Source organism: Haliotis asinina, chromosome 2 (assembly GCF_037392515.1).
Source record: "Haliotis asinina isolate JCU_RB_2024 chromosome 2, JCU_Hal_asi_v2, whole genome shotgun sequence".
In the NCBI taxonomy this organism is placed as follows: domain Eukaryota; kingdom Metazoa; phylum Mollusca; class Gastropoda; order Lepetellida; family Haliotidae; genus Haliotis; species Haliotis asinina.
The window spans coordinates 5,326,229-5,456,240 of NC_090281.1; the positions used below are offsets into that span (position 1 = coordinate 5,326,229).

Below are 130,012 nucleotides of genomic sequence, written 5' to 3' on the forward strand. Positions count from 1 at the left end.
TGTGTTCTAAAGAGAAACAAATCCAATTTCCTCATTTAGTCCTTTTTATGATAAGTAGCCATTCTTCCACATCCGAAACCCAAGTTTACCATTCTTTTTGAGTTACGTATGCATTACCATCACAAACAATCTATTTGGACTCATTTAAAATTTTTTTTACTCCTTCAATGTGGATTTTTACTTGATTGAAAATAGGACAATGGACCCATCTGAAAACAGATCACCAGGTCATATCCAAATTATCATTGACTACCTTGGTCTGATGTTTTCACTCAAACGAGTTACATAACTGATTGTCAGAACAAGCAACATCAAAATCTTCTCTCATATTGTTTTTTGTAATATATTTATGATAAGAGGTGTAACATTTCTTTTGGCTTTCAGTTCATAATAGCATGTGACATTGATATCATATGAAAAGTTGTGTGTTTTCAATACTACTACCAGTTAACCTCACTGGAAGGTAGAGATAGCATTTACAGAATAGAAACTAGGATTTGCCGGAGTCTCTATAGCATGGTCAGCCATTCTATCATGGTTTTGAATTGTCAAGCTTTTGGCAAAACCTTTCTTTTCTGGTATCATGTACATGCATCATGTTTTATGGAACATCTCTGGCTTGTCGCCTCTCTAGACTTCATTCTTACACTGTACATGGTGGAATGTTGCTGTGTGTGGAGGTAAATAACAAACATGTGATAATACAACATTACACTGCCATAATTGCTGTGACTAAGATCATTGAAAACAATGACATTTTCTACTACTTCTACTACTACTACACTACTACTACAGTGTTCTTTTAGCACTGACATATTTTAGTTTCTGTGATCAAAGTTATTTTTCTACTTCTCCGAGAGATACCATCTTCCCCAGCTGTGGCACACATAAACTTCCCACCCTTAGTCATTTCATTGATTCCCTATTAAACATGGTTTGGCGGTGAACTGAATCCATTAAATCACATCTTTTGCTTCCATATGATATCTGTTGGAGTGAAATCTGACAGTCTGAGCACATGTCACTTGAACTACCATTGTCAAGGCTTCTACATTTGTTTATGAGCAGGAAAAGCACTGAGACTACCATATATGATTTGGGTACCTTGAAAGTATTTTTGATTGGGCAGTCCCTATTGTAAATAATAAGAATATGTTATTTTGAATCCATATATTAATTTTGTTCTATATATCATATATCATGCCTTCAAGTTTAGAAATCTGTACCTACTTTGAAACTGATTTCATGTACAAGAAGCTTATTTATGTATATTTTTGTGATTTCTTAAAATGCTTACAGCAAGGAGACTCAACTTTCATCCCAATGGGATATAGCAGGAAATGATATTCTCTTTGTCATATATCACAAGTGATATTAAACATGAGGGATGTTTCGAAAGTTGTTTGGAATTAGGCCTTTTTGTATTAGCATACTTGTTTTATATATTGGTTTATAAAAACAGAACCTTAGGCAGGTATAGAAATACTTATGAAAGGAATTTTAAATTGTTTTGCTCTTGAAAAAGGGACTGCACATTTGCCAGCAGTATGCTTGAGTTTCATCTGGCAGTTGTACCATGTTTGCACACCAGTTTATTCAAGATGATACTTTGCATTGAACTGACCAGATTTAGAGAAAGTGCTTTTTCTGATTTTTATTCATTTTATACTCTGGACTCAAGTTATAACCTGCATCCTCTACAGCTGTCCGATGGCAAGACTTGATATCACTGAAATACTGCTTCCATCCACACACTTTCACATATGGGAATAGTTTCTATCAATCTGTGCCACAAAACCTATCTTTTAGATAACAAGGGGAGACAATTCAGCAACCAGACCCATCACCAACCTGAAATGGGACACATTACTCAGAAATCATGGTCTAAATGTATGAGTCAGGTCGTGTATTGATTTGTTATAACTTGTCTGTGCTTATAGCAGTCGTGCCTCACTATCTTTCGCGTGAAAACATTAATGTAAATATTTTTAATTAATCCTGCTACACTTATCATCTCATAAAATAACAGTGTTTAACAATTTCACTGATTATTATTCCTGACTTGTTTTTCATGTGTTGTCTCTTTGAACATTTTAACCTGAGTCAGGTGGGATAATGAATCGCAGGCTCAAGTATGAATACTTTCCCAGCACTTGATGGTCAACGAGGAGGCCGAGTGCATCACCTGGTCTATTTGGTGACTTCTTTCACTGGGTGTCTTTCCAGGCAGTGTCACCACAGCATCCAATTTAAGTTTCTTCAGGCTTTTGTGTGATACCTTTGGAATATTACTAATTTCAGGATATTTGTGGAAAAGAATGTAAAAGTAGCAACTATTTTGCTCTTTTATCTATGGAATTTTTACTTTCAGACACGCCATCACTGAAGATGTAGATATTACTCATGGGGAGTCTAAAGATGACAACAACTCAGCGGCGTAAAGTCGAGTCAATCCCACGACACAAAACGATGTCTGTAAACGTGCGTCGGCTCCACGAGGCCCTGACTGTGCATCTGGATCAACAGGAAGTCAGCACCTTCATCGATGCCCTAAATCTGTACAACAACCAACGAGATGTTTTTGAATTTGTGAATACATTACGAAAAATACTTAACTCACCCCAGAAACGACAGCTATTCCCACTTGTTAAACGTGTCATTCCACGGTCTGATATCCAGGCGTTTGAGTTACTAACAAAGGGAGGTAAACGCTACAGTACTCTCCCTCGTCCTGTTCTCTATCGGCCCCATGCAGCGGACATTGCTGTGTATAAGAAACAACACAGCAGAACTCCAAGTCTTCATGGGAGTCTCCGAGAGCGACCTCGACATGCAATATCCAAGGTCAATGGCCTTGGACCACTCTCCAAATCTGAAGTTAAGGGTGAAGCATTACAGATTAACATTGGTCCACCAGCTGACGAGGAAGATGGTTTTGGGTTCACAATACGAGGTGGTGTGGAATACGGCCTTGGAATCTACGTGTCAGCGGTAGATGAGGATGGGCCTGCAGACAGTGAGGGTCTCAAGGCAGGGGACCTCATTACAGAAGCCAATGACATTTCATTTGAGAAGATCTCACATGAGGAGGCTGCTAGGGTAGGTCATGCTTTTGATTTTCTTAATCTGGTTGTCATGGGTGATTTTTTTGGGGTGAGATCAAACAGTATCACCTAGGAGATATCCTTACAATGAAGTTACATCTTTGCTGACCAGGACATCACTAATCTGGTTGCATGTGGCCCAGTGCATAGAGCTCAAGTCACAATCAGGTGAAATAAAGCAACTGTTGGGCGTGGACAGTGCTTGGATGGGTGACCATGTTTGGCAGCTTGACTCCTGACCCCAACAGGGAAGCCCATGATACATGTGGTCAGGCAAGTGAGTTTGTTCAAAATTGCCTCTGTTCACCCACCAGAAAATGGGTACCCGGGAGGATAAAGTCATGTTGCTATTAACCTTCTATTGCTTCTCAACTTAAGTTATGCAGGATAATAATAATCAGATTGTAGTGCTTTGAGCATGCCCATCTGGTGTTGCATTCAGCACGTTACAAATGCCCTTATTACTATTCTATTCTTCAGCCATGTGACCTTGTTAGCTTGAGTGTACTGACTCATGATACTGTTTATCACTGATTGAACACTTACTGAAATACTTGAGAGCCTAATTGTACATGATAAACAGACTCACACAAGTGCCTTTTGTTGTCAAATGTATCAGCTCTCAGGCTTGAGACACTTGGGTTTGGTTTTAATATTTGTTTTTTTCACATCACAAACTACAAATGGGCAGTATATAGTTGCGATTTCATAAAATGATAAGTTACATCACCATTGTATAATGATATAATCCTTCGACCAATTCACTTTGAGTCAAATGATAGGACAAAAATGTGTTAAGATTTCAAAGACTGACTATTAGGGCTGTGTATTGGCAAATAAATTGTATTGGAATATATTGCAATTCAGGTATATTGGATATACTGGAGGCTAAAGTGTTTGACAGTAGGCCACACTAATTGTGCATGTCAATCCTATTCTTTATGTAATGGCTCTGATAACAGCATTCTCAACTTTCGGTTGCTAAGTCAGGGTTTCTTTTTTCTTTGTTATACAATTAGTAATATGAATGAAGATATAAATATCCTAGTGTTCTCTGAGAAACGTATTCCAATATGTATTTTTTTAAAGGCATATTTCTTTAAGCTGGTATACTGGTAATACCGCGCAGTCCTATTGACTATTTAATACCCTGTTAGATGGCGGATCTGTAATGTGCTAGTAGCGATAAAATATTTGTAAGCTTGTAATGGCACAAACACTTTTCTGGATTAGGCCCCCATTTCTGTAAAATGATCATAGTAAACCTTACGATAGATTAATGACTTTTGTTTTGAGGAACGCGGCCATGTAGGCCCCTGGAATTTTAGTTGTAAGTCAGAAAATGTGTGGATTCAATGCTTCAGAACAGAGGCATCTTCTAACACATATTTTTTTGTCTCAAACCATATACTTCAAGACATTAGTTATGTTCATCAATCTATGTTCTTCTCTTTTAAAGCTCAGAATAAAATTAAGTTTCTCATTACGTTAGAATGAATTGAAATTATTTCAAAAAGAGTTGAGCCCCACCCCCAAATATCCAGTGTGTGCATGGTATGGGTTGCATGATGCAGTGAGCTGCTGTCAGCTATATTAAAACAAGCCAAAGAGTACGCTCATCCGGGACAGCTGTGCCATGTTATACACATCTGTACCTGCTGCCCTCACAGACATTCTGTCAAACTTTTTTCTAATGTCACAATACATCATTACATTTTCATCCAGATCTTTCCTTATCGATATCTTCCCAAAGATGATTATAATTCTTTTTGAAATCTTATTTTATACAAGGATCTTTGGGTTAGTCTAGTGGTTATGGTGGCACTCACTCACTCTCACTCACTCACTCACTCACTCACTCACTCACTCACTCACTCACTCACTCACTCACTCACTCACTCACTCACTCACTCACTCACTCACTCACTCACTCACTCACTCACTCACTCACTCCCAGCAATATGGGTGGGATTATGCAGATTCAGATACATGTTCATCTGTATGCACTGGGAGACTAGGAGACAACACCATGATGTGCGTTAAGTGAATTTGAGTGTAAGTTTGCTGGTACACCTCTTTTAGTAATATTCCAGCAATATTGCAGGAAATGGACTTTACACATTGTCCGTATATGAGGAATCAAACCTGGGTCTTTGGCAAGATGACTGAACACTTTAACCACTAGGCTACCCCACCGCCCCAGTGATGAAGGAGGGAAGTGTAATAATATATTGTGTTATGAATTTGAAACTTGCTCATGATTCCTTATCTTCCTAATTTGCATGAACAGTAAAATACGAAAAAATCATTTGTTAATTAGTTAAACTGTACATTATTCATGATAAATATTTGTTCACAGAAAAACACAAACCCTGATTGTGCAAGACTCAATTTAGTGGATACAAACTGTTGTCTTTATGACACAGAATGTGGAAAATTTCTTGCCAAGTTCATTACCAATTACACTTACTGCACTCTTTATTGATCTATTTACCAGTTGGTAAAAATATCTAAAAATTAAGAATGAATTTAAATATCATACATTTTTTGAAAACAAGTCATGCTATAAAATATGAAACTGTTAGTATACCCCCCACATCAACCTTCTGAGATTGCAATAATCTTGTGTTTTTGTCTCATAAGAAACAGAGTTAACAATCAGCTACCTGTAATTCAACAGTGATTCAGATAATACAACTGTTAGTAAAAAATAGGTCCAGTGCACACTATGCTGGTAAGGTGGAATTAAAGTTGATTATAGGTGGTCAGCCTAAGTACCTGGTTGTGTAATGTTATTAGGAATGTAAAGCATGCTCATTACATCAACCACTGATTTACCTGCTTCAGACAGCAAGACTGACAAATCCATGGGTGCAATATCCACTCTCTAGGCCACCTCAGAAACATCAACTATTTTTATTGAGTACAAACATCTTGGGGTTCATGAATGAATGTTTAGTACCAAAAAAAGTAGTGACCATGATTAAGTATAGTCATGTACAGATTACAAAATACATCCAGACTTAGAGTAGAACCATTCTTATATTCAGGCTTGGCAATTCAGATGTTTCAAATCATTTTAGACTTGTGTTGGATTTGTTTTTTAATTTATTTTCCATATTCTTGCTAGACAGATATTGCTAGGTTTAGTTAAGTGAGCTCAGGACCCATGAAAATCGTAGTTAGGATTGGTCTTCAGCAACCCATGCTTCTGGTACGAAGGGGCTAGCAGGATTGGGTCATCAGCCTTACTGACTTGATGACGTGTGACATTGTATTTCAACTGCATAGATGCTGTTGATCAATGGACTGGTTGCTTTATTATCAGACTGCCATCATATAGCTGGAATATTGCTGAATCCAGCATTAAATAAGTACCAAATAATGCATTGTGCTCAATGTAGGCCATTTAAAGATGAAAACTTGTGATTATCTTCCCTAGATTATCCGTGCAGCGAAGCGTCTGGAGCTGTGTATCTGCCGTGTGGGCAGGATCCCAGGTACCCATGTGGTACACCAGGCCTATAGCTGGGTGGATCCCCGGGGTAGGGCAGTGTCCCCGCCCCCAGAACTGGAGCACATGGGTCCCCATCAGGAGGTGGGCAGTCTGCGGAGTAGAAGTGGGCTGATGCTTCTGAAAGGGAGTGATGAACGGAAGGTAGTGGTTCTCTCAACTACTCCAAGCTCTGCACAATCAGTTTGGATTCTTTTTCATGTCACAGTGTACACATTTTATCATGTGCATTAAACACTATGAACAGCACGAGTCATCCTATTGTTACACAATGACATTGTATGTTCTATCATTTTTTTTTAATTTGAGTAAGTGGCCAAAACTGTGTTCTCACTCTCATAATGTCACAACAGCTAAGTCAGTACCAAAGCACAAATAAGAGCTGATACCGTTCTTAAATTAAAAAGTACTACATGAAACTTTTAGTACTTACTGGAGACCTCTTACTCTCAAAACCTGCAAAAAGCCATACATAATTGTCAGAGTTTGTAATCGCACTGCACTACTATTTTTGCGAACTCACTATTTTATGCTGAGTTTAGTTTCAAAATGACCATTGTTTCCCTCAGCTCAGCATTTGTAAAAAAATGGTACCTTCATTAAGAGATTGTGTAATTATTTTAGGAACACTACTGTGTAAGCGCAAATTGTCTGAATTATCACCTGATTCTCAGACCTGGCATTGTGTAGTTGCGTAATTGTCAGAATAGGCAACGTGTAATCAGCTGATAGTGAGAGTAGGCATTGTGCAATCACTTGATTGTGAGAGTAGGTATTGTGTAATCACCTGATAGTTGGAACAGGAATCGTCTAATGACCTATTTGTCGGAATAGGCATTGTGTCATCACCTTGACAGAATTGGCATTGTGTAATGACCTGATTGTCAGAATGTTTATTGTGTTATCACAAAGTGTCACAATTATCATTTCATAATCACCCGATTGTCAGAACATTGTGTAATGACCTAATTGTTGGAATAGGCATTGTGGAATCTCCTGATTGTCAAAATTATCATTGTGTAACCATCTGATAGTCACATTATGATATATGTACATACAGGAGGAATTATCTGTAAGTGAATGAATAGTCAATGGCGTCTCTGCTTCAGAGTACACCCAAGAGTTATTCCCCTTTATGAGATCAACGACCTAATGACTCCCTTCATGAAGAAACATTAATATTAGAAGCTGATATTCTTGTTGTTATGATTTATTTGTGCAGATTGAGCATTACAAGATATTTCCTTATTTTGTAATGCATGGCATGGTTCCAGAAACAAGGTCACATGCCCCTCATACATTGGGGTGAGATTTGTTAATATATTTGGATCCAGTATAGTTGAGCACAGGATTTATTTGGTATTATGGTTAAGATTTTAGAAGGAATATGTAGAATTCGGAGAGTGATCTCTACACATGTAATGATTCCAAGTCACACAAATGGGTCAAGCTGCTGATTCCCCTATAGCAGAGATCAACACACTGTGCAGCCTGTGGGTAATTAAAATTTAATAATTAATTCTCTTCAGCCCAGAAATGTTAAATAATTGAGCCCCTAGCAACCATCACACATCTCTACACTGGGGAGAGAGTGCTAAAAAGACATGTAGGGGGTCAGGCATATTGTCCCTCACATTTAATCTATTTGCAGGTCTGAATAGGGATTGTAAGAGGGGGTGGATAGTGGTCGAGAGTTTGGCCATATTAACACACAAGATGATCACTGCTGTGGCTAGGGATTTGGGAGGGGGTGGGATGGTGGTAGAGTGTTCAGACAATTTATAGAGTTTAGACTCTAGATTTAACATGTGGAAGCATGTGCTGCAAGTTTAAATTCAATTTAGCAAGGTTGAATCAACAGGTAATGTTGCTCTACAATGAAAATACATTTTGCTTATTTGACAAGAAATTATGTGTTTCTTTTTTTTTCCTTAACACCAGCCTATACATTGATCTGTCAAATTAAGAGTTTTCTCACCAAAACATGTTTTTCTAGCATCCATTGAAACAAAGTTTTACAAACAGAGGCATTCACAAGAGCAATACGTTAAAGATGTGTGTTTTCTGTGTTTCTAAGGCAACATATTGTCTGAACTTGTGTAATTGGTATTATGTTTTGTTCCGGAGTGGTGAGGTAGCCTAGTGGTTAAAGTGTTCACTCGTCACACTGAAGACCCAGGTTTGATTCCCCACATGGGTACAATGTGTGAAGCCCATTTCAGGTGTCTCCCTGACATGATATTGCTGGAATATTGCTAAAAGCGGCAAAAAACCATGCTCACGCACAAAGATTGCATATGCATAACTCAAAAACTTTGCTTATGATATTACTGACCTTAAATAAATTGCTATATCTTTGTAAATAGTTTGTATTTCCAAGGCAAAATGCTGGATTTTGTTTAAATGAAGGTAAGTTTATTTTTTAGAAGATAGTACATGAAATGTTCAATTTAGTTTGCAATATTTATTAACACAGCTGGTAAGTGACGTAAGTGTTGTATTTTGACATTCAGGTGTTTGCCGATTTTAATAAGTGGTTAGGAAGGTAGTTTTCTATTCCGGAGTGTGACATGTGCCACTATATTTCAGACTTCTGAAGTGCTAGATGTTTGATGGCATTTAGAAGATGCTGTTTTTCTGTGTTACATTTTCACTTTATTCTTGAGCACAACTTTTCAGTGCTTGTTCTGGCCCCATCATCAGGTAAAATTTGAGTTACTGCTCAGTTGTACCTGACGATATGGCAGAACAAGCCTGGAAACGTACTCAAGAATAAAAAGAAGATGTAGCCCAGAAAATTTCTATGTTTGTGCTAAAGTGCTGTATCTAAACTTTTCATCTATAGTCCATGTTAGCTACAGGACCTAGTGGTATGTTTTAGTTGACAGACTGTTTTGTGTGAGGATACAAGCATTCACTGATCAATGTAAATTGAAACAGCTGGTTGTCACTGATAGTTGTACATTGCCTCGTCAGTAGCAGCACGAACCCCTACTGCATGTGTTGCCTGCCTATACAATGTTCCACTCTACAGATCGTCAAATCGAATCTGAACTTTGGGAGAATTGATTAATGTGGAAAATAACTGTTACTGTCCCTGCCACAAAGAGGCAGGCGGATATAGGTGTGAGCTCAATATCCTTCCATATGAGATGATGGGGACAGAGTTTCTCAAAACCATTATAGATAGGGGAACCAAATTTATGTTTTCAGGACATAAATTTGGACAGGACAGAGTTTGAAAACAGAAACAGTTGGTGACAGTTGAGTTATGGCCCTTGTCATGCATTTATTGACTTACGGCACATTTACCTCAATGGGAACACTGATTTTCTTATTTAAGAACTTATATATCACTATTTCTAGGAAGAATGAATATTGTCATCGATATTTGGTATCTTGATTATGTTGCGAACAGTTTTGTCCCTGAAATCTACTGTAAGACATCGTATAAACAGATCAACCAATAGTGGAAAATGTAGAATCTATTTCTTGTATTTATTGAGAGTTGGTGGATTGTTCAATTACTTTTGGTTCATGATTTTGAATATTTGCATGAAGAAATTTCATTGTCAGCCAACCAAACTGGTTATTACTACGTTTGAAGGCTGTAAGTTAAGGGTGAAGAAATGCCAAATAACTTGAGTAGCTGTTTGAGGTAGCTTTTGATAGCACACTGACTCTACTTAAAGGTCACATGCAACCAAAAAATCAAACATAATTAAAACACATTTATCACTTATTCATGACATATAATATACATTGCTGTTTTAAAAAAACAAATAAACACAATTATAAGCGTGTAATCGCGATTCAAAAGTGCAATATTTTGTACTTGGGCTTACTTCCCCCGAAACGAAACCCTCGGGAGACCGAACCCAGTCATAGCACTCAAGTGTAACGACGGCTTCCGATTGGCTGTTTCATTTGCTGATATGCTGAGGGTTCATTGTGTGTACAGAAAGATGATCTGTTTGATGGGCATTTTAGAAGTATAGCCAGTCACAAGAAAGTAAGATTCTTTATGGATAACAACTTCTTTTTGTGTACTTGATGCGTCGTTTCAGTATGGATTCATATACTGTTGTCAAACAAAATCATATACACGAAAAGAAGTCGTTATCCATGAAGAATGTATATAGAGATATTGGGTTTGGAAAATAGATGTTCTGTGAATTTGCGCTCGATCCAATACAAAATCATGTCAGTAGAGATGGTAAACTACTTCGAGGCTGGAATCTGTCATTCGTCCAAGTACAAAGCAGGACTTGAAACTGACGAGAGTTTGCACCAGTTTCCGTCAGATCCAGTCATCCGAAAAAAATGAATGTAGTTTGTTTGCAACCCACAGACATAAAAACATGTCACGTGTATCACACGTGCCTAATAACATAATGTGGCAGACACAGGACTCGGGTGCACGAGTCATAAATCAACTTATTTTCTTTATGTCGTATAGTCTGATAGGTGTTAAGTTCAAATTGCACGTGGTCAATGATTGAAGCTGTGTATTGCATGTTGTCTTTTACAGGCAGACAGACATATAGGTGTGAATAAGCCAGACACTGAGCTTTTTCTGTGACATAGACTGCTTACCACAATCAACAAGTTGTTTTATGTAACGAGTAGATTATTTACTTGTTTGTGTACACAACCAAGATTAGACTACTGCTCACGACCTCAGACGCTGGGCATACAAACTGTTTCAAGCTCCGCGAACCTATTCACTGTGCATGCGTTATGGACGCAGCGCAGCACAGCTGTTGAAACCAGTTTTCCTCCCAGCGCTAGGGGGAATTTAGTGAAACATTTGAACTCCGATTTCGCGGGCTTTTTTTTCATCGCGTTTTTTTCAACTTTATACGTTGAATTGGCATTTTTTATGATTTGTTTCGGTAAGTGCATACCGAAAGGTACCAGAATCTGCAAAGTTGTGTTTTACGTTGCATGTGACCTTTAAAGAGCCAGGATACTTTGAGGAGGAGGCAAACTGACTCTGGCATCAGGTGTTTATCAAACACCGCCAAGAGTCTGATATTCAACCCTAGTTACATGACAAGCAACAGGTAATATTCCAATATAGGTATAAACACCTTCCAGTTCTTGTCAGTCCATATACAACTACTGTATATTACTGAATTTTGAAGGAAAAAACCCCAGTAGCGTGTACAAAGTGTTGGACATGATTTTGATCCCATTGGGGTGACAGGCTTATTTACAGAGCATACCATTTTGATATTGATTTTAGGGATCAAGTTAGGGGTTGGTTTATCTAGGAGATAGGCTTATCGATGGTAATATATGGTAATCAGAAATCCTTGTAGAGACATGTATGTATCATTGATGTCATGTCCCCTCTTATACTTAGTTTTAGATACAAATCAGTGGTAAAAATACAATGTGGAATTACTTTTTAATTTAGGTATCATGGAAAAATTAAATGTTTCTCGGACACATTTTTTTAAAAGTGACGAGGGTGGTAGGACCGTTTTTTCAATTTTTGATCGAAAACAAAAGTGGTGAGGGACAAATACATTTTTATTTTTGTAGATTCAGTCACACTACTTCTTACACAGTCATTCTTATGGTGGATAAATGGATGATCCAGACACAACAAAATTATTGTTAAAAGTGATGCTTAGCCTTAATTATTTTAAAAAAAAACCCTGTTTGGGTGCCTATGGTACTCTTTTGGAATCCTAAATAAATCCCTCTGATGTTTCTCTTACTGTTCTTAGTTGCAGAAAAAATTATCAATATCATCTTGTTTCATAATACTTTTAAAACTATCACTATCACCACACCCACCACCACACCCACCACCACCCCCACCCCCACCACCACCCCACCCCACCCCCAAACTTTAGTAACAGTGTTACATGCTGCTTTAATGTTTTGTGAGATTTTCTATATATCCACAGAAATGGTTTGTGAAGTGCCTGTGATGTATTTACAGGTGAACGTAGTTGTTGACAAGGGTGAATGTCTGGGACTAATGATCCGTGGAGGTCGTGAGTTTGGCCTTGGTGTCTATGTGTCTGGCATCGACCCTTTCTCTGTGGCAGAGAATGCAGGCATTAAGGTAATGTTTTCTTATCTTCTTATTTTGTATTTTGTGAACACTGACTCTGGTTGTTTCAGTTTTCTTGACTAATTGTCTAGTAAGGTTGTATTGATCAGAGTTTGCCTATCTGTCGTTAACTTTTGCATTTTCTACATCTGAATCTCAAAACTTTAAACCTTAAACTTTCGTGTTTACAAATGATTTTCACTGTGATGTCTCTTACAGTAGCAAACAGAACAGCTAATCAGTTTGAGTACTGACAAGTCTGCCATAGCTTTTTGTGTCCTGTAATTTATATAAATGCAAGTGACTTGATGGAATTATACATACAAGAAGTCCAAGCAGGGGCGTGCAGAAATGAAGTGTAGGCACAACAGGACATGGTAGCAGATTTAAGCAATGACAAAGTAGCTTTCAGCAAAAGTCTATTCTATTTGGTCATGAAATGTTATGTACCAGCTGGTTTACTTTTTATCGAAATATATATAAACAAACTTTCTATGCATTTTCTTATTTAAACTGTCAGTATACAGTTACTTATATAGAAAAATCTAAAGACTAGTGCTAATTATATCATTTAAGGCCAATAATACTTGTTAAATATAGTGTTGAATGTAGTGTTAAATATAGTGTTGAATGTAGTGTTAAATATAGTGTTGAATGTAGTGTTAAATATAGTGTTAAATATAGTGTTGAATGTAGTGTTAAATATAGTGTTGAATGTAGTGTTAAATATAGTGTTAAATATAGTGTTGAATGTAGTGTTAAATATAGTGTTGAATGTAGTGTTAAATATAGTGTTAAATATAGTGTTGAATGTAGTGTTGAATGTAGTGTTAAATATAGTGTTAAATATAGTGTTAAATATAGTGTTGAATGTAGTGTTAAATATAGTGTTAAATATAGTGTTGAATGTAGTGTTGAATGTAGTGTTGTATGTTGTGTTAAATATAGTTTTGAATGTAGTGAATAAATATTAAATGTTAGAATGCTTGCTTCTGATTACTTTATATGTAAACATAATTTGAACCAATGGGAATTATGAAGACCAATACGAAGAGAAATCAGTTATGTTATGTACAGTCTTATATGAAATCCATGCGTCTTGTCTTCCGAGCAACAAACTGCTCAGTGACACAGTGTGTGTGTTTACTGACATTCATGATATACTGATCACCCATAGTGGACTGAAGGTACGTCTTGATCTTTCTCTTATTGCACTGAAGGATCTCTCGCTTGATGTTCATGTCATGGGCAAAGTGGTGAATTGCCAGGTATGCTGCTGACAAATATTAAAACACAAGAGGTGTTCCTTGCAATTTGGTGAAATTCTAAACTTTGTGAAAGTAGTGGAATAGCAGAAAGACGTGTATCTGGTGTTTGAGAATGGAGGAAAATCTCGACTTCCATGATTATTGATGACGGAGCATCAAATATGCTGATGACAATACCATCAAATATACTGATGACAATACCATCAAATATACTGATGACAATACCATCAAACATGCTGATGACAATACCATCAAATATGCTGATGACATAACCATCAAACATACTGATGACAATACCATCAAACATACTGATGACAATACCATCAAATATACTGATGACAATACCATCAAACATACTGATGACAATACCATCAAATATACTGATGACAATACCATCAAATATACTGATGACAATACCATCAAACATACTGATGACAATACCATCAAATATGCTGATGACAATACCATCAAATGCTCGGTTGAAGGTGGGAGATCAGGTGCTGGATGTCAATGGCCGCAGCTTTCTGGACATCAGTCACTCGGAGGCTGTGAGCATCTTGAAGACCAGACGGCACATGATGATTACGGTGAAGGATGTTGGGAAGCTGCCATTTGCTAAAACAACCATAGACAAGACTCAGTGGTTACCACGTGACAGACTCCCCAATCAGACGGGATCAATAAATGCAAGGTATTATCTTTTTCAGGTTGGCACAATTACACTCCAATGGACAGGTATCAAGCATGATATTTAGCCTCTCGTGTTTACTGTGTTGAGTGAATAGTTCTTACTCTAACTAGGATTGCATTGAAGAAGTTGTCTGTGTTTTCATTGACAGAGAATACCTTGTCACTAAATTGACACTTGCAAATATAAGATCTTGATTATGTATTTTTTTTTTGAATGTATTTGTAATCATGAAATGATTTTGTGCTCTACATATGCAAACTATTACAAACTGTTATGGATGTATTATCCATCCTTCAAAGCTGCGGACGGTGGAGTTGCCTAGTGGTTAAAGCATTTGCTCATTACGCCAAAGATCTGGGTTTGATTCCCCACATGGGTACTTGTGAAGGCCACATGTGACTGCCGAGATATTACTGGAATATTTCTAAAAGCAGACTAAACTGAACTCCCTCCCTCACTCAGCTCAATGAGTTGGGTTCAGAACATTTCAGCGCCTCTTGGTATTAGTGGTCTGTAACAGAGTGTCATATTGTTCCAGCCCTGGTTGTATACCGGTGTTGTTGTGCTTCCAGGTTGTCATCCAGCATGGGCAGTTTGGACAAGGCCGGCCTGCAGAACCACCAGGATGGACACTCACGGGTGAGATGACATGATACTTCAGGAACATCCTGTGTCAGCTGACCTCATCCTGAACTCCTAGCATATCCACTAGCCCAGGTTAGGTAGTCTGGTGGTTAAGGTGTTCACTCATCACACCGATGACCCAGGCTGGAGTCCCCAAATGGGCAAAATGTATGAAGCCCATTTCTGGTGTCCCCTGTCCTGATATTTCTGGAGTATTGCTAAAAGTGGCATAAAACCAAACTCACTCATACTCACAAGCTCATGCCAAATGCTTCACCATTACTATTTCAAGCCTTCTGTATATGAGACACCTTCTCACATATTGAATGTTCAGTCAGAGAACTTTTTTCAAAATGGACATTTGTATTCCTGTGCTTGCCTCAATAGCTTAAGTCAGTGCCTTCAACTTTGCAACGACTGAAAGGAAGCTTGAAATGGTAAGGGTTGAAACCAGCCCTCCATTTTGGCACCACCATATTGGCTAGTGTACACTCATCAAGTAGATTGTCACCACCATGAGGCTGTGTGGACCTCCTGTTATCCATGTACAAATATTACTAGGTAGGTTAGCCAAAAGCTGTTTTGCAACTTCTATGACAAACAATTTTCACTTTTTCCTAACCAAACCTCATGAAAGTGGATGATATTTTCTCACCTTAATGGGTAGATCTGAGTGCTCTCAAGGTGATGCAACTGTGTTACTGCTAAGCTTAGTGTAAATGACATTCACATACATGTGCATTCTTCCTTCAGCTTGGTTTCAGCAAGGGAGCAGGGTCGCAACTGATGCGGAATACGACAACATCCTGGCCTCAGAAAGATGTCATTGAACAACATGCAAGGATCCTGCTCAATAGCAAAGAGCAGACAACTCTGCGGTACTATCTAAGTGAACATCAGAAGGGCACAATTGGGACAGATGGTCTGGTGTTTGCTTTGTTTGAACTCCTGAACACTCAGGCCAAGGTAGGACATTGTTAACGCACCAGTCTAAGTAAACTTAGTCTGTGTATTTTGTTACACTCTACCACTGAGTCTAACAAAACCTAGTAGACGGTTGCGTCAGGTAACCTTTGAGCAACCAATGAACGTCCAATCAATCGCGAGACGGTTAAATAGATTTAACCAATCAGGCAACAGCTACTATTTAGTGATTGGAGGGACTTTCAAAATATTCAGGTCACTGACACAGATCTCTTCACAAACAAAATTCTGCATGTAACACAATTATTTCACCTGCAGTACATACGCATTGGGGTTTCAGTTGACATGGTTACCATTACCTAATATTTCCGCAAGATAACATCCTTGAATATTGCCCAAAACACCATTTTCAGCGACTGTTTACTCACCATTGTCATGGTTGTACGTATGCCATGTGCATCAACCCAGAAGCGAGTGTACGCTAAATAGCAATTGGAATTGTTCGGGTATGAACCTTTTTGAGATAAAAAGTTCAAAAGGTATGTTCGAATGCGCACTTTCGTGATGTGTGTTCTGATTGGTCATTCTCAAAGGTAACACCTGATGCGACCTCCCATGAGGTTTTGTGAGACTCGGTAGTGGAGTGTAACGAAAAGTACTGAGGATAAGTTTACTTAGACTGTTAACGTGCAGATATTTTGCTTGTACTACTTTACACATAGATATCATACTTGTGTTACTTTATGTAAGGGCAGTTCCAGGTTTTGTGGACTCAAAAACATTGACCACAAGAAAAACATAAACGTCCGTAAATTATTAAGAAAAACAGATTTTATGTATCATCTGTGTTGGCTACTATAAAGTTAGGCAATTTCAAGAAATAGTAACATCTGATTGGCCTAATGGTTGATACTGTCTCAAGGTATTTTTAGTATCTTGAGTCAATACTGTAAATTATCTGACATGATTTGGCATCCATACATGATTTGACATCACCACATATTGGAAATACGTATAGAGAAAGTCTTTGTATTGCATACAAATCTTCTTTATTAAAAATAATGGATAAGTTGCCGACAGGACGAAGCCAAAGTATAAGGCCCATGATTTATACAACATGACTCCGCATTTGTCTTCTTCATAAACTGTAAAAACAATGAAACACTTTACCTGAATCAGCAAATTTAATCAGCAGAGCAAAAACGTTTTGTGAGGATATTTTCCTTTTCTCAACAGTTTACTCTACTGACTGAAATTCGTCCCTTGATCAACCTCCGAGACTTGTCAAGATTTGACAGACTGGTCCGCAAGAAAGAAGCTCAGATGATCAGGGTACATGCTCAACTGACACTGAGTGAGACTGGTTGCAGAAAGACTATGAACAGACAGAGGCTGCTTTTATTAAGTGCTACATTTCACAATTTTTTAATTTTTGTTTAGAAACTTCTGCAAACTTCTGCATAGGTATATAGGCAATTGCAAGTGCAAGCTTTCAGTTTGTCACCATGTACCATTCTGAGAGCGCAATAATCTAGATGTGATATGAAATATTTCCACTATGAAAAAGAACTTTGTCTCAACGTCTACAAGCCTTGTCATCCCCAAATCCAATACTAACTCCATTGACAGATCAGTGGGGTATCCAGGAAGAGTGAGTGAGTGAGGTAAGATTTATGGTCACATGAGCAATATGTCAGTCATGATTGTGACTGATTTTGGACGAGAATTGATCCCAGGACTAAATGGATGAGAGGTTCCGGGTCCTGATCCTCAAGGAGTTTGTAATGTTACCATCTGTCATAATTCAATACTTTACCATAAGTTTACAAATGGGTTAGTACTGCAAACACTTTGTGGATCAGGACCCAGGCTTGTAAACCTGGCAGATTGACTCATCAGATCAGTGTTAGACTGAATGTGATGATATCATTCACTGGATTGTCTGGTCCAGATTCAGTTATTTACTGACAGCCATCGTCCAGCTGGGATATTACTGTTCCATTCAGCAGTGAACAATTATTAAAAACATACTAATGATACATGTCACTCAAAGTATATAAATGTTTTGAATGATTGTTGTATGTTGCCAGGACAACGATGACTGTGCTCTGATCCCCGATACCTTCTCCATGTTGTCCTTTGAGAGCACGGAGGCCTACCTAGAGGACCGTTACAGGAGGACGCTCTTCTCATCAGAGGTAACACAGTCAGCCTTGTCCTCAACCTGTCCTTATATATCCGCCCACTATGAGGGCTGGTAAAAAATCAGAACTCCAACCCTCAACATCTCTCAAGTTGTACTCGTATGTATACCCAAGTATGCTTCAAGGACCTTTTGCTTTCGAACTAGTTGATCTGTTTGAGTAAAATAGCTGGAAATGCTGATGAGGAACACTGTTCAACAACGCTCCTAAGATTAGTTGGTGTCACCAGTCTAGAAGTTATCTAGGCCTAGAACTTTTTGTCAAGCCCTCATATCCTACCTTACTCACATCCAGGGAGCCAAGAATAAGAACTGATTATACACTGATCCGTAATAATGTACAGATTTGAAACTTGAGGTGATGCATTTTATGCAATAAAAATAGGAATCACTGACAAATTTATTATTGACAACATCTTTTATTTTCTGAGTGTGACACATTGGTACAGAATCTTGTGTGGTAAAATCTTTGAGGGACCATTCATGAAAGTCTGTTGTGACAATGTATATGAAATGAAGCTGTTTCATTGTAATAGATGAACCCAAAATTATTATTTTATTGATGAACATCTTAAATTGATCATCTGAATACTGACTAAAATGCTACAATGAAGGCAGTATAAATAACTCTGACAAACCAGAAATGGAAAGTCAGTGCTTCGTGTTTGCTAGATTCTCAGTAATGATGAGTATTGGGGCTAGTACTCAGTGTCTGGCTAAACCCAAAGTCCACAAACACGTAATGACCTTTTACTTGTATACATTCTGTAAATATTTCACATTTCACCTTTGTTCATTGTTGATGAGATGAAAACTGGAAAAGTATCAGTAGAATTATCTTTATCATAAAGTCTTAAAATATGGCACTGTTTTCCCCACATTAATAATGTCTGGAAAACTGCCAAGAGGGTACAGATACATGTTATATTTCCTTATTTGTTGTCACAGGTCAAAAGGTGTAGACAAAAATACTTTGATATTTGAAGTTGGAGCAGGGAATTTAGGACACAGAATACAGTAGATTTCTTTCACCAGACAGAAAGTGAAACAGAGTGTAGAGTTTTCAATTTTGTTCACGTCATTTTAAAATTAAAAAATTAGAATGTTTGTCATAAGGAAATTCAAAGTGAAATCAAGATAAAATTTAAATTCTTTATAAAAAGCATTAGTCCTAACCAAGTGATGTTTTCTGCATTTATAAAGTTGCGTTGCTTATCCAGTAATCTGCATGGTCTTGTCTATATTACAGAAATCCGAACGGCGGCAGTCAGTGACGACGATGGAACCCATGATGCTACATTCTCCCCTGGATCACTTCGACAGAGATGTGGTAGGTAACACTGGCACAGGGGTCGTGATGTAGGTCAGTGTAAATATGTACCCAGGGTGAAATCAAAATATGTTCCGGGACTCGTTTCAAAGCGCTATTATAGCGGTACATGTATCCTAAGTCTATGTTTCAGTGTAGGAGGTAAGACAGTTGTAGCGCTATCATAGCTTTGTCAAATGGAGCTCATCTATAGGTTGGAAGAGATCCTGAGAGAGTTTGAGGTTGATAATGGATGACTAAATGGTACAGGTGGTCTGTCTCTGTGACATAGTTCACTGCATGTCATTGTGACCTGGTGACATGGAGGGTTGCTTACTGTATCAACCACTGGATCAAATAGTTTAGGCTTTCTTGTGTAAGCTGTAGTTCTATGGCTGTATTGTTGCTGATATGTATGTTAACATCAAGCAAACAAAGAATCCATTTCAATTCATTCAGTCGTGCACAAATTTTGTTATTTTGTAACAAGTCTGTGCTATTAATTAATGCTGAAATGACCTCACTTTGTCACATTACTGCTGGTAAGCTATGATGTCACGAAAATGTGGAATATGCTGAATGGGTAAAATCCTGAAGAATGTTTTAGCAGTCAGAACAAAAGATGTCTCTGCCTCTGTGTGGACCTATAATAAATTACTGCCATCTAAGATATTAAATACTATTGCCCAAATCTTCTCAAGCCAAATGATGTTTGTACATTTTATGAATGGTAGAAGTTATAAAGTGCTGTGTATGTGCCAGTCCCCACAGAGACAGGAGGAATCGCTGCGAGATGCTCTGGAACAGCTGCATGGAGAGAACGGACATCCCGACGTGAGTGTCGCTGAGTGAAGGTCAGGGGCATCTTGACTGACATGATGATATTAAATACTATTCACAGATGATTGATTACTTTACCTTGTACTTATGTGAACAACAGGCAAAACAGAGGTAATATTGATGTCCTCGATCTGTGATCTGTTTGACTGGTATTTTAGATTTAGAAGCTGATGAATAAATAGAACAGTATGATACTTCATAATATAATAGGGGCTGTGTGGCAGCCTAATGGTTAAAGTGTTTGCTCAAGATGCCGAGGGCATGGGTGCAATTCCCCACATGGTTGCAGTGTGTGAAGCCCATTTCTGGTGTCCCCTCTGTGATACGGCTGAATATTACTAAACTTGGCTCACAATGTAACTTAGAAGCTGTTATCCTTACATTATAATACCTTCCTTTTCCTCTGTCTGTCTCAGGACTGAGTTATATGTAACACATGGTACACACCATCCTAGTTTTCTCCAGGGTCTACATTGTATTCCTTCGCTTTGGTTTGGAAAATATTCTTCATGTCAAAATAAAACATTGCCAGCATCAAAAGTATATACCCATTTCTTCACTGGGTTGTGCTCTCACATTTCCGACCCGATGTTTAACAATTACCCACGTGAAATACTTTTTATTCAACGATTTAAGTGCATCTATATGCACGGTATATCAGACCATTCTTCGCCTCCATTCCCCCTTCCAGCTTCCGGCAGGGGTAATGGAGGTGAAGAATGATCTGAATACCAAGCATGGCACTTAAATTGTTGAATAAAACATATGTCAAATGAGTTAATATAGCACAACCAAGTGAATAAATGGGAGTGTACTTTTGATGGTGGCGTCATATTTTATTTTCACATGAAAAATATTTGGCGATCCGAAGCGATGGAAGTACATTGCCAACCTTTGCTCACTTCGCTTGCATACAAGAACACTTGTCATATTCTCAATGCTGCGGAGCCCAATTTGCCTGTGCATGAATACATCTCTGACTCTGTCTGGTAAATTTGTTACCTCCCTTTGCATGCTCTGCATTCTCACAGTAGCCAATCAGCTAAGCTGCCACAACAACCGAGCTTGCCAGTGTCAACAAAGATGGTGGTAATAGCTATGAAGGTTTCGGCAGTGTGACTCATGATTAGATTTTGGGAAAATCATAAAGACGCAGGTATCAAGGATGGGTACACACATGTGCAAAGTGAACCTTGCCCACAAACTGCTGATCTATCTCCAGGAAGTGGTGGAGGTGCATCAATGTCAGTCATTTCTGTATGAAGTTTATTAGATGTTATAAATTATTGAGTTGTAACAAATTAGGTGATAAGAACCCTAAAAATCTGCAAATGAGGTTGCCAGGCAGGATGTAATGAGTGAGTTAGTGAGAGAGGGAGATTTTACGCTGCTTCTAGCAATAGTCAAGGAATATCACGGTGAGAATGATGAACACCACTGGACCTGGGGATATTGTCTATGTTCTTAGCTGATGTGTAGGTTGATTAAAAACCCCTGTTGAATTAGACATTGATACACGCTGCCAATACAATCATCCCTTGTTTTGGAAAGTTTTAGACAGGAAGATCAGTTATCTGCTCTGTGGTGTGATAATCCATATGTATTCAGCATTTGTCTGTATGACATATTTCAGGAAGATAACCTCAGCTTTCAAAGTCATTCAGAGTCTCATGGCCCCTACCTACACATGCCAACGTCAACCATCCACAGGTCAAGGTCAAGGTCAAAATCTCCAAGGCCTTCTGTGAGGTCACTGAACACTGAACCAGTTCCTTCGACATCAAAAGCATCACAGCAAGAGCACATCGTCACAGCACAAGTTCATCACCCAATAAGACATGCATCTCAGATGTATCTTCCTCCAGTTAAACATAAGGTGAAGGTCATTGTTTTATTGCCTAATAATTCCTACTTTCAGTGTGTGCTGAAACTACTTTCTCAGGGGACTGGCCATTTTGTTTTCTGGGTAGAGATGCAGAGGTGTTTTTGCTATTCCATACTATTCCATTTGATTCCACCAAAACAACAACAATAATAATGTTTGTTTGACATGTTTGACATGACCCGAGAAATACATGGCATGGTCTTGACAGACAAAATCATACATATGTCTTAAAGCAGTGTTTCTCACAAAGCACTGATTGAAATGTTAAATACTTATTGGCTAATCTATTCTTTCTCTCGCCCTGTTTCAGGGAGAGGAGAATCCAAGTGATGACAGCGGAGTTGAGATTCATACACATTTAAACAGTCTTCCAGTAAACAGTACCGACAGGTATGTCACATAATATGCAATAAAGAAATCACTAAGCATTTGGAGTGGTGATATGTGAGCAAATGAGTTGGATTTTATGCCACTTTAAGCAATAGTCCAGCAATATCACAGTGATACATATTATACCTGTGTGAGGATTTGAACCTAGGCCCCCAGCATGATGAGTGAACACTTTTACCACTAGGCTACCCAACCGCACTGATGTGAGTGAGTGAGTGAGTTTAGTTTTACGCCATGCTCAGCAATATTCCAGCTATATGGCGGTGGTCTGTAAATAATTGAGTCTGGACCAGACAATCCAGTGACCAACAACATGAACATTGATCTGCGCAATTGGGAACCGATGACGTGTCAACCAAGTCAGCGAGTCTGACCACCCGATCCCATTAGTCACCTCTTATGACAAGCATAATCGCGTTTTATGGCAAACATTGGTTGCTGAAGGCCTATTCTACCCCGGGACCTTCACGGGTGACCGCACTGAAGTGGTGTTGAGAAGTTACTCATAAGTTAAATGTTTCAAATAAAAAAATCATTAGATTCATTATATTTTTAAGAAACTGTCAACATAGAATTATGTGTTTTGTTCAATGTTCAAGTGCTGTACCTCCTAGTGGAAGCTTCAAGAGAACTCTTTTACTGTAGTGATTCAATAGAGTATTTCAGTCTGTTTTCTTGTAAGTGAGTAATATGTCTTTAAATGTTAAAGGCATCTTGGAATGGAAATCAGAAAAAGGTTTGATATGGTTTTTTTTTTACCTTTTTTGTGATTTCTTAGTAAGCAGACTAGTTGTGTTTACTTGTGTCTTAAAAAATGGAACCTGTCTGAGCTAGACACAAATACAGAATTTGTCACATTTCTGTTCGTGCAGGTTGTTCAGTCATGTTTTTTCTCTCATAAACACCCCCACCCTAAAAAAAACAAAACAAAATTATCTAAAAGAATTCATCTCTGTTGTTTCTGTTGAAAAACAACCTAACAAAAGCTAGTCTCAAGGTACATTTGTTTGGGAGACTAAATCATAGTCCCCAATCATCATTACATCAAGTTCATTACATACTTTACATAGCTTTTAGTTTATTTGAGATCCACTGAAAATGTGATTCACAAGGAACATATTTTTTCCAGTTGTTACCTCCCCTGAATGAGCCATTTATCTGGGTTATTGATATATTGAGTTCAAAACATTTCATCAGTAATAAGCATATGGTGCAAACCACCTATAATTGAAAAAAACACAAAAGACTTAAAGTAAACACAACTGATGTAATGATCTTGTTTTGTAATTTGATAGTTTATGACTTTATTCTTTACACAAACCCTTATAAGTCATGTTTACATGATTTCAACAATCTGTGCATACCTGAAGTACTGGATGTCCTGTTGCTTTTCTGTGGGGTTGACTCTCAAAAAAGAAAGACCCATTAAAACATGTTGAAATCCTCAACTTTGACAACTTTGAAGTCTTTGAAATTTCACAGAAATTCTGTATGTACATTCAAGATGGCTGCTTTTAATAGTGATGTTTAGGTCTGATCGTCAGCTGTAGTTAAAAAATCATCAACAACAAAACAGATCATGGTCACAATTTCAGCTCAGAAACAATCATTCAGAATGAACATCTGAGATAAAATGTCATGATTTAATGACAAAACTGATGACGTTTTTTCAGTTGGTAGCTGATATTCATTTCTGAGACAAGTTGACCATTTAGGGAGATAACTGTAACCTTTAACATAATTGCAAGTTGTAGTTTGGTATTAACGTTCTTGATATAGACTGTTATAAACACATACCACATTAGCAGAAAGTTGTCCTGCTCAGACAGATTCCACAGTATTTATTTCATATTAAGTGTTCCACATATTGTGTTTTATTTTGTTTGGTATATTTGTGACGCAATTCAAACTGTCAAGCCGACGTTACGGCAGTATCACCCCAATATGATCCACAAGCTTCAAGTAAATGTCATCTCTTTTGTTGCACAAGTTTGTCAGATTTGTTTTCTTATTTCTTGTACATGTGTAATGAAAAACTTTAATCTGGAGCCAGAAGTGTCACCCACCCTACCCTAACTCTCCTTTCAAGGACATGGTTGTCTGCTAATCGCTGTTGTTGTCTTTGTACATTAAGCCCACTATGTGTAGACATAGCAGCATGTAAGTCTATTCTAATAATGTTCGTACTCATTATTCAATTATGAAGGAGAAAGAAGAAGCTCTGAAATATTGATACCATCAAAGAAGTTATCACAAGTTAAATCTTAAATTGCAACTGATTGTTAACCAGGAATCATTCCGTAAAAAAACCGCATGTGAAATCAGTAAATACTTTCTAATGTTAAGTAAATGTACACATTTTTACCAAGGTATTGTAGCAGCTGTACTAAACAAAGACAGGAATGATACAAAAGTAGTGATTAGAGTGAGTGAATGAGTGACTTCAGTTTTAGGTCACTTTTAGCAATATTCCAGCACTATCACAGCAAGGGACACCAGAAATGGGCTTCACACATTGTACCCATGTGGGGAACTGAACCCGGGTCTTGTGCATGCTGAGCTAATGCTGTAACGCCTAGGCTACCCCACCACCCGTAGTGATTAGACAAGAGTAATACAGACCGAGTATGATAATGAGTAGCCAGGCAATGAATAATCTCCACACAGTTGTTCCCATCTTGAAACTGGAGATGGAAGGCAAGAGTTGACTCCCCTGGTATACCAAAGCCAAACACTCCTTGGGTTAGAGTATAGTAGAAAGGCCCATTGTGTTGTAGTACCTTGTAGTACCTTCTAGAACTTCTAAACATAGCACAACATAGCATAAACATAGCATAGCATACTGCAACTCTACTGTTGATCAACAGGTACAATATATTACACTTTGAACATTGTTGCATGGATGTTTTATAACACTACTGGAAAATGTTATTATCAAATTATCAACACTTAAATCTCCGTATTTCCCCATTCAGTGACTGGTCTTTCCTGAATAATGTATACTCCTGTATATTGCTAGAGTACTGATCAGTCTGTGCTGCTATGAATAGTAATAGATATCAAAGGCACTTTGGTTTGCCATGCCCATGGGGAGTCGCTTACCATTTTTGTTTCAATGTACTTTAGTTTTATTTTTAGATCCAATGCTAACTTTACTCAAGGTTTTCCAACTGATGTCTTTGTTTATAGTATATCTTTCACATTATACAGTGTAGACAATCTTTAAAGTTTTCTTGAACTTGTTTTGAATTTTATGGATTGTTCTGAATGACTTACAATAAAAACATTTAAACAATCTGCATAGAAGTTTCAATGTAAACAAAAATAGTGTACACAAGAACATGACAGAGAGATGATTCTTTGATTTGAATGTGATAAAACTAGCAACAGTTAAATTCCAAGGAAATCTTGAAAACTATCTGTTGTCTGTCAATATAGCACAGATATCTCTCAATATACAATAAATGGGAGACAACTCTGTCTGCACTACTTCACATGCAGTCTGTGACATGACTCTTGAGATGATTTCTATGGCAGGGTGACTATTTCATCAGCTGCACCTGTTGACATCAACACAACATTACCACCTAGCAACGGTCACCTTGGCGATGGATATGTTGACACAAAGATGTCACCAAAACCAGCTCCTAGAAAGTCAAAAGTGAGTATTTTTAATTTTACAAGTAATGAGTGTGTAATGCAGCATTAAAGTGTGACAATTTATAATCCTATTTTTGGATTGGTCAACCAGTGGTATCAAAACCTGTGTTCAGCTTGTGACGTCATGACACTATGTAGTTGCAACCATGTTGAGGTCTGTGACATCATGTTAGACATGACACTTGGTTCCACCCTATTGAGGTCTGTGACATCACGTATGACATGACAATACGTCCGCCCCCATTGAGGTCTGTAATGTCATGTTAGACGTGACATTTGGTGCAGCCCTATTGAGGTCTGTGACATCATGTTAGATGTGACACTTGGTGCAGCCCTCTGTGACATCATGTTAGACATGACACTTGGTTCCACCCTGTTGAGATCTGTGACATCATGTTAGACATGACACTTGGTTCCACCCTACTGAGATCTGTGACATCATGTTAGACATGACACTTGGTTCCACCCTATTGAGATCTGTGACATCATGTTAGATGTGACACATGGTTCCACCCTATTGAGATCTGTGACATCATGTTAGACATGACACTAATGGTTCCACCCTGTTGAGGTCTGTTACATCATGTTAGATGTGACACTAGGTGCAGCCCTCTGTGACATCATGTTAGACATGACACTTGGTGCAGCCCTATTGATGTCTGACTGACATCATGTTAGATGTGACACTAGGTGCAGCCCTCTGTGACATCATGTTAGACATGACACTAGGTGCAGCCCTATTGAAATCTGTAACATCATGTTAGACGTGACACATGGTTCCACCCTATTGAAATCTGTGACATCATGTTAGACATGACACTTGGTTCCACCCTATTGAGGTCTGTTACATCATGTTAGATGTGACACTAGGTGCAGCCCTCTGTGACATCATGTTAGACATGACACTTGGTGCAGCCCTATTGATGTCTGACTGACATCATGTTAGATGTGACACTAGGTGCAGCCCTCTGTGACATCATGTTAGACATGACACTAGGTGCAGCCCTATTGGAATCTGTAACATCATGTTAGACGTGGCACTTGGTTCCACCATATTGAGGTCTGTGACATCATGTTAGATGTGGCACTTGGTGCAGCCGTCTGTGACATCATGTTAGACGTGACACTTGGTGCAGCCCTATTGAGGTCTGTGACATCATGTTAGATGTGACACTTGGTGTAGCCCTCTGTGACATCATGTTAGACATGACACTTGGTGCAGCCCTATTGAGGTCTGTGACATCATGTTAGATGTGACACTAGGTGCAGCCCTCTGTGACATCATGTTAGACATGACACTTGGTGCAGCCCTATTGAGGTCTGTGACATCATGTTAGACATGACACTTGGTTCCACCCTACTGAGGTCTGTGACATCATGTTAGATGTGACACTTGGTGCAGCCCTCTGTGACATCATGTTAGACATGACACTAGGTGCAGCCCTATTGAGATCTGTGACATCATGTTAGATGTGACACTAGGTGCAGCCCTCTGTGACATCATGTTAGACATGACACTTGGTGCAGCCCTATTGAGGTCTGTAACATCATGTTAGATGTGACACTAGGTGCAGCCTTCTGTGACATCATGTTAGACGTGACACCTGGTGCAGCACTATTGAGGTTTGTGACATCATGTTAAATGTGACACTTGGTGCAGCCTTATTGAGGTCTGTGACATCATGTTAGATGTGACACTAGGTGCAGCCCCTGTGAGGTCAGTGACATCATGTCAGATGTGACACTAGGTGCAGCCCTATTGAGATCTGTGACGTCATGTTAGACGTGAGCCCTAGGTGCAGCCCCACTGAGGTCTGTAAAAACAATTTGAACAGTCTTTTAATGATGTGGACGGACTTCCTGAATGAGATGTGAAAGGGTTGTTCTGTTGGATGAGGGGAGGAAGAGTTGTCTCTCCCTGGGATAGGATAAGACACAGCTGTCTTCCTTATAATGAGGTGAGAGCGAGTTGACACTCTCCCTGTGGGGTGATGAGACAGTCAGATTGATTGATATGTTCATGACAGTATATCTGATAGGGATGTCTTTGATTGGCTGATCTTTCCTGGAATACATCAGCCTTGCCACCAGCATCTTGTGTTTGTGTTGGTCTCAGCGTGTCACTGATAGCCTCTTCTGACACAATATTTAAACCAAAATCTAAAAATATGTTGAGACATTAGGAAAAGTGGTAATTTTGGCATGCTTGATGGTTGAAATACACATAGGTGACAGTCAGGATGCAGTAATATCAGTAAAGATTTTGCTGTTAAAATGTGAATACTTGAAAACTCTTAAGTTTGCAATATTTGTACAAAGTAACTGTATACTTTGCAATTTTTGATAAGGATGATCATTGGATTTTTTAAACGCTTTTTCTTACATTTGAAGAAATAAGAAACTGTACATTTAAATAGGAATAAGTACTGTCTTGGGGTTAATCCATTTTGCCATTGGTTCTCAGTATAAAACCACAGGCAAATTCTTCTTATCTCAAACAAATTCATGAATATGGAAATAATTCTTGACACAGAAAATTACTGAAAACAATTGTTCATGATTATATACTGATATGTTGTTACCATGGAAACATGACAACAAAATGTCTTTTCTCTCATAACACTTTCCATTAATGTTAATAAACTGTGTCAACATAGAATATTTGTTTCATGCTGAAATCAATAAATTGCTCAAAATATGATCATGATCACTTTGGCAACCATAGAAACCTGGATAAATACTGATATTGTTTGAAGTCTTTGCTAGAAAAGGATATGATAATACTCTCTTTGTGACTATCTAAATTATGAAGTTCATATCGTCACTCTATACAAGATGGTAATTAGACTTATTATTGGAAAACCGTATGAGTAAGTACAACGCCTCTCAGCAACGCTCTTCATCAGGGCAACAGGAGAACTTGTTATTGTGCGGATGTTATTGTGTTGAAATATTAGGAGATGGGTTTTTTCCATGTCATGGACATTGTCTCGAAAGGGATCAGGTTGTCAGATGCACTGACTCTGCAGATGACTGATAATATGAATCAGTGTGTTGTATTGACAAGAGTATACATGGTGTATTGTTGATTGCATGCTGTATTTATAACAAAGAAATATTGTTTTTTTCTTCATACAACGGAAATGTTTTCACATAACTGAAATAGAGTGGGTGCAGTGAGGTAGGGTAGTGGTTAAAGTGTTCACTTGTCATGCCCAAGACCCAGGTTTGATTCTCCTCATTGGTATAATGTGTGAAGCCCATTTCTGGTGTTCCTTGTCGTGATGTTGCTGGAATACTGATAAGAACAGCGTACAATGAAACTCACCCACTCACTTTATACTGAAATAGTGTGTATGATCACTAAGTCAGTCATCTGATACTGTAAATCCTCAATATAGGAGGAGGACCTTGAGTCTCATAACAGAGTATGAATCTGGAACAGAGTATCACCAAATATTTTGCAATGTGATTCATATCATGATACAAACAGACAATACCGCTGGTATCATGATACATCCACACAAATAGTAGGAAATGGTAAAATCATACTAATTGTCACACTCTGCATGCAATCTTTTGTTTGTCCAAACAGTTTACTAATATAAACTAAATGGAAACGGAACAGGTGGATTACAGTCCCACCATGTTCTTCTGTGGAGGTGGCTATATGTTAAGTTCTGCTGGTGTGGAACTTCCTGTACATCCTGGTCGTGTTCTCTTATAGTGTGTCAGGTTTCTTGAAACCAATCATTGTGTGTTCCTTCACGAGAGACACACATTTGTTATTATACAGTTATTACCCTGAGGACTCACAAACAGACATCGGATCCAATTAAGAATGAAAGTCTACCAGATACATTCCAAATCAAATATACTGCATCAGCATTTTTAATTGTTTATTTGGCTAATGTTCGGTTATGTTGAGCATCAGAAGAACCTTAACCAGTCAAGGTTTAGTTCATGTAATCAGTGAGGGTTGTAACATCAGTACAATAATGGCAGTATGTATGTGATAAATGTCTTCTTGTACATGTCAGCTGGTATTGATTTGTACAAAGATAGTAATAACCCGCCTTAATGGTCTGACCTGTTAATTGAAGAGTATATGTTGAACAACAAGACTATATTTTCTTTGGAACGAAGCTATGTGTCTTCATACTTGATGAGATGTTACAAAATGTTTCCACTCAGTGTGCATAGACCACATACTGGTATATATATGTATGTGTGATGCTGATAAGGACATTTCAGGCTGACAGAATGTTTGATTGTTTCACTAGCTGGCAGCCATTTTGTTTTTTTTAATCAATGTCTGATGCTTTTAAGAGCAGGTTAATAATGGCATGTTGTGTGACCAGGCACTTTTAAGGACATGTTACATATGAATATGTAAAATGTGCCTTCACTTAGGTTAATGAGTTTCCCAGTTTCCAGAGAGTGGGAAGATGCTTGTGTCATCTGATGTGTGTGAAACAACCATATATTGATCAGTTCATAACACAAGGTGTATACATTCTCATATCGTACAGGTCAATAGAGGGTCTTCATGGGTGACACTAGTCCATAGTCTCTCAAATGTTGGCCCTTTAGCTACAATTTATGTATTTGTCTTAGTTAAATAGCACACAAAATGCAGATATATTTTCAAGCTGAAACTTCAATGTGATATCATTAGTAACAAAATATGGAATGTTAGTATGTCTGCAGGCAGACAAAACTAATGGAACCATCTCAGATTAACTATAATAACAGGAAAGAGCTGATAGTCTTTCTTTTCAGAAATAAGGCATAGTTGGAAAATTTCAAAATACTTTAAACAGTTTTGTGTGGCCATTTATGTTAATCTTTTACAATGAATTATATGTCATGCTACATTCACCATAGCTGATAAGCAGTACACAGATCCTCCTGTGTGTATGAAGGAAAGAGTTACTGGGTTTATGAGACAGTATGAGAATTGAGGAGAGCTGTGACATATTCAAATATTCATAGGGATTAAATACAAGTCCTGTGGGATACAAAAATAACATGGATAGAAAACTAGTTTGTATCAGTAAAACCTTCATCTTTAGCAAGTGTCACTTATCTGACCATATGCACCAATAAACATGACTTTGAAAGCGCCACATGGTGACATCTGGAGGCTTTCATGTTTATGCCTTTGTTGCCCCATGTGTATCACTTGTGTTTTACTTAGAATCCTGATGTGTATTACTGAGAATCCCCAACAATTACTACTGAGAGTCCTTTTGATTCCCAATATGTGTTACTGAGAACCCCACTGTATATTACTGAGAATCAGTTTGATTCCCATTGTGTAATTACTAAAAATTGCCAACATTGAGAATCCACAATGTGTACTACTTGAAATCTCCAACATGTGTTGCTATGAGTCCTTTTGACCTCCAATGTGTAATTACTGAGAATTCAAGTGTGTATTACTATGTTACTGAGAGCTGCCTTGCTAAATGATATAGCCATGTAAGGAGTGTATTTAGATAGTATTTTGTTAAAATATATTTATGTTTCTTAAGTTGTATATTGATATTATAATTACATATATAGTCTTTTTATATAAACTTGAAGTGTGCTTCTCACTATATATTAGGTCATCTCTTGTTTTCCCAGAAAAAGCGCACTTGAGGTTTTTATTTTGGAGGGACATGTTTTACTTTTCGTTAGTAAGACCTCTTCCCAGGTTTTACTTTTCCTAACTTTATATGAACATCAACATTCAAATTATACATGAGTGTTCGAAGTCAATTAAAAAATATCGTTCAAGTTTATACTCATAGTACAATGGTTTTCCAAAGTATGATTGGAACTGCAATTCTCTCATCCGTAGACAGATGCTCTACTGTACAGCCACCGAGCCAGTGAAGGTGGTGGGGTTAAATTATCTACTTATAGTTACTGTCGTTAAATTGAGTTTGCTGGTGCTTCAGTTATTGTTATGTAGCTTCATTAAATGATCATCTGCATTGTAATTATCCATCATTGACGGTATATATGTTAGAAAAAACACTTCTCCTTGGTTTTGGTAGAGAATGTAAAACCATCGGGGTCGGGAAATCCCTCAGGGCTCCACCTCTCACGATTTTCCTCCCCCTCCGGTTTTACATTGTCTACCGAAACCTCGGAGGCGTGTTTTCTCCTGTACATAACAATTGAATATATGTGTTAATCAGCTTCAGATTATGTATAGGTTAGTCTATGAGGACCCCATGTTTTAAAAAAATTGATATGCTGAGTTAAACCCTGAGGTGGTAAAACAACCAAAACAGTGAAAATCTAACTTATCCTGAATGAAACTGTACAACAAAATACTTGTTAGTTGTTTGGAAAGTAGTTTAACTGGTTTAACTGGTTTGGCGGTAAGTTAAACCCCAGTCTGAAACAAATGAGTCATGGTTTAACTGATGTTAACTTGGTCCTCATTTAGTCCTATTTCAGCAACAAGTTTTGGTGTATAGTTTCATAAAGTTTGCATTTAGATGGATTGTGTCTTTATAACTTAATGTATATTTTTGAGAGATGAATTCATGACAGTTTGTTTTGAAAGATTATTGTCCTATATTTTCATTGTATACAATAAATAGAGTACAACTTGATGTTCCTTTTCATGAGATCAAGTAATTTTTCATCTTTGTGACAGTTTGAGTCCATGGTATCAATGGTTCTCTGATGGATTTTTCGTGACAGAGTGAAGATTGTGTAATACCCAGGCAGCTGAAGTCATCAGATGAACACATTATCCGTTTCCGATGCAAACTTGCCCAAGCTGCTAATGATGATGAGCTATCAGATATCATATTGATCTAGAGTGTTATTCTGGAGGATTAGCTTCCACTCCTGTCAGCATCTGATACAATACATCCTTACTGGTCACCTGGACACGTGGGGCACCTGCTGCTATAATGGTCAGTACGGAACAATAGCCAGAATCAGCCAGTGGCCAGCTGGTGTTAGTATGGTAATGACTTCGTGAGTGCAGATGTGATTGGAATATGGATGTATGTGTTTTGTTTCTGTGGATTTTTAATAGTGTTTCACTCTTCATATATAGCCGGGAAAATGATTAAGTGATTGGTTGATGGTTCTTTCAAACAGTTGTTAGTTCTACTTCATTGGTCAAGCTGGACATTAAAGGATGTTCAGAACAGTGACTTCATGGTCATTTGTGACCGACAATATACCCCATACAGATATGTGGACATTCGTCAATGACCCAGTATGCTGCAAATGGACATATGTCGAACTTCTGGATTGACACTGTTCTGAAAATGGACATGTGGTACTATGTTGTACATTTACTCGTAAGGAATTGATGGATGACTGGTCACTAAAACTGCTCAGGAATCCTGTTATGGAAAGGATTTTGGAGGCACTGAAGCATTAGATGTAAAAATGTATTGGGAGATGCTTGATACAAGGGAATACATCATGTTATTCAAACAGAAATGATTTCTGGAGTCCAGTGGAGTAGCCACCTGATCCAGTACACACCGGGGGCCATTACCGCCGCTACTCATCTAATTGTTCCCGCTGAATCAATCACAGTTACTGGATTCAGTGATCCGACTGACAGTGATGCTGTTTGTTATGTGACATAGCTATCACCATACTGATGTACACACAGGTCCGGAAGAGATTAGAGTGGCTTGGCACAGACTGCCATCATGTTATTCAATCCAAATAATGGATCCAGCGACTATATCATGGTCAGTAGTCATGAACCCAATGGACATGCCAATCAGTATTCTATAAGTGTTCTTATTGTTGACAATAACTTCATGAACTACAGGCGTGGCAGATGTTGTTGGATAGCTGTGTTGCTGTGAATTGTGTGTAGATTTGTACAGTTCACTTTCTTGACCGTTTCAGTGGGTATGGTCTAGTGTTATGATCAGTTCTGCTGATGCTGCACAAAACAATATTCACTCACTCATGGATGAGACAATGAAGAATATGTGTTAAACAGGAATTGACTGTTGATTCAGAATGTGATTGAGGTGGAATAATTTCACTTTTATTAAGTGTTACTACAGACAACAGTTTCAGTGTGTGTTAAAATTGTAGCATAAAGCAATCTTCATTCATTGATTCTGAAACAATATAGTGTGGAGTTCAGTAGATAAAGCAAACATTGGAACTGGTTTTATCCAGAACAAAAATATGTGTTAAAAGAGGAACCATGTCATCTATTTCCAAGTTGCTTATGGCATAGAAAAAAGATTTCATTAACATACAAACTGTGAAGAGGACTGTACTAAAAGTAGTTATTCTTATTCAGTTTGTTTTGGCACAGTTTCTTAGAACTTTGAAGATTGGGAGAAGAAATTATCGGTCATTGAAAATTGTGCTCAATGTGAAATCGTTATCTTTATCAAATTACATCTTAGCAGAGAAGATGTTTTCATGATTTCTAAAGCACATCTTGAGATATATTAAGAAAGAAATCAACAGATGAAAATATGTGAAAATGAAAGAAATGTTCCCTGTATTCAATGTGAGTTTGCCATAGCAACGATTAATGTAGTTTCTGAAACATATCAATCATCCAGAAATATTCTTCCACTAATGAGATTCTTCAGTTCAGGATTGTGTGTATGCTTAAGCTACAGACTGGGATATTACAGAAACCTGCCCCATCTACGCTCAGTAATCTGGATGAAGTTAACCCAGAATAATCTCAGTCAATGCCATGCTGCGTGTGGATATTCTTAATGACTTCGCATCAGAAAATAATATACTGTGCATGTGTGGAAGGATATTCCTGGTTGCCCTTCACATCTGCTGAAACACATGGATAGATCAACCGCCATTGGAAAACTGAAACATGAACATCGTTATTTTTGTTGTGACAAATTCCTTTGTGCGGTTGATGTATGAAGGAAACAGGCAGATACATGTGACCAAGTACCTCGATGTCTACTAATGTTTGATGGATTCAATGAAAGTACATGTAGCATGTGTTGCTATTGACAGTTGTGTCTCAATATGATAATGTTTCATACTGATATCACTAACTGAAATGATACCAAGAGAAGAATAGATCTCATTAACGTATACACCATTATGTTTAGATCGTGATCTACTGTTGATGGATGTGTGTTTGAAAGTAAATGTCATCCTCTTGAATGATGTTAATGAGAAAGTAGCTGGTGCAAGGTTCTGCGCAAGTTCAGGTGATGAAGAATGTATCCTTCCTGTATGTGTGTGATGCAGCAATGCATGGAACATTGGCTGAACACACTGATGAAATGCGTAATGTGTTCTGACCGAGGGACATGACAGCTGGGAACTCAGCTGCTTGTAGTCATACAGAATGATGATTGATGATTAGGTCATACCTGATGATTTTAACTGATGGTGACTGTTGATTATGATAGTAGCTTATGAATAATATGTGAACCTTGACCAATGCAAACTAATGAGGACTGACAATAGCTGCTGCTGATATGTTTTGTTATGGATGATTCAAGCACTTCAACACTGAGAATCTGCCCACTTATCCATGTTCTGCTTGAAGAATCCTTTCATTGTTGGACGAAGCACTAAGGTCCTGTGTTGATCTGCCCACTTATCCTTGTGCCTGAAGAACACTGGTGTTGTTGGAAGAAGGGCTGAGATGCAGTGTTGATCTGCCCAGTTATCTTAGTGCTTGAAGAACCCTGGCATTGTTGGTCGAAAGGCTGAGATCTGGTGCTGATCTGCCCACTTACCCTTTTTGTGCTTGATGAAGACTGGCATTGTTGGACGAAGTACTAAGGTCCTGTGTTGATCTGCCCACTTATCTTTGTTGTGCCTGAAGAAGCCTGGCATTGTTGGACGAAAGGCTGAGATCTGGTGTTGATTTGCAAACCTATCCTTGTTGTGCTTGAAGAACACTGACATTGTTGGATGAAAGGTCAAGATTCACTTGTGAATCTGAACAAATATCCTTGTTGCGGTGACAGAGTGGACATCTTGATGGTGTGGGTTTTGATGGAGGGATGTCTGTCAGTTGAGCCATTCCGTATCCCCAGGCCTTTGGTGTACTCCACAGCTGATGTTGCTAATATTGAGCTGCACGAGAAGGTGTTTTGTTATTACTAGTATTTAAATAACATGTTATTAAGGGGTTTTTTTTGTAATCATTCATATAGTTACAAAATGCCATGTAATTCAAAATAATGTTTCTTTTATCATTACAATTAAATATATTTAGTATCATAATGTTCAGAAGATATTCAGATTGTTTTTGTCATATCATTACTTTTCTGAATGGCATTTTAGAAGTCTGACATTTGATACAGATTCTTATACCATTGTCATTCCTGCTTGGTAATGGTGCAAGAAACTGTTACAAAATGTCACGCTCATGATAAAGAAGTTGTTATCCATAAAATTTATCAAGTTAGAAGTATCATTACTTTGAATATATTATTGTTGTTGGTATCATATTCTGTCAGAATCATGTTTCTAGAACTGTGATATATTGTATCATGAAACTTGGACATGGCCAGAAGCTGAAATGGTGCTTTTTGCTATTTTGACGAGACCAATTTTATTTCTTGTTTTATGGATTTTTGTCCAAAGGAAACCTAAAGGCAGGAGGGGAACACAAAAAATAGAAATACAGTCACCTTTCAAAGCTAATATTCCTTCTAAATGCTTAAAGTATTTCACTGTTGGCAGTTTGTGAAGTGGAGCATGTGGAGCAAAATACAACCTACAACATTTTCTTGTAAGTTTACATTTTGGACCAATAAAAACATAAGGGTTTTATTTTTCGAGTGGGGAAAAATAATTTTTATTTTTTTTCTTATTTTTAAAAAAATACAACGGGCGGATCTGCAAAACAAGAAATAAAATTGGTCTGGCCTTAGGTAGTTTAAGAAGTTTATTTAATATTACTATTTTTTCACATGATATTGAACCATGTTAACCATTTTCATTCTCAGGAGGAATCAATGAAGGCCAAGTACAGGGAGGTGTATGGAGACATACCACTCCACCTGGTGAACCTGTACAGAACTAAACCCACCCTGGGGCTTGCCATAGAGGGTGGGGCCAACACCAGACAGCCCCTTCCAAGGGTTATCAATGTACAGGTACATTACTACACCTGCTACTCATAACAAATATGCATGCACAGGTCCCCAATATACACTGCTAGTTCTGTGGGTTGCAAGAGTGTAAATAGGTAGGTGTGATCTGTAACAGTGACTAAGAGCAAAATATTGTTAAAATAATGAACACTGTATAGTTTAAAATGTATTTTATTGATCAATCGTAACAAAGTGGCTGTAATCATTGTTAACTTCAAGTCAGGCAGGTGTACCGCTAATCTGTCCGGTCGTCCTGACAGGGACATGACGACCTGAAAAATACTTTCGTAAAATTATATCTCGTTGATAAGCCGAACCCCTTCTACAGACTGCTTTTTCTTGTCCTCAAAATTTGGCTTATACGCGGTAATATACGGTACTAATGGCTGATTGTAGAAATTTGTCCCAACCCTACACCCACACTGTTTATAAATGGCTTCTCCCTTATATTGCACTGAACACAATCAAACAGTATGAATATGAATTCAAGGTCAGGTCACTACTTTCTTTTATTTATCTTAGTTGATATGCTACTGAATTTGTGTCTTCAACAACATTACATATCTTATATTTCAGCCAGGGGGGTCAGCGTTTGAGTCCGGTGGTTTGAAGGTCGGTCATGTGATTCTTGAGGTCAATGGTCAGACGATGGTGGGCCTGGGACACACAGATGTAGCCAGGGCCATTGCTGAGGCTTTCAAGAACAAGCAGGCCAACAAGATGGAGTTACTGGTCACGGAGACGGGTGTGGAGGTGAAAGGTGTAGATGCAGCAAGTGGGACAGAAGAAAAGGACTCTGGAAAATTGTAGCCAGGGAGATGTGCCGAGGTTGACAGAGAGAGAAACATGTGGCTTTGTATAACTCTTGTGGGATTAGTACAGGCAGCTGCATTTGTGACACCAAGATTCTGGCTTACGGGTTCTGCTTCATGCATCCAGTTCATGATCTACTCATAGTTTCAGATCGAGAAGTCCAAAAAATGAAAGTACATCAGCTACACCTACCTAGATTCCATTTGGACCTTGTGTTGAGCAGGGATATACCCAGAATGATGGCTTCTGGAGACATGTTTGAGATTCAAATGGTTTGTGATGGATGGACAAAATGTAGCCACCACCTTCTTGATTCTATCTGCTTGATTAGTGATGGGATTTACAGACACAAGTAGCAGCCAGAGCTGAAGTAGTTTTACAAGTCATTTATTTAGGATGTCTTGTGAGGTTATGGCAAAAGAGGGAGGAACAGTCTAAACAACACAGGAACTGTCAAACACAGGAACCTTTCTGGAAGCTTATGTCAGCAGCATCCTGGAGATAAGATGTGTAGTGCCTATCCAGTGGGGATTCCAGATGGTAACTGGTTCCTAGCTGTCAGTGCTGGTAGCAAGGGGTGACTGAATCTGGATTGGGTGACCACTTCATGTGACTTGATTGCTCATTATGAATCATTCATCACAATAACCCTCAGTGGATTGTGTGATCCACAGATTGCCATCAAATAGTGGGAACATTTTCAAGCGCACTGTTCTGTTAACGACAAACATGCACCTACTTGTACAGTGTTCATGGTGATGCATACATCAGCCATGATGTTCCAGATTAGGTGAAGGATCCATGTTGTGTTCAGGACTTTATCTCATGCTAGGGTAATGTCTTGTGTTAATCTTGTTTGTCTTGATTCTCCAGTCAAGATGACCATGTTTTTGCATTGGTTTGAAGGTTCAGTAGAGCTACTTAAACGTGACATTTGTCTATGTCCAGACCAGTTGTATAATACTTCCTTAGAAAATCAAGTTTCCATGCTTCTGGATGGCTACTTAGTACTAGAAGTGTGGGAATTGTATTTTAAATATATTTTAAGAAGTCAGGTCCCCCCACTGCCTAGCTGGTGAAGAAGTGGGTGAATAACTTTGGTGGGAAGGTTGGCCGACTCGGTAGGTTGTATGTTCTTGAATGTTAGTCACTGGATAGTCCAATGGACAGATCAGTCTCGTAGCTGTAATATTGCTGAATGTGACATGACACAAAAACCTGAGCAAATTAAGATTAAACAATAGTGCTTCTTTAGTTGAGCTTGTGTATCATCATGCTGTACAAAGTGTTGACTCCTTCATCTGGGTTCTTCTAATATACATTTCACAATTTTTCTTTCGTTTTGCACAGTGAACCATGTTGATATCTGTGACGTCAATTCCACACATCTTCACCAGTCACTACACCACAGCCTATCAGTAACACTGGCAACCATGTCAAGTCCTTCAAGATTATTTTGTGCAAGATATAGTGACACCTGGTCACTGTAAATCACAAGATGTTACACAAGATGACATACTCAAAGAGTGTACATGATCAATGGGTCGGTGTGCATTCAAATTATATTCTCAGCACCATGGGGAACATACAACCCATGATGTCTGTACATGCAAAGTTTTTCATACACAAGAAGTTTCCATATCACCAGATGAAGCTAGTGAACAGAGGCATGATATGGATGAGTACATGTGAACTGGTCTGTTTTTTCATTTGGTTGAGTAAAACCTACGACTCAGGCGGGGCATTTTCCACGTGGTTACAATATAGACATCTTTTATCAGCAAGATCTTTCACTAACAAGTATTGGCAGTACTGGAAACTTCACTCTTCACAATAGTTAGTTCATTTTGGTTATGTTAAAGGTCACATGCAACCAAAAAATGAAACATAATTAAAACACAATTCATGACATTAATAATATACATTGCTGCTTGTAAAAAAATAAATAAACTAATTATAAGCGTACAATTGGGATTCCAAAGCGCAATATTTTGTACTTGGGCTTACTTCCCTTGAAACGAAGCCCCCGGGAGACTGAACCCATTCATAGTGGGTGTGTGTGCTCTCAAGTGTAACGACAGCTTCCGTTTCGCTGGTTCATTAGCTAATACGCTGAGGGCTCATCGTGTGTACAGAAAGATGATCTGTTTGATGGCATTTTAGAAGTATGGTGAGTGACAAGAAAGTAAGATTCTTTGTTGATAACAACTTCTTTCATTGTACTTGATGCTTCGTTACAGTATGGATTCATATACCATTGTCAAACAAAGTCATATACACTAGAAGTTGTTATCCATAGATAATGTACATTGACATGTTGGGGTTTGTAAATACATGTTCTCTGAATTTGCGTTCGATCCAATCAAAAATAATCTCAGTAGAGATGGTGAACTACTGTGTGGCTGGAAACTGTCATTTGTCCGAGAACAAAGCAGGACTTGAAACTGACAAGAGTTTGCACCAGTTTCCGTCAGATCCAGTCATCCGAGAAAAATGGGTGTAGTTTGTTTGCAACTCAAAGACATAAAAACATGTCATGTGTACAAGTATCACACCTGTCTAATTACATAATGATGCAGAGACAGGACTCAGGTGCACAAGTCATAAATCAATTTATTTTGTTTATGGCATGTACCTGATAGATGTTCAAATTGCATGTGGTCAATGAGTGAGTGAGTTTAGTTTTATGCTGCACTCAGTGATATTGCAGCTATATGGAGGCAGTCTGTAGATAATCGAATCTGGACCAGACAATCCAGTGATCAACAGCATGAGCATCGATTTGCACAATTGGGAACCAATGATGTGTTAACCAAGTCAGCGAGCCTGACCACCCGATCCCGTTAGTCGCCTTTTACAACAAGCAAAGTCGCCTTTTATGGCAAGCATGGGTTGCTGAAGGCCTATTCTATCCAGGGACCTTCAGGGGTCATGTGGTCAATGATTGAAGCTAAGTATTGCATACTGTCTTTAGCAGACAGGCAGGGAGACATATAGGTGTCAGTAAACCAGACATTGAGCTTTCTGCGACCGGCTGCTTACCAGAACAAGTTTTTTTATGTAACGATTAGATTAGTTACTTGTGTACACAACCAAGATTAGACTACTGCTCATGACCTCATACTCTGGGAATGCATAATGTTTCAAGCTCAGCGAGCCTGTTTACTGCGTATGCAGTATGGGTGCAGTGCATCACAGCTGTTGAAACCACTTTTCCCCCCAGCACTGGGGGAAATTAAGTGAATCGTTTGAACTCTGATTACGCAGGCTTTTTTTTCATCATTTTTTTTTTTCAACTTTATAGGTTGAATAGGCATTTTTGATGATTTTTTTTGGTAAGCGCATACCAAAAGGTATCAGAATCTGCAAAGTTGTGTTTTACGTTGTATGTGACCTTTAATGTAGAAGCTTTGACACATATTGAGAAAAAAATGTCAATGGCATCACTTGCAAGTTGGATGAAAAATAATGAACTATAAAGTTTATACATGTAATAATTTTGGCAACTATTCAACATAGTGATGTATATCTACCTGTATGTCTGCATGTGCAATAAGAATGATAAACATCAGTATTACGTCTGTGTTTTAAATGGTGTTACTGCAGATCTGTACGTTGTATAAGAATCCTGCAGATCTGTGACATTCGCTCATCTTTGTCATACTTGATACTGGTCATACTGTATTGTACACTGTCATCTGTCGCCATGGTGATCAACTCATATGTTTGATACTACCTGGTACTGTTGTCATATATTACCATAGCGACCATAGATCATGCTGGTAATACTCTTCTGAACTGTTCTCAAATGTTACCATAGTAACCACTGATCATTTTGTCACATCATCACCCAGGATATAAATCACATATTGTATATAACAAAGACTTACGTTTTCATTTCACATTTAATCTTCCATTAGCAGGAAATTTATATTGAATTATCTATACACCAAGAATATACAGATTAATAAATACAATGACAACATGATCAGAATGCAACTGCCAGGACGAGAGACATAACATGGCAACAACAAAGATGAGAAGTTTAATGTTATAAGATTGTTCTATAGATCTGTAGAACAATTTATATCATAACCGCCTCTAAGCAGTTCAGATGTATTGATCCCAGTTTGTCTCTTATATGTATAAACATGATGTGCACAGACACATTTATGCACTCGCTCACTCACTTGTATGGCAGTCTGGAAAGCCTCAGTTTAGACTTTTGACCAGTCTTTAATATTGCTAATTTTATGCCAGATGGTAAACTGTACTAATTCAAAAAGATTTTCCCTTTTCTTTCTTCAACTGAGACTAGAAACTGTAACTGGTTTCAGAAGTCCTCGGACTGAAGAGTGAATCAAATTGTAAAGGTACACTTACTGAAAACTGTGCTGTGTGGCACTGGGATGATATTTCAATCAGACAAATATAATTTTAATATCCCCCTGGCACTACAATACAAATAATCTGGAACAATGCAACAGGTAGCTTTAAGGTTAAAAAAAAAAAAATGACAAAAAAAATTCTCTGTATAACCCGAAATTCCTGCTAAGGAAATGAGCAGGTGGCTCTATGATCAAAGTAACAATAAGTCTCTGATTAATCCTGACTAATCCACAAACAAATTGTCCATTTTGTGCACATGTGGACACTGGTACTGGTTGAAACAATTCACATTCTTCCATGATTCATTGCAACAAATATGCTGGTCCAATAACTGCTTCAAGTAATAATTGATCAGGACCTGGGCTCTGTTCCACAAACTGATCGTATGGCTAAGACTGTTGTAATCAATGTTAAATTATTGGAGTCACTCAGACTTTCATGACAGATGTATCCATGAGCTTGTCTGACATCTGTACAGCACAGGTCTGTACACCCTGCGTTCCTCCATGACAAGTCAGTGTATACAGCTAGTGTAGTGTGTAGTAGTGACACATCCATCCTAAGTCAGCCAATAAAACATTGACATTGAAAACTGACAAATTACATATGTGGGCAATACACAACTGCCACAGTCTAATTTACATATCATGTGGTGACCTGTCACAATTACTTATTTAACACAAATTGCTTGTCCTGAAATGAAAGCAGACAGGCCTACTGCAAGCCTTTCATTGGTGGAGAAGAAAATGGCATTCTTGCATAAATAGCATATGTTGACAACACTGCATGAGTGATGGAGGACGTAGTTTATACATGTCAATGAAGTATTGTCGATGTACTATCATCAGAATGTTTCTGTGCACCAGACTGCCCCACACAGCCGTCCTTGAGTTGATGTGCATGCTCATTCATTGAAGGAAACCACCAACAGAATGTATAATGTCTTGTTGATCAGGTGCGTATCTGGAATTTTCCAGCCCTCGTCAAATACTTCACTCCCTTGAAAGGTTTGTATTTCTGAAAAAAAGAAAATCAACTTTGTTATATTTCATTTGAACTAATTCAAAACATTTGGATAAATGATACTGAAACTTCGTTGCTAAGATACCAAACCACCACATCATGTATTAAAGTAGCAAAATGAAAGTAAAACACCATTCCAGATTCTGATAATGTGGATCCATCATGTAAACAAACAATGATGGAAGAGATTCACACAACAACCGGTTAATACTTCCTATATACTTTAGCTAACAACAAGGCCTGAACACAAATTGGTATGACAGACAAACGTTTGTCAGATTTTACATTTTCTTGTCAGTCTTTGTGCTAAGAAAGGCATAATATCATATCCATTCAGAACCTCATGAGGTTATAAGTACATACACCAAAACATTGCTATTGTACAATAAGAAGTTGATCATGCATAACAGCGTGTTTTGCAAGCAATGCAGTTATAATATTGTCTTCAAAGCTTTGATTAAACAGGTAATAAAAAATCAAAAGTTGCCTTTCAGAATGTGAAATTAGACAAACATTTGGAAATTACGACAGTGATTCCCTTAATATGTTGGACACATTGTACATGAAAGGCCGTCCACTTTGAATATCCAGTGCATCTTATCTCCATGTCATGATCACCTGGACCCATCTGCCTCTCTTGTCACTGACCTAGTGCTACTGTCTCTCACTCACAATATTGAAATAAACGACAATCATATCGTAATCTGATCGGGTTCATTTGAGATCTACAGTCAAAGGTACTTACAGAAGGCAATTCAGATACAGGCAATACTGTCACTTATTTCACTTTCAAATCAGATCAGACAGCTGTTTTAGTGTCATGTCATATCAGTTAAACTCAAAACAAAGCCATGATGACAAACAAGTCCAGGTCATGATGTAATACATTGGAGGTAAGATCCATCTAACAAAGGATGATATACCAGCTTACAACTAGTACAGAATTTTGTGTAGTGAAGGAAACAGACAAGAGTCACATTATTACTATGAGTGAGTGAGTGAGTGAGTTTAGTTTTACGCCGCACTCAGCAATATTCCAGCTATATGGCGGTGGTCTGTAAATAATAGAGTCTGGACCAGACAATCCAGTGATCAACAACATGAGCATCGATTTGCGCAATTGGGAACTGATGACATGTGTCAACCAAGTCAGCGAGCCTGACCACCTGATCCCGTTAGTCGCCTCTTACGACAAGCATAGTCGCCTTTTATGGCAAGCATGGGTTGCTGAAGGCCTATTCTATCCCGGGACCTTCACAGGGCCATTATTACTATGATACTATAATTAAAATGATAACTATTCACACATATTTTACATGTTAAATCACATTCAACAGATATCTGCCCACATCATGGATCCAGGCAAGCACAAATGTCATGTCAAAATATATACAGAACGAGTGTGTGCATCATTTAGCCATGTTTAACAACCAACTCAACGTTACCCCAGTTATAGGAAAAGGGTGTGTTTAAAATTCAGTCTCAGGCTTAAAATCCATTGACTGATACTGAGGCAATGATCAGGTATGTTGTTGATGTACACTGACATACCATCACCGAGGTCAGCAGACATGACTCACTGGTCACCTCTAAGGTCAGCAAAGATTGCTGGGGACCAGTCAAAATCAAAACGGGTTTGCAGTTTCTTACAACATGCAATGGAGCTGTGGGGACACAACCCTGCATCTCTCCCCATGAAACACTAGCAAATATTATGTGCCACAGGAGGAACATAAATAAACTGCAAACTTATGAAGACAAACACATTTAAACAAATTCAAGGGTAACTTCATGGGTTAAGACAGGACTAACAAATACTGGTTATATATGTAATATACACTGGACTGTAACAATTAGTTAACAAGTATGTGACCAGTTCACAAAAAGTTATGAACTTGAAAACCTTTTCCCTTCATGCAAAGCAAGGCAAAGATTAAACTCTATGCTTTCACATGCATCCAATACAATCTAGCTTAAATTAAACAACAGACTATTGAGGATTAGCTCAACACCAGAGACACCACGGATCAACTGGTAAGTCAGAAGTAGAAATCCTCTTTATGGTAAGGGAGAGAACTCGGTGTAATTCATGTTCTTGACATTTTAGAGTGCAATCCTTTCAATCTTATTTAAAAATAGATTCTTCAGTTTGCACTTCTGATACAACAGAAGCGTCTGCTGATCTAAGTATACCTCCATGAGCAGTCATGTCAAGTAAATTGAAAGAAACAATCAGGGGAGCTTAGAATCTTATGATTGCCACTTTGGAATATAACTGAAATATAGGACAGGTGTGATACTTTATGGAGTGCATGCATTGCTTAACAATGGTCTGAGAATCTGAAACGCTGCATAACATAATACAGAAGTTGTCAGCCATGTTGCATCACACTCTTCTTTTCACATGAGCATTTGGTGTTTCTGTATCTCAAATAAGACATAGTCAGGAAGTTCCAAAGGAACTAAGAAATGTCATTTTAGAATGCTGATTTCTAATAGGCTGAGGAACCCAATCACTCTTCATTTAGAAAGGCTCGTGTAAGTTTGTTCTGGGTTTGCATCACTTGTTCAGAGGTCTCCCAAGGTTTCAAACATCTGGTTCTAATTTTTTTCAAATTCAAAAGAATATGTCACATGTTGATAAAAAAATGTTTTTGGCATGATTACAAATTCGAACATATATCAAACAGTTGACTTAGTTGGTGTCTCTGGAGTTGATCAAATATACAGATGACAAAATGGATAAGAATGTACTAAAACAGCTTGCTAGTCATCATCAGGAACATGCCACGAACACGGGCGTCTGCTGAAACACAATCTCAAACACAATCTCAAACAAAGGACACAACAATGACACAACTTAAACAGGGTGGTGAAAAGGATGACCCACAGTTACTGTGTGGAACATTATCAAACGTGTTCGGACTCAAGAATTAAAATCCCTGTGTGCTGTTTGAAACAGATGAAGAAACCACTGGTAAACAGGCTAGAAATATCAGCCAATTTTGTCCATGAATAAGGGCAAGTATGTTGTGTGAAGTGGTTGAATGCTGCAGTTGATGAGAGTGAAGGCATGTCACATACATCCAGTGAAACTGTGCTAGTAGTATACCATGACAAGCTGCAACTTGGTCATGTGGCTTTTCATATGCTCACCCATCCTTCCATCTCTCACACTCACTCTCATGTACTCACACACTTTTTCACGACCCCACTCACTCTCTCAATGCTAACTTCACCCACCCACTCACTCACTCCCTCACTGGAAGTGGAAGGGCTGGTGTACTGAACAAGCATCAAATTTGCTGACAAGCCAAAAATTCAGTCAGACAAAAACCACAAACTGATCATTACAAGACTAATGGACACAAGTGAACAGCAGAACAGCAAACTGCATTACCACTGGATGAAGTACAAAGTCACTTGACTGCGCGAGTGAGTGGAGTGGATCTTATGCCACTTCAAGCACTATTCACATCATGGGGAGACACCATAAATGGGAACCATCAAAGCATCCATTATGCCCAGCAAACAAATCTATTTGTTGACTGTTTCTAAATGTATTATTCTATCTAAAAAGCCTTTCCCTAGACTGTGAGTTTTACTATGGAGTATAGCCTCACTTTATGAGTTCAACAAACTGGGTAATGCAACAGAAGACAAGATCCTGACTTTGAAAGGCAGCACCATGTTGAGTTAGAGCACATCTCCTTGTTATGGGGGCAATACGAGCATGCAATGGCACCATGCATGTTCATGTGAGACAAACCAATAGAATTCCCACTGACTTCATTTCATCTGACAAAACTCCAGTTACACCAGTCTGTCTCAATACATTTAAGTGTAACAACGCTCAGAGTGAAGTTATCACGTTATAAGACACAAATGGTCATGATATATGGGAAAGGCAACATAAGACTACCACATTTATTATAGATTGCGACCTGGGGGTTTCTATAAACAGCACTTTCAACTCGTTTTCCCATATACAGGCTAAAACATACTGTGAATGCTTCCCAATTTGACTGATTGGAGGTTGTGGTTTTAGAAGGGAGTTGTAACTTAAAGTAGTAGTCAGCACTTAACTGATAGTATACACTTAAAGGATTGTGCACTTAATGACCATTTATCATTTACAGAGGAAATAACCGGTGTGGGAGAAAGCTCCACTTCGTCAGATATCATTATGACTAATAGTAAATCTAATAGTAACAGTGGACTCTGGGGAAGGAACCATAAAGAGAATTAGTATTATTACATCAATAACAGAGGTAGTCGCAATGTACAGGCAGTCGCCACTTAAGGAGAGGGTACCACATAGATGCAGACCGGTATTACTGAGTAGGCAGTCACAACTTAAGGACATTCACCATTTGGATGGCAAGTATTACTCAGCAGTTTGTCACAATGTACAGGCACCACTAAGGAGAAGGCACCATTTGGAAGGCAAGTATTACTCAGTAGGTTGTCACAATGTACAGGCACCACTAAGGAGAAGGCACCACTTGGATGGCAAGTATTACTCAGCAGGTTGTCACAATGTACAGGCACCACTAAAGAGAAGGCACCACTTGGATGGCAAGTATTACTCAGCAGGTTGTCACAATGTACAGGCACCACTAAGGGGAGGGCAGCACTTAAATACAGGTTTTACTCAATGGAGGGCACCACATACATGTCAGGTATGACTCAGTTGGATGTCACAATGTACATGGTTATCCTGATCAACAAACCCTCCACAGGCACTGCTGGCAACACAAACTGCCTATCTATCTACCAAGATTATACCAATACCTCAACCATATGTGCTAGTGCTACACACTATATCCCCAGGTAAGTCTAGCTAGTGTTAGATAGTTGTGTGTGCATTAGCATGTACTCATCACATCTGACATGAATGATGGTCTGGGATGATGTAAAGGTGCTTGTAACACAAATACCAAACAATGCTTGACATCCATGAATACCATGGCTTGAGAGACTCAGGAAACAAGTCAGGGAGCAACTTCAAATGCACTTGTGCAGTGATCCAGCTACATCACTGTGGGTCAGCTTGACCCAAGAGGACTGCCAAAGTGATGACATTACCCTCTTACCACTTGCATCAATCCCACACCCTGTGGTAAAAACCTAGAAACCAAATCAGGGCAATTCTGGGACTGCAATCCATGATTATTAGTTCCAAATTTTCAACAACGGTGTCATGTGTGATTCTCAGAAACAGGTATCTCACTTCAGCTCATCTAAAGAGAATGAGTTTAGTTTTATGCTGCTGTTAGTAATATTCCAGCAATATCACAGCAGGGGGTACCCAAGAAATGGGCTTCACACATTGTACCCATGTGCAGCAAATATAACCTTGCTATGCTGTCTCAAATAATGTTAGGAACCAACCCAAATACACAAGTGAGGAACAAAACTAAGTACCTAAATCCATGAAAAACCCAAATTCATTCAAGTTAAACCATGGCCAACTGTAACACTGACAATGACTAAATACCACCAGACAAAAAGCTACACAACCATACCTACAGGAACAGGAACAAGACAAGAACAAATCCCAAGGACATCGGAGTCTACTCCCCCTGGACATGTCAATGCCTCCACATGAACACGTCCCCCCTCGGAGCAGCCCACCCATGCTACACATCCCACAGTTAGTATTGAGAGTACAGTTAGGGAAGATATAACATTCACAGCAAGATAGGAAGCAGGTACTCACTTTTTGATCACCCTGTTTAAGGCAAAATTCTTAAAACTGAGGCTTATATACAACCAAAAACTACCAATATAATACAGAACATTTCGGTTTCATGTCTTCTTTGCAGATTATCATTCCTGGTCCAAACAATGAGTTACTATAACTGATCTGAAATTTGGGTAGGCCAGTAATATATACTATTTCATCTGACAACAAGATGGACAACTGGTCTTTATCAGAAAAACATAAAAATTGCAGAAAAACTTGCTACTGAAATATTGCCAGTAGTTAGTGAATGTTATCTTCAAATGATGTTTGTCTTTGCAATCCACTTTTTATCTATGTCTTTTAAAATCTGGGATACGTTTCTGCAAGAAGACATGAACGATGATTGATTATCATGATTATCATTATATACATATAAATGTGTCTGTCCTGGATCCAAAGATTTGGTCAATGTTTAGATTTGTAGTAGTTTAGTACTCTGCACTGCTGACATCACAGGAAGCACTGCCTACAGATGCGTGTTGTAACAGTTTCAGTTCAGTAAGTTCTTGTTTTTACCCATATGGGGAAACATAACCAGTGTCATATGTGCACACTTCACTTTACCTAGTGACAATTGTTTCTGTATTTCCTTGTCAGTGATGTCATAAAATAACTCAATATGATGTCAATGAAGAGGGCTGTCAGACTCTACTGTGTTTTACGGCACAAATTTACATGAATAAAATGGATAATAATGAAATTAGTACACTCGCACAAGTGTGTCATGTGACATTTACGAAACTCATGCAAAATAATGTAATACAAAAATTCACACTTGTTTCATATTAGACGCATGACACACTTGCTTGTGTAATCTCTTCTAATCAAATAATTACTCATGACAACCCAGCTGTCTTGTCTTAGCAGCTACATGATCTACTTTTCAGTTCTTGTCAACAGAATCACATTGTTATCAGATCCCTTAAAGTGTATACTGAGGGAATAAAAATAGGGATCATATGACAGCGCTAGTGCTCTTATATTTTTTTTCCAGGTTTCTCCACAAGCTGTATGATACAAAACTTGTGAAGAAACTTTGGAAAGGAATATAGAACATTAGCGCTCTCATGTGATCCATTATTTTTTTCCCTCAGTATAATTTCTTTCAGAGTTCTCATGATGCATCTCCTTTCCCTATAAGGTTTGCCACTTTGCTTCTTGATACACTAAATGCCAAAAGAGTCATTCAAACCCCCTTTCAAGTGTTTATTCCTGCTGTCACCTGTTGGCATGACATTATTATGGATCTGCCGAAATCTTCTGGTTTCTTTCTGATTTTATAACAGGATATCAAACAATTCAAACAACGACTACTACACTGACCAAATCTTCTTTCAGGGACAGAGACATATGAAAAAATGCAATTAACAGGGTAATCCCGAAATTAGGTGAAAGGACAAATAAGCTGGGTTAAAGATGACAATGAATGTGTTGCGTTACCGTCAGCCAGAAGCCTGATCTGAGAGTTTAATATTCCCATACACAAACCCAAGAAGCTGTAGCTGTATGACAAGTCCAGAAAACATTCCTCACACCCTGAACATCTTTCTCTTATTGACCAACTAAGAGTTGTCAGCGAGCTTAGCTTTACAGCAACATTTTGATGTAAAGGACTTTTTTTATGGTAACCAATGATTGAAAACAATTGAAGACGAAACTATGGAAAATTTTGAATGGCTGAAAACTGAAAGAGGGGAAAACTGTATTGATCTGTTCTAAACAACTCACACATTGATGGCTTTACTAAACATGTAGCACAGTGTTATGGTGGATTATAAACCTGATTTACTGACAACTCTGAATCCTAAAAGAATATGGTGTTCTCTGCAGCAACGACCAAAATTTCAGTGAAAGTTTAACCACTTGTATGTTCCTATTTCCATTTAATTTAGCATCAATCAAAGGTTTGATATCAACAGCTTTTGACTCAGATACCAAACACTGTTCACGAACACAGGTTGTGTTATATAGTTAAATAACTATACTGCGGAAGAAAAATAAGGGATCACATGAAAACACAAGTGTTCCTTTATTTTCATCCAGGTTTCTTCAACAATAATAAAGGAACAGTTGTGCTTTCATGTGATCCGTTTATTTTTTTTCCCTAAGTACATTTCAGTATTTGTGTTAATACTGCCATTGACGCCTTCACCAAACAAACTTCCCTTGCTATTTTATACAAATTACATACAGCATTTAACATTTTCTTTAGTTAATGCCATCCAATTTCCAAACTAAATATTGCTACGTTCAGCAGAAAGTATGTCAAACAGAAATATGCATGGACGTGAAAACACTGAAAAATCTAAAAAAAGGAATGCTTCCCGTAACCATTTTAACATAAGAAACTGACACAGTTGTTTAGTATAATGATGGTTCTGTATCAGCCAAAGTAAGGGAAAACATACAGAAATACACATATCATACAAACCAAAGTTTGCACAGACTGAGAGCATGGTAAAACACTTTCTAAAAAATCAAATCATCTACACTTAGGAGAGTGTTAGACTAGGAGTGTTCACATGATCTTGTTATTCCTATATGGCAGAAGGTTCTATTAGACCAGGAGTGTATTTAATGAAGTCTTACCTCGCCATACATGTCCAGCCGATTCACTTTGATTCCTGACACGGCAAGCTGACTTATTGTAAATGTCACCTGAAAAATAGAGTTAGAGTAAGAAATGGCTTTCCAAATGCTGTCAGGTATTTTTGTCACTTGTAACATACTAAAAAATAACCCAAAATTTTGGGCAGACCAGAGGCATCTTTTGTTTGTGGTGACCTGTCAACAGCTAGGATGCCTTGGGATTAACTTTGTAAAATACTTTAACAGCAAAGCTCAGTTACATCAGTTGTCAGGAAATGAGATCAATCATTCAGATATGCTATCTCTTTGAAATGATCATAGGTGACTTTCATAGCAAATCATGATAACTGCTCAACCTTCCCCCGCTAGACTAAATGAGGATGCACATCCTAAGCTGTGGGCCAAAATGTGTATGGCCTCTAGAAATAGGGAAGTGTTTCAACAAACTTGGTGAATACCAGAACTACAAAATGATCCCCAGGATGTGCCTGGTAAGTATTGAAACTTCTCTTACAAGAATAGTTGCTCATCAATGATTCCGAGCTCCTGAAAGAAGGGTATACCCGAACAGATTCTGATTATACGACCTTGACCTTGGACTGTTAGTAACATGCCTTTTATGGTACTTAAGCAACAGTAATGTGCAAGTGACTTAACAAGAAAAGTTTCTAACAGACTTTACAAATTACACACTAAATAATAAGGCCCTAACTTTGTATTCACCAGAGATGATGAAGCACCTTGACACAATTTCTGTGTTTGGCCCATGGTCTATGATAGATATGTTGACACAAAGATGTCAAAACAGGGACACTTCTCTTACCGTACACACAGGGTTGGACTCTGGGATAGCAGAACCAGTCTGAAGACTAATCTGAAAACACAGGAAACAACTTCACACGACTGGAACCACAAGCACATTGGTTTACACCGCCTTAAGCAATATTCAAGCAATATTAAGGAGAGGTACTCTAGAAATTTTCTTCACACGATGTACCCATGTGAGAAATTGTATCTGGGCCTTTGGTGTAACAAACCAAAGCTCTAACCACTAGGCTACCCAAATCGAACTAAAGCGAGTGAGTTAGTTGGGTGATACACTACTCTTAGGAAAATTCAAGCAAATATCACCAGAAGAAAGAGGACGACAGGAGGAGGGGCAGAGATGGTGAGGGGATATCACAAAGAGAGCTTCAAACATTGTACTCACAGGGGTAAGTCAGCTCATATCTTTGACATATTGAGCCAACAACTTGGCTTTTTGAGATGAAAAACGTTCTACCATTTCAATTATGGAGTTAGTGATTTGAATTACATCCCCATATTTATCATTATTTCAGACACCAAGAGTGAACATAACATGTGATAACCATAGTGCGAATCAAACCTAAAATATCAGTGACACAAGATCAAATCACTAAGCAACATTGATGTCCAAAAGTACCTTTTAGTTTAGTGCTGAGCCCAGCATATTTCAACTGTACAACAAACATAGTCCAGTACATGGAGATATCTGGGCAAATAATCCAGTCATGTAATATTATGGGCGAAACACCTTACCATCAGGTTACAAAGACAGTCAAGTCCCCAAGTTGTACAAAACCATCCATTCAATCAACTCTAACAGCTATCATAGGCTGCTAGAGACCTGCTCTACTCAGCAGAAACTCAAGAACCATCACGCTCTGTATATTGTATTAACATGTTATAACAGATACAACCTCCAGAACCAGGTGTCAGTTAATAATGAGGATATGTCTCTCTGCTTACATTGCCTTTGATGTTTGGCAGTTTGGCAGCATCAATCTTGCCCACATCCCACGTCATGAGTTTGGTGACTGGGTCGAATGTGTACTTCCCCTGACTGGTGGATAGCGTGACATTCAGAACCGACTTGGGGAACGGCACCTCCAGCGTCACATTCTCTATCTGCAGGACACAACAAAACAAAATCGCTAGTGTTTGATCAATGATCTAATTTTGACACTGCTCATATTGGATGATTTAATAAATCAGTGAAGGAGTGAGTTTAGTTTTATGCCACTTTTTGCAATATTCCAGGATTATTCCAGCAAAAACACAGCATATATTGAACCCATATGGGGAACCTGTGTCTTCAGTGTGACAAACAAACTGCTTTAATCACTTGGCTCCCCACCATAATAAAATACAGTATTCAATAACAAATTCAATTACAACAGAACAATTGACTGGTCATAAAGTACAATTTTGTGTCAATACCTAACACTGCTAATAAAGAGTTTATACACACAGCACAGCCTTCAAATGAGAACTACTTGTTCCCTAGTACAAAATTCAGTTGAATGTACCAATTTAACAGGTTCATGTGATCCAGAGCTAATAATTATGCTGCAACTGACACCAATATCTTTTGCCTTCTCACTGGAACATTGTTAGCATATCACAGAATATAATATGCAATTTTCTGACTTAAATTGGTATTTCATACTTATCCTGACTCATGCTTATGGAATTATGGAGACAGTGACAAACAGGGCTGGTGGTGTGACCGATGTGGCAGGAAACAGGGAGGCTTCCTGTGGGTGAGTGAATTGTATGTCTGCTTCAAAGGAAGGGAACTTCATGGGATTTCAAGTGTTCCACTATCTTCACATAGAGGGAGGAGATAAGCAAATAAGCATGAGTCAGGATATGGAGAAATATGATTGAATACGTTGGATTTTTCTAATTAAACTCATAATTTAAAGAAAAAAAACTATGAAAGATTAAATTTCTAAACTTATTGGACCACTTGACCCATCAGTGAGGAGATTCATACAAATGTTTATCAATAGTTTACAAAATTTTACTGACAGGAATTTATTGCCATAGACGACAAAATGGTGCAGACACCAGTTTACTAAAATTTCTCAGTAAAATTTCACAACTACATGCACTTCTTTTAACACTGTTCCTGAACCACTTTGACAGCCATTTAATTTACAAACTACTGTTAACATCAGATTCAATGACAGCTTTAATATATTGCTTACTGTTTTTCCCAAGGTCTGTTTGGGTCCAATGGTCACATCAAACCTGCCGGAGCTGCCATCTCGAAATGATATATTGTGTCGGAGATAAATAGGAATGGCAACAATACTGAAATAAAACAAAAATCTTTGTTACCCCCTAGAAAAAAACACATTAATGGCTTAGTAAATTCAAAATGCCCCATGATATGTTCCATCTATATGATGTGGGTATGTATTCGGACTAAGCACCATACAAAGGTTGCCATTATGAAAAATTCTAAGAAGACTATCTCCATTACATCCTTACATACCTATTGTGTCCTTGAGAGAACAACAATATTTCAGCTGAGTTTTAATCGCTAGCACCTTACTTTTGTCACATTGGTTTACTGAAACAAATCATGCTTTGCATGTCTCAACACCATTTGGTAGCTGTGATCAACTGACTGACATACAAACCAACTACAAAGCCAGGTACACCTGACTCTTTTACATGGCCCAGCTGTCCCACATCACTGATAATTCTTTTGTCAGAATGATACATCTGTAGCAATAATGATTTAAAGGAGATGAAGTGGATAACAAAAGGTCTAATGCTGTGTTCAAGATTACTACATTTGTATAGTGCCACACCTCCCCCCTGTGGCTCTTGAACAAGTTTCGACTTTACTCCTCTCATTCCTCATGTCACAGTTTAATGTTCGTACCCCACTCAGATACAAGATAATACTCTGGGACAAGAAGACCTGATCTAATCACCATTTTGCTGAGTGTTTGACAGGATAACAACAAGTATTGCCTTTAGACAACTTTTTGTTCTACACACTGGGACTGGATCCAGAACCCCCGGTGTATGTGTTCCCATCAGCCATGAGTTTTAATGTGTCACAGCAGTGTATGATATAAGCCGGAAACCCAGATAGTCATCAGGGCAGGTAATTTCAAAATGTTACCAGCCCTAAATGGATTTGACCAGACCAGACACAAAGATACGGTGAATTTACTCAGACGTATGGAACATGAATAATTGATACCCGATCATCTGACTGGCCAGCTGATACAAATTGTCTGTTATATGTAAGTCTACCTAGACCTACAGTGGTGCCACATGGAATAATTATATTATGACATACTATTATTAGTCACCTATTACAACTACTGAACATCTACATGATGGGGGAAACTTGAAAGCCAGTTTGTATGTATGCATGTATGTATTCAAGAAGTGCCTGCAACAGTAAAGTTTGCCTGTCTGATGCTTAACGACCCACTTTGCAATATTCAAGCTTTTTGATAGCGGTCTGTACATAATGCAGCCTGAACTAGACACTCCAGTGACTGATATAAGAACTTATCTGTGCACATTGGATACAATATTGTGTGACATGACTCACTTCTGGGTTCCTATGTGGTATGACATCAGACGGAAGTGACCATCTGGTGGAACAAATGACAAAATTCGCTCACTCTGAAAAAAAAAAAGCATTAAGAAGTGAAAAAAAACCACCAAAAAACAAAATACTTAGCAGCTCAAGATTAATTACTTGTTTGAACCCACGGCTGTATTCCATTTATCAGGTGGCAGCATGACAAACCAGTGACATATCATGAATAACATCCCAAACCATAACACACGATGGCAAGGAAGGAACCAAGCCTGGGCTCAAAGAGCACTTTGCCTGTAAAAAGGTTACACACTCAAAGTACAGACTGGGTACATGCAAGATGCTATATGTGAAGATCCGTGACAGTTCATACTCACCTCCCATCTCTTGAATCGCACACACGGATGGAAGCTGACATCATCAAGGAGACGAGGATTGATAAAGGACAAGGTGAGATCAGGCATTCCACTCAGTTTGATTAAACAGTCAATCTGGGCAGAGAAAAACACAATAGATAAACTGGACAGATAAAAAAGGGTGATATACCTATCATAGGACTACAGAGACAATGACAACATGTTGAAATATCAAGGTTTGACAAACATAAACTTGATTTACATTGACATTTTCATCTGAAATTCAAAACAAAGTTCCCATATCACTATCAAGCTTGAGTACCTAAAGAAGAAGAAACCACATTGCTCGACCTCTTTTTTAAACTCTCATGTCTACAAACCCATCAAATTCTTGTCACTTTAAAACACCGAATCAACTTCTACTTACATATCCTTGAATCTCAGCTATGACAGTCGAACCAGATTTGTCAATGATGGCATCAATTTCCTCGATCACATCGAAGTAGGCCTCGTTGTTTGTGTACTTAACTCCTGTTCGCCTCCAGGGAATGTTGGACAACTGACCAGTGGGCAGGGTGGCACTCACGCTGCAGCAAAAGTGGATCATAAATACCAGTGAAACTAGTATACTCCAAAACATGTATCAAGCAATACATGCTGCAATATTATTAGTGTGTGCAAATCCATTTGGGGCTGGTAACATTCAGTATGTAGACGAAAACTATGCTGATATATAAAACATACTTTTACACACTGCACTTTCATGACAGTGGCCAGTATATAATTGTGTCTGGAGCATATAATCCAATGATTGACACTGTGAGCAATGATCAGTGATATGGTACAATAAGTTCCATTTGGTCCTATCTTATAACTAGCAGGGAACCTCTGTTAGACTTCAGTGAAGAATTTGCACACTGTGTGAAAGCCAGTCCTTTATGATACTGCTTTAAAGATGCAAAATCCAAACCAAAACCAAAGCTACTCTCTCTGTTTACATGTTCAATTTATGGTTGTATGGTCAACATTCAAAAAGACATGGGGAGACAATAGTCTTGATAGTAATTAAAAAATTACAGAGTGAAGGACACTAAGCGATACAACTGACCTGGTAGACTTGCCAGTGACTGTGTCTGTGATAGTACGAAGGAAGTTGGGCGGTTTGATGAGCTCCTTCAACACGTTTGACTCAACAGCCAGTGGGAAGCCATTGTCCAGCATCTCATCCAGAAGCTAAACACAGTGGGATAGACCAACATCCTACCAGTGGGTTTCAGCCAACGTTTAAGAAACATTGCAAACGAACAATTCTTACCATGGTTGTAATGATATTTATGGGACACTAAAAAGAATTCCAAATATGTGACAAAGATCAATTAGTCAACACTTCAATGACCTCAATGATAAAAATAAAGGAACAAGAAAAGTCAAGAAATCTCAACAAAAACAGACACATATTTACTTATTAACAAGGTAAACCCAGCCATCATAAAATTTGAGATAGTATAAATGTAGTCGAGGTACCTCTTACTTTCACTTGGAATCAAGTACTTAATGTGGGAATAGTTAAAAATAATGTGTCTTGGTCTGAAGTCTTGCCACATAACTATATATGCCAGTGTTCCTGACCTCATACACTATAACGTAGTGTTCCTTGAGCTGAGACTCAGTGCATTCATTGAAGTAGTCCTCAAATGTGTCACAGATCCTGTGCAGGAACTCCACCACAAACAGTGGGGGCACTGAAACAGTGAGTGAGTGAGTGAGTGAGTGAGTGAGTGAGTGAGTGAGTGAGTGAGTGAGTGAGTGAGTGAGTGAGTGAGTGAGTGAGTGAGTGAGTGAGTGAGTGAGTGAGTGAGTGAGTGAGTGAGTGAGTGAGTGAGTGAGTGAGTGAGTGAGTGAGTGAGTGAGTGAGTGAGTGAGTGAGTGAGTGAGTGAGTGAGTGAGTGAGTGAGTGAGTGAGTGAGTGAGTGAGTGAGTGAGTGAGTGAGTGAGTGAGTGAGTGAGTGAGTGAGTGAGTGAGTGAGTGAGTGAGTGAGTGAGTGAGTGAGTGAGTGAGTGAGTGAGTGAGTGAGTGAGTGAGTGAGTGAGTGAGTGAGTGAGTGAGTGAGTGAGTGAGTGAGTGAGTGAGTGAGTGAGTGAGTGAGTGAGTGAGTGAGTGAACCCATGACCTACAGCTTTTAATCATAGAATTGTGCAATGCAACTCTACACAGCAATCTAAACCACCTTGGATGTCCAGGCTATCTTAACCTCCTCCATTACTTAAATGGTTGGTGAACCAGGAGCAATAATATTCATTATCTGAGATGGTGGCAGTGAAGAATCGAGTCCAGTCCAGACACTCACATATTTCATCAACAGTTCATATTGAAGAGATATGATGACTCACAATCAACCAAGACAGCAAGTCTGACCACCCACAACATTAAGTTGCCCTTTCATTAAGTTGTAATCATCTAAGATAGCTTGGAACCTATTCAAATTTGGAACCAACATGGGATTCTGAGATACATGATTGATATATGGTTATATGTGCTGCTAACACTCACCCTCAGTTGTGGTGACAGCAACGAAGTAGAGGCTGTTCCTGTAGATGTTAATGAGGTAGTGATGGGGAGTGGAAATGACTGGTGGCACATCCTCAGGGCAGGAGGCCTAGGACACAGAAACAGACATCATCATCTAACATGCATGGTAAGACACTACCTGGACAATATGATCTGCCTATCAAGGCTTACAGTCTGTTACTTCAGAGACTAAGCTATTTACTTTAGGTTTTGTAATGTCAGCTGATATTGGCTGTGTATCAAGTCAGGGGGAACAGTTGTTCTTGATTTATCTGAGGTTATTTCACTTAATCACACAGAACAATGGAACAATTTGCAGGTGCTCTGTTTGATTGGTATTTTAGTAACTGATGAATAATAAGAAACGTATACATTATAGATAACCATTTCTTTATTTCATTATGATTCGATGTTTCGGTGTACATTCTTATAGTACTGTCAAGAAAAGCAATAACTCTTGCTTGACAATGGTTCAAAAATCTATACCAATACATTGCATCATAAGATAATAAAGGAGCTGTCTTCCATAACATATCACCCCTTCCTCATAACTTGAAGGTGGTTCTGCTATGTCTGATGTTCGTTAAATGATAAACAAACAACTTCACATTAAATGCTTAGACAGTATCTATGTTGATAGACAGTGACATCCTTAGTTTACTCAGGAGTTGGCGGAAAATAGCAATAACATACAAAACTTATGTCACTGATCAGATATGTACTTAGTTATAATGCATTTAAATGACAAAAAGTGTCTCATATTCTTACTACTAATGAATGTCTTGCAACACCATACTTGGGTGGCTTCACGGACAATATATCCATCTAAAACCAATCTTATGCCAAAGTTTATTCATTCAAAACTATTTTCAGGTCATTCTATAGCAAATACCACTGTAAAAAACAGTTCATAATATTACTTGATGTTTGTTGACGCTAATACCAAATCAAACTCACCTTATTCTGGGCTTCAAAAAAGTAATCACATATTGATTTGTGTATCACACTTTTCCAATGCTTTTCCATAAACACATCTCTGAAAATCAAAAGAGCAAACACAGGTGTTTAATAAGTAACCATGGTAACCATCTGGCCATACCTCACAGAGTCTGATGAAACTGGTAGAAAGCCAAACTGCTAACCTAAGAAATGCAAGAACTGGTAGAAACAAAAACTCTTCCATTTTCATGAAATATATTGTCAAAATAGATTCATCTACCTCATGAGTAGGCCATAACATGAAAGTCACCAATATATGTAGACACCATAACTCCATAACTCCATGTGTTTGTCGTAACACCTCGGGCAAGGGAAGAATATATCAGACTGTTAAGTCATTTTCAAAATTAATATACATGCATACCCATTTATGAATTTAGTAAAAACCTGTGCACATGTCACTGTAATGATTTCTAAAACTAATCTGGGACCTTATTTCACTTGGAATATGCATTGGTTCCCCTCCAGCTTATCAAGACACAAATGCCAATATGATTCAGATTATATATTTCCCTTCAGTTTTTATATGTCAATGAAGCAACATTCAATGGGTTTAATTGTCCTCAGCACAATTTGGTAGTCTCAGCTTGCAAGCTGGCATGAAATGTTTATTGCTATATCAATGTCAACCTTTTTTTCCCTTCACCATGACCAGATGAGTGCCTTGAGGTGGTGACATATACTAAAAACATGACCTCAGCCGAGAACACATCCTGACTGACCTATTTGTTGACACATAATAAACACCCACAATTTTCAGTTTAACAAATACAAATAACAGGGCGATTCAGTATTATACCATATTAACTTATCTTGGCTGCCTGAAAATAAATGAGTCTGAAATATCATGTGTTAATGGGCATGTAACTAAACTAGGTCCTAAATGCATGACCAACTGTTGAAGCTATCCATCAAAGTGGCAGTAGGTGACCACACAATCTTAAATGTATTCTATCTATTAGGTTTATAAGGGATTTAGGGTTAGTACTAGGCTTTTGAATTTTACTAAGAACATCTATTCTTTGGCAAAGAATGATAATTAAAATTGTGGGGGAAATTTTTCCAAACCCAAATCTTCGACTGCTGTTAGAGGTATTTTGGGAAATATTTCTGCCCGTAAGCCCTGGTTCTTTTTGTCTTTTTTTAATAGAATAAAAACTTAATAATAACTCTAAACCTACACAAAACCCTAACCCTAAAATCTGGAAATAATTCTAACAAATAGAATACATTTCATGTAGCATTATGAGCAGAACTCTTATGGTATTTTCATTTGAAAGGTATCCCAAAGCAAGCTGAATTTGACGGTCTTGTGATTTCGTTCATTGCATTGCTGGCATTATATCGAGGAAGTATGTGTGTGATCTGAGTGCACAAACAGTTTCATCTGTAAGGTGGATGTCCAGTTCCTTTCATGAGACGTTTTGTTGACAATTGAAATCCAGAAGTTATGTAAAGAGCAAATAGACATCCATATTATTTACCCGAGATCGTTAACACCACTTTAGATGCAAAATCAGTTGTCTGTATAACAAAAGATTGCAAGCGAAATTCAGCAAGATCAGTCGTCTGTTAGTGACAGGTTATGTATAGAACAGGTAGCCATGTGATCAAAACACTCTCTCGCAGTGCAGAGGTAAGAGTATGGCTCATCATTGAAAACATGTACAAAATACACAGATGTGGCAAGCGGCTGCAGTTTTGCCGACACAATGTCATCAAGGCTATTTTTTCAGGAAACACATTTTGTGTGAAATAGATGAACCATAGAGTCAGATTTGCAAAAACAAAACTTTAAATGATATTATTAAAGATAAATATTAAGTTTTAGTCTAACATCATTGAAAACCTCTAACACCTGGATATTATAGGTCCGTCTCCTATTCTCGGGGTAAACGCATTTTCTGCCGAGACCGCCGATGTGTGATAGTTAGCGGTTATTCACATCACTGACCTGTAACTACGAAGTGGCCCAAGTCTGTAAATTATCAAAATTTTGCAATGTTACGAATATTCGTGAGCTATATCCAGCTTGGAAAAACTTTTCCCTGCCCTTGCCGATAAGATTTCCCTTCCTTACACCTAACATTATAGTGACAATTACTTTCTCGTTATGCCGCGAGAATGGGAGACACCTTGAAAAGTCAGCTGCGGACGACCTTGTTTTTCATCGAGCTCATGTGCGATAATACACCTGATGGATCAAGCAGTTGATAGATGCAGATGTTAGAGGGAGAATCTCTTCATTCATACAATCTGTTTGTATCATTTTTTCAGCCGATATCCGTAAGTACCGCGAGAAAAGGAGACGCCAGTGTATTTGGAAGATTCATTTATGTTAATTTGTATTTATTTTTCAAACAAACTGCTTGTACGTGTTTACGTCAGTGACTCCCATGGAACACATGCTGTTTTAACATTGAAGAACGACACCGGTTGTCTAGATAGTTTTGTGGATGCAATTCTTTGCTGTTGAGCTTTATGTCGCCGTCTTCATCGTGTTAATAAAAACTCCATATTATTCTACACTTAACCCTCCCACTCACATGACCAAAGGAGACCGGTCCACTTCCCGGACTGCTGTAACACTTGGAAGAAAATATGAAACAGGTAAACCAAATATACGATATACTATACACACAAAATATCCACAATATCATACCCGCTGTTGTTGATGACAAAAAGACTGTGAATCATTGTGAAATATGCCACATAGAAGACAGACTCGAGAGACGGAAGAGCATCCACTTCTAAGGGACGTAACTTTTGGCATTTCCGTTTGAAGTTATCAGATGGGAAAACATCAGCATGTAACAATTGAGTTCAAAACTTCGTTACCGATGCAACATGTCTTGTTGACATTTATTTTTGTTTCTATCGTTGGGTTTGAAAAAGCTTATAACATAATAACTAACTGTAATAAAACTAAGGTTTATTTGGTATGGTAACTCATGAAATAAAATATGGCATTTTAACATTGACTTGAACATTTCTCAAACAGAGATCAGGTGAAAATCATCAGTATGTTTATGAAACTGTGTTTTCCCCACATATCAGAAAGATCCTGCTATCAATGTATTTGAAAACTGTTTAAGAATGAAGATTTATGAAACTAGCCACAATGGTTTCAACATTCACATTTCCATGAATAGTGAGTGAGTATGGTTTTACACCATTTATAGCACTATTCCAGCAATGTCACCATAGAGGACACCAGAAATGGGCTTCACATATTGTACCCATGTGGGGAATTGAACCTGTGTCTTCAGCGTGAAGAGCAAATGCTTTAGCTACTAGGTTACCCCACTGCCCCATTTCCTTAAATACAAAAACATACTGGCCAGTTTCTAACTTCCAACTGTAACACTCTGCTTATGCATCGATTTCCACGGATTATTGTACAGAGCAAGACTGCAACTTAAGACCTGCCCCTTCAGTTAACATCCAGTCATGAAACAGCATGTTCTACACAGTACCAAAGAATCTTGGCAATCTATTCACATCACTTAGGTTTCTAAAGGTATGCTTTTATCTTTAAAGAATAAGATAGTGATGCATGGAAACTTACATACATATACACAAAGAATAATGACTTAGTCTTTACAAAGCACAGTTTACCATGAAAATTGTCTGATATTCAGGAGAGTAAATGAGTGAATATGTTGTTATGTTGTTTTCAGTGATATTTCAGCAATAAAAGAGAAGGGGACACACATTCAGTACGAAGAGGCTATACCACATAAGCTGGTTCAGTGTTGACTCACAGACTGTGTCTGTGGGATACACATCTTAAACTGGGGCCTATTGGTTCTGTAACAACCAGACATACTCACACAGGCACATGCCATTAAACGCAATAATACATAAGTAAATCTCAACTCACAGTAAAAGTTGCAACTTCTAATTTAATGTAGCTTGCATTGATAAATTCAGAGCTAAAACAGATAATGGTACTTTTCAGGTTTTTTATAACAAACCAAATAGTTTAATAAAATCCAAGAGCTTCAAGTGACATTCTTTAGTTAACCTGTAGTCAAAGCTTCACCTGGGATTAACGCTGCAGTCATCACTATGTCAAGACAATATCCACATCATTAGTTGAAGTGAGAGACTGCTGAGTTTGGTTCCATGCCACTATGGGTGTGTTTCTTTTACCTCAAAGTGTGTCCTGTCCATGGGAGGATAGAAACCCTTTCACTCTGGCTGATTTTCTTATGTTCACATAAAATAGATTTGACAAAATATTTTTTCTTGGGTCATAGACTTGCGGATATATACTTGACAAAAATAGTTAGGGATATATGTTAATTTTGAAATTATGAATAATGATCTATCTACTCACTGACACACTGATAAAATATCAATAATAAAAATGCCAATATCCCTGATTTACTTTGTCCATTAAAGCCTAAAAACCATCCCTTTTCATGCATTTTAGGCATGGTTTAGCTCCTGTCATGATTCAGTCTGGAATATTTCATTGTAACTGTGTGCCATATAATGTCATCTGTCGGTTCCCCACTCCACTGTTCAATGTAACATCACCCCAGTCTTCATCAGTGGACAAACACTCTTTGCCATTTTCCTCCATGACCAACCAACAGCCCAAGCAGCTGATCTGAACTCCTGTGTCCAACTTTCAATGATAAAATAATAAAATCAATATTGTTCATGGAATTTTATTTCACACATCGATCAAAAATAATATTAAGCACAACTGGTCATATCCTGTAAACAAACTCAACACAGTAACATGGAGACAACAGTGGGTGTCAAACTTTATCAGGCTGACGTCATTGCATTGGGATCATCCAAGGGACACAACTCTCCACAGTAGAGTAACTGTGCCACTCAAGGCAAACAATGATGAGTGCTGTCTACATGTTTGACAGCTTCATACACACAATGTTGCAACACCTAAGAACCTTAAATTGGCATTCTAACACATAGTTCACGAAATGTTTTAAAAGTGGAAAATGCCAGGCAACCAGACTGATAAGTCTGACAGATTACATGACTATCACTGAATGTTGGTAAGGTAGGTATCATTAACCAATAAATTGATATGATGTGAATTACTTAATGGCAGTTAATTACAACACATAATGAAAATAATTTAAAACATGATGCAACAATACAAAACGGACATTTCAGTCATGTATAATTTGGGTACTAAGTATGTCAAGTAAGGTATCACCATAGAGTATTAGCAATACAGAATAGTTTCGACAGTTATGAAATCATCTTTCACTTGCATCTTCTCTGTCAAACTCAACAAGCACTTCAACAATCTCATCACAAGATATGCAAGTTACCATTTTGAAATCATTATGAAACTTCCTGTATCAAAACACATACACTGGACTAATTACTGTCCATTTTGTCAGATAAAATTAATAAAATATTCACGCTAATAACAATGGTTCAATATTTCAAGAGATTTGCACAAAATGCAAAGATTCTGGAAATGGAGATGGTTGTCCAGACTGTGTATGGTATGCTGATGTAGTGTTACATGAAATCAATGCTCAGATACACTCTTAGGTTCAAGATTAGTCTCAGACAGACATCTTCACCTTGAAAATAAAGACATATTCAATGTAAACATTCTATACACAGAACAAAAACTTCATGAAGACGTCCAATCCAGAGTGTCATAGTTTGTAACAGATTCATGGTTTCTTGATCAACAACATCGTAAGCTCTCAGTTGTTGACCTGTGATGTTCCTCTTTAATTTAGTCCTCATCTCCACCACCAAACTGTCTGTTGCCTCTTCCAAAGGAGAATCTGCCACCCTCACTACTGCTTCCTCCACCCCAAGAGCCACCTTGCTGCTCATTGTGGAATCCCCCTCTACGGCCAAATCCACCCCCACCTCCATATCCCCCTCCTCCTCCATACTTGCTCCCACCCCCACCAAATCCACCTCCTCCTCCCCTACCCCGACCACCTCCGTAACCGCCACCTCCATATCCTCCTGATCGTCCACCTCCATAGCCTCCACCTCTACCACCTCCATATCCTCCTCCACGACCTCCATATCCTCCTCCTCGACCTCCGTACCCTCCTCCTCCACGACCTCCGTACCCTCCTCCTCCACGACCTCCGTACCCTCCTCTACCTCCACCATATCCTCCTCCTCCTCCAAACCCCCCACCACCCATCCGGGGCACCTTGGCTGGAGGTCCTCGCATATTGTTGCCACCCCTGTGGAGAGAGAATCATGATTTCAAATCTACTGACAACTGAAGTGCTCAGAACTTCAAAACTGTATCTTCAGATAGGCAGTTTAATCAAGTAACATGACTGGAAATGTCAGCAATTACACAGGGAAGAATATGATGCATACTTTTACTGTAATACATGTGAATGACTTGGATTTAATGCTGTGTTTCCAGAGTTTCAGTCATGGCAAATATTTTTGTGAAACTGATGTCATCAACATTTTTACCAGCACTCAGCCCAAACAGCATTCTAACAACCAGTTTGGGAGAACATGTCTTGTTCAAGAGGATTTAACCTAAACTTTCATCACTGTGAGACAGCAAGAGGATACAAGGACTGTTTTAAATGTACTCACGATTCCTGGCTGAGGCCAAATCGGCCAGCATGGGGGCGTGAAATTGCCCTCAGCACAGCCAAAAGACACTCTTCTTGAGGCCCCGGCTCAGACACACCCTCTGGCTCCTTTGTCGCCCTCACAATCAGGGCCTCCAGCAATGGACGCAATGCGACCAAACTAGCTGCCAACTCATATTCCATCTGAAGGTTGATCCTGAAAAGACACAATACCTCAGTGACAGAATGATTTCCCAGCAATACAATGACTTCACAGTAGCATCATGACTTCTAACTTAACACAAAGACATCCTAGCAACAATGTGACACCTCAGCATTCAAGTCTCCCTGTTAAGTGACACTAACCAGTTGTCTAGCACTATCAAGTCTCCCTGTAAAGTGACACTTCGTGCTCCAAACAGCAGGAGTTGTAGAGGTGTGGCCATTGTCATCTGCTTGCAAGAAACAGCTCTGGTTCTGATCTGAAGCAGTAACATCAGTTTAAAGTCTTAAATCTGATATATCATTGATGATATCAACAGAGGATGTTATACGACACAAAACAGAAAAGAATTATGTACATGATGGCCATTATCAACATCACTAAAAGCCTCTTATTAGCATCTTGAATCTCACTAGCTGCTTACAAGGTCTGGTACTAACCTTTTCTCCGAAGATGAAGAAGGGTGATGGGAAGTTGACCTCGAAGTTGCTGCAGTTGACTGATGACTTATGTACGAGGGCAGCTCTGCTCTCTGTGGTCAGCACCTTCCTCTTCTCCTTGTGGTAGCACACGTTGGGGTACAGGCCCATGGTCAGCAGCGTGATAGCCTGGAACACATGGTAACAGTACTTCATGCTTGACATTGCAGTTGTATGACAAGTGAGCTAGGTTAGTTTTACACTGGACACAGCAATATAACAGCTATATGGCAGCAGTGAGTAAATAATCGAGTCTGGACCAGACAAACTAGTGATCAACAGCATGAACATCGATCTAGGAACCGATGACATGTGTCAACCAAAACCGCGAGCCTCACCAGCTGACCCTATTACTTGCCTCTTTAAAAGCATGGGTTACTGAAGATCAATTTTAACTTGAATTCTTCACAGGTCCTGTTTGATACAAATCTGGACCCATCTATCCAGTGGCTGATATCATGAACAAAATGACCAGCTCCCTGTGTCCTACCACCTGCATAATTCTATTGAGCAGCTGAAAAAGCAGAGGCTGATTGAGATAAGTTTAGTTAGTGAGTATAGTTTTCATCACTTTTAGCAATGCTCCAGCATATGTTTTAACCATTAGGAAAGCCCACAGCCCCTTGATCAGTCTCTAAATGATTTTTAGAAGTGATACACTTTGAATGACCACTCACAATGTCCAGTCTGTTGTCTGGCCCCACGAAGTTGAAGCCCATGGGCATGAGGCTCTCTTCTGGAAATCCAGCATTTGACAGGATGTCCCTCAACTGATTCTGTCAAGCACAGAAACAAAACAGCAACATTTATAGTAACATAGTAACAAACACTCCAATGGCATGTACCTACTAGTCCTTATGATACTCTAACTATTGCGCAGTTTTTGAAGTACTAGAGCCAAGTTCTGCTGGTAGTGTCATGAATTTCGGCATAACAATTGATTTCTCTTGGCAAGGTCATTATGGGAATCTAAAGACCTCTAGCATCTCATCTCTCTGATTGTCTCATCATCAGATTTTGTGTAATGACCATGACCAAAGAAGTATACTATCGTGATACAGCAGCATGGGTGACGTATACTGAACTGAAAAAGAAATTCAATGCATTTCTTTTGCTGTTGAGCAAACAACTTGAAATGAAGATTGGCTACAATTTTTATAGTGATGTTTATTAACATTTTCAGTCCGGAACGTGATAAGGAAATTGTGATTCTGATAGAGATACCTTTGCTTCAGATGTCATGCGTAATGTTTGGAGATTGAGGGACTTCTGGTCACAGAAATACATCTCACTGTCCTCGCCCCCTGATCTGAAACACACCCAGTCGAATTGTGAGTAGTCTCCCTTGTGTCACTCAGGAGTTCTAAAATCTCATCGCTGTTCTTGGGATTACCTCACATATTTGCTCAAAATGCAGCTATTAAATTTCACAATGACAATAAAGCTGGGTTATCTTTCTTTGCTATTTATCACTTCTCCATAAATAATCCACGAAACATTAACATCAATGTTGGTTTATTCTTTCACAATTAAAATCATGATTATGTCATAAAATCATTGCACAACATTTTGGTGTAAACACTAACATCATACTACTAACAGCCCACTCACTGAAATACAGAAGTTTAATATCCATAGTACTTGGTTTTCACTCATCTTTACAACTTCAAATATCTTCCACATAAGAACCTTGAGCTTCCAAAGAAACCAGGATATTGCGAGGAACATGATACTTTTGACCAAACTTGCGACAACTACTTGAAAATATGGTAAAAGTCTCAGTACCTGGCCTCCTCCCATAGTTGAAAGGCATTGAGTAATGCCACATGGTCACTGAATCGGCTCCCGGCTAGACTCTTGTGAACCCACCCAAGGCGCCGCCGGTCTGCCGGGACAATGAAGGGTTCTGGGAATGTGGTACTGGCAGCTATTGTGCACATTGCATCTCCAACACTGAAGGAAAGAACCATTCTAAACATACACAACTAAAGAGCAATTCACACTGGTCAATAAGCTTTATAGAACAGTGAGTCAGTGAGTGAGTGGATTTGTCATTCTTGTTTACCCTTTTTTCAAAGCTCCATTAAGTACATATAAATAGTTCAAGCAGAGCCTGTTTGTTAAGCAATCTCAAATGTCAAGGATGTTCAGCACTGATTTTCAAGACCTCTTAGCTCCTTTCTGCGACTGTTACTGTGAAAAAATAGCACATGCTATTATCTCTTGAATGGAAATGACGTAAGGTACATCCAACTTTAATACCAGGTATCGGGTCTAGGCTAACTACTCCTCGGACAACTGCCCCCCAGTCAACTGCCCCCTGGCTATCTGCCCCCCGTCCATTGTGCCCCCCTGGACAACTGCCCCCCATGCTAATTGACCCTTGGAAAGTGCCCCCCCCATAATAACAACACCAACTGCCTTTGAGACCCTTGAACAGAACCTTCCAGAATTGAAACTTGTACTGAATCTAAAGATGATGTGTTGTGGTATTATATTGCGCTATAAATAAAGATAACATCATAACATTTAGTCTGTGTGTTTTGTTATGATGGGGGGCGGGGGCAGTAGTCCGGGGGACTATTAACACGGGGGGCAGCAGTCCAGGGGGCACAATGGATGGGGGGCAGTTGTCAGGGGGCAGTTGTCTGGGAGGCAGTTGTCCAGGGGGCAATTAGCCTGATACCCAGGTATCGTATAAAGACTGTGGACATCTCAATGTGTCAGATAAAACATTATCTCGCTATATTGTTGACAAAAAAAACAATGTTTAGGCTCCCAATAATAACTATTTACCATTCTTTTCTAAGACATTTTACTGACGCTAATGGTTGCTAACTTTACAGTTCATCAAAAACATACCATGTGACATATATTAAAACCCCAAATCATGCTCTTTGATGCAAACACTTACTAAAAGATACATCCGAAAATGATCATCTTGCCAAGCCGAGGCTCAATAGGAAGTTTAGCAAGGATCTTTCCCAGGGGAGTCAACTCATCATTTGCGTCCAGTGCTCGCATATCTACAACATACAGATAATCTCAGAAATACAATGGAAGGCTTAAAAGTGTGTACTCATCCTACAAAGACAATGTTGGTTATTACTGATGGGGGAATCAGCCAAAAAAGACACAGTACAAAGTGTGAGTGAGTGAGTTAGGTTCCATGTTGCTTTTAGCAATATCACAGCACAGGACACCAGAAATGGGCTTCACACACTGTGCCCATGAGAAGAAATGAACACTGGTCAAGCGAAGCCTTAAGCACTAGGTTACCCCACTGTGCCACACAGGTTAGTGAACAAAACATCCCCCTCCCACCCAGGCCTCTGGTTCTTCAAGATCGCTGGCTTTGTGCACTTGCAATTGGATGCCTGTCTCTGACAGTCAGTCAGACAGTCTGAAAGTTTTAACTGTAACAGTTTATTCAGGGTATTTACAGTATCCCGGGTGAGACTCAACCTAACATAAGTACCAGAATCTGTACTTAACTGGGACAGTGTAATCTTAAATATAATGTGGGCTACATCTGACACATCTGGCATTATGTATCAGAGTCTGACCGGTAACACAACAGTAACTGATGGAGTCTTTCTTGGAGTTGAAGTATGATGCTCCTATATACCCACTTCAGATCAAACTGTTTATATCTCTTGCTGGTATGTTATACTCATCTTGCCTACTCAGTTATATCTTTTTAAATATTCACCCAAATGTCACATCCCTTGTCATAAAGAGGTTGCATATCAATAGAATTATGTCCCTTTTCCATCAAGCCAACTTAAAAGTGTCATTTAAATAAACACAATGGGGTTTTGTGATACAAAAATGGGCTGTACCCCTGAGGGGAACTGAAGCCTGACCTTTGGTGTGACAAGCAAACACATTAACCACTCGGCCATGCCTACAATACAGAGACAGGAATGTGATACGTGTCACATCAATTCACCCACCTCGAAGTGTTGCTTCAGCTTCAATGACAGCATCGAGGGGTGGAGGCTCGACTGCCTTCTCCAGGAACTGAGCAATCGGACCCAGTCTCAGCAGCTTGATTGACAGTGCCAGTTCATGAAGTGGTGTACGGAATATTTCGGGTGTAGTGTGTTGGTCCAATCTGTGAAGAAAACATACAAAAGTTTCTGTTTTTTCAAAAGTGGTACAAAAGCAACTACACAGAAAGTGAATTAATACACAGGCAGTGGGAGTCAGTGAGAGGGGTCCAACCTAGCTTATACTAATATTCCATCAATATCGAGACATAAATTTGACACAGTCCCTTTGATTCACAACCCCCACTGACATTTCAAAATGAAACAACTCTCACTTGTCAAATCTGGCCCTGCTGCAGAGGTGGAAAGCAAATCCAGGTCTGACACGCCCTGCTCGCCCACGTCGCTGCTCTAGGTTTGTCTTGGATGCCCACACAGTGGCATAGTTGGTCATGTTGTTGTGGGAGGTGAACAACTTCATTTTCGCCCTGGAATTGTTGGACAAGAGGTTTAGTCACCAAAACAATTGTGTGTAAGGTACCTGTCTTGATGTGTATGTGTGTGTCTGTAGTGTGCGTGCGTGCGTGCGCGTGCACGTGTGTATGTGTGTATGTGTGTGTGTCTCTCTCTCTCTTTCCCTGTGTCTGCATGTTTGTTGCATCAATGAAGTTAAGCAACATTGAGGTCGGACAGTCCTTGGACGGATGACCTTGTTTGGCAGCCTGACTCAAGAGAGTTTCTAGCATTTCAGTCCTGCCCCACAACGAAACACATTTGATGGGGTCTCACCTTAGAAAGGGAGTTTATTCAAATGGCCTTTGTTTACCCAGCAGAAAATTGGTACTCGCTTAGACAAAATCATGTGACTATAACCTTGTAGCACTCAACAAGCAGCCTGGGTTTACCAGGGTTATGATTATCAGATTCTGATTAAGTGCTGTGAGCAATCACTTTGTGTTTGGAGACTGTATGCTAAGGAAGGTGACAACCTATTTTTATTATTTTTGTTCACAAGTTTTCATGCTTATTCAACGCAATAAATGCCAACTGTGGTGGAGTAAGTGTACCACACCTTGATGGACTTTTGAGCCACCTTTTGTATGAGAGCAGGTTTTCTATCATAATAGTAGAAATAATCAACACTACATAACCTACTTGCAGGAGTCGATGACAAACACAACATCATCAATTGTCACACTGGTCTCAGCAATGTTGGTCGACAAGATGATCTGAAATAGTTGAATATGTCTGATTTAATACTGCAGTCTGGAACATTTCAGTTTAATGAAGCTGGCTTTTAAAACAGATAATAAATACTCCAATGGTTGACAGCAGGATCAGACTCTGAGGATCCATGACATACATGGCAAGCATGACACCCCAGTCGGTGTTTCAGTAAGTGGCAGGTGCTGGGACCCAGTCAGTTAGGAACCTCTGGGTAGTGACACAACTCAAACTCAGTTGCTAATCTTACTGGGTGTTGATATACAAGAGGCCACCAAAAAGTAGGTGGCTGAACTCTATTCTTGATGTCCAATGTTTGAAAAGCTGCCACTGTATTTTGAAAGAATCATTAACAAAGTTATTTAACAAATTTCACAGATGTGGGTAATGTCTTTCAAGAGATATTAGTCATCACAACATCCCTCTGGTATGAGGTCAAAGGCTCAGCAGAAATACAGATTCCATGTTGTTGGAAGAGGTCATGTCACTCATTATTGTAATATTGTTTCAACAACTGGCCTAAACACCCCAAACATGGAGCAAACAACTTGGTGTATGTGAAAGTCCAGAATTCCAGCCAGTTGTTTAACTCCAGTCAACACTTAATGGTTTCACTGTATTAGGAACCTGTTGAAGTTGAGTTGAAGTCCCTTACCTTGGTGACTCCCTCCGGTACAGGATTAAAGACTCGGCGCTGGTCTTCTCTGGGAATTTGGGAGTGGAGGGGGAGAACACGATACGCTGAGCTTCCTGGAAACACAAGGAAAGAAAGTGTTAAGTGGTCACCAAATTCAAGACCCTCTTGTATACTGGACAAACAGGCAATGAGAAGTACAAAAAAGTTAGCATCAAATTTACAACAAAACTACAGCTACTATTCTGTCTGTCTGTCCATCCATCTATCCATGACCCACAAACCACCCACCAACTAAACTTTCACTCCACGTCTGTTACTCTCTCAATCCATCCATCCACTGACAACCCACCTACTTAATATCCACGACACTTCTGTTACTACTGTCTGTCTATTAATCCATCCACAATCCACCCATCGCCCATTCAGACACTAAATTTCCACAACACTTGTTACTACTGTTCATCCATCCATCCATCCACCCACCCACCCATCCACCCACTGCCTTGCAAGATGAGATGAGGCAGAAGTATCAAGTCTGAGAATCCTTTGTGACTGACCGAACTCTGGGCTGGCCTCCAGGTGCTTCTGTAGGGAGACGATGAGGTTCCATCCTGGCAAGAAGACCAGTACAGCCCCTGGCACCTTCAGCTGTTTCAAGTAACGCAGAATGGACTCGATCAGCTCGAATGACAGCTCCTTCTCATTGAGCTGTGACATGGCTACCTTGGTCTGTGGGCTGTAGTCCCCTGACAGAATCAGGTTGCAGTTCTCCTGCAGAAGCACATTAAAGGATGAGCAAGTTTTAGTAACATCTGTCCAATATGCCACAATGAATTACTCTGGAACATGTTCAAACCAAACTTTGATGGGAGTGTAAGACCATGTGTGGTTCTGGTTTTTGAAAAGTTACTAGTGTGATTTCTACAGTAAGGCACAAATAGTCTACTCTTGTGTAACACTCACTGACAGTGCCAGGGTGGCAGTTAAAATGTATGGTGATGAGGCTCCAATTAACATGTGTCAGGAAATTGGAAACTTATTTATGGTGTTGGTGTTTTGATCCATGTAGAATCTAACCTCTTGGTCATCATCTCCAGGTAGGTCATCCCCGCCCCCTCCCTTCTTTCTCTTCCTATCATTTGGAGGAGGGATGAAGTTGAGCATTTGGATACAGTCCTCCAGGTAGTACTCTGTAGAGAAATGTGTGACCATCCTTTGTACAATCAATCATCCAAAGACAAACTTAACATGCTTGAAAGTGTTAAAGTGAGGTATTCACAGTGACAGTAGCCTAACAATAATGGTCTGTGATAGCTGAAGTATTAGTTCAAAGGTATCTGCAGTCCCCAGAGGCGAACTCACATCAGTAAGACGCTGCCTATCAAGGTGAGTTTTAATGTGACGTGATAAATGTTTACATGTGTACAAACATAAAGGATGGCTTTATTTGCTTCAAAGACAACCATGCCTTGAGTTTTCATGGGAGAAAATGAAGTGTATCATGGATCATTATCCAAGTCACCACAACCATGGAATACCATCAGCAAAGTATATCAAAAATATACTGGCAGAACAAATAGTGTGAGAGGTAGTCAATCAATCAGTCAATATTTGTTACAACAACCTAACATGTTGTACAGTCTATGGAAATCAGCAGGTCACTATGATGTGCTGGGCTGTACTTGCTTAAGACTTTGTATCCCCCTGCTGCTTACTTATGTCAGCATTCACTGTAATAAGGGAATGAAAGGTGAAGGTGAAGATATTCCTCCAAGGTACCAAGTATTACCAGTATTGACCTTGTACCAAGTATGATCGATTTCTGTATTTGCGCCATGTGACACAGTCCCTTTGATTCACAACCCCAAGTATGATCTAGTACGGACATTATGCCAAGTACAATCTAGTTCTTACCTTGCACTGGGAAGACTCGTCCATACACTTCCACCACCTCACAATTTCCAAAGTAGTCCTGGAAGAGTGATGTATCCACAGTCGCAGACATCAACACCACTCGAAGCTCGGGGTAGGCATGTACCATGTCCCGGAGCAGTACAAGCAGGAAGTCAGTCTGCAATAGAGCAGGCAGTGTCTCAATCCACTGTGTCAATGCATCTTGTTACAAGTGTCTCCAAATAAACAGCCTGCCTCTGACAAACCAGTTCAAGAGCAATAACCCATTCCATCAGGGTAAATAACATTGCATTGCTTCCATTTGGAGGATTGACGGTTTGAAAGACATCACTCGTCTACATAATATCTCCATTGTTTGTGAGTGAGTGAGCGAGTGAGTGAAAGAGTGGGGGAGTGAAGTTTTACACACCCTTTAGAATATTTCAGCAATATCACTGTGGGGAGCACCAGAAATGGGTTCCTCACAGTGTACCCATGTACATGTACCTGGTGAACGCCCTGACACCCTACTTCCCCATCTCTTAACCCATAACATTCTATAGAGACATGGTGCAGATTTCTATAGATGGGACATAGTCATGCTTCTTGTGTAAACATTTTGTGTATACTTTATATACAGCCATTGAATGGTGATTTATGCCTATTAGTTCCTCAACTGACTGTCAGCTTATTGGTCCAGCAAAGCATTTGTAAGAAAAAACTATCAGCAGTCACATTACCAGTTTAGATAAGAAACTGGATTTGTTCGATATCACAGATTAGTAAAACATCGAGCAAAATAACATGTGTTACAAGAAACTACTTACATTGATATCTCTCTCGTGGATTTCATCAACGATGACATGAGACACTCCTCTCAACCCTCCTTCCATCCTCCTCAGCAGAGTCCCTGGACATGAACAATGTTGTTGTTAATACATTCAATAATACCGGTTGACTTCACACTCAGCAGTAGTCCTACTGACTCTCAATACAGCTTTCTCCAACATTACTTTTGTTTCCCAGTAACTTGTATGGCTACTTAGAGCCTCTGCACACCATCGGATCGGATCGGATCGGATCGGATCGGATCGGTGAGGTGAGGTTTAATGTTGTATTTGTATATTTCGCTCGTGACAATGTGCATGTGTGTGTATGTATGGCTGCTTGTACTTGCCTAGACTTAAGCTGGTTTTATAGCGCAAGTGAACAGAGATACCATGCCACAGTTAAGCATCAATATCCCACTCAGATTAACTGAATCTAAACCAACCAGTCCTTTCAGTACCCACTATTGACAAGTATCAGGTAGGGACCAACAAGTACCATATTTTCACATCTTTTGTTATGAGGTGGCCGTGGATGGTTACACAATGCAAAAATGTTACAATGTCAAAATGACTCACTGAAATGGAGATCAGCATCAATCTCCATTATTCCAGCAATATCAAGACGGGGGACACCAGAAATGTTTTTCACACACTGTACCTATGTGACGACCTAAACCAGTAATATTGCTGTGAGAAGTGAGCACATTCACCAAAAGGCCACCCACTGACCCAGGAAAACCCAGCTTGTATGTGTGTGTGGTGTAGGCAGGACACTCACCAACGGTACAGTACAGCATAGCTCCATACGGTCGGGGCAAGGCCGACTCAAATCTGACACTGTATCCAACAGACATTCCCAGGTTTTCACATCTCTCAACAGCGACACGCTCAGCAATAGATACAGCGCTCAACCTCCTGGGCTGTGTGACAATGATGCCACAATCCGCACCTCGACCTTCATTCACCATCTGGTCCAAGATGAACTGTGGCACCTGATAGGTCAACATTATATGAATGAGTGAGAGAGGTAAAGACTCATATGGTATAACATTTATAGAGAAAGGGTTTGCAAGAATAATTATGATATGTTGTTAAACACTAGTCGCAAATCAGACAAAGTGAAGTTATGGAGGATGTGTTTCCTTCCTGTCCTGTTAACCTTGGCACTATTTCATCAACCTGTTTTTACTGTGTAATCTGTCCACCTTATTCATTTAGATGTCACTTACAGCTGGCACTGGTTGCTTGTAGACCATTTCTGTCCGTCAAAACCATTTCCATGTTCCAATCAACCTATCCAATCTCACAGTTAAGTGACATGTCATCTCCAACCACTCGTGCCATCTCTACTCACCTGTGTAGTTTACCACAGCCTGTCTCTCCCTGACGTCTACTGTCATCTCTACTCACCTGTGTACTTTCACAACACCCTGTCTCTCCTTGATGCATACTGTCATTTCTACTCACCTGTGTAGTTTTACCACAGCCTGTCTCCCCTCGGATGAGTGTCACCGAACTTCGCTGTATGGTCTGAAGGATGTAGTCATGGGACTCGAACACCGGCAACTTGGACCGCTCTGTCATCATCTGGAAAACATGTTCACAAACAAATCATAACCATCTCAAATGATCAAATTATTCAGTTAACAATTCATATGTTAAAGAATCTATTAACACCAGCAGACTATCACAGGTGACCCTTTCAGATATTACACAGCCAAACAAATGTAGCAACAAATACCAGCTTTGCATCTGAAGCAGCCTTGAATCGATCACCACTCCTGGTGCTGTCGTCTTTGGTAAAAAGTTTTGAGTGTACGTACCCTCTGAAGTTCCTCGTCACGGTTTCGCTGGTCCTCAGAGCTGTTGAACAGATCCTGGCTCACTTGTTCCAGGCTGGCCTGATGGCAAAATATACACTCAACATTCGAACTAACCTGTAGAGGTTTCTGATTCTTTGAACATAGTCCTCCTTGGGGTACATATAAGCATTTATATGTCCATTTTAAATCCCTATGACAGCTGTAACAAGAGTCGTCAGAAGATGACATATCCCCCCGGCCCCCACCTATTTGAAAGGACAAATCATCTCAAGGTTACTTGATGCCCTTTTTCACTAAGTTTGAAGTGTTTCCATGGAAATCATGAAAAAGATAAACGCCATATATCTGTAAACAGCAAAAGGCACCACTTCAAGATCTCTCTCATATATCTGCCAAGATCTGTTGAAAGATATGAAATGGTTTTCAAGTTGTGTTCCGGAAACGAAGCTAATGCCTCCTCTTTGAGACTAAGTCCAAACTGTTTGCATGGAAAACGTGAATAAAAAAAATGCCAAAACTTTGTAAATAGCAAAAGGCACCAATCTGAAACATTTCCATGGAAACCGAGAAAATCATCAATCACAAAATCCTGTAAATAGTGAAAGGCACCACTATAGGTTCTGACTGATATATCTAAGGTTTTGAAGGAAAATATTGAATGGTTTTTAAGTTCTGCTCCGGAAACGAAGCCCATCCCTCCATTTTGAGACAAAGTCCTAAAGCTTTCCATCGAAACCAAGAAAATGATAAATCACAAAAAAGTGTAAATAGCAAAAGGCACCACTTTGGGGTCTACCACACATATCTACCAAGTTTTGCTGAAAGATATTAAACAGTTTTTGAGTTCTGCTCAAACGACCCCACCATTAAACTAAGACCAAAACATTCCATGGAAAAAGAAAAAAAGTAAAAATGCCAAAAATCTGTAAATAGCAAAAGGCACAACCATAGGTTCAGATTATTATATCTATCAATTTTGGTCTAAAAATATTGAATGGTTTCTGAGTTATGCTCCAGCATTATATGCCGGAGGGGGATAACAATATATGAATAAAATATTTACAACATTAAAAACTATGTTTTTGTGTTGTGAGACCTCCCTACTGGGCCCTGTGTCTCCCCGCAGCCAAGAGTCGATAACTCTAGACTATAACCTTGTATCTCACTTTCCATGCTGAATGTAATTAGACAGAATGGGGGGGGGGGGAGCAAGTGACCGTACTCCAAGGAGGACTATATTCAAAGAATCAGAAACCTCTATAGGGATAGTTCAATTCTTTTTCATATTGTCCTCCTTGGGGTACATGTAAGCATAAGACAGACTCCTAAAGACTGATCCAGGCAGCAGTATTCTGTCTGTATCAAACAACCTGACAATAAGAGGAATTCCCTAACTAGAAATAACGGAAAGGCTCCCTTACCTGGCCACTTGTCCAACACTGCCAATCAGGCAGGGGGCATGAGCCACAGTCAGGGTCGAACACATTATGTTTAAGAATGTAAAAAATCGCAAATGTAAACTGCTCAGATAATCCCCCCTCCCTCCCGTAATTATTCTGAAGAGAAATAAGGGACTCTAGCAATAAATCCAAGCAAAAGTTTTCAAGGCCATAGAGCAGTACGGGAGGAATGCAAAGTATAATGGATAAAAAACACCACCATAGAACCTGACACCAAGGGGATTGGAAGAAAGGTTTTATATACCCATCATCAGTTAGATCAGCAGATAATGGTGCATTCTCAAAAACCTTAGAAGCTCAATCGGCTAGAGAGGTGGAAGACCTGCCCAGAAGACAGAACTGAATGACCGAACTGAGCATGCTTCCTGAAGTGTCTTTCAAGTTGGTAATGACGTATGAACGTACTTGGTTGGGCTCCAAATAACCATGGAGCAGATCTCCTCAATAGGCAGGACTGCAGCATATGCCTTCACAGTAGCGGCCGCCTTACTGAAGGGGCCTTCAAACCCTCAGGTGGCACACATACCTTTATGAGTGTAACCCATACAAATAGATGAAACAATCCACCAGGAAATAGTTTGTTTCTTTGCCGTGAGATCCACCTTACCCTGCCATAACAGCAAAACAACTGATTATTCCTATGGATACTGGCTGTTCGCCTGATATAGGCCTTAAGCTTTTGCACACATCTTGAACATGGCTGTGCTGTAAAGGGGCACTAGACAGCGATAGTTGCCTGAAAGCAGGAAACTCAACAGGAGCTGAAACGTGGAAAGAACAATCCCTCTTAGGACAGTAACTGTCCGGCAACCTAATAATAACTCTATTGTTATGGAAAACAGTTTGCGCTGGATCTGCAAACACTGCGTGAATGTGGCCTGCCCGCTGGACAGCCAATCTAGAACAATTGACAGATCCCATGGGTGACTGGTGCGTCGGACAGCTGGACTGAGTCTGTCCACACCTGCTAAAAAGAGCTGAACAAGAGGGTGCTGCCCCAACGGTGTGCCATCAAATAATATCCAAGAACAGTTGAAGCTGCTAGAACAGCTTTGAACCCAGACTGTAGAAATTCCAAATCAGAGGCTAAATCTGCAGAAAAGGGATCAAGAATCCCTCTGCTGACACACCAGCACACTCCGAGTGCTGTATAGGTTGCATCCTCAGGCGTGCATGCCAAACCACATCCAGTCACCGTCAAGATGCCTAGTAACCAAACCTGAGCTAATGCCCAGGGCAACTTGAAAACTGAAGAACACTGAAGACGTGGTTGAGAGCATTAGGGAGACAATCCCCTGTTCCATATTGAAACATGCCCCTAACAACATCAGATCCTGCACTGGAACAAGCTCTCAGATTTCTTGAGCTTGATAGGATATCCATCACTTGATGTGTGGAATCCCTGCTTAATTGCTGGCTGAGCGCCCTGAGCAACCAGATGTCCATAAACCGGTAACAGAATCTGCCATGAGACCTAGCTAAGTGAGATGGAGTCAACACGCCACAGAAAGCTAGAGCTGATGCATGCCCATGACGGCACCCAGCAGGGATGACGATAAGTCCACCAGCTGTCCTTGTAACACTGACAGATAAGCTGAGTGGACAGCCATGCGCAATTGATGTTAAGGAGTGATATGAGGCCTTAAGTGTGGGGGCATTATTTTGAAAGGGAGGTAGGCACCAATCCCATTAGGGAGGATGACGAGAAACCCCTGAAGGTGCCACCAGTGTCAGATGTGTATATGTATGCATCCAACGACTAGGTTGATGTGAGGCTTCCTAGGCATGCTATTCACTAAAGCCAAAGCTCGGATAAGGCTGTCCGGGCTTAGGAGTGATCTCCAAGCCTGACTTCAGGCTGCAACCAACCTACTCCAGATGCATCCAATCCCCTCTGTTGACAGGCGTGCTGAGGTCCTTAAAGAACCCAGACAGCCCCGTATCAATCAAGGACTTCACAGACAACATCTGCTGCTGAAACAAATTTGATGAAGCATCGAATGTAACCACAGCTGCTGAAGCAACAGTAGGAGCAGTTGAAGTGGAAACAGGGCAGAGATGGGTAGAAACAGGGAGTAGGCACCTCCTTGACGACCTTACATTGTTAGGAGCTGACTCAGTGGAGGCAGCCGCTCCAGACCCCTTGCCTTTTCAAGGGTTAAAAACTTTGTTTGAAAACCACTTGCCATAGGGCAAGTGACCTTAAGAAAGTAACTTGTCCCACTTACCATAATTTTTATGACATAATCATGATAATGAAATTATGAAATAATAAGTCAACAGCGTATTTGATGTTAAAGTTTACTGGATTACTTATCAAAAAGTGATAAAGAGCCAAGAAAGATAACCTACTTTGTTAATTTGTGAAATTTGATAGCTATATTTTGAGCAGATATGAAATGAAATCCAAGTTTATTTGCAGTTTGAAAACATAAGCGGAAAATAACTAGTAGTCCACGGACATTATTTGATTGCCTGAAATGAAAACTGACCTGTCCCGCGCATCAGGCGATGGTGATTTTTTAACCCCTGCTTTTTTGTCTGAATGCTTATACAATGGTTCCTGGGCCAAGATATCACCCCTGCCTTGATTAAGATGGTGCAGAAAAGTGCATCCTCTCTTCTGCACTTAAATGATTTGGGCATAAATACTGTGCTTGATGGGTGATCTTTTTCTTGATGATTACCCTACTTGAGGCATCGTATACACACACACTGCAGGTTTAAACTGCAAAAGTGAAAACCCCATGCAACAACCTTCCCCTGTAGCACCAATACATACGATAAATAACACACATAGGCGATAACCACTTAAGCTAACATCGCTAACACATAAATGTGAAAGATAATGAAAGCCAATACAAAATGGCAACATAACTACCATCCGCCATCTTGACAAGCACATGGCAAGCCAACAAGGACAAGCAAAAGTTACAACAAAAGATGAATGAAAACATTCAGAAACTATCTCTAATTCACCCATGTGGGGAAAAAAGAGAACAATACAGTAGTTGCTTCAAAACCACTCCTCTTAGGTCTAGTAGGAATTCAACAACAACTCTCTAGCTGATATGGACATCTTGAAGGTCGAATGATGGCATGGAAAGTAAGGTACGAGGTCATAGTCTAGAGTTACCTGCACTTGGCTGCAGGAGTCTCTTTTTTGCTTTGTAAATATTTTATTCAAATGTTGTTAAAACTGTCATAGGCATTCAAAATGGACATTTAAATACTTATGTGTACCCCACAGAGGAATACATGAAAAAGAATTACATAATATATAGTGTTTCCTCCAGACCACAAAAAGGGTAGGGTGAAGTTTCTACAGGGAAGGGCACCCTAGTTTGAAAACAGCACAAACCACAATAAAAATCAAAACAAAATGATCAGATTGAGCCTCATGTATTATTAATCTACAGTCTCCTTTGCTTTTTTCCTTAGGAAATTTTTCACAACAGTTTCCAAATCGGTGTCATTGTATCTGTCAGTGTTTAGGCTGATCATAAGATGCTTGTTACAGCTGCTGACTTTCAGTCTGTTCCTGTGCTCCGTCACAACTAGCAAGTATGGCAGGGCGCAGTAAAAAAGGGCAGGGCGCAAGAAGAAAAGGGTAGGGCGCGGCGCCCTTCTAAAACGCTCTGGAGGGAACACTAAATATAACAGGCTTTAAGATACAGTAACCCAGGGTTATAAGCAACTTAGAGAGACCACTATTAGGTTGTAATAATTGTTCCTTATCATATTTCAACTAAAATATACAAGTGGCTAGGACAGCAGTATGACTACTAGGTACAGCCAGTCTTACAAGCATGGGAAATGAATCTATAATCTGGTTAGTTTTACAAATACTCCTTGTTGATGGGTACAAAAACCTCTTGAGTTGCTACTTTTATTCAAGTTGAGTCTCACCATTGCCAGTGGTCCCTCGTCTATGTTGCAGTTGATCCAGGGGTTCCAGTTTGGTTGTGGTGGGGACCATGGCACAACCCCAGGGGTGTTCCTCTTGGGGGCGGGCTCAAACTCATCAAGGGAGACATTAGTAAGGAGGGATATGGGAGGTACTGAGCCATCCTCTGCTGGTGGAGGGGGGCCTTGAGGCTGACAAAATGAGACTCAAAACATAAGTAAATACAACAGGTTTGTCTACTGGACATCAGGTTAACTGCAAAAGAAAAACACTTTCAGGCACTGATATCTTAAAGTATGTACTGACAGTGTCATCTGAATATATCACACACACTACGTATTTAGGCCTTTGAATCTTTTTAAACACATGAAGGAACCAAATCAATTCTATGAAACACAGCATCTTTACTTCCAATGAAGCTCTCGGTAAAGCTTAATATTCATGTTTCTGAAGTGATTGACTGAGAATTGTGAGTGAGTATGGTTTTACACCCCTTTTAGCTGTACTCCAGGAACATCACAACTCTTAGCAACAAGGCTGCTCTGTTAAAGAAACACGTACCCTGGGTACTGGATCAGTACCCCACTTGTCCAAAACCTGCATGATCTGGTTCTGCAACTCAGGACTGACAGCAATGTCGTATGGCGGCAACTACAGCAACAGAAACAGTGCATGTGTTAGTACCAAACTATACTCCATTCGTATTCTTTTATTTTCAAGAATTCTTTTGACATCTTCACATTTGGTAAAGTGGTGTATCCAAACATTGTGCTCGACAACTAAAGAAGTTAGCCATATATACTTGTCCTATCTCACTCTGAACTTCTAAAAGGCCACTGAAAGAAGTCATGGGGTGTCACTGCTTGGAAAGACTTCCATCCACACCTGTTCCGAATCCTTCTTCTTCTTCAACCCTGTGTAGGGCTCAATGACGTTCATGTGATAGAGTTGTCTGACAAGGGACAGTGCACAGGACTTGGAGGCAACCTGCTTGTTGGATCCGTGTTCTTGTGCATGGACATCTAGGAACATTGAAAGTCATGTCAATTTAAAATGCTTGGGATCCTCAGTCATGACAGTGATATTTCCGCAACATTCAGTGAGTAGATTTAAGTCTGACACTGTTTTCAGCCACATTAAAACAATATCACGGCTGGGGGCACTAGAAATGAGCTTCACACATCATACCCATGTGGGGAATCTCGAGCCGAGGTCCTCTCAATGACGAGGTAACACTTTAACCACTAGACAACCCCCAATCTTTCCTATCACATACTATCACATAGGAAACAATACAGCACATTTAGCATTCTGTTATTTCCTGTTCCATAGGAAATGCCCACAATTAAAGGAAAATTTCATACTTAAACAATTTCATATTTCATATTAGGGTACTTCAGAATTTTCCAATCAAAATTCTATCACATTTCCTGTTTAATATGCCAACAGAAATGCTTAACATCAAAATGTAATTATTATGATAAAACTAGACATGATTTATACAATATTCTTCACAAATATGATGAATAACATCCTTAGGAAAGAATTAGGAAATGTGAGTTAAACACCCAAAGGAAACTATAATGTAAGCTGTAATGGAACCCTGATGACAACAACCGTCTGCTTGAGCAATTGAGGAAGAAGTGAGGAGCGGCAAGCCTTTGGTGTGATTGGCCTATTGACCACCACCCATGATACCTACCAGTTCTTTATTGGTATTTCTACAAGTCAACTGAAAGCTGATTTCAACTAAACGATCTTGATAGAAATGGCAGATGATAGCAAGGACGATAAGGGGCAAAAAGGAGGTGTGGTCAAAGCAAGCCCTCTCACTGTCGATGCTTGCTATTGTCTGCCATTTGTGTCAAGATCGTTCAGTTGAGGGTCAAAATTGGCTTTTAATCAACTTGTAGAAATAACAATAAAGAAGTGGTAGGTGTCATGGGTGATGATCGATAGCCCAATCTCCAATGATTATGTTTAGATGAAGTTTTAATCGATTGCATATGATGTTAGCATAGCGATCGGCAAAGCAGGCGGGTGGGGTACACCAAAGTGTCTGGTCTTGTTTAGATATAATGTACTGTGAAGCCTTTCAAGTTGGGGGGTCATCTCAAAATTTGAATTTTCTTTTAAGAAAAATCTATAATCCTCGCAATGACACATGTTAACTCCAGGGAGAGTGATTGCATGTTCGCTGAACTGGACAGAAGTTTCCACTTTACCATTCAAAAGAGAAGATATGTAAGCAAGAAACATGAGTCAGGAGAAGGGAAAAATACATGAATAGGTCCTACAAATCATTGCTGTAATTGACAGTTACTTACTTTGGTTCAACTTCTTTACGTAGAAATTCATCTCGGCCATGAAGCTCCTGGAACACAAGCACACAAACAGATAGTTATCTCCCTTACGCACAGAAGACTAGTGTATTCCCTGAATACAAAGCTGATTGGTTACATACACAATATCAAGCCATCTACCTTGTTACAGAAACCATCTACGACATTATTAAAACACTTACAGCACTTACTGCTTGAAGAACTAACAAGACAACAGCAACTGTGTCTCAACATATGTTTTACATCATAAATATCAATATCAGTCTTTCTGCCGTTAGAATAAAAGAAATAGAGACATAAATAGTCATTTAAGACAAAGTGGTCTCTGATAGTGATGTCAGTGCAAAAACTTGACGGGTCAGCAAATCATGGAACATTGTGAGGGTGACCTGTACATTATCAAGTCTTGGTATTGAGAATTATGAACGACTGAGTGAGCAAGTGTGATTTTATGCTAGCAATACTCTAGCAATATCACAGATGGAGACACCAGAAATACGCTTCACTCACAGTGCCCATGTGGGGAATCCGACCCGGGTGTTCAGCGTGACAAGCAGACCCATTAACCATCAGGCTACCTCACCAAGATTGAGAATTATGAGTGAGTGAGTACAGTTTTAAGATGCTTTCAGCAACATTGCAGCAATATCATGATGGGGATAACAGAAATGCACTTCACACATTGTATAAATAAGGGAAATCAAACTTGAGTGTTCAGAGTGATGAGCAAACGCATTAACCACTGGGCCACTCCATCATCCCTGATAATTATGATCAATGACATTTTACTATAATGATACACTAGATCAGCAAGTCTGTTCATCTCTTACAACATGCATACGTTACTGGGGATCTATTCTAATCTCAGAATTCAAAATCAGACAATGTCTAATTATACAAGATACTCACCAGTCACCTTCATCTCTGACTCAGAAGGATGGTCCCAAGAGGTCCCCACCACTGGCCCCTAGATCATGGAGAAACAACCTCAAGAATGCTGAGCAGTACACCAGACAGAGAATTCCATCCAGAGCATAGTCAGTGTAGCCACTGACTGAGCTGTGTGATCACACATCCTAACACCAGCATTACTCAATATCACCTGAATCACCTGATTATGAAAACCATAGGTATGCAACATATGTTTTGAGCACTTTCTAAATGGCATCGTCTAATCAAAACCATAGGTAGTTTTCAATTCCATTGTTTGCACTGAAATGTTGGGAACAATTATTTTTATAAATTGTTTATTGTTTAATATATCAAAACTTTAAACATCTGGAGGCAACTATTAAAATAAACGATAAAAATATTTAGGATATGTTACTGGAGTTTGGTCAATAATTTGAGGTGTGTTAAGCAATTTGACTGGTGTACTGCTAAACATGCCCCACTGCGTGTCACACAGCTGATTCTCTATCAATAATTTGAGGTGTGTTAAGTAATTTGACTGGTGTAGTGCTAAACATGCCCCACTGCGTGGCACACAGCTGATTCTCTATCAGCAACAGTGCCACAAATGATGAAGGTTGTTTCTCCACAATCCCCACGGTGACCTTCACATGAGAAACCACTACACTGCACATTCAGTGTATCATTTCCACATTCTAAAAGTGTGAGGAGTTCTATAGTGATGGAGCCATTTGCTACCATAGCTGTTGACGTCACTTCCTCGCAACAAAAAATGTTACAATACTGACAAACTTAAAAGATAAAAAAACTTTCTTGATCCTGGGTTTTGATACAGATTCTGGTACCGTACCATCAAGTATTCTTGCAGTCCTACATCAGTACATGACAGTGGTTCAAGAATCTGTGCTGATACATCACAGTCAGGAAACAGAAGTTGTTCTCCGTAAAGTTTGTCAGTATTGTACTCCACCACTTTAAAATGCCACTCCAAGTTGTTTACGACATGGTAGCAATTGGATCCTGATTGTCATAATGGAATGTTGATACAAGACACTGGATTACCAGGGATGAGTATGCCAGCAATGATACTCTCCCATCACAAGGCAACATATTGACCTTATTGCAATATGACTTCAATGAATAACTTCTGTCATCACACACAATAGTTCCAGCCAAAATGCTGGAATTAATGCAGAAAATATTTTTTTTTATCCATTACCTAAAATTTCCATATGCATCATCTTGTATAAATCTCAAACTTACTGCCAGTCCATCAAGATGCTGCCATATCTGAGTGAACTACCCATCAGTACATGACCATGATGCTGCCATATCTGAGTGAACTACCCATCAGTACATGACCATGATGCTGCCATATCTGAGTGAACTACCCATCAGTACATGACCATGATGCTGCCATATCTGAGTGAACTACCCATCAGTACATGACCATGATGCTGCCATATCTGAGTGAACTACCCATCAGTACATGACCATGATGCTGCCATATCTGAGTGAACTACCCATCAGTACATGACCATGATGCTGCCATATCTGCGTGAACTACCCATCAGTACATGACCATGATGCTGCCATATCTGAGTGAACTACCCATCAGTACATGACCATGATGCTGCCATATCTGAGTGAACTACCCATCAGTACATGACCATGATGCTGCCATATCTGAGTGAACTACCCATCAGTACATGACCATGATGCTGCCATATCTGCGTGAACTACCCATCAGTACATGACCATGATGCTGCCATATCTGCGTGAACTACCCATCAGTACATGACCATGATGCTGCCATATCTGAGTGAACTACCCATCAGTACATGACCATGATGCTGCCATATCTGAGTGAACTACCCATCAGTACATGACCATGATGCTGCCATATCTGAGTGAACTACCCATCAGTACATGACCATGATGCTGCCATATCTGAGTGAACTACCCATCAGTACATGACCATGATGCTGCCATATCTGAGTGAACTACCCATCAGTACATGACCATGATGCTGCCATATCTGCGTGAACTACCCATCAGTACATGACCATGATGCTGCCATATCTGAGTGAACTACCCATCAGTACATGACCATGATGCTGCCATATCTGAGTGAACTACCCATCAGTACATGACCATGATGCTGCCATATCTGAGTGAACTACCCATCAGTACATGACCATGATGCTGCCATATTTGCGTGAACTACCCATCAGTACATGACCATGATGCTGCCATATCTGAGTGAACTACCCATCAGTACATGACCATGATGCTGCCATATCTGAGTGAACTACCCATCAGCACATGACCATGATGCTGCCATATCTGAGTGAACTACCCATCAGTACATGACCATGATGCTGACAACAAATGTCTGTCCACAATCTGGTGTCACCTGGCTCATGTGGCACTGGATTGTGTCTTGTCAGTCTGGCAAACTGTGTTTAACAGTAAATAGCACACTCTGCTGTCTTGTCCTTATGCGTGCAACTGTCTTTAGTACAAAGACTCATTCACCATATATGGTAAAAGAAAATGTGTTCATGGGTTGTGGTCTTTGTGCTTTTGGTCTTTGTGTACCTTGTGTGTACTTGTAGCCTGTGTGTAACACGTACTGGTACTGTAGCATGTGTGTACTTGTACTGTAGCATGTGTGCACTTGCACTGTATGTGTGTACTTGTAGCCTGTGTATCGAGTGTGTAATTGTAATATGTGTGTACTAGCTGTAGCCTGTGTGTACAGTCAGTGCACTCGTACTGAGGATATCTTGTGTGTACTTGTACTGGATAGTGTGTATACTTGTTCTGTGTGTATCGTGTGCACTTGTACTGTCGGTATCATGTCTGCATTTGTGCTGTGTGTATAGAATGTACACACGTACTTCGTATCTTGTATGTACTTGTAGCCAGTGTGTATCTTGTGCGTACTTGTAGCCTGTGGATATCTTGTGTGCACTTGTGCTGTGTGCATCAAATGTGTACTTGTAGGCTGTGTGTATCTTGTGTGTTCTTGTAGCCTGTATCTTGTGTGTACGTGTAGCCTGTGTGTATCTTGTACTGTATTTATCTTGTGTGTACTTGTAGCCTTTAGATGTCTTGTGTTTACTTGTACTGTGTTTATCTTGTGTGTACTTGTAGCCTTTGGATATCTTGTGTTTACTTGTACTGTTTCACAGTGTTTGTATCATGTGTGTACTTACAGGCTGTCCAGAATGTGTGTTCCTGTACATTGTGTGTATTGTGTAGTCTGTGTGTATGTATGTACTTGTAGTCTGTGTGTATCCTGTGTACTTGTACTGTGTGTATCCTGTGTAATTGTACTGTGTGTATCTTATGTGCACTTGTACTGTGTGTATCTTATGTGTACTTGTAGTCTGCATGTATTGCATGTACTTGTACTGTGTGTGTGTGCAAGTAGGCTGTGCATCATGTGTGTACTGGTACTGTGACTATCTTATGTGTACTTGTACTGTATCTTCCATGTACTCATACAGTACGTAACATGTATTCATGTTCTGTGTGTATCGTGTGCATGTACTGTGAGTGTCTTGTGTACTTGTACTGTGTGCATACTTGTAGACTGTGCATTATGTGTGTACTTGTAGTCTGTGTGTATGTATCGCCTGTGTCTGTCTTACTCTTACCGGTTGTGGTCCGGTCCCATCATGGAATACTTGTAATCTGCATGTATTTTATGTTGCTGCAGAAACTGGTGAAGCCGACTCTTGGCATTCTCCAGCGTCCAGTTGCCGTGGAGATCAGCATTCAAGTCTACATCCTCGGACTGAAAGTCGTAAAGGTTTCTAGTAACCATACAAAAAACAGATTTCAATTCCTGACTTTGAAATACAGATAGTTCCTTTGACTGTGAAGTTAAATGAAAAAAGCCAGCTGTTGTGAGGAATCAATCACTGACTGTTTAAAATTAAAGTTAATCTTGAATTTGGAAGTACTATGTACCTCTTCCATAACTCTCTTGTCGGCAGCTAGCCTGTCGAGGTAAGCTTGTGGTGGTCCTCTCTGGTACATAGGAAACTCTCGGGGTGCACCCATTGGTTTGCTGTCAGCGCCACCTACAAGGGGAGGTAAACATGAATGAAGGAGCATCACACAGGTAAGGTAGTCATTTTGTGTTTGTTTATTGTTTAATGTCACACTTTGCAATATTCCACCTGTATTACAGCAGTCTGAACCAGACAATCCAGTGATGCTATATAGGAGCAGTGATCCAAGTCATCAGCATATGACGACTTGCAGTCAACCCAGACACTGAGGGGCCCACCTTATTCATTAGGTTATGTCCATCCTGTTTGTTGGTTAACAATTCCATTACAGAATTCTGATGGTGGGAATGAGACCCTTAAGTATAATTTTATATAACAACATGGTGCTTTTGGCTTTTATTTGCTTCCTTCATTTGTGGCTGACATCAATTGTGAGTGAGTGAGTGAGTGAGTGAGTGAGTGAGTGAGTGTGAGTGAGTGAGTGAGTGAGTGAGTGAGTGAGTGAAGTTTTGCACTGCACTCAGCCACATTCCAGCCACATGGGGGCGGTCTGTAAATAATTGAGTTAGGGCGGGACAATCCAAGGATCAACAGCATGAACATCAACCTATGCAACTGGGATACGATGACATGTAAACCCAGTCAACAAGTCTGACCACCTGATCTTGGTATTTACCTCTTACGACAAGCATGGATTACTGAAGATCAATTCTAACCTGAACCTTTATGGGTCTAGTTTGACTGAACACTAACTAAAAATTCATTAGAGCACTTCATGTGAAATTGACTTACATTTTGTTCAACTAAGGAAGAGAGTTTTCATGTATGTCAACTTCAGGGCTCGATTTAAGTAATGTTGACTTACTTGCACCAGGTGCAATCTTAGATAAAACTCATGTTGTACCAGACAATTTTCAGATGCACTGCGTTTTTTTCAATGTGTAATGAAAGGAATACGCTTTTGAATTATTCAGAGGTTTTATCCAGAAGTTTAGCAATGAAAAATTGACTTGCACCTGATGCAAATGTGACTTGTAACTAGGCTGCACTTTGTAATGCATACCACATTGAGCTCTGTTTTTGTTACAAGGAACACAAAGAATTTTGTGAGGACAGTTTTGGGCCCATAACATTAGCAATAGCACAATTAGAGAAGTAACAATTAAAATTCAAAGAGAGTTTATCAAATATTTAAACATGAATAAGTTCATTGCCCTGGTTACTTAAAAGTCACTTTGAAAGATATGAGTTGAAAACCTTACGATACAATGGTACTGATACAATGTGAACAGAACCTCACTCAGGAAGACAAGAAGTCAAGAAATATCATACCAAGGGTTTGGTGAGGCAGGAGACGTCCTCCAGGTAATCCAGCCCCTTCTCTTAAGTTATCTGCCCCTGGCTGTGGTGGTGCTGTAGACAGCTCCAGCTGTAAGAAACAGTGAGTTTACTCTATTGCACCTTTGAGCATAGTAACATCTTAGCAAAATGTGTTGAAAAGAGTTTCCAGTTGTCAAATTGAAAAAAATGAACCCAAATCTACTCTCAAACACAGGCTGGTTACCCCACATTGTGGAATGTAGAATGCATCGTGACAGAAATGTGATTTCACAACATTGCTCACGATGTCACCACGACAAAGTGACATTTTTCCCTGTCTTGCATTACATGAAAACTATGAATCTTGATATGTTCATCCTCATTGGTAATAGATCAACATTTAAAACTCAGCAGAGCACTTCCCAATCGTCTGCACATCATCAAATGATGCTACATACTCTATCAGGACTGATGACTCACCCCTGGTATTTCGCTGGCAACCATTTCTGATTTGCGAACAAGATACTGACAAAAGTCCCTTGCAGCATTAGCCTGTGCATCCTTCTTGCTAGTGGAGTTGCCTACACCAACGTAGTCATAGCCATCAACACGAACCTGGGAGACAATAAAGAACTTAGGCAATGTTATGGTGCCATATTTTCCTTCTGAAAGGTAGGTGCATAATTGAGGTAACTGAGGTGATTGAGTGAGTCAGTTTAGTTTTAAGGTGCACTCAGCAATATTCCAGCTATATGGTGGCAGTCTGTAAACAATCGAGTCTGGACCAAACAATCCAGTGATCAACAGCATGATCATCCATTTGTGTGATTGAGAACAGATGACATGTGTCAACCAAGTCAGCAAGTCTGACCAATCAATACCATTAGTTGCCTCTTACGACAAGACAAGCTGCCTAAGACCTACTCTACCAAATATTTTCTCTGGCAGTAATCACAGTGAAATTTGTGCATTTATATATTGTGTTAAAGTATCAGGACACCTGATACTAATTAGTGATACTGATATGACTAGCAATACTGCATGTTCAATGAAACTATCTCTGGAAACCTGCAACTGAACTGTCAACATTGAAAGTTGAATTGTGCGCTGGACCTTTCACTGCATGTCTTAATGGCACCATAATATTTGTATACCTTTCTGTGGCAGTGAAATATTAAGTTTTGATATTCATAGATATGTACTGCTCATGATGATACAGTATAAAATAAAAACAAAAACCTTTACATCGTGAGACATAATGATATCAGTACCAGTAATATTCGCAATTACAGTATCCATTTGTAGCAAAACTGATGTATTGAGAACTGGTTCTGACTTATAGCTCTCACTTGCTCTATGATCACTGCCAACATTGAATGTTTACTTGTTCCTCTATGATCACTGCCAACATTGAATGTTTACTTGTTCATACAAATAAGTAGTTTGGGGTTAGCTGATTAAAATCAGACCTCCAGATAACTTTTCAATTTTTCATTTACTCCCATGTCTGTTTCTTTATGAGTAATTGTATTTTGTATACTCCCACTAGTTTAAAGAATTGAGTACTTTGACACAGAGTTTCTCATCCTTACTGGGTAATTAACACTTCTAAATATACAAACATAAATGCTTCCCAATAGACCTAATGTTTTAGTAACTCTTCTACTGCCACTTTTACATTTATACTCAACATGGAAGTCACATGACTGCTTCAGCAAACTCTGGACAGTGGCTATGGCTATAACAGCATATGTATAGATAGGCATCCCATAACATTTGCTAATACTGTTGTTGAGTTAGAGCACCATGACGAATTATAATATGAAAACTCAAATTAGTATTTGAGTAATGTACGCAAGGTATTATAAATCTTGAGTTTTAAGTGATTCTCATGTGATTTTTATATTCAAAGATTTGTAATTAATTAAGTAAATATGATTTTTATTGTGTAAAATACGCAAATACACACCTTATTTGGTGCTCTGCTAAAATGGTGTTCAAGGGCAACAATATTGAAATGCTTTCAGATACTACCATGATCTATGTAAATAGCTGGAACATACCTCACACTTGAACCTCATACGGTGTTTTGGCCCCCCTGTACTGAAGTCATAATCCGGGGTCAGCTTCTTCTTCCCCAGCCATGCATAGAGAAACTGCTTGATGTCACCCATACTGTCTCATTCAGTCCTGAAACCATGGAACTAGAACTGACACATCCTAACAATATAAATTATGATGTAAGTACCACCTTATTTTGAGTAATAAAAACACTGGTTACCGTGATTGCATCTTGATAATGTGGATGGAACTGATCTATTTTGTCCTCAAAATGGCCTTGGTTGACCCAGTATAAGTTCAAAAATGATTTTCCTACCATTTCACAAATCTGTGGTATGAACTGTACTAACTTAAAACAAAAGTCATCAGAAGATGACATATCTCCCCAGCACCCACATATTTGAAAGGACAAATCATCGGACAGTTACTTATTGTGTTCAGACCAAGTCTGAATTGCTTCCATGGAATTCATGTAAAGTATAAATGCCATATATCCGTAATCAGAAAAAGTCACCATTTCAAGATCTGTCTCGTATATCTGACAAGATCTTTGGAAAGATATGAAATGGTTTTCGAGCTGTGCTCTGGAAACAAAGTCAGCAACATGTTCATGGAACCGAGAAAATAATACATCAAAAAAAAGGAAATAGCAAAAGCCACCACTTTGTGGTCTGCCACACATATCTACTAAGTTTTGCTGACAGATATTAAGAAGCTTTTCAGTTCTGCTCCAGAAACGAAACACACCTCTCACTTTTGAGAGTAAGTCAAAAACGTGTCCATGGGAACTGAGAAAATGCTAAATCACTAAAACCTGGAAAGAGTAAAAGGCACCACTTTAGGTTTCGACTGATATATATATCCCAAGTTTTGCTGAAAAATATTGAATGGTTTTTGAGTTCTGCTCCGGAAACGAAGCCCATACCTCCAGTTTGAGACTAAGTCCAAAATGTTTCCATGGAAACCAAGAAAATGATAAATCACAAAGACCTGTAAATAGCAAAACGCACCACTCTGGGGTCTGCCACACATATCTACCAAGTTTTGCTGAAAGATATTTAGAAGTTCTGCTCCAGAAACGAAACCAGCCTCTCACTTTTGAGACTATGTCTGAAATGTTTCCATGAAAACCGAGAAAATAATAAATCACAAAAACCTGTAAATAGCATAGGGCACCATTTCATGTTCTGACTGATATATCTACCAAGTTTTGCAGCAAAATATTGCACAGATTTTGAGTTATGCTCTGGAAACGAAGCACATCCCTCCATTTTGAGACTAAGTCCGAGACATTTCCATGGAAACTGAGAAAATAATAAATCATAAAAACCTGTAAATACCAAAAGGCACCACTTTAGGGTCTGCCACACATTTCTACCAAGTTTTACTGACAGATATTTAGAAGTTTTTGAGTTCTGCTCCGGAAACGAAACACACCTCTCACTTTTGATACAAAGTCTGACTCGTTTCCATGGAAACAGAGAAACTAAGAAATGACAAAAACCTGTAACTAGCAAAAGGCACCATTGTAGCTTCTGATTGGTATATCTACCAAGTTTTGCTGAAAAATATTGGACAGTTTTTGAGTTCTGCTCCGGAAACGAAGCCCATTCCTCCACTTTGAGACTACGTCCGAAACATTTCCATGGAAACCGAGAAAATAATAAATCACAAAATACTGTACATAGCAAAAGGCACCACTTTGGGGTCTGTCACATATATCTACCAGGTTCTGCAAAACAATATTGAACGTTTTTCGAGTTATGCTCCGGAAACGAAGCCTGCCCCACCACGAGACTAACACCAAAATTTTCCATGGAAAAACAAAAAACATAAAAATGCCAAAACTCTGTAAATAGCAAAAGGCACAACTGTCATTATATCTATCAGGTTTGGTCTAAAAATACTGAGCGGTTTCTGAGTTATACTCCGGAAACAAAATGATTACAGACAGACGGACGGACAGACGGAGGACAGGCGGACAGAGGGCCAGACAAGGCGTCGACTATAAAAAGGCATCCAACCTAAAACATTTACGTCTTCTCGATATCACTCTCAAGGTGGGGTGTATCGTGGGTATTCACAAGCATGGTTACACAAAAATGAAGTACCAAGATAACAACCACTGGTGAACCAGGTCGGGTGTGACTGCATAATGAGGTATTAGATATCAACCCAAATGCCATCTGATAATTCCAAATCAGACTTTCCATATAATAAAATAAAGTATTGTCATATCAATGCACTTTGAAGTAAACTGTACTGTGTACATTTTGAAAGGTGATATTTGAAATCACCTGAAGCACAGGGGCTTGTAACGCGAAGGAATACTGGCATCAAGACATTGTCATTGTCAGGGGGCAATTGTCAACAGAGTTACTACAGATGTGTATACCAGGTACGTCTCTGTACCCTAAACAAAATCAAAGTACAGAAATATACTCGGTACCCTAAATTAGTAAATGGTGGATTGTATTCTGCAATCCTAAATCAAAACTGTATGCAATTATTCACGTTAAACTAATTTAGAATGAATTTGTTTGAATTCCGATGTATTCTTTCTTCTGAAAGATTAACAGAATTCCTATTTCTGTATTGTTTATTCAATTTGCAAATCGCTACAGCAAGTTTTATGTGCATGCCATGAAATGGAAACTTCCTCTACCGGAAATCGATTGTCTGCTCCTTAAATATCTTTCAAAAGATCCAGAGAAGAAAACTGACGAAAAGACAAACAACTGGCATCACATTCTAAAGATTGTGTGTATATCGTTTGTCTTGGTCAGTACTGGTATACCCAATTGTAAATATAGCAACATGTCTATTTGAGTGCATTACACAATTCCAAACCATAATAAAAAGCTTTGTTTTATCAACAGTACCGTCCGATCACCACTAACCCATCATTGTGCAGCCTTGTCATCCTCTCCCGAACAAGCGCCATTGACCTCAGCAATTTTTGCTACTCTACTTTATGTCTATGGCCTTTTTTGTCACTTATTTGTTGATAATAAAAAAAACGGCATTAATTACTCCATCTGGTTTATATAGTGTTGAGACAAACACAAAAAATGATAATTATACGAGTTTCCAGTCTCTAGTCGTAGGTGTTAGAATTTAACTTGTCCTGTGAATATAAATTGTTAACTTGTGAAACGTACCCAGCTGAAAAAAAAACGATGATTGTTTGAACTTTGATAGAGGAATCAGTTTTACTATACAAGCTATTGCGTTCTCCCAAGTCAAATCAGACATTAACTCCAAACATTGGTTTGTGGAACAACTTTCTTTTCCATCAGGAACATGTTTGTTAAGGCATTTCGATAAATGTTTGAGAAATTCGACCGTGACCTTATAGGAACATCAAGGGCAGTTAATTTCACGACTTTGTTGTGAGTGGTTTCCCCTAGACTGTGAGTGATGGGCACCTTGCACGTCATCTAATTACTTTCACCCTTGTCCCTGTTGATATACGTAATTCCATTACTTTCCATGGCCACTTAAAACTTCCATGGCCACATAAAAAACTTCAACATATCATAAAGTACATACACGTTAATCATCTATTTAAAAGTAAGGTTTTGTGTAAATTATTTTTTCTACATTCTCATCTTGTGTATGCCCTGTGTTTTGGGTTTTTTTTGTATTCAGACGTGAAATAATAGAAAATGTCACTGACGCTGTATGAATTAATGCCCTTATTTTGCATTCAAAACAGTTCAGTTTTCGCCATAACACACATTTACTGAAATAATCTGTCAATAAAACAGCAAACAGACATAGATCAACTCAATGACAACAGATGCCCACTGGAGAATATCTGTACAGACACTGTTGTTCAGGAATACCTGTTTGATGCCTGGTAGTTATATGATTTACAAGTGAATACAAGAACTGCATTTTCCACAAGACATCAATCAAGTGATAGTGCTAAACGTTAATACAGCACTCTTCTTTCCCTTTAAAGTTTTTTCTGCTGACGTTTCGAGAATAGTGACTGCTTACCATCAGACTGCTGCATTTTGAACAAAAATGAAGGACTATTTCTGCTGTGTTTGGGCCTACTGTTTATCGAATTATTTAACGGACATCGTTAAATTATACGAAAGTAGAATCAGATTATGTTAACATGCTACCTGTTTACCTAGCTTAACTGACCATATTTCTTTCAGCAGACTCGATATGATCTCATTTATATTTCGTAGCTCTCTCAAATTGCTCTTTCACTTAACTGAATTTTTCATGTTTCACTATAGTGTAGTGATCAATGCCAATCAAGAAATTTTCAGTCAGGTGGTTAAGATCAATACTGAAAGGATTTTTGTATTTGTAATAACTGCTGACTGTAAGCCCCCATAATCCACAGCGTCGTGGCCTAACTTTGGTTGGGGTGGCTATAACCAGTGTCTTTCAAGCTTGTATATGGCACCGTTATGTGAAGAATCATTCATGACAACTTTGTTCCATACAGAACAAGAAAATCCCTCTGCTGTACGCACGTATTAAAGAGTTGTTATCTGGTATGTAGTCGTTCTGCATCTGACACCTGACAAGTACCTCTTGTGCCAAGAGAAGTGTGTTTGACTCATGCTCATATTCGTAATTTACATATACCGGCAAAACTTATTTCATATGATGTGTTCATGGCAGTATTTGAATGGTAGATACATGACGTGTTTTACCTGCAAGGTTATGGGCTGGGAGAATGTTATCATCATTAACGGGATGTTGATAAAACAAATCAAACAATATCATATCTGACCTTGTTTACGACGACATGTGTACTCTAATACATGTGTAATATATGAGTTATACTTATAGTTACGCTAAAGAAAAGCCTGACGTAATTGTTCGGCAGAGCCGACAAGACTGCAAAATCTGACAGTTAGATCGCTTCAAATGTTTGCCTGAAACAGGTTTACTAGGCGAGATTAACTCGTCTTCACATGTGAATATGATGAACATTGAGAGGTCTGTTGTATGTACAAATTATTGTTATGTGTGACAAAACAGGGTAGGAATTAGGCTGGATGAGGCGTTAGCTGTCCGGTAATACCCAACACTGCTCTATTGTAGTTTTTTTTTAGCTATTTTTGTGACTCCTCTAGTATCTTTCACGTTAGACTTCGTTAACATATCTGTTGATAAATATTATTTGTGATACAGGAATGGGAGGAACTCTTACCGTGAAGTATTCGTTACTGTGTATAGTCATTTCTCATTATATTACATGCCCTGCACATGTGCACAGCGAGATGAAAACAAAATGTGAAATCAAGAAATACACTATGCAGTGCAATCAAATATTCCGATCAAGAAAACAACACAATGCAGAATGGACCCGCCCTAAGGAATGTTTCTGCATATATATGTATTTACAGAAAGCTGCCTTGGTTACATGTCTGTTGTACCCGTGCCGGCTAGGTCACTCTCACTGAAGGCTTCAGTCAGTGATAAACCTTGTTAGCTCCTGACTAACTGTGAACTTAAGGTTCTACTGTCTGAGAGTTTCTTCTTCGTTTCCATTTGTTCACTTTGTTAGCACAGCTTCCACCATTTAACCTGAATGCCCGTTAATGTTAGACTGGCGTTGCTGTAAACTGATCATACGGACTGCAAGCGATGCCTATTAAGAACAATAGATTACTGATCGAAAAGCGGACACATCAAGAATAGAGCAAATGGAATTGAGTGTATGTAATGTTCTACCGCTTGTCTGCGAGTATAACGTGTACTTTTGAAATGAAAAACATATCCTTGAACTTTTCATCTCAGATATTGCCCATAAAATGAAAAACATGTCAATTAGAAAACGCGAAAATCTACCTCATCGATAAAAATCCATAGACGCTAACTCGTGTTATTCCGGGACAAGCCGAATAGCGGATACGGAAAGGGGCGAGTGGTGACGGCATTCGTGACCAACTCGTGTTATTCCGGGACAAGCCGAATAGTGACTCATTCCCCTCTCAGAAAGCATGAACGTGAGTACTTCTTTAAGCAGGACCGATAACACTATTCCAGCTTGATTCCCATGGTTCTCAACATCACAACGGTACTCACAAGTGTATTGCTGTTTTCGTTTTTGTTTATTCATTTTAAAGAATTAGCCCTGATACAACTATAACTAGGAGAAAAACATATTTGCCAACGACATATTATGACGTAATTATTTCCAGATGATCGCCTTATATTTCCAGCTATTTTTCGGATAACGGTTTAGTAATCACATGTAGGATTTGCATTATTGAATATGAAAATACAACTTAAAATAGAAAACAGTTACATTAAATCCAAAGGAAGAAACTCCAAAATCACCACAAAATATTTTTCAAACTGAACATTAGTGCCAACCTAGCTGTCATACCCCAAGTGGAATTGTAAAATGAATTCGCTGAATAATATATGAATGGCTACAAAACAGTCAGACTAGAACATTTCAAGAGATGTGAAATATATGTCCAATTTAAGAGTTCAAAGTCGATTAGTTATGTACAGATATAATGTCATTGGTTTGAAGCGCATAGCGATAAATAATTACCTTTCCTAAAACTGATGGAAGCGCACCTATATTTTCCTCAACACGCTCACAAGATCATCAGAAATGCACTGTGTTGGACCGGTGAGAACCGCTATGTCAGCAAACGCACTTTCGCGTATTTGAATCTCTCACCGTCAGTGGCAAGATTCTTTTAAAAACATTTTTCACATGAGACAGCACAATTCTCTTAGCTACGCTGTCAGCACTTTCAGTATGGCGTTATATGTTTTTCATAATTTTTTAAACAAAAACATATAATCCCATAAACGATTCATGTAGTCGCGATTACTTTTATTAAAGCACCGCAACCATTACGCGCGTCCTGATTGGTTTGTCGTATTTTCTCTCATAACAAGCATCGAGAGGACGACGAGTCTTCTTGGACGTTACGGAAAGGGTCAAGTGGTCTGGTAACAAATGGCACGATTAACTGAGTGCAGACGGTAACCACTTACCCCTGTAAACTCTGCTTGTACTGGAATAGCGGGAGCTGGTGCAGACGACAATTAGCGTGACATAGAAGGGTTGAATTTTAGAACGGTTTGCATAAGAAAGGAAGCTTACAACAATCACGTAGCATCATATATATCCTCAAATGGGATAGTATTATTTCAAGTCTGTTTATGGTGAGTAGTTAATATTTTACGTCAATATTTCATCCATATCTTGACTATATACTTTAAACCTATATATTTCCAAGAGAGCGGGATCCGGATTGGTAAACAAACGGTATGTACTGCACCCATTGAGCTACATTCTGTGCCCGATGTTGGTTAACGACGAGACCAGAGCCGGTGTTTTCAGCCTGCTGTGACGAAGAGTCATAATATTTTACAGATAATAATAGATATATTTATTTAAAACGCTATTTAAAATATTTCGTTTCACTCAAACTCAACGAATACTGCATGAGTAATTACTTCACAACATTAAGCACACAAAAAGGATGCATTTACACACGTTCATATTAACTGACCATCAACCTTTACGGTGTTCCCATTCTTTTTGTTTGTTGTACATAATTTATGTAATGTGCTTTCTGTAATAGTGCTTATGACACACAGTGTTGCTTACCTACAGAATTCAACAAGATGAAGGGGTCGATTCCATATCTTGCCCTTTTCGGGACATCATTATACAAGCTTATTTGTGTTTAGATTCTGGTACTCTTCAAGATCATTTACTTGTTGAAATAATAGTGGTGTGAGCTGACCCGGAGTAATGCGTGAGTATTGTGTGAAAACTGCGCCCTGAAATAAGAACGGTAAAGATAAGTTCTTGTCTTCTGTCTTATTATCTCAGACCTGGCAATCGAACTAAGCACATGTGTTATGTATGAAAGCTTATTTGGAGCAAAATCATAAGCAGAGATTTTCGGATGTTGCCTCGAATATGTTGACATCCACTTCTAATGGATACCTGAGCCTCAATGGTTGGAAATGCACCACGTGTATCCTTGGGGACGTCTTGAGGTATTCGGAGTGAGGTATTTCTTCGCCGCTTTTGACAGCAGTATCACGGTGGTGGATACCAGTATCTTGCTTCACCTGTTATACCCATGCGGGTAATCGAACTCACTTCTTCGGCGTGACTAACGAATGCTTTAAAGGTCACATGCAACGCAAAACACAACTTTGCAGATTCTGATACCTTTCGGTTTGCACTTTCCGAAACAAATCATCAAACGTGCCAATTCAACCTATGAAGTTGAAAAAACGCGATAAAAAGAAAGCCTGCGAAATCGGAGTTCAAACGACTCACTAAATTTCCCCGAGCGCTGGGTGAAAATGTGGTTTCAACAGCTGTGATGCTGCGCCCATAACGCATGCGCAGTGAATAGGTTCGCCGAGCATGAAACAGTATATGGCTGTCCGGACTATGACGCCGTGAGCAGTGTTCTATCTTGGTTGTGTACACAAACAAGTAGATTTGTGACTCGTGCACCCGAGTTCTGTCTCTGCCACATTATGTAATTAAGCAGGTGTGATACTTGTGCACATGACATGTTTTTGTGTCTGTGGGTTGCAAACAAACTACATGCCTTTTTCTCGGATGACTGGATTTGACGGAAACTGGTGCAAACTCTTTTCAGTTTCAAGTCCTGCTTTGTACTTGGACGAATAACAGTTTCTAGCCACGCAGCACTTCACCATCTCTACTGAGATGAATTTTGACTGGGTCGAACGCAAATTCAGAGAACGTGTATTTACAAAACCCAACATCTCTATATAAATTCTTTATGGATAACGACTTCTTCTAGTGTATATACTTTTGTTTGATATCGGTATATGAATCTATACTGAAACGACGTATCAATCACAATAAAAGAAGTTGTTTATCCATGAAGAATCTTACTTTCTCGTAACTCGCCATACTTCTAAAATGCCCATTAAACCGATAATCTTTCTGTACACACAATGACTCCTCAGCGTATCAGCAAATGAACAAGCCAATCGGAAGCCGTCGTTACACTTGAGTGCAGATCGACCCACCCGCTACGGTCTCGCTACGGACTGGGTACGGTCTCCCGAGGGCTTCGTTTCGAGGGAAGCAAGTCTAAGTACAAAATATTGCACTTTTGAATCGCAATTGTATGCTTATAATTTTGTTTATTTGTTTTTTACAAGCAGCAATGCATATGTCACGAATAAGTGATAACTGTGACCTCTCACCACAAGGCTACCTGCAGTCCCACGATTGGCTTGTGTAATCAAGGACCATTGTATTTAATTAGTAATGTTTTATTAGCATGATGTAAACTTGTAACAACGCTTAATTTGACACCATCTAACTTTATCGCAAGTTAATTGACGTCGTTGAAGGTGAAGGTCACTAAGTGTTAGATTAACGCCGCAGACGTTTGTTTACAAGGTAACTCCATTATCTGTTACTTGAACCATAAGACACAGCTAGCACACGACGCAAAACATAACTTGGTTCAGTTTCCATCTTTATAAAAATGCAATGCCCCAAGGCAAATCAAAACAATCAATCATCAATCGCGTTTTTTGGTCAATTGTCAAATGGGTTGCGCAACATGGAGAAAATGATCAGTCTTCTTACATGCGATCGAAGCGAGCAAAGATTGGCAACGTACTTCCCTCCCTTCGGTTCGAAAAATATTTTTCATGTCAAAATAAAATATCGCCACCATCAAAGGTATACCCCCATTACTTCACTGGATTGTGCTCTCACATTTGCAACCCCATGTTGAACAATTATTGTCGTGAAATATTTTTATTCAACATTTTAAGCGGAACTCGTGGTATATCAGACTGTTCTTCGCCTCCATTAGCCCTTCCAGTTTCCGGTTCAGCGAAGTGAAGGAACAGGAGGGTAGTATTCCATATGAAATGCTTACAGTTACCTCCCCTGCTTCATTCGCCCATTACGCCATAAGTCCCTTTATGTTGAATAAATGTTACGAAAATTCTAACAATAGCGACGACATATAGGACAAATAAACTCCAACAGGTTCATGATAATATTAAGCAACAGGGTAATCCTTGTTCTGTCACTCCATTCAACTGGAAGCTGGCAGGGGTAATGGATGCGAAGAACGATCTGAATACCACGAGTGGCGCTTAAAATGTTGAATAAAAATATTTCACGTGAGTAGTTATTAAACATCGGGTAGGGAATCTGAGAGCACAACCAAGTGAGGAAATGTACCTTTGACTGTGGCGATATTTTATCTTGACATGAAAAAAAAAATTCGATCCGAGGCGAAGGTAGTACGTTGCCAACCTTTGCTCGCTTCCATATAAGAAGACTTGTCATATTCTCTATGCTGCGCAACCCCACTTACGCTACAGTTTGCCCCTGATTCAGGTTTGATGTGTGAAGACGCACATGACAATATTATATGTGATTGAGAGTGTCTCATGTTTAGGTCAATGCCGCTTTCTGCACTAAACAAGCAATATCACGGAGAGGAACCAGAAAGGGGCTTCACACATTGTGACCATGTGTCGTCGCCTGACTAGCCACCAATATAGGCGACACCTCCACCCTTCCAGATGGATGAGAGCTACAAATAATAGAGACTGGACAATACTGTAACTATTGTGAGTCGTCAGTGCACAATGATACGCAGCCAACCACCAAAATGCCTGATCACCCCATTTCTTTGCTCGTTTCTTACGACCCGCGTCAGTTTTCCTAGGCCGAATCTAACCCGGAATAGCAAAGTTAGTTCGTTTTGTTTGAGAGTGTGAGTACTTTAAACGTGTACTGTGTAACACCACATGCACGTCTTTCCTGTCGGTTTACAAAATGTCAGCTAAAATACATTTGGGATCTTTATGGCCATTCAGGTCAGTCTTGTAAAAACCTTCACCGCCAGTTGTAGAAGGTCACCTATATAAAAGGTTACCTACTTTTGATATTGATAGACAAGAAAAGCAAAAACTAAAGTGGAAGCCTGACTTCCCGATCCATATAATTCAGACCAAACATCTACTGTGTTTCCACTTACGCCAAATATCTACTGTGTTTTACATTTACATTAAACATCTACTGTGTTTTTACACTTACTATAAACATCTACAGTGTTTCACAACTACTTTGTTTTACACTTTGAGAAGTAATCTACGGTGTTTGGCACGTTGGTCAGTCATCAGCTGTGTTTCCTACCTTGGTCATATATCTACCGTGTTTTCCACTTTGCTCACAATCCACTGTTTTCTACCTTGGTCTGACATCTACCGTGTTTTCCACAATGGTCATAATCAATTGTTATTTACACTTTGGGTATTCATCTACTGTGCTTTTCTCTTAGGTCATGTGCATACATATATGTTTGTCAGTAAGGCCATTAATCCACTGTCCTTTCCCCTGACAAGGGGCGGTGGGGTAGCATAGTTGTTAAAAACCCGGGTTCGATGCCACACATGGGCACAATGTGTGAAGTAAACTTCCACTGTGCCCCACCGTGACATCTATTGCTGAAATAATGCTAAATGCGGCGTAAAACCCAACACACTCACTTGGGACACACGTGTTTACGTGATACACCTATGTTTCTAACCTGAATGTGAATACGTCTGTGACGCATCTGTTGTGTTTTCAATGTAGGTGCCACCCCGAGTGGGTTATTGGATCTAGGGGATACACCCGATGTTTAGTACGTAGTTTCGATGGTTGATTTTTCCTTGTGATCGCTGATGTAGCTTGGTATCCTGGCCTTCCACTGCGTTACGTCAGAAGGTACGCGTTCAGTGTAATAGCCTAGTAGTTAAAGCGTTCAGTCGTAACATCAATGATCCGGGTTCGATTCCCTACATGGGTACAATGTCAGAGCTTCTAATCCCAGGAGTGTTAAATGCAGGAGAGAGCGGGCCCTAAGGATCTGAAGCCTATGCATTATTCCTACATCAGAAAAGCCACCAAAAAGATGCATTCAGACCTATCTTTTCACGGATTTCTGTTTTCAGCAAGCATGAATATCATGAGCTGGCAGGTATGTCACGTGTGTAGTCCATTCCTGCCCCTCCTCTGGTTATACCTCCATCATGAATATCACAGTGGTTTCAAGAAACGAGACTCAGAATTTTAGTATCCACCGTACAAGGGCATCATACATAAAATATTACACGACAATTCAGAATAACTGATTCTCCTACCCAAAGATACAATAGAGCATTGTGTTTCATACTACGTTATTCTCTGGAGATATATTGCAGTGAATACACGCAGGCAAAACTGGGTACGCCAACGAAGACAATACCAGGTACAACGATGGCGCAAAGGCTCATCGTAGACGATACAACGTACAATGGTAACATAACCTGTCGTTGCATTTCCTAATACCTAATTGACGGTACTCACAAGATCAACTGGAACGTGGTAGAGTGAGTGAGTATAGTTTTACGTCGCTTTTTGCAATATTCCAGATATCACGACGAGGGGTGGACACCAGAAATGAGTTTCTCTCATCGTACTTATATGGGGTATCGAACCTGGGCCTTCGGCATGACGAGCGGACGCTTTAACCACGTTCCCATCGCCCTGGAACGTAGTAGAGCTGGATTTTATATGGGTATAGGACGTGGAGCTGAGTTTTTAAATAGTCCACACGGCATGGCGGGACCCAAGTTGTAAGGGAGGATGTCAATATATGGATGAACAACTTCTTTATTGCAATGAAAGCGACGTTTGGTGTAGGTTCTGGCATCGTCATCAAGGTAAATGTCATGGTCACAGTTCTTGAACGCGTTACTCGCGTTACCTCGTGACGCACTGATAACAAGACTTGCCTATTTTACTTAACAGACAGGTACGAGTACATACAACAAATATACATATGACGCTTATATACGACTTACATAGCAACATATATCTGACATACGTATCATGTTGCAGATATACTTATAACATAATTACATATCACGTTGAAAGTTGCCTATAATATAACAAATCACGTGGCATATTTACTTCCAACAAACTTACATATCACGTGGCAATTTTATTTACAACATATTTACATATCACCTAGTATATTTAGTTCTTACACACTTACATATCACGTGGCAAATTTACTTCTAACATATGTACATGCACATTGCAAATCTACATGTGACAGACTTACATTTTACTTCCCACCGTAAAATAGAATCAAACTGAGAGGCACATGATAAACATGAATGGTACACGAATGCACTTGTGGGATTTTCGTCTACTGTATTAAATTTTTGTGTCCATATATATATCTCATCTTTCCTTAGAGCCTAATCAGTTAGGTTTGGTTTGAATAAAATGTTGATAGGTAAATGTGACCGCGAAATTCCGACACTTGGGATTTTTCACGTTTTTTTCTGGATACATGAATTCTGAAATACGCATTGAAATACATTGACATAAACTTATTTTAACAAAAATCCTGAGTAAATGCAAATGTAACATCATTAAACATAACTGGGCGGCTTTTGTGTATCTGCGAGCGTTGACTGCCACGCCTCAATGTGACGATGTTGTACTGTGTGGGTGATATTGTCGTACTTGACGAACAGCGTCCTCTCTACAGTGAACCTGTCTGAGGCGAATCCCTTGGGTAGCACCCCACGATGTATCCTTACAGATGTGTAGTAGGCAGGAGATATATCTCTGCAAAACGGATGAGAAGAATCAATAGACACGTACACTGAACGTAAAAATGAAACGTAACTGGATTTTTACCGAGTTTTTTTTTAAAAAATAGAAGACCTGAATATGAACATTTACTTTTATGTGATTTCGGTTTTTTTGCTGTTCAGTATACATTCATACACAAGAAATCAAGCGGAAGCGTGGCTTGGTGCAGAGATATGTACGAGCAGGGAGCCTATGTAGAGTATCTCTGGCACAAGTCAGTCCGCACAGGGAACAGGTGATCTCTACATGCTAATCCAGAATGACTGTCTTATAGGTAAAGAACATCGTGATGAAGTAAAAATTCTACAAATTGATTTTCGTTACACCCCACCACTGAGTCTAACATAACCTACTAGAAGGTCGCGTCAGGTAACCTTGAACGACCAATGACAGTCCAACCAAACGCGAGACGGTTAAATAGATTTAACCAGTCGGACAACGGCTACTATTTAGGGATCGGAGGGACTCTCAAAATATTCAGGTCACTGACACAGATCTCTCCACAAACAAACCTCCGCATATAACACAGTTATTTGACCTGCAGTATATACGCTTTGGGGTTTCCATTGACATGGTTACCATTAGCCATTTCCGCAAGATAACATCCTTGAATATTGCCAAAAACACTATTTTCAGCGACTGTTTACTCACCGTTGTCATGGTTGTATGTACGCCGTGTGCATCACCCGAAAGCGAGCGTACGCTAAATAGCATTCGGAATCGTTCGGGTACGAAACCATTTCGAGATAAAAAGTTCAAAAGGTATTAGCGAATGTGCACTTTCGCGATTTGGTAAGCTGTGTTTTGATTGGTCAGTCTGAAGGGTTACCTGACGCGACCTCCCATAAGGTTTATTTAGACTCAGTAGTGGAGTATAACGAAAAGTACTGAGCATAAATTACTTAACTGGCAGTATAGTGATAGTATACTAAAAACCAGGGGTTAAGATTAAATGATTTTTCTCATCAGGGGCAAGTCTTCTGTATTTATTCGTTCATGGGACTAACGGGTTTTCTCGAGGTTTCGAAAAAATGGATGAACAATAGTGCAACTTTTCAGGATGCAAAATTATGTTAATAAATAATCCTGGAAGTAAAAGAATTGTGTTCTTCATCTATAAGAAGAACGCCCCACTGAGTGAAACTTCCTCCATCAAATCTCGTACAACTCATGGTGATTGAAGGAAGAGTCTTTTGTGTTTCTCAACAGTCTTCCCTGACAGGGGGCCACTTTGGCTTAAATAGCGACCATTGAAACGGGACATAACATAGTGTATTCTCTTTAATGGGCTGTCTGAAAACCACAGGTGGCATTAGATAAGACATTGCGGGACCACCCTGGAACTATTCTATTGATTAAGACTTAACAGTGTCGAAAACCGACGAAAACATATACTTGTGAAACTTTCTTTCACCCCAAACTATAGTGGGGATTTTTGGCGTCGAGACTTTCAGTGCGTTTGCGGTGAAAACGTCCCAATGAATTTTACATTCAACATAAACGAAAATCGAATAAAGTGAAATTAAAATTGCGAATCCGCATATTTTCACCTTGCCGACTGAACATTTAAATCTCAGAATTTTATTCAACCTATGAAAAAAGTTTAACAAACGATCATAGATTCAAATAGCTGTTATTGGACTATTACAAGGGGTATGCACATTAAATGAAACACCGAGAACACGTAAGGGTGGTCTAAGTTAACGATCATCACGTATTTGTTCCCCTCTTCCAACTACTGTGCTTACCCCCTTGTAATACAAACCAAAAATAGCAATTTGAAACTATGTCGTTTGTTAAACCACTTTTATCCTAAGATGAATACAATTCTGATATTTAAATGGCAAGGTAACATTATGAGGATTCGCAGTCCTTATTTTACGTTTAAAGAGAATTTCATCGGTGCGTTTTCACTGCAAACTATACGATATCGTCCATAATGTTTTGCTTGTTTGTTCGTTTATTGGTTTTTGTAACGGTACACTCCGTAATATTCAAGTTAGGTGACGGCGGTCAGAACTTCATCTAGTCTCGACAGCCACGTTATTGATGTGAGAAACATTGGTCAAAGCTACTGGTACACGATGACATGCATCACAGTCACGGAGGCTGACCCCATGGGCTTCTGGATATAATCTGGAACTCGGACGTAAACGGGCGACAAGAATGATTTGTTGATGAACTATTCCCGTCTGATCCTCACTGGTGACAAGCTTGGTTTGTTGATGAATTATTCCCATCTGATCCTCACTGGTGACAAGCTTGGTTTTGTTGATGAACTATTCCCGTCTGATCCTCATTGGTGACAAGCTTGGTTTGTTGATGAACTATTCCCGTCTGATCCTCATTGGTGACAAGCTTGGTTTTGTTGATGAACTATTCCCGTCTGATCCTCATTGGTGACAAGCTTGGTTTGTTGATGAACTATTCCCGTCTGATCCTCACTGGTGACAAGCTTGGTTTGTTGATGAACTATTCCCGTCTGATCCTCACTGGTGACAAGCTTGGTTTGTTGATGAACTATTCCCGTCTGATCCTCACTGGTGACAAGCTTGGTTTGTTGATGAACTATTCCCGTCTGATCCTCATTGGTGACAAGCTTGGTTTGTTGATGAACTATTCCCGTCTGATCCTCATTGGTGACAAGCTTGGTTTGTTGATGAACTATTCCCGTCTGATCCTCACTGGTGACAAGCTTGGTTTGTTGATGAACTATTCCCGTCTGATCCTCACTGGTGACAAGCTTGGTTTGTTGATGAACTATTCCCGTCTGATCCTCATTGGTGACAATCTTGGTTTGTTGATGAACTATTCCCGTCTGATCCTCATTGGTGACAAGCTTGGTTTGTTGATGAACTATTCCCGTCTGATCCTCATTGGTGACAAGCTTGGTTTGTTGATGAACTATTCCCGTCTGATCCTCACTGGTGACAAGCTTGGTTTGTTGATGAACTATTCCCGTCTGATCCTCACTGGTGACAAGCTTGGTTTGTTGATGAACTATTCCCGTCTGATCCTCACTGGTGACAAGCTTGGTTTGTTGATGAACTATTCCCGTCTGATCCTCACTAGTGACAAGCTTGGTTTTGTTGATGAACTATTCCCGTCTGATCCTCACTGGTGACAAGCTTGGTTTGTTGATGAACTATTCCCGTCTGATCCTCACTGGTGACAAGCTTGGTTTGTTGATGAACTATTCCCGTCTGATCCTCACTGGTGACAAGCTTGGTTTGTTGATGAACTATTCCCGTCTGATCCTCACTGGTGACAAGCTTGGTTTGTTGATGAACTATTCGCGTCTGATCCTCACTGGTGACAAGCTTGGTTTGTTGATGAACTATTCCCGTCTGATCCTCACTGGTGACAAGCTTGGTTTGTTGATGAACTATTCCCGTCTGATCCTCACTGGTGACAAGCTTGGTTTGTTGATGAAGTATTCCCATCTGATCCTCATTGGTGACAAGCTTGGTTTGTTGATGAACTATTCCCGTCTGATCCTCACTGGTGACAAGCTTGGTTTGTTGATGAGCTATTCCCGTCTGATCCTCACTGGTGACAAGCTTGGTTTGTTGATGAACTATTCCCGTCTGATCCTCACTGGTGACAAGCTTGGTTTGTTGATGAACTATTCCCGTCTGATCCTCACTGGTGACAAGCTTGGTTTTGTTGATGAACTATTCGCGTCTGATCCTCACTGGGACAAGCTTGGTTTTGTTGATGAACTATTCCCGTCTGATCCTCACTGGTGACAAGCTTGGTTTGAAGACCAGTTTTAACCCGGTGTTCCATTTGTAGAAGATTGGGTTGTTGGAGACCACGTCTAACCCGGATGTTAACTGGGGACAAACATGTTTTGATGAAAACTAACTTCAACCTATCTGCTGATCGTTTCCACTCAGAATGAATCAACCTTTAACTGCTTACCAGATCTTCAGTTGTGTATCAAAGGGGGTGTTTCCCATTATTATCACACATTTGGAACCCTGCTGTATGTATACTGAACCGCAAAAGAAACGTCACCCTGCCAAAAGTTTGACAGATATGTTTCATCTTAACAAGTTCGCTAGACCTGGTTCGTGGCCAATGTTCAAGATAGCCCCCCCTCCCAAAAACAACAAAAACAACAACAACAACAACAACAACAACAACAACAAAAAACAAACAACAAAACACACACACACACACACAAAAATTAAAAAAAAAAAAAAAAAAGCAAACCCAAAACGCAGTTACTAAAGTACTGATGAGACGAGGTGTTTGTGCGTATTTCATGAAAACATGACAATGTACGTGCATTCCGAGGTGTCATCCCTTTAAGGAGAGCCAGCTAACATTCACCGAATCATTCACAGTTCGACAGTAGCAACATGCCACTGTTATCAAGGGAATACAGGGGCCAAGGCTTAAGAAGACTAAATGCTGGCCAGAATGCAAAACATGTTGCAAATCATTTGTCTGTTCATGTTTGAACAATATACCAAGTGCAAGCCATCGGAAGCACAGCCGACCGTCCTCGCAGTTGAAGACCACTTGTGACAACGTTGAGGCAAAATCTGCAGTTTGTGGGACACGTATCACCGGAATTGGCGTAACAGTGGGAGTGCCGAACTGTAGTCTTCCTGGTATTGCGTTTCGAGAGTGTGGAGCATTATGGTGTGGGGTGCTTTTGCTCCCAATCACAAACTAGGCCGTATTGTGTTGAAGAATATTGGTCCTAGTAGAGGAAATGGTGTAACATCTGCCCGCTACAAAGCACCAAGACCCTTCGTCGTGACGCATTTGGTCGTCATGGAAACCACGTCTTCCAGCAGGACCACGCGCGTCCATACTGCCAGAGCAAGTAGGGACTTCCTCCGTCAATCTGGCACACAAACTCTCCAATGACCTGCCATCAGTGCAGACTTAAGCCCGATAGAACACTTGTGGGAGGGGATTCAGAGGAGGCTCAATGATGTGCGACCAAGGCCGACAACTGCTGAACTCTCTCAGGCGTATCACCGAGTCTGGGCGCAAGTTCCTATTATTTTCATCCACTCCATGTACAGAGGATGCAGCGCTGTTGCCCAAACTCAAGGAGACCAGACACGTTATTACCTTTTGGATCCACTGTCGCGCCACCTGTCGCCATTGCGACTTGTACTTGTTTGAAATTTGTCTTTAAATATGGATGATTTAACATGTCATTTTTGAAATCTTTCTGACAATTATTACATTATTTACATTTGTTTGAATTAAAACTGATTACTCGGTTCAAAAAGGAATTGACGTTTTTTAGGTTCAGTACATAATTCGAAATATAATCCAAATACACAATTAAAATGAGGTTAGAAAAACTGTACCAGTAATACAGAGTAGATTGGAAATCTAGTGAGTACCTTATAGCATTGTCGTGAATCTTGAGTTCATTCCATTTCTGTATGGCCTGGGGATGACGGAACAACACCAGGTTCCCCCAGTTACCCCCAGGGTTTCTCTCTGCACTGCAGTAAGCCAGGATGTCCTCCTGACTCTTCAACTCAGCTACAAGCACAGCATCCATCTGCCAGGCCTGTTTGTCCACGATGTCATCCACAGTGTCCAGCTTCTCGCCAATGAATCCCACAAAGTACAGACCGCCGCCACCGGTCTTTGCGCTTTCTCTGCATTTCTGTACCACACTCATCCCATGCGGGAACACTACTCTTGCCCGATTGCCGTTGTCCATGTGCTTCAAGTACTGCAACATTGTTTTGCCTTCTTGTTTGGCCATGAGTTCAATGTCCATTTCTTTGTTGATGAAGTCCAAGCATTTTTCAAGAAACGTAAGATCGTTTTCATAACTCTCCAGGCTTTTTGCACCGCTCATGTTCTAGTTTTTTCCAAGATCACCCGAACACACTTGTATGCTGATAGATACTGGAACATATGTAGCAAATGTCTTATCTTGAGTTGTGAGGGATGATCTCAATATACAGAGCAATTCTGCTATCTCGCAGTTAGCCCACCTACTGTGCTACATTTGCAGGTAATAGATAATAGATAGATAATCTTTCATGTGTCTAGTTAAATATGGTATATCTGTATCCATGTCACGAAGGTAATGACGCCGCCAGTCACTCGAGGATGTCAACGTCAAAACACGCTTCAGACACCTCCACAAATGTCCATAGCATTTCATGAAGATCGGGGAAGAAATCCACAAGAGTGACTTCGTCGACGGTGCCGAGCAGTAATTTCTACCACTGGTGGCCATACAGAGTACTGACTTTGATGCCACCTTGTGGACTCAAATTAAAGAGAAAAATGTCATGAAGGCAGCTGGTGTGATGGCGAACTCTTTGTCAATGGACATGTGAATTTTCACCTCTTTACCACTGAAATTACAAGATTGACGAGTGTACATAGCACCGTGGTACGGAAGTAAAACACAGGGCATACGAAAGTTATGACCGACTCCACTTCACAAACAAGTGGAAAGGAAGACCTGTGTAAGATTTGCGATAAGTCTTTTACACACTGAAATCTTTATCCAATAACTTAGCTGAAAATGTATTGTAGTGCTGGTTTTGCATTTGCCCCATTTCATTTGGAAAGAGTCAAGCGGTCAGCGTTGATGGTACAAGGAGCTCAAGTCTCTTATGCCAGCCGATCCTAGTCGTCGAAAGACTATTTGTCTGCAGATGGTGTGTCCTTGTGCTGTCGCAGCCATCTGTTCTGGAATTGAACTGCCTGGTTTCCGGCCGTTGTCATGACATTTGGTCTTCCCCATCTTGGTCTGTCTTACAGCTGGCGTGCTTGCTAGTTTATCAATTTGCTTATTGTGGCCTGGCTGAGGTGGCAGTTCTTGCCAGCTAATTTTGTGAAGCCCAACGTAGGCAATACCGATCGCCCTGTCTCGTTGTACTTACGACTATAATCTAGAGGTTAATGCGTTCGCGCCACATATGAGTACATTGTGCGAAGCCCATTTCTGGCGTCCCCCACCCCCCACCCCCTCCGTCATACTGCATGAGCAGTTCCAAAGTGGCGTAAAACTCACGCACGCTCACACCCACATTCTTGACATATTCGTGGTAGTTCATTTGGTTACTGCATGCTTGCTGCATCCACCATCCATATTTATGCCACTATCGTGCACGTATCTTTGGACACCTGTTCCACAATTATGTTTTCCAAAATGCACGATTCGTAAAAGGTTTTCGGACAGCTGTGCAGTTAATGGCACAATAATTCCCCGGGGCTGCTAACTGCTTTTGTTATTTTATCCGAGTATTCGGATGATTCAGATTGGTCAACAAAGACGATTCCGCTGAATGGTGCAGCATATGAAAATTAAAGCCGACTTAATTTACAGCTATAATATAGGCTGTTACCCTGTTCGACATATGTAGCCATGAACATCCACATAAAGGAACCTGTTCCATGTCATGTATCATCTGACAATCCAATATGCAAACATGGATAAAACGTTATATGTGATAGCTTCACATTAGACAATAATGTCACAAAGTCAACGTACTGGTGGTTAATCCTTTGGAGGAATGACGTTTTTACACAGGCACTTTACGACAGAATGTGGATGCATTCAGTCTACGTTAGTAAGTCGAATATAAACACTCTTGAAAAATCAGCTGTGCAAGATATATATAATTAATAAATCAGCATGTTGTCATTCAGTCCTTCGATCGATGTTTATATTTTAAACTGCTGATAATTTCTCTTGCTTCACTTCCATAACACACACGACATACCATGTAATGCATCACACCTATATTTATGATGCCGAGTATTTACAACAGGCACTAGAAATGAAAAATGGAAACCTTTGACGGATAATCTGAATGGTGTTACCATTAATTATCCCCGTTACAAATTCATTAACCGACCATGAATTGAATGATGAAAAATAGACAGGTGTAGGTTTATGCCACCAAACATGTATTGTAACAAGGGGGTTATAATTGCTGGATTGTAATTGCCCAAAAATGTAGAGGTCGACGCTGTTTTGAGAATGTGAACAGAACTTCATTGTTGCATAAAAATGCGCATGGGCATTTGATGTGTACCAAGGTTACCAAAGTTAAAAACTGTATACAATGTGTATCTATTAATCTAAGTAATATTTCAGATTTTTTCTAGATATGGCAAAGAGGGGTTTTGCTTAGTTGACCGATTCAAATAAATCAAATGAGTGTTTTCCATATCATAGGTCAATAGAGATCATATTGTTACATGAAATTATTAAATATCCAGGTAAAAACCTATATAAAGACACTGCTCTCAGATGAGTCATATTCACCGGTACCGTGTTGTAAGCCAACAGAACACGCAGTTCTCAGTTGAGACAGATTCATCAGTACCGCTTGGGCAGCCAACAGAATTGATGACCTGTTACAGTAGTTCAGTGAGCGTGTCAACAATTAAATGCATGCAACTCTATCTATGCTAAGGACGATTATTGACAAATGTCCCATGAATTGCTAACTGAATATCAGACGTGTGAACACTGTCATTTAGTCGTCCATATGACACGATTATGTCGGATATATGTACGATCGTATGTACATAATTTCCCTAAGAAATAAAGCAAATAAATAAAGCAAATAAATGTAGAGCAAATGAGAAAGCTGTTGAGTACCTTATAGCATGTGTGTGACTCTTGAGTTGATTCCATTTCTGTATGGCCCGGGGATGACGGAACAACACCAGGTTCCCCCAGTTACCCCCAGGGTTTCTTTCTGCACTGCAGTAAGCCAGGATGTCCTCCTGACTCTTCAACTCAGCTACAAGCACAGCATCCATCTGCCAGGCCTGTTTGTCCACGATGTCATCCACAGTGTCCAGCTTCTCGCCAATGAATCCCACAAAATACAGTACGCCGTCACCGGTGTTTGCTCTGTCTCTGTATTCCTGTACCACACTCATCCCATGCGGAAACACTAGTCTTGTGCGAGTGTCATTGTCCACGTGTTTCAAGTACTGCAACATTGTTTTGCCTTCTTGTTTGGCAATTAGTTCAATGTCCATCTCTTTGTTGATGAAGTCCAAGCATCTTTTAAGAAGTATAAAATCATCTTGAGAACTCTCTAGTCTCTTGACGTTGTTCATATCCCAGGTATTCACAGATCTACCGGTTCTGACGAGGTGATAGACACTGGAACATAGGGCGCAAAGGTCTCACTTTGTTGAACACAACACAAACACAACATCCTCATGTGGCAATGAATACTGTTTGTCAACCAGTCATAATCCGTTGCACTATTTCTGAATAATGATGCCATCACCATGGTTACAAGGTCATTATGCATTCTGGTCGGTGTGTATTAACGGTGTACATTACGATATGTAGTATGTGTGACAAAGCACATTTGTGTACTCCGTGCCATTGGGTAGCCACTGGACGTGCGGCAGGCCAGGGGGCTGAAAACCTCTCAAGCATACACTACATGTCGTTGGAAGGTTGTAGCATTCCCAAACACAATGTAGTCGTCAGATTCGTAGCAGTTTCTATCGGTTTCACATGACATGCAATCTTCTTACGTTACCTGTTTTTGCATAAAATAAGCTGCAACCATTGCAGGAGTCCAGTAGAACATAATACATGGGCAATCAATATACGCGTGATATGGTTATTAATTCATTACCAACTGCATATTTTTGTAAATAGGTACCAGGTTACAAATACATTTATCTGGAAGGATAAATATGCCATGTTTGATGTGTTGCCTAAATGTGAAATAGAATATAATGGTAGTAGTTCGGGGGCCAGTGTCTTCTCTGCCATAGAGAAATTACTTATGTAGAATTGTATCTGGTTGGCTGGGTTGTAGTTTGGTTGGGTTCACAAGACAATGTACATTATGCATTAGTTACACACTCTGCATCAGTTATATACTTAATAAGCTGCTCAGTTATAGAGGACAAATGATGTCATGACATTTTGTATTAATGTTTTAGACTTACTGAATTTGGATTTTCATCACAACTGGGTACCTAACTTCGTAAAATTGCATATACATCAAAAAGAACATGTTTTTCATCCTACTCTTCGTGTTATTGTTACACATTTTCCATATTGGTGAGGCATAATTAGCATCTTTAGATCTTCCATTACAAGGACGAGGTAGGTGAGGAAGTGTTAGTAAACACAAATATTACTATATTCCTCGAAAAGTATATTTGAAACATACAACTCTAATTAATAGTCTTGTAGTTAGCTAAATGCAATGATTCATTAATTCTACTCACTATGCTCTACACATTTACATCAATAAGCCTACGTTTTGACATGGACATAGATGATTAATATTGCCGATATCACGACTAAACCACACAAACACAAATTGGTTGCCGTTTAACAGACATTTTACAAGTGATGCCCACGTGTCCAAGCGGAGTCGAATTTTTGCTCAAAATATAACATCGTTTAATATACCTTCAGACATATGAAGTAATATACACCAGTGACGTACACATCTAACATAATCAACATTTATAACACACCTACCACAATCTGCAGATATGTTTGCATGTTTACCTACAACAGGAGGAAATTTGTCAATAACTGTCGCTCTCGATCACATCACACTTCTACACCAGAAAGTAAAGCCGGCTTCTCTTTATATAAAAGAGCTTTAAAAGAATGGTAACTGGAGTATTTGGATACTTGTAAATTGCGTAAAAATCGAAAACAATGCCTTGTTTGCTTAGCTAATAGTGTCTCTGTGCATCAATAAAGTGACAGTCGTGTGGAGAACAGGATTCCAATATAATTATAGTATTGTTTTAACTACAAGAAACCATTTTTCCATAATCTACCTAAGTTTTGAAAGACCAAGATCTCTGTTTTATTCATGTTAACGTGTAAGCCTCACATTGTACAGCAGTTTTTTGAATGTTGTTTTCTTTGCAAGTCCAAGAACAGTCATCGAAAGTACATAAATCCAAAGCGTAAAGCAAAGGTAATAATTAAAAAGTGGATCCAACAGATCCAACTCTACAGCTTGTAATTCTGATTAAAAAGCGTGAACAAAAAGGGGCTCAAGACACATCCTTGTCTAACTTCGCTATGACAGTCAAAGTATTTAGAGATTGTGGTGTTGGTTTTTCGAACAGCAAACATGATGTTGTACTTACTCTTTAGCACCTAAGAATTCGTCCATGAATACCATTCTTTAATAATGAACACCAGAGAAGTAGTTTTGCTTGAGCTTCAGGAGTCTTTACATAAAGTGCTGCAAATTTTTGTTGGTGGTTGTTTAGAACAGAACAAAATGCCAATATCTAATAACTTGTCCATGAGTGAGATACCTCACTAGTTGTTCACTGTGTTAATGACCAATTAGGGAGGGGCATAAATAATACCTTTGCCCATTCAAACCATCATTGCTTGGTTAGAATGATATAATATACGATGAGTGAATATGGAAGTAAAAGGCCAGCACATGTATTCACCATCTTTACTTGAATACCATCCGCAGAACCGGCTCCTTTATCCGATTTCATGTCTTTTATCTTTGCTTCAAGTTCTTTGCTCAGTAAAGATGATGTCGTTATCACTACGGACAATGCACGTTAGTGGCTGTCTAATGCATGCCCAACTTCTTCTAAGTTGTCTCATTCTCTGTATTGTCCGTAATGTTTAGAGTTCATTTTAAGTCCACTGTTCCTGATTTATTTGTGGTGTGCTTTTCCTGTTGCTTGTCGTCTTGTCAGGTTTTGCCAGAAAGTTTGCTGTCCTTGGAACTGCCCACTAACGTGTGAATTTGAAACATACTCTTCCTATTTCCCCTTCTGTCTGAACAGGTGTAATAGTTTAATTGTAACAATAATTTGAACTTCTGTGGTTTCAGGAGTTCACATTTTCTGTCCTACCACACAGCAGAGTAATGAGAGTTATCATACTTAGGTCACCTTTTCCAAACCACACAACACTACAGTGCTGTGAACAATGCTACTGGGGTTACCGCCTACCTTCCCGATGTTGTCGCTAGCCGGCGTACGGAAAGCATCCACGCTCAGTTGAGTTGTGCATTCCCTGAATTTTTCCTATTTCAGTTTCCTTCCACACACATCCGGGAATTCTGTTTCCGTTATTGGTCTTACAATTGGCAGTTTTAGCTGTTATAAGAGTATGCACTTATTTCAGCAGTATTAGAACTGCACGATGCAACTGCCTGTTCCGAACCAATGACCGAGCTTGATGCAACTACGTCCTTGATTGATCCAGCTTTCGGTTACCCAGGAAAGCTTCTTGTTTATACTGTTTCCGGACAGCACGATAATATCATAAGTGATATTTACTATCGACGCCTGATTGATGCCCCTGAATACAATACACCTGGAATCCTTCTGAAGACATAAATCATTGTCCGTTATATCTGCTCTAAGGATCCTAAACACAGATGTGCGTTTGAGTGCTGATCAGACACAGCCAGTTTACTGTATTCTCGAACTTACTCCATTTGGGAAAGCAGGAAGAGGTCTGTTACATATCATATCGTTTAAAGAAATGTTCCCATAGACACATCGCACGGATCATCATCCTTTTATACTTTATCACAAACTAAAGTAGTGTACAACCATGAAACGGCCTATAAACACACCTCGTGATTTACTTTATCCGTCTTTATCCGTCCCTGTGAGCGCTGACTGTCACGTCTCGATGTGACGACCTCGTAAACGTTGTCGATAAACGTTGTCGTAGTTGACGAACAGCGTCCTCTCTACAATGAACCTGTCTGAGGCGAGTCCATTGGCTAGCTCACCACCACGCATCCTTATAGACGTGTATTAGGCAGGAGATAAATCCCTGCAAACCATATGAGCAAAATAAAAAAAAAATAACCATTAAAAAGGACAAATGTAGGTGTTAAACAAACGTTTATCAGCGCGCCATGATATCTTTCGTTTGAACAGAAGATTCTCCGTTTTTTGTAAATTTCTTAATCTTACACAAAACTCAAAGTACCCGCAAATGCTGACATGAGGTCATTCTTTCCACCCAAGGGAATAGTTGGTAAGACGTAAAGCATCAATTAGGCCAAATGAGGAACCACTTGACTTATGGTGGCTATGTCTTCTGAACAGGGCCTTAAAGTGACCACCCAATCTATTTACTCGCCTTGTTCGACAAACGTGGACTGCTAACACGGACCTGCATGTGTTCCAGCAGTAATAAACTAAGCATGCCCTGGGTCTGAAACTCAGTTGATTACATAATAGGCGTTTCACTCTACCGTGTATCCTATTAAACAAATAATTACCCTACCAATACAGGACACTGGGACATCAGGTTTCACACACTGTACCCATGTAGGGAATAGAACCTGGGTCTTCGGCGTGAGGAGCGAACGCTTTGAACACTAGGCTAGCGGAAGGAGAAGATGGTGAGTACCTTATAGCATGTTCGTGAATCTTGAGTTGATTTCTTTTCTGTATGGCCCTGAGGTGACGGAACAACGTTAGGTTCCCCCAGTTACCCCCAGGGTATCCTGCAGTAAGCCAGGATGGCCTCCTAATTCTGTCTGAATGCTATTGTACATATGTCTCAAATGCATGAATGCATGAATGTTTTGCCATCTTGCATTGCCATTAGTTCAGTGTCTACCCCTTTGTGATGAAGTTCAGGTATTTTTTAAGAAAGGCATCGTCATCTTTGTAGTTCTCGAGACTCTTGACATCGTTCATATTCCACTAATTCAGCTATCAGTAGTGTGGTGACAGAAACAGGAACATGTGGAACAAAACTTTCATTTGGTTGTTTAACAAAGGTATCTAGCATATGTGTGTGTGGAAATATAAGCTAATACATGACCTCCAGGTAGACTTCTCACTGTGCTGTGTTTGTAAAACAAAACATCCTCATAATGATACGTAGCAAAACAACACTCATCCCTCAGTGGGAAGAATTATATGTATAATATTTCACTGGAACAGATGTCAGTAAACTGAAAGTATTAATTACATTGCTATTGTGAATCTTGGTTTAGTAATTCGACCTGCATCCGTGTCATGTGCTGTGTGACCATCGAACAATGAAATGCAAATAGCTTCATAGGTGCGCAGGTGCTACCTCACGATTGGTAATTCTTATGTTAGTGTTAAACATTCCTCATTTTGATGGCTTACAAACACATTGAAAGTGATGAAGTAAAAGAACATATTAGTAATAAAAATTAATCTCCTGGCCCGGAACGTATTCACAATGAACATCTATTTATGGTGGCGATGATATCGCAAATGCATTAACTTCACTATTTATCTCCATTTTATAATCTGCATATGTCCCTAGCACATTCAGAAGAGGTGTAGTCATCCCAATCTATAAAGGTAAAAAGGCGAAAAATGATCCTAAAAGTTATAGCGAAAGTATGTTAACTTCATGTATTGGGGAACATTTTGAAAAAGTCTTATTGGCTAGACTAGAAATCTGGGTACCTGAATACATACCCTCATTTCCAGACAAGCTTCAGTTTGGATGGAGCAACCACTTCAGTGTTTACTCTGAATGAAAGCTTATCTTACTATCTAAGCAGAGATTCTCTAGTTTATACTGCTTTTATGGACAATGAGAAGGCGTTTGATCGCATATGGCATAATGGACTCTTTTTAAAGTTATATCAAATGGGCATTAAAGGCAACATGTGGCAACTTCTATATCAAAGCTATACATCAAGCTCTGCTTTTGATCAATATTGTGGTTTCAGATCAAATGAATATGTTATCAAGCAAGGTGTTGGGCAAGGAAGAGTCCTCTCTTCTCTGTTTTTCCTTGTTTTTATTAATGATTTGATATGTGAACTTACAAATTTGAACAATGGCATTTGTGCACGTGGTACTAATATCCCATGTATTCCTTTAGCTGACGACACAACACTTGCTTCTACTTCTCCAAATGGTCTTCAATCATCACTTGATACTGTCTACAGCTATGCATGTAAGTGGCGTCTAACGTATAACGGTTCTAAAAGCACTTGTGTCATTTTCTGCAAATATAAGAAACGTCTGAGTAATTATTCTTTCAAATTTGGTGACTCAGACATACCTATGACTGAATGTGTCAAGTATGGAGGCATTTTACTTTCGTCTGATCTGTCCCCTAAATCTAGAGTATGCTCATACTCTCAGAAAGCACGGCAATCTGTAAATTCTCTAAAAGTCTTGGTTTCAACAATAAAGATCTCCACCCTACTTCGTCTGTTAAAATATTTAAAAGAACGATACTTCCGACAAACTTTTACGGTTGTGAACTTTTACCCATTCTTCGATGTAAAAATTATGATTTGGTAGAAAGTACACAGAGATATTTCGCCAGATGCATTCAGGGCTTCGGTAAGCGCTTTTCCCCTCCTTCAGTCCTAGGTACCCTTGGATTGTGGAGCATGAATGGATATATAGATAAATGTAGACTATTATTTCTTGGCAAGCTGTGTAACAGCAAGTGTAATTCTTTATTCAAAGAGTTTTTCTGCGTACATCTAGCTACATATCTAGAACATCTGCCTCACATAGTATATGTGATACACTTATTCAAACCAGTTCCAAACACAACCTCTTCAGTTATCGTAGTGACTATCTAGATTTTGGAAGGTTTCCAAGTAAATCGTCATGGCGAAGAATAATTATTAGTTGTATAAATGAATCTGAAACTGAAGAATGGGTTTCTCAAGTGTGTGTAAGACAAGACATGAACAGATATCACCTGTATCACCACAATTTCTTTGGTGTACATAGATTGTATTGTTTGATGTATTTTTATCCACAAGTTAAAGATATATTACTGTTTTGTGTACAAATCAGCTCGAGGGGAAAATTCCCAAAATACTGCGAACTCTGCAAAAGATATTGTAATGATTTTGGCTGCCACATAATTCTGCACTGTGAACACTATATGAACAACAGAAACAACTTTTTTTTAAAACTCATAGATCTCCTTGATGTGGATGTTTATGTACAAATAGAACTACTATCTGAAGATGAAATGTTGCCACTGTTTCTGGGGGTGAACTACCAATAACTAACGATATTGACGAAATGTCATGGAGATGCATGATTGTCCTCCTCTGTAAATACTTATATTCATTGCTTCCCTCTCTAAACCTTGCATTCTAGACCTGTCATTATTTTTCGTTGTACATATGATATAGTTATATATGACTAGATTGAGTGGCATATTTAGAAGTTGGAATTCAAATAGAATAAGTTATATGGATGGCAACTTCTTTAATACTAGAATACGACGTTTCCGTACAGGTTCTTGTATCGTTTTCAAGTGTACATCTGATGATAACAACAAAGGGGGTAACAATGGATACAAGGATATACAAGAAGCCAGTGGTGCACAGAGCTTAGTATGAATGTAAGCCAGTGAGGTACACAGAGTAGATGTTTGTAAAGGATGCTAGAGTGGTTTGATGAGCTCATCGTAAGCCGCGGGGATGGGGTAGCCTTGGTCTCTGTTAATCAGGAGTCGGTATCGTTTGATGTCGATACCGACCCCTGATTAACAGAGACCAAGGCTACCCCATCCCCGACCATGACATTTACAGCATAGATAATGGAGGTACCGCAGCATAAGGGATGAACTTATCTGGACGTACACTAAAGCCATAAAGGAACGCAAAAGGCATATCTTTATTTTAAAGAGAAAAATATCTAATATCGTTACAAGTTCTTAAAAAAAACAGATAAAAATCATTTGAATCTTCATATTCTGCACGTTCAACATGTGCAAAATTTCTACTTTTTTACGGGTTTCCGGTTTACATAGCTCAGTGTTAAGCCACTGACACGCAATAAAGAGATGCCCAGACTGAATGAAGCACAACGCAACGACGCCATTGGCCACTTGGAAGCAGGTAAATCTCGACCAGATGTTGCCAGAGGTTTGAATGTCCACCCAAGCACCATGGTAATGTTATGGAATCGTCACCAACCACATGGAACAACTCGTGACCGTCAGACCTCGTGTGACCACGCCCGCACAAGACAGGTACATGCGGTTACGACACATTAGGGATAGGACCACCACTGCGACGTCAGGGCTGCCTATGATTTCCGATCAGACTGTACACAACCGTCTACGTCCTCGTCTATGCAGGATTCGAAATCGACGCCCGGTCAGAGACGCCATCCTCACCCAGCAGCATCATCAAGCACGGCTGCAGTGGACTCGGGCACATCGGGTATGACCTCATCTGCGATGGAGACATGTGGTTCAGCGATGAATCACCTATTATGCTTCGTAGGCAGGATGGAAGGACCCGTGTTTACCGTCGGCGAGGTGAACGTTTTGCAGCAAACTGTGTGTAGGAACCTGACAGATTTGGTGATGAAGTTGTCATGATTTGAGCTGCCATCGCCTACAATGCCAGAACAGACCTTGTCCAAATTCGAGGGAATGTTACGACTCAACGATACGTCGACGAGATTCTTAGGCCCCACGTGCAAACCAGCATTGTGAATGCCAACGATGCTTTTCGGCAGGACAGCGCCCGTCCTCACATAGCCTGACTCGCTACTGCCATCCTGAGAAACCACAACATCAACGTCCTTCCCAGGTCCTCAGGAGTTAAACCCCATTGAAGATCTTTGGGACGACTTGAACCGATGTCTCCGAGGACGGCACCCTCAACTGCAGACTCTACCTCAGACTGAGCAGCTTTGCAGGCTGAGTGGACAGCCATTCCGCAGAATGTGATTCGTCATCTCATCGCTAAACATGGCCAGGCGATGCCAAGCAGTTATCGATGCTCAGTGGGGGCATACTCGTTATTGACGTTGAGTGATGTTAAACTTCACCTAGCGACCGTGGACTTAGCTTTCGCAGACTTTGTATATTCTTTAGAGAATGTGCAATTTTCACAAATGGCATACAGAACTACCGGAAAACGTGTTCACCATTTGTCTCAGATATTGTCCTCTGTGTTTCCTTTTGGAAGAGTTTATTACATACTCTATTTCTGAACCCAAAGATGAAGTCACCATGGTTTCGCAAGCATACCGTATTCTGAGGAGTGCGTCACTACGCTCTGTGGCAATATATCATTTATGTTACAGTGTAGCCACCTTAAACATATTTTAGACCACATAAATCAAATTATATTCATATCATAATTATGAGGCATCCTTTCCTGAAAACTTCACATCATCACGGGACATTAGGCAATTCGTTCTGCAAGAGGCATTAGCAACTCAATCTCGCCCACACGGAGTCCATGTTATCTCATATGTGGGACATTGTGGTCCTCCAGTACAAAATTGTGTGGTTTCTTCATCAAGTAAATGAGTGAGTTTTGTGTTACACACCACACAGCAATATTGCAGCTATATGGCGTCGGTCTGTAAATGATCGAGTCTGGAACCAGCCAAATCAGTGATCAACAGCATGAGCATCGATCTTCACCATTTGGAACCGATGACATGCGTCAACCAAGTCAGCAAGTCTGACTACCCGATCCCGTCAGTCGCCTCTCTCAACAAGCATTTTTATGGCAAGTATGGGTTGCTGAAGGCCTATTCTATCCCGGATCTTCACGGTTCATATTCATCAAGAACGGAACACACTACCTCAACGTCAAACTCAAGGTGTTATATAGTCAGTGATGAGGTTTGGTGAGATGTGTCATTGCAGCTGAAGAGGGGTAACACCATATCTCAACGATGTATAAGTTTAATAATACTTATGTGGTTTCGTGAGGATTGCAGAGCAGACTCTTTGCTTGTTGACGTCATACCAACATAGCTATCAGCATTACAAAATATAGTTAATTTACACAATACATTTATTTTAGGGCAACTGAATAAGCTGAGCTGGTATTCATCGCTAATGGCGTTAATAGCACATACATTACAAAAGTTGTTTACATATTTGACATTACGACATCTCTCCACTTCAATTTGCAATCTATGACAAAGTATTCCAAAAAAGGTTAAGGGTAAATAAACATTTCTTTTAAGTTGAGAAACTTATTTTGTAGTTTGGTTACCTTTTTTCAGAGATTGTGAGTTATTCACGCAACAAGTCCATTGTAAGTCAATTTACAAATCAGAAACATTGGTTAATCCACACATTATCATTGTCTATCATATTTTTGCTGAAGGGAATTAATTTACAACTATAGTTGAAAGATTGTGTATACAATACATTATATACAAAAATATGAAATTTTGCTTGTTTTTCCAAGTAACAATCCCCCCCCCCCCCCCCCCCCCCACTCCCCTCTCAGTACAAATGCTTCTACTTTGATGTCAATCCACAATGGTTTAAGGCCAGTTTCTCCGTCTAATTTACATAATGGTGTGTTTTTCTTACAAAACAAGACTTCACGAATATAACAGAAATGTATATTTGCAATCAAATTTAAACCTTCATAACTCCACATATTGGTCCCCTTGGTTAAATCTGTCGCAACCTTAGTGTCAAATACTTTAAAACTGACATGAAATCGATAAATTGGACTGGCTTTAGACAAAATAGTGTATGGCATTTTTGGCTTTCTCACACACACCCTTTCTCATGTCTGTGTATCTACCGTTATGCTTAACGATAGCACTGGAGCGCCGTTTAAGGTGAATACCGTAGAGTAATAATTTTTGTTGCCTTTGAAAATACACTCTTAAAAAAGAAACGCATAAGTATTTTTTAGAAGAATTTATTGCGTTAGTTTAAGAGCAGTTATTTCATGTAATTTCCGTGGAAAAATGTGAACATTCTCACGTCCATAAACAAATAGTTCGCCAACACAACAGCCGTTATTCTTGTAGTTGTTTTCATCATCAACGAGGGCGAACATATCGGGGTTAATATTTTGCACACGATGCCCTAGGGCAATATATCACTTTGTCATGGTAACGCGACGTCATGAACAATGCTAGGACGTCACGGTTGTTCTGTGACGCTGCGTTCTACTGCAGCGACGGCGGGTAGCCAGACCATGTTTGAAGCTAGATTTCTATTTATTTTCCTCAATTTAACGACTTCGATAGTAAACAGAATATAATATTCGTTCCCATAACATACTATGTTTACAACACCCGTGCCTAAATATCGGAATGTCCCTCGCTCTCGCTCGGGAAATGCCAACATTTAGTGACTTGTGAAGTAAACACAGTATGACACGTGCACTCATATAATATCCTCTGTATATTACTCGCCCACGGAAGATCCTGCAGTGTACTGTTTTTATGGCAATATTACACTAGTGTAATACCGCCAGACGTATAACGTCATAACATTTACAGTTATGACGTCCCCATACTAATGCCGCTGTCGCAATGGTCCTAGGCCTTGTTTGACTCGTGAAAAACAGTGAGTAATCACTCTGAGAGCTGAGAGCACCAGTTTCTAACAGTTTATGTTGGAGAGTAATAAACAGAATCCTAAACTCGCTTCCGTGAAGTACCATTTTCATTAAACTCGTGACAGCTTTAGTACCATCTCGTTTTCGCTCGTTTGATACTAAACCATTAACTCTTAGTTCAGTAGAAATGGTATCACACGGAAGGTCGTTTAGTAACATCTATACGTTCACAAGATGGCGTCAAAATTAGTACTATACGTTAGCACTTTGTATGGTCACTATTGGGAGAAATCACCGCGCGGCACCGTCTCGACACAGACTGGATAAGCCGATGAAGTCGCTTTTGCGGAATACTTCCCCAAACTTCCAGCAATGGGATGACCAGTTGTGGAAGTGTCTGAAGCGAGGTTTGACGTTGACAATTCCTGACAGTTTGGTCGGCAATTCTTCTCAAACTAGGGATGTGGGAAGACCCCCACGGCTGTGGGAAGACTCTGACTTCAGTGAGCAACCCCGGTAGTGGGTCCAAGGCTTTGGCGATAACTCTTGGACTGCCACTTCTCAGGCAATCTTTGGCAGAATTGGTCTGCAGGAAACCATTCCAAAGGCGAGAAACGGTCCTCTGGTGAACGTTGTAATGACGGACAACTACACATTAGGACTCCCCAGCTTCAAGGATGCCTATGACGATGTTTCGATTGACGGTACACAGCCGTGAAATGTTGACTTTCTCTTCTCCAGGCAAAAACGAATTACAACATTTAATACAACTTTTGCCTTTTTCAAGTGATCGATACCGCATTACTTTCCGCTTAATGGCATGTGCATTTTGCTTTTCATGTTTGACGATTTGGAGAATATTTCTTCAAACTCTTCTAAAACAAGGGAAAAGGGTCAAACTGCCACTGAAGCTGTTTTGACGTTTTGGGAAGATATATAGTCTGGTTCATAATTATTGAGAATTTTTCTTCTTACTTTGAGCTATCCTAACACCTCAACTGATTCACTGATACTTAAAACTAAGTAATGGTATAAGGGAGGTAACTCATCTTGGCCTACTGAGTATAGTACAATTAGAGTTACCTTCCCTGAATTTGTAGCAGCCGTCATTTTCCTCAGCACTGTCAACAATGTCTGCTGAAGATAAAAGAAGGTTGATTTTTGAGTTGTGTAATCAAGGAATTGATGATGTAAATACATTGGCAGAGAGAACAGGAACTCCTCTTTCTACTGTGTATAGGATTAGGAAGAAGTTTAAAGAGGGAAAGGATTTGGGGCACCAGAAAGGAGCAGGGAGACCCAGAAAATTGGACTTCTCAGATCGCGTCCGACTGGGAATTTTAGCGTCTGAAAAGCAAAGGGCAAGCATCTCCAACATCAGGTATGAAATGATAGAAAGGGGATCAATAGTTGTATCAAAATCTACAGGTAGAAGAAATTTGATTGATCTTGGATGGGAGAAAAAGACTGGAATTCCTTCTCCTCTCATGAAACAAGAACATAAAGACAGGCGTGTTGAGTGGTGTTTGGCACATGAAAACTTTGACTGGGAAAATGTGATTTTTACTGATGAAAGCTCAATATGGGTATATCCCAATAATGTGAAAATATGGACAAAGTCTGCGTCAGCACCGTTGTATCAACGACCTAAATACAGCCCAAAGTTTCATGTATGGGGAGGGATATCCTTATTAGGAACGACCCCGCTGTGTGTGTTTGAGGGAAATCTGACAAGTCAACGCTACACTAACATATTAGATAATTTTCTCCTTCCAAGTGCACATGTGTTTTATGGAAATGACTGGATTTTGCAGCAAGATAATGATCCAAAACACACCGCAAAACATGCCAAGCAGTGGTTTCAGGAGAAAAATGTGACTGCATTACCATTTCCTGCATATAGTCCTGACTTAAATCCCATTGAGAA

At 39.5% G+C, this 130,012-nt stretch overlaps 4 protein-coding genes and 1 pseudogene across 6 annotated transcripts; 1 reads left to right on the forward strand and 4 right to left on the reverse strand.

Moving 5' to 3' along the window:
• Nucleotides 1-2,134: 2,134 nt before the first annotated feature.
• On the forward strand, nt 2,135-42,276 carry LOC137274757 (whirlin-like). The gene is made up of 18 exons (XM_067808093.1): nt 2,135-2,197; nt 2,395-3,099; nt 6,547-6,762; nt 12,575-12,700; nt 14,442-14,647; nt 15,220-15,286; nt 16,025-16,237; nt 17,432-17,527; nt 18,286-18,393; nt 19,648-19,728; nt 20,470-20,541; nt 21,334-21,342; nt 22,181-22,423; nt 22,743-22,822; nt 23,532-23,558; nt 26,360-26,483; nt 37,432-37,581; nt 38,155-42,276. Exons 1-18 carry the CDS (start codon nt 2,135-2,137, stop codon nt 38,386-38,388), a joined length of 2,820 nt encoding a protein of 939 aa, XP_067664194.1. The 3' UTR covers nt 38,389-42,276.
• LOC137273172 (AP-3 complex subunit mu-1-like) lies at nt 42,189-63,214 on the reverse strand. Of its 2 annotated transcripts, XM_067805660.1 has the most exons (14): nt 63,106-63,197; nt 60,402-60,480; nt 59,427-59,532; nt 58,505-58,617; nt 57,984-58,108; nt 57,303-57,462; nt 56,897-57,010; nt 56,529-56,602; nt 55,156-55,261; nt 53,912-54,070; nt 52,965-53,015; nt 52,142-52,210; nt 49,526-49,537; nt 42,189-43,797 (listed from the first exon to the last, which is right to left on the reverse strand). In XM_067805660.1, the coding sequence occupies exons 1-14, from the start codon at nt 63,138-63,140 to the stop codon at nt 43,732-43,734; spliced, it is 1,269 nt and encodes a 422-aa protein (XP_067661761.1). In that variant the 5' UTR covers nt 63,141-63,197; the 3' UTR covers nt 42,189-43,731. The 2 variants fall into 2 exon arrangements, with proteins under 2 accessions (XP_067661761.1, XP_067661762.1); XM_067805661.1 differs by lacking the exon at nt 49,526-49,537 and having other exon boundaries at nt 63,106-63,214.
• A 1,892-nt stretch (nt 63,215-65,106) lies between these two features.
• Nucleotides 65,107-100,017, reverse strand: LOC137273173 (ATP-dependent RNA helicase A-like). Of its 2 annotated transcripts, none has more exons than XM_067805662.1 (29): nt 99,958-100,017; nt 94,134-94,260; nt 92,551-92,685; nt 92,083-92,179; nt 90,707-90,819; nt 90,391-90,530; nt 85,799-85,845; nt 84,357-84,493; nt 84,033-84,122; nt 83,474-83,662; nt 78,105-78,182; nt 77,749-77,868; nt 77,060-77,273; nt 76,279-76,361; nt 75,473-75,629; nt 74,636-74,748; nt 74,116-74,329; nt 73,577-73,671; nt 72,853-72,926; nt 72,033-72,185; nt 71,662-71,822; nt 70,620-70,731; nt 69,491-69,658; nt 68,930-69,014; nt 68,383-68,481; nt 67,667-67,834; nt 67,370-67,485; nt 67,026-67,220; nt 65,107-66,652 (listed from the first exon to the last, which is right to left on the reverse strand). In XM_067805662.1, the coding sequence occupies exons 2-29, from the start codon at nt 94,242-94,244 to the stop codon at nt 66,181-66,183; spliced, it is 3,936 nt and encodes a 1,311-aa protein (XP_067661763.1). In that variant the 5' UTR covers nt 94,245-94,260; nt 99,958-100,017; the 3' UTR covers nt 65,107-66,180. The 2 variants fall into 2 exon arrangements, with proteins under 2 accessions (XP_067661763.1, XP_067661764.1); XM_067805663.1 differs by lacking the exon at nt 99,958-100,017 and adding an exon at nt 99,511-99,527.
• Nucleotides 100,018-107,131: 7,114 nt separating this feature from the next.
• Nucleotides 107,132-113,707, reverse strand: LOC137272216 (uncharacterized; annotated as a pseudogene).
• A 361-nt stretch (nt 113,708-114,068) lies between these two features.
• Nucleotides 114,069-118,953, reverse strand: LOC137274758 (uncharacterized). The gene is made up of 3 exons (XM_067808094.1): nt 118,919-118,953; nt 116,421-116,936; nt 114,069-114,156 (listed from the first exon to the last, which is right to left on the reverse strand). The coding sequence occupies exons 1-3, from the start codon at nt 118,951-118,953 to the stop codon at nt 114,069-114,071; spliced, it is 639 nt and encodes a 212-aa protein (XP_067664195.1).
• Between the last annotated feature and the right edge of the window lie 11,059 nt (nt 118,954-130,012).

Coding starts and splice junctions, on each gene's coding strand:
- LOC137273172 (XM_067805660.1), bottom strand. CDS start 63,140: ATGATTCACAGTCTTTTTGTCATCAACAACAGCGG. Junction 55,262..56,528: donor TACCACATAGGAACCCAGAA/GTGAGTCATGTC, acceptor GTTTTATTTCAG/TATTGTTGCCATTCCTATTT. Junction 53,016..53,911: donor TGCCAAACATCAAAGGCAAT/GTAAGCAGAGAG, acceptor CTGTGTTTTCAG/ATTAGTCTTCAGACTGGTTC.
- LOC137274758 (XM_067808094.1), bottom strand. CDS start 118,953: ATGGTATTCATGGACGAATTCTTAGGTGCTAAAGA. Junction 116,937..118,918: donor GAATTCTTAGGTGCTAAAGA/GTAAGTACAACA, acceptor CCTATGTTCCAG/TGTCTATCACCTCGTCAGAA. Junction 114,157..116,420: donor AGTCACACACATGCTATAAG/GTACTCAACAGC, acceptor TTGTAATTTCAG/TGGTAAAGAGGTGAAAATTC.
- LOC137273173 (XM_067805662.1), bottom strand. CDS start 94,244: ATGGGTGACATCAAGCAGTTTCTCTATGCATGGCTGGGGAAGAAGAAG. Junction 92,180..92,550: donor TTGCCAGCGAAATACCAGGG/GTGAGTCATCAG, acceptor TGTTTCTTACAG/CTGGAGCTGTCTACAGCACC. Junction 83,663..84,032: donor GTACTGATCCAGTACCCAGG/GTACGTGTTTCT, acceptor TCATTTTGTCAG/CCTCAAGGCCCCCCTCCACC.
- LOC137274757 (XM_067808093.1), top strand. CDS start 2,135: ATGAATACTTTCCCAGCACTTGATGGTCAACGAGGAGGCCGAGTGCAT. Junction 3,100..6,546: donor CACATGAGGAGGCTGCTAGG/GTAGGTCATGCT, acceptor TATCTTCCCTAG/ATTATCCGTGCAGCGAAGCG. Junction 22,424..22,742: donor TTCCTCCAGTTAAACATAAG/GTGAAGGTCATT, acceptor GCCCTGTTTCAG/GGAGAGGAGAATCCAAGTGA.